Source organism: Phycodurus eques, chromosome 9 (assembly GCF_024500275.1).
Source record: "Phycodurus eques isolate BA_2022a chromosome 9, UOR_Pequ_1.1, whole genome shotgun sequence".
Classification (NCBI taxonomy): domain Eukaryota; kingdom Metazoa; phylum Chordata; class Actinopteri; order Syngnathiformes; family Syngnathidae; genus Phycodurus; species Phycodurus eques.
In genome coordinates, this window is record NC_084533.1 from 11,842,954 (window position 1) to 11,961,923 (window position 118,970).

The window sequence follows — 118,970 nt, forward strand, 5'->3', positions numbered from 1 at the left end:
TAGCAGGCCAGGGTGCCAATTTTTGTGCAGGACTGTATAAAAAGATATGCTTTTTAGTCTTGACTTTCTGACATAGAATTAGACTAAAACTTCCCCGTTTTAGGATTTTTCATTCATTTTTCTAATTTCCAGAGTAGTGAATAGTGATTTTTTTGGACAAACTGTATACCTGTATATATTAGACAATACAGTCATGCTAAAAAATATTGGCATAATATTATATTTTTGAGCACAACTGTAATTGTCCAAGAATGAGAAATGAAAGTTGTATTCCTATTTAATATTCTAAGGCTCAGTACCATTATGCAGTTGGAACATAAACACTGGACATAAATATAGGAAAATAAAGAAAACTACTTAATGATTCAATAAAAATGTACAACACAAAAGTTAAACAAAACTGTACCTAAATAAGTTTAAGAACAAAGTTCTTGAAGAGTAAATACAAATGTGTTGTACTAAAAATTAATAAATACAGGACAGCACAATGTTATAAATACAACTGAACTGTATGTAGGCAGTGATTCTTTTGCTTACCACTAATGGAAGCCCACGTACCACTAGTAGTACTTATACCACACTTTGACAATCCCTGATCTAGAATCCAAGACAACTTTAAATTTAGAATAGATATGGGTGCACGGAGAAATAGTGTAAATAATTGTGGACAGGGAAATTTTTGTCAAAATTAAAATCATTGAAATAACATTTTCTCTCAGCACATTTATAAAAAAAAAAAAAAAAAATCCATATTAAAGATCTACATTTGCTAGGGCTTCACTGTATGTAATTACCAAATTGAACAATTCCCGTAAGTTTCAGGGAAATAAAAAACATCTCATTTTGCAAGCTGATACTGAAAGTGAATTCCTCAGCAATAAAAGACGGAAGTGAAAGAGTAGAGGGGAAAAACATCCCAATTGTGAAAAATACAGTGGTGTTTTATTTGCAAATTAAAAAGCACCGACAATATTAGTTACACTGTAAAAATTATTGACAACAATTACAAATCTTTATCATACAGTCCAGGATATTAGTACCATCATTGCTGTTATGAGTTATCACGTTAATACTATACATGGAGAGACAAGTTGGCAGTGAGAAGACATGGGAGGAAGCAATTGCGTTGATTTTCCCTACAGCACTGACGTCGCACACCAATGGAGAGTCAAAGACATTCAAATAATTTAGGTCTATCAAAGGGGAGCCAGTTATGTACATTTACAAAGTCAAGAAATGAAAACGACTGCTGTGCATTTCTTTTCTTACGTCAGAACCTTGTACAAAACTATTGCAGTAGAGCAGCTTTTTGTTATCTATTTTTGACATCTAGTTGCAGTGATAACACCTTCAAACCCCAAAACAAAACACGTCTGGTGCGGTGCCGCTGGGCTTATTGTGGGAAGGCTTGCCTTGACAACTTGACATTTTTCAGAGATCTTTTTACACTCCGTCACTGACTAATTCATTACATAAAATGAAAGAAAATATAAGCAAGGGAAATTTTGCTCTTTACACAAAGTAGCTAGCTTATGATCTTCACAGATTTTAGTGGGAACCAAATGCTTGTGTGCTATCCAGTTAGATGTATGTTGAGTACCGTTAAATATTGTGCTTTCGACATGAGTCCATCACTTCCTGCTTTCGCCCATTCAGTGTTCAAGTGACAGCAGGCAGCACTTTGACATTCTCTGCATCCAGCCTGAAGGAGGAATCTGATGGTACATTCTACAAGTATCACAACTCTACAGAACAATGTCTGAGTAAAACAAAACAAAAAACAGGCTAAGAAAACCAAAAAAGTCCAAATGGTAATATTCCGTGGAGATTCTGTCCTGGTTTTTGTAAATGAAATTACAAGATTCTAACAAGGCCTATCAAAATCAGGCTACAACATGCAGCCAGATGTCCAACCATCCTCATCTTTCAAAAGGCATTTACAACAAATTTCTTTTTGTCAGTCAGCCCAAAGCTCTGTGCTTTAAACTACAGACAGCACTTAGGCGCTGGTTTCGGCTCCGCACCATTTCCAGAACTGAAAATGTCAAGACTGAATCTGAAACTCAGCCTTTGTACACGGTACATCCGTGCGCTTTTCTTCAACTTCACACATGGGAGAGAAGGTTCGACCATGGTGAGGGAGGGGATGAGCAAGCAATCCTCTTCATCACACTTCTTCCTAAGGGGCGTTAAGAGGACAGCCGAGGTCCTGACATATCATACCGAAGGGTTCACGGCATCTCCAAGCTCAGAGAGAGGAGCGCTCCATCGTTGGATCCTCTTGCTCACTGGCCCATTAGTTTCCTACACTTTATAGAAGATAACAGAATGAAGAAGTGATTGCTTTGACTTCCAGTTGGATGTCCCATCCTCAGATCCTTGTAGAATTACGGTCTCCATCATGGTGGTGTGATCTTTACTCTGCCAGCGCTGAGGTGATGAACGTGCGGGACTGCTTTTCTCTCCCCGGTTGGACTGCTACCTGGTGTGGACCAGCTCCTCTCTGAGCCAGCTGGGGAGCGGCTGGCCCATTCTGTATAGCAGCTTGGACAGCTCAATGTTGTGATCCCTGTAGTACTCCCTGAGGAACGCCAAAGACTGAAGGAGAGGAGGGTGGGGGGTAGATTAGTTAATCAATCAAACTGGGTTGTGCCTGAATCATGATCTTACAAAGACATTTTGGAGAATTCTATGCATCCAAATTTGGAAATACAAAATCAATAAAGTGCTGTTATTAGTTTGGTGGCAGACAACACTGACCTAAACCCCACCAAACACACGCTCTCAGACTCAAAATACCTGACACACCCCAAAATATTATAATTTATAATGAATAATATATAAAAGTCTTTCTAGGAGAGTTGAAGCTGTTATAGCCAACCAACTCCATATTTTCTTTCATTTTCACTCAAGTTTAACCAGCCAGGATTCCCAATATTTTTGTCGCGATTGTCTAAGTGAAGGTTAAAGGTTAGAATGATCATACCTCAGGGTCCATGTCAGGGTACCTGCGCCCTTTACTCTTCCCCAGACATTTTGTCTTCCCGCCCTCCAACAGCTGGCACCAGAAACCCTTCTTGGGATCAAACCTGCATCAGACAAAAATCATATCATGCATTATATATTCAAGCATGAATATGGCTGACAAATAGCAAAAGAAAATAAGTACAATGGGATTTTTGTAATATTTATTTCTCAGGACATTGAATCAATCGCAACTGGACTGCTCTGGTTGTCTTAGAAGACATCTCATCCGAGCAGGCTTTATCAGTTCATGCAACAAGGCTCAAATAATTTGTAATTTGGGGTAGCAAGGTACCCCTGTACTCCTAATCATTCAAGGGGAAATTCAACTCAGACTCTTCAATATATTTGGGTTGCACACCACACATGCAAATACATGTGACAGAGTGAAAGGGGTGGACAAAGAGTTTTGCACCTAGTCAGACAAAGCAGACTAGCACCTCTCCAACAACTGGTTCCCATTTTACATTTGTCCACAGTGGCACATTAACAGTGACACTCCACTTCCAATGTTCAAATCCTTCCAGATTAGCTACTGCGGCCATATTTGAGCTCCCAAAAGATTGTACAATTTGTAAACCATCACACGATGATCGTGCGGCATCACATGTCTTTTAACGTGTCATTAAGTCAACATGAATATGAAGAGAGACTTTCCTCGCAGGTACCTACAGTAATCCACCCTGTGCACATTCATTACCGCATCAGCATAGTTAAGTACACATTTTTTTTCAAAGCAGTTAACTACTTTTTATATTTGTATGACCCATATGAATGTTTTAACTAGCTTTCAGCAAGCCTCCCTCACTACATCCTTAAATACTACAACTACACCTTCAAAGGGTGATAGAAGAAGAAGAAGAAAAATCACCTTTTATTGTCATGAACATGCATGCATGCACATGAAATTTGTTCTCTGCATTTAACCCATCACAGTGAACACATACACATGTTACTGGAACACACTGGAGCAGGGAGCAGCTGAAGCGCCTGGGGAAGTTTTCAGTTAATTTTATCTATTTTTCCTACACAGCCATTAATATTTGTTACTGAAGACATTACCACTGCGATTAATGATGTATGGAACCAATTGCAAAAACTAAAACATAACCAAGGCAAACTATGCATGTTCTTTTTCTCTTAAAATATTTGTTCTTACGTGGCAGTTTTGTGTGAGAATATTTCACTTGCTTAAACCAGGGGTGTAAAACATACACCCCATATAATTCTTCCCAAATCTGGCACAATCCCGATTTTGAGATCAACAAAATACCCATTTACTGCAGCACATGGGAAGAAAGTGGAATTGACCGTCTGCATCACTTATTAAAAAATAATGCATTCATGTCACGTGAAAGCTTATTCCAAGAATTTCAAATTAGAGGTGGTAACTTCCTTCAATACTATAAATAACAACAATCTTAACATATGTTCTCATTTTCGACCCCTGCACACGCCATGGGGTCACTTGCATGCACTTGAACCCCTATCCTTCTTGATCTGCGAATGGGCCTCTGGGGACACTAGGCTTGTTTCCCCCTCCTCCTCTTGGGTCTGGTTGCCCTCCTGGGGCGTGCCGGTCCCGTCCTTGGGTGCTGGGGAGGTGCCCGCTGGCCCCAGTCCAGGGGTCTCGTCCTGGTATCCGGGTGGTGGCTTGGGGGCCGTGTTCCTGCGTCCTGGGCCTGTGTCCTCCTCTTCCCTCTCCCCGGGGCGCTCCGCCGTGGTTGTCACCCCTCTCCCTCGAGCAATGTGGGGTCCCCGACTGACTTGGGGCTTGTGGTAGGGTGTTGAGGATGGGGTGGGATTAGCTGTAAAGTGGGTAGGGGCTGCCTCCCTTTTCTCTGTGGTCTTCCAGCCGGTTGGGCCGGACCGGACCCGCAGGAGTCTAGCCTCTTAATTCACACACACTGCACATTTTTATTACTCCCATTGTACACACTTCACACATTGGGTATCCACTTCTCATTCAGGGTCCCCTGGGGGACTAGCACTAGGCATGATGAGGCGGGCGCCGGGCCGGGTGCTGGCACATCTGTGCTGGTTTCCGGTCTGGTCACCCTCCCCCTTTTCTGCCCTGATGGTCCACCAGTTTTAATGCATCATACACTCATCTGTGGGGGGAGAGCAGCGTCAGGCTGGGGAGGACAGTCGGCCAGGTGTGCCGGCACTCCGGCCTGCTCTCTGGCCTGCCGTGCTTTTCCCCCCTTGGATTTTTAATGCACCACATACATTCACACATCCTTTGGGGAGCTGATTGGCCTAGGGGGTTATTGCCCTGTGACCGTTTCACCTCACCCCCACCAGTCTCCCCAATTTTAATGCACAACACCCCACCACTCATGATCACAGTACAGGGATAATGGTTGCCAGTCAGGGACCTGGTAACCATAGTAATAGGGTGGGTGGTGGGTATTGACATTTCTCTTGGCTTGACTCGTGGGGCCTGCGCACCCCCCTCTTTGGTTGTCAGGTCACGGAGAGATGGGGGTCCGGCCCCCTACCACACCATGGGGCCCCCGCTTCCCCTCCCCTCTCTTGGCGCCCTCGCCCGTCCTTCCTCACGATGGGCGCTATGACCGTTTTCAGGTGACGGCTGGCTCCTGCATTGGGCCCTGTTGGTGGCTGGGGCCCCCATGCTCTCCAGGGCTGGTGGGGACCATTGGGGCGCGCTGAGTGGTGAGTGGGCGGGGGTACTGGGCGTGGGTGGTCCGGTGACCATGCCCCTCCCTTTGGGATTGGTCGGGGGGCTTCGGCAGGGCTTGGGACCAGCCTGGGTTCTGGGGAGTGGGTGGACTCCCTGTTGGATGGGCTCGCTGCCTTGCTTTTTTCTGTCCTGTCTCATCTTGTTCTCTTGGTTAGTTGTTGCATGTCCTCACCGGATGTCTGCAATATTATTGGCTGCTATATCCCAGTACAACAGGTCCTACTGCTTTCAGACGGGAAAAGTTGTAGTTTTAACGTCAGTTTTTTTTTTTTTAAGCGAGCTATGTTTACTTATTTTTATTAAATCTGATAATTTTACTGAAATTAAGTAATATATTGCTCATTCCATTTTTGTTTTCAGTTTTTGCATGGGTGAAACTGTTTAAAAATTGTAACAAATTGGAGGTTGACCAGCATTTCAGAACAGATTTGTATTCCTCACTTGGAGGTTCCACTGGGGGGGAGGAGGTTTGTGCAGGCGCATACTCACGCTAGGATCTTGTGGTAGTTGATGATGTTAGTTAAGCCCAGGAATTTCTGGATTTTATCCATAACCGGGGAAGGTTCAGTCTTCAGCATCTGCCCATCCAAGACTAGCAGCTGGGTAAGATGACATGAACATTTTAGAACAGAAATGTCATCCATTTTCACAGTGCAAAGGCGATTAAAGAAAACTTTCAGGCTGGGCTGATGGCTGCTGAACTTAATACTATATATGGATACCTGGCTGGAGTGGTAGTAGTTGAGCCAGCGCTCCAGGTGCATGGCGTACCAGCCTGGCATCAGACATCGATTCTGGAGGACCCGGAGCTTGGCCGGACTGTCGTGGCCGGCAGTGATGACATCATGGAATGAGTATTTCAAAGCTACCGGGTCATCATGGGCTCTTTGGTGCTGTGGTTGTGGAATTTATCATTTCATTAGACACAGCACAGCTTCAGTAAAGATGCCAAAATGTTGTCAATCAACCAAAAGGTGCTCAGGTGCTGAAAGGAGTACTGGATCTAATGAGGCGTGGTGGCTGTTCAGCATTACCCACCTGGTACCAAGAGTACGCTCTGTCAGCTGGGTTGATGAGGATGGTGATGATCTTGGCTTTGGGCAGGAGGGCTGCAGCCCTCTGTGCAGCCACCTCAGAGTCAAAGTAGTTGGCACTCTTCTCAAAGTAGTAGTCAGAGCTAGCATTGGAGGGCAGGGGGAAGTACTCCATATACCTAACACCACACAAACACTGGGTGTTAATGACGGTCACACTTGTTCAGGTGCAATTTGCTCTTCGTGGATGTGCCCGCTGCCGTTCTCTGCACACATGGTTTGACGCCCACCAAGCATCACGATGCAGAGGTAAAAGCTTTCCGATCCAGCTTCTTCCTATGACACTGTTCTCATTGAACCTTTTGAAATTCAGTGTGCATGCATGGCTATGGGCAGAGATAAATATCAATTATCATGGGGGTGTCATTATTAATGAGTGTGTTTGTTGTTATGACTGTCGGTGGCATAAATTTACATTTCTAATACACTGCTTGCATAGAAATGCCTGTCCAAACTCTAGTCTGTTGCTTGAAATTATTTTCACAGTAACACGTAACAATTTGCACTGAATCGCCGTCCCGCTGTCTGCCCAATTCAATTGGACTTAATATGCTTTTAAATACCAGGCTGCAGTCAAATTCCCCTTGGTGGCATAATAACATATGACATGACTAGTCTCGGGAACGTCTGTCTGCACTTATTTTTCAACAGAACCTCTTTAGAGAGAGCCAGAGGTTCATCATTTGAGTTTTTTTTTTTTACATATTTATAATGAACTTAGTATACAGGCAGATGTTAAAATGTTGAACACACTGTTAAATGACATGCAACTTAAAACAATAAAACAAAAACTTAATTTGACACTGCTTACTGTGAGGGCAACTTTTTAGGGCAGCAGTAGCTCGTTCATCAAGACTTGTGATCCACCACCAAAAATTGCTCAGGGTTGTCACATTGCGCACAAATACAGTCAATGAATGAAACTGCGTCCATCATATGATTAGCCCGACAAACCACAGGGGTTCAAGCCATGGTCATAACATAACATACAGCAATGGAAGGACCATGTGTAACAGATGCTTCCTAAAAAAGAGAAAAAGTACCTTTGAATTTAGTCAATTGAACTAATGGAACTAATGGATGCTTTTGACTACAGTAATAGAGATTGAGCCCTGCCTCAAATAGTGAAAAAACCTGCAAGTAATTCACACCACTGAGAAGGTTTATAATTGCCTATATTAATAGTTTAAACCAGGCATGCCCAAAGTCCGGCCCGCGGGCCAAATCCGGCCTGTGTCCAAATTTCCTCCGGCCCGAAGCATCATGTCATAAAATCAATAATATGTGGCCCGCCAGCACAGTTTACCACAGTAAACAATACAGACATATATTAAAAAAAAGCCATTTTATATTTCACCAGAGGGTGGCAGTAGACCTGTGGCCGCACTCTCGTTGTGTGACCCCTTTGTGAACTTTTACCCCTGTGGTATGTTTTTAGCCCATTTCTAAAATGGCAACTGAAACTAAAAAGAGGAAAGTAGACAACGAGGGCCGCAGTGTCCAGGACAAGTGGATTTCTTCACTGACATGCGAAACAACTGTGTCCGCCTAATTTGCCAAGAGGCTGTGGCTGTTTTCAAAGAATTTAATTACCAGACGAAACATGCTAACTACGACAAGCTACCGGCGAACAAACGCGCTGAAAAACTGAAGCCACTGGAAGCTGTTTTGATAGCACAGCAGCGCTTTTTCACAAGAGCCCGTGATTCAAATGAAAATTCTACAAAGGCGAGCTACACGTCTCAGTGAATTGATTTTTTGTGATGATCAAACCACAGTTTTGTCAAATTTCTGTCATCTGATTTGACTATATTATATTATACATTATAATAATAGAATAATCACTATACTAGCTGCATAGTCACTATACTATTCTTTGTCAAAATGCACTGGGATGTGATTTGTTAAAACAAAATCAATAAATACATGTTTCTAAAAAATTTCAGTCAACTTTTATAAAACAGTTAATTTGTATTTAATTTATTATTATTTTAACCTTTAACTATCCTGGTAATGCAATTGAAAACTGATTCTCATTTGCAATATCGACCTAGCTGCAGACAGAAAAGTGATATAGTTACATATTTACATGTTAATTTACAATGTTAATGGTTCGAGGAATGTCAGGCCGAATGGTCGGCCCCCATACATTTTCATCTGACCAAATCTGGCCCTCTTTGCAAAAAGTTTGGACACCCCTGGTTTAAACCATAAATATACCATAAAAACCATGATCCCTAACAGTTGAATATCATTCAAAATCATCTTATATTACCCTTAAAAATAAATTGCTTAAAGATTTGATTTTGAGGGGGGAAAAAATCCACCCAAAGTGTGTAATTGCAACGACGCTCTCATAACGTTTTAAATTTAGCTCCTCCCCACTTAATCTCTCAACCGAGATTATCACATCATCATAGTACCTTGGCACCAAGATGCCACAAGTAGGACTACTTTTATTCTAGACAGGGTGTTGTCACAGTCTTATGGCATCTTGGGGCACTTCGGAAAGCACACAAAAGAAGCAAATAGGCGGGCAAACACTGTATCAAAAGACTTAACCACAGTGACCTGACTGTGCTTTCTTACCAATCGATGCCTCTGTGGTAATTGTGACCATTGAAGAATTGGATCTCCTCAAAAGTCTCCTTGCTGGGGTAGTTACTGGTCAGGTCAGGGTGCATGCTAAGAAACAGGTAGAGTGCTGTTGTGCCTGAGAGGGCAGAAAGAGACAAAGTGGAGTTGACAGCAGGGAGGAAATAAAGAGCAAAAAAAGAGGATTAAGCGAGGGTAAATCCAATTACTATGTACCTCATACAGTGAAGACTGACATTTGTGTAATAGAAACTGCATAGCACAGCGTTAACATCTTCTTAACAACCCAACTGCCATTGAAGAAGCAACAGCTTGAGAGCTAATAAGATGTTTTTAGGATTAACCAACAAGACGACACAGTTTCACTTTCACAGCAACCTGTAGGGGGGGATGAAGTACAGCTTCTCACCAGTCTTCTGAGGCCCAATGACAAGTAGCTTGGGGAAGCGGTCACATGTTTTTTCTTTGGACCAGATGTCTTTATGTCTTTTGTCCTCACATGGATCCTGCAGCCACAAATTTTTTTAAATAATGTCTCATTAATAAAATGTTGAAGCACAGTTACATATCCTTTTGATACCACAGAGGATTTATTGAAATACTGGTAATAGCTTCCAACAATTCTTAATTGATTGAATTTAACCTATTTAAATCAAGTTCGCTCTTATTGCCTCTTAAGTAGGTCTACTAAAGCATAAGTGAAAGCAACATGTGGCTTTATAAACACAAAAATAAAAAATCTCAAATTAACATTGTGTTCTCACCTGCCAGAGTGGATCTCTCTCAGAGGGGAACAGGCTGAAGTATTTCTGAGCCAGCTGCACAGGCGGGAGGGTCTGAATCTTTAGGTTTGTCCAGGTCTTGACGAACATCATCAGGCTTTTAAAAGTGTACAGGCCTAGACGGTCATTCCCGTAGTTGGACAAATGGGTCATGAAGATGCTTATCTGTTGGGAGAGAGGATGCAGTCAGAACTGAAGACTAAACTGCACTAAGAACAACAATTGATGACGTTAGGAAAGATCAGCCAAAGTGACAAAACGAACTACAAAAAAGTTGATGCAATGGGAAAAGAGATGAGCTTTTAGTAGCTTTGAGACTGAAGTACCTTTTAAAATACAACATTCTTAATTCTGGTAAGCATCATTGGAACACCATCTACATAATAGTTCACTTGGAGACAAAATGAAATCAACTCTGGTCAAGGACACGGACTGGAATTAATTTAAGGATGACGTATGGCTGGAGAATGCCAAACAGCTGGGACGAGAAGACAGTAAGACAGCAAATACGCAACTGCTACTGCAACCTTTAGTGCGAACAGTAAATGATTTGTGTGACTAGTTTATGAAAAGAGGAGTTAACCAGTTTTGGACTCACCGGGTTAAGCAAAACTGTGAGGAAGAGTTCTCCCCCATTGATGAGTTTGTCCAGCTCATTGGGGCTTCCTGGGTAGTCTTTATAGAAGATTGTGTGTGTGAAAAGACCGCACGTCTGCCTGGGCAGCACCTGTGAGAACACACACAAAGTCAACAGACCAAATGACGGAAATGAAATAACCACACACGCACACACACCAAACGCTTTCATTCAGCTAAAAACACACATCGTCAGCCCTCCGCTGAGAAGCGCAATGCGGACTGCTCGCAGTTATCCAACATATTGTTTGCTCCCAATAACATCCATATTATGCATCTCATCTAGCTAAAGCAAACCTCTCATTCACATCCATGTCTATATGGTAATTGATGGAATTGCATTTACAGTTTGAAGTGTCTGGGGGACTGAATATCAATCATCGCTAAGCAGGGGTCCATTCAGACTCTCTCAAGGACGGGGAAGAGAGTACAGAGACCAAAGGCCCGCTGAATGCCAAGACTACAAAGAAACTGGACTGAGGCTGCAGTTTTCCACCAACTATGAAGGTCACTCCGGGAGAGAAGTAGATAAGAATTTTTTTTGTTCCTTTTGAATGTTCTAAAGCTGCTTGGAAAACTTTAATACAGGGGACCCCTGCATATTTGTGGTTTGGCATTTGCAAATACACCTATTCACAGACAATTTTGGGAAACTATCTTCTGTTATTCGCAGAAAAACTCTCCTTTTTGCAATTTTCTGTAACATGGCAAAATAAGTCTGAAAACTCATTCATTCATTCATCTTACATACCGCTTATCCTCACTTGGGTCGCAGGCATGCTGGAGCCTATCCCAGCTAACTCTGGGCGAGAGGCGGGGGTACACCCTGCGCTGGTTGCCAGCCAATCGCAGGGCACATATAAACAACCATTCGCACTCACATTCACACCTATGGGCAATTTAGAGTCTTCAATTAACCTACCCTGCATGTTTTTGGGATGTGGGAGGAAACCAGAGAAAACCCACGCAGGCACGGGGAGAACATGCAAACTCCACACAGGCGAGGCCGGATTTGAATCCGGGTCCTCAGAACTGTGAGGCAGATGTGCCAAACAGTCTCCACTGTTCAGCTACAAAATAAATAAATAAATCTGACTTTGGTTGAGCAGACAAGTAGTTATTTTTCGTTTTGTAGTTTGGGTGACACGGTGGATGACTGGTTAGCCTCACCGCTGTCTCACAGTTCTGAGGACTCTGGTTCAAATCTGTCCTCCCCTGTGTGACCCCGCCTCCAGCCCAGAGTCAGCTAAGACACTAGTGAGGATATGAGGTATGGAAAATGAATGAATAAATGAAGTCCCACATGAAACAGAATGGTTTCCCACGGCTGCAGCAGTAGGCTACAAAAATTAGCGCCAGTGCTATGTGAGTCGATCTAACTTGCCATGGTTCTATTGACGCCACATGATTGGTTGAGCACGGAGCCACTCGCATTATTATTGGCTATTCGTACAGTCTGTCAAAACATGGACAAATGCAATCTATCATATTCAGTCTATTGACTGCATCTCAAATGTTGTCAAGGAAAAGCTATTTTGAGATATGTATCTTTATCATTCTATTATCTATTATCAGCCAGCCCGAATGAAATCTTTTTGACGGACAGTCGGAGCTGCTAAACAGCGAGACTGAGAGGCCCACGCATAACTTCACCTCGTCGTTGGTGGCCCTTCCGAGCTTCGTCCAGAGAGGTGCGTGCTGGCTGCAGTTTTTGTTGTGCCATCACAACATCCTGTTTCGGCAACAAAGGTTTTGGCCGAAAAACTAAAATGCACTTTTAGGCTTTTTCAGGTGAGGATTTGGTGGCTCCCTATTATACTGGACAGTTGTGCTCAGGCAGATGTCAAGGCTACACTGTCATCCTGCGTACTGAAGAATATGGGACGAAGATGTATTGCTGGCTAAGAGGGAGGTGAATTCAAAATAACTGGAGGAGGTAGAGAAGGAGCTCATTAATGAATATAGAATAGCACATGTAAACGATGGAGTAGAGCATTGATGGATGGCGAGATGCCAGCGGTAACATGTTAATGAGGCCTCATGGATGTCTGGGTGTAGAAGAAAAGTGTTCTTACGCTAATGCCGCTGTGGATGAAACCTCGCCGAAAGCGGGCTGGCTTGAGGTGTGGATATTCCTCGGTACTGGTCACCTTGATGCTCCAAACCTTCTTCCAGGCGTCGTACAGCTGTAAGTGAACAGGGTAGACGCCCGAATGGTGAGGTGCCACAGCATAGCCCATGTTGATTGGGATCCCATGCTCCTGGAGGTCAAGGGAACAATGGGAGAGAAACGGGTGACGTACAAGCTGGGTTTTAAATCACACCTGTCCACCATTACAAATTAAAAAGGTGTTTAACAAACAGACATGCAAACACCAAAGGTATGAAAAAGGTGACCAAAAAAAAAAAAAAAAAAGAAACATTGTAGAGGGTCTCGGGCATCCTTCGGGTCCCCGGAGAATTTTTTTTTTTATTTTAACATAAATTAAGCAATCTGGAAGACTCTGAAGAGTACAATACGGCAAAATAAATGTTCTTCAGGCAGAAAAACATTTATTTACACCTCTCAACTACATGCTGATGTACAAATTTAAGATTAAAATTAAATTTGCCTAATTTCCTTCCTTTTTTTGTTTTGGCCTCCAATTTGAGCCAGGCCCATCTCCACCTGGACCTGATGCCAGCTTCAAGCTGTGCCACATGAATAGCATCCGCCTCTAAGCATCTTTTATTCTGGAAAAGAATTGACTGAAATCATTGTCTGTTTCACTATTTTCAACTTCAAAGGCTAATCCCAAAGGCATCCTCCAGGAAAATATTAAGTACAGTATTTTCTGTTTCTATTGGCCATTTCTGAATTTGAAGTTAGTTCATTCTGTGTCATGACAATCCCTAAAATCCCTCTGTCGCTTAATACCTTTAACATTAACAAACTAATTAGATAATTGTCGGCGCGTTTCCTAATTAATACAAGATGTAAGTAAGAAGAAGTAAGAGCAGTTACTTGAGAATAATGTGACTCAAGTAAAAGTAAAAAGTAGTCCTCCAAAAAATTACTTAAGGGCAAAAAGCATACAGTGAAATAATTACTCAATTACTGAGTAAACAGTATTTTTTTATTTTTTAACCACACCATGAACATAAAAAAATAAAAAATAAAATGTGAATATGCAAATGCTGATGTTCCTGTGTGTATGCGTGTGTGTAGAGCCAAAACAACATCATCTGCAATTTACTGCAGTGTTTTCCCAAGTTATAAGTGGGCAGACAGTACCAGACAAATACTACAATACATGAAAGCTGTTGTTTTTCTTCATCTAAATGTAAAAAACGAGTAGCGCGCTATTGTCTTCATGGTAACGACGACCTTCCCATCATGGTGGCAATGTAAGTAACGACGATCAGCCAAGCTGGCTTATCTCGTGTTAATACCTATGACAGGGAAGCCCAATAGAAGACGTGTGAAGTCATGTGAATTTCTTGTGTCGTTTGATCGGTGTACGAGACTTAAACGTCACTAGCGCTAAAATTGGATTGAAGCGAACAGCGCCCAATGAGGAAGTCGAAGTCATAGTCTCACGCACGAAATAGTTGGTAAGCAATAATTGATAAATAAAAGTAGCGAGCGACATTTAGATCATTGTAACGGAGTAAAAGTACCGTTACTTGTTAACAGCAGAAGCGGCGGAAGTGTTTTTTTCTGGTCTCGTCAACTCCTGTGACTTATCCAAAGAAGGTCCTGAGCGCACAGACAGAACCTCAGGCTGATGCGCTCGCATATTCGTCCGCTGTGGAGTAATATTCAGAAATTATGTGTGTGTGGATGGTGGAATGGATCCAGCTGCCAGCGTTCAAGGACTACGCAACTGCCTATAAATTCTCAGACAGTTGAGCATTCAAGAGCGTTAATAGATTTGTTCTGAAGGTATTTTCAACTCTTTAAATTGGTTGAGAATGTGAAAAATAGCAGATGACATGGGGACAAACCAATTGCATAAATTTGTAAAAAAATATGAATTTCATCATATTCGGACAAGGTTTCTACTAGACACCAACGATATGTTGTTTCTCCTTTCTATTTAGATCACGGATATCAATCTCAGGCAGGTTTGCCAATCAGTTTTCCCGGTGAGCCTATTCAAAGGAAAATTACTTAAGGAGGTTGTTTAATATTATTAAGCAAGTCACAGTTTTTATGCATAATGGGGGAAAAGGAGGACCTTTCTACAGAAGAAAAGCAGAGAACGGTCGTTTGTGAAAACAAGAAAAACAGACATTTAAAGAAAATGACTGTACTGTGAAAATAATGTGGGACTTAGAGAGGAAATGGGTTAGTTCTCATATAGGCGTATCAAGGAAAGTTTCCATAAGGCAAATGCTTCGGATTAAGAGAGTGGCTGTTGAAAAGCAACGCAAAGCAAAGCGACTTTATTTATATAGCGCATTTTACACACAAGGTAAATCAATGTGCTTTACATGATTAAAAGAATTTAAAAACAAAGAAAAAAACAGCTTATAAACATTTAAAACAATGAAGAAAAAAGTACAATTAAAACAGCGTACAGTGCAAGAAATATCATTTAAAAGTGGAAATTCTCTAAAAAGCCACTGATGAGCAGATATTTAAAGCTTTCTGGCGTCTTTGGAGTCACAAAAACATTTCGATGTATGAGCCCCAAAAGGCTTACAGTCATGCGTAACGCTGCATTTCGGCTACCCTAACCAAGACTACCAAAAGATGTGTAAAGGTGCAATAATCTACTCTTTTCTGAGTGTGTTAACAGGAAAAACTTGCTGCTTGGAAATAGAAGAGTGTTAGGATCATTGTCTCAGATGAGATAAGGAAAACTAAACAAGGGACAATGCTCAGGAAACCTTCCTCGTTTTGATGGTATGTACTGCACCTACCATTTTTTTCCCACTTCCACTCACCATGGCAAACTTTTTGTTGAGCAGCATCTGCTCAGCCAGCACAGACTGGTTGTGGAAGAGATGGGGCTGCATGTGGCTCCACATGTGAGGGAACCACCAGAACTCCTTCACATAGGAAAGCAGCAGGTCATCACCAAGGTCCTCCTCATCTGATCCTGTATATCCAAATGGTAACGAGGCAGGAGGTATAATATTAGTTCGGCAGGAAGTAGAATATCAGGGTGTAAAGTCAATGAAGAAGAATACATGTATTATAAGCCTCAACTTCAAGTGTTATTTTATTCAATGTCGTGTACACACTCGTCAGACCAGGCACCTTACCTGCGTGAAAGAATTTCCCTGAGAAGCCCAGATTGAAGGTGAAGTTGGGAACATGAGTGCGCATCTCCCTCTGCGTCTCCAGCAGGGCCTGAACACACAGTGGGAGGAGAAAAGTGTGAATCAGCAGACAATGTTCTTAATCTGGTGCACGGGCACATTAATGAGGAAGCGTGAAGACGATGCACACGAGCCGACATGCATATTTCATCCTGTACCCTGCTCTCAGTAAACATCCACCATCCCCTCCCTGTTGCCTCACTCCTCTCCTCCATTCTGTTTGATATTTCGCTGTGCTCTGATTTTGGATGTTTGTTACATTTGATCTGCTCCCTGGTTGAGACTCCCAGCACACAACCGCTCATACATTTCACAATTTTGTCACAGTGTGATGTATTCCTAAAAGTTTGCTGTGGTGTCACCCACGAGGAAGCCTAGATGATTCCGCCATAACATTTCCTACAGCATCTGCCTCATCTTGTGAGGTTGGTATGTTTCACTGTGAGGGGACACGAGTAAGGAGCTTTTCAACATTATTTCTATGTCTCCGGGCCCCTGAAATATTCATAGCTATGGAGCTTGTGTGACTGTGCGAGCGTTGGGGCCTGTCAGCTTTGAGCGGCCTACAGGGACAATGCATTCAAAAGGAAAGTGTAGGGAGAAGAGGAGCTGTCTATAAGACTGGTACACCATGCCACTGAGAAGTAACTTTTTATTTCAGCAAACAGATGGTTGACAACTACTGTGTCATACATTTTAAAAGATAATTTTGTTTTCTCTATGATAAAGCTGTTCCACTTTAAATGACATGCACACACACATGCACACCCACCTTTACATCAGGCACCTTCATGCGGGTGCCCTCTTTTCCCACAAAGATGTCATCCACATCTACCAAAATGTAGCGCTCCAGGGACAATGAGAGCCTTTTCCCGGTAAGGAAGGCCACAGCATCCACAAACACCAGCTTATGGAGCCAGAAGACCAAGTTATTCCCAAACAGGACCCTCTGGATGCCATCATGAAGGCCCAAGTCCTGTACCACCGACGGGAGCAGAGCAGCATTCTGTCCCATGGATGGAATGCTCTCAGCTGATTGGGTCTTGGCCAGTAACACAGGCTCATAGGTCGAGTGGTTGGATTGAAAGACGGTCCAGTCATCTCCTGGGAGAGGACCAGGCAGTGGCTGCCCGGATCGGGTGATAAAGAGCAAGGGTGACTTGGGGTTGACCGTGCAGTCCTTCAGACCCAAGTTGGAGTGGAGAAAGAGGGGGAATCCTTTCAGCTGTGCACTCAGCAGACTGTTCTCATTGGCCTGATCAAAAGGAGAGATAAATCACACAAATTCATCACACAGCACAGAGATACGGACAGAACTCTATCGGGTATAATTCCCAGATCTCTGCCATCATGTGTGAAATAAGCAATGTCAGGCCTACTCTAATGTGAATGCATGGGGGAGCTTCTACCCGCTATGCTTAATCTGCTCTGATCTGAGACTGCAGACAAAATGAATAACCATCCTGCTGTGTCCTTTGAAATTCAAAGACAGGGGTTCAGCACGTATTCATTGAAACATTCTCCAGGTCGCACACATTTCGATTGCCATGGTTGCAAACTTCAACTTGCTTTGCTTTTGACGCACCACCAGCTATTCCATTACTCTTCAAACTCAAGATATACCGTAATTCCTCATGTATAATGCACATTTGCCCCCCCCCCCAAAACATTGTCAAAAGTCAATAGTGCGCATTACACAAGGGAAAATTTTATTTTATAAATGTATGCCGCCATCTTGAGGTTATGAAAAAGCTGTACACTTTCATTCTAATATGCCGCCACCTAGAGGTTACAAAAAAGGTGTAGCCTACACTTTCATTCCAATATGACAGGGGTACATACGTATGACTGCATATACTGTATGTACAGTTGTGCACATAAATTTACATACACTGGGAGAATTTGTGAAATATTGTTTTTTTTTTAATATGACTGAACAACAACCATCATTCATTCATTTCTTTATGGTTATGTTTTGTTTAATGATAATGCTTTTCTGAAATGCCTGACAGTTTAATTTGAATCCCATTAAAATAAAATTAAGTGTTTCCCCTAGCCTTTCATGTTTTCTTTAAAGAATTGTACCCATCTTACAAATTCTGCCTGGGTAATCAAACATATGAGGACAACTGTGTTTTCTCATTTACCAACTAAAATTAAGACTGTGAATTTTAAAATAAGAGCAAGTAAATAAGTATTAGATGTTCAAATAAAGTGCTGAACTTCAGAATAATTCTTTGAAAAAATACTTCGTGTTTTGATCATACGGGTAGAAGCAAAGTCATACATTGTAAAAATGCATAATAAATAGGTAGAAGGGTTTTCCAGAATTTTGAGATCAACTTTGGGGGTGCGCATTATACATGGGTGCACATTATAGACGAAAAATTATGGTACATATACACAGTGAAGCTGTTTTAGTGACGTGTGGATACTTCTGTCCAGTTCATATTATTGCTGAGTGAAGACGTACTAAATATACATTACCAACTTTTTGACAGGAAACTGAATCTAATTGTATGTCTTTAAATAAAATAAAATCCTGACACGAGACCATTCATTCAGCATGTCCCATCTAGTATTCACAACTATTTACTTTAGTCATACAATGCAATTTTATTCAATCTAGTTGTAGTTCAATAATAGAAAATAAATTTTAAAAACAACTAATAAATATGATGTAATGAAATCCAGAAAAGATGAGCTAATTTGGCAGACGGACAAACAAAAAACAGTAGTAGTTTGTAGGAAATTACCATTTTTGGTTCACTATTTTTCCATCAAGTAAATACAAACTTCTTTTAACTGATTTTTCTAAATCAAATTGAATTAAATTTAAATGTATTAAATTTACTACCAAGGTTCCTAACAGTTCTAATCATCAGCTCTCATATGAAAAAATGCTTCTTATTCATCAACTGTAAAAGGAAACGTTGACCATATGATGTATCATGTTTGACACTCACAGTCATTGGGATGAGCTTCTTGCTTCTGACCCTCTCTCACTAAATACCACAAAGCTTTCCTACCTTTACCTGCAGAACCTAAAATCATCCATACATCTATCCCTTGCTCTATATTATTTCCATGCCTCAGAATGAAAAAAAAAAAAAAAAAAAAACAACAACAACAAAAAAAACCTAAAATGTGAAAATTGCCCTTGGGCTAATGGACCTTTGAGATTAAAGGGTAGAGTGAGATGGCGAGAGAAAGAACCAGTGAAAGATAGAAGAAAGAAGAGATGGGAGAGTGAAGTGGGCCAGGCTTCCAAATAAAGAGTGATAAGCAAAATATGAAAAGGCGTGAAAGGGGACCAAGTGATTTTGAACCAAGCAGATTTTGCCAACCCCTTGAATCCCATCTGCTTTAAGATGGCACGTCCAGATGGACAGGGCAGGAGGTGTGAGTTGGAGCGGGGAAAGCAGAGTGAGGGAGTTAGAGAGACAGTGGTGTTGTGTCCTAACCTTGAAGAAGCCTATAATGCCAACTCCGTATTCCACACAGTACTTATCCAGCAGCTCTCGGTTCCAAGCGTCCAGGTTAACATACTTGAGAATGTTCTCATAAATGACTAGTGTGAAACGTCCTCTCTCCTTGTCCGTCAATGTTGGCATGTCCCCTTTCCCAGGCGATATCTCAGTCCGATACTGGAACCTACCAGACTCCAAAATGGCCACAATCTCCTGACCAAGTTGAGAATACTGACTTTCCACAAACACCAGAACTACAGGATCTGTCCTGGCCCCAGCAGGATCCACTCCGGGGCCTCCCGAGACGCTACGCAGCGGTAAAAGCCGAGACGGCGTGACCCTCAGGTCGTCGGAGTCGGCCGAGGCTCCCTCTGCTCCTGACACACCCCCTCCTGATGGCTCCAGCTCTCGCTTGACGCCATAGAGAAAGTAGGCTGAGATGAAGACGCTGACAGTGCAGAAGAGAAACAGGAGGAGGAGGGACGTCTGGAGAGGGAGGAGACGGACCAGCCGACGGAGGCGAGTCACGCATCCCAGCATCGTCTCTCGCCACACCGCTCCCCCCACCGGAGGGTCGAAACTGGTGAGCTGTGACTATTCACGAACAGAAAAATCTGTCTATTTTTGGACAAACGGTAAAAGGTGTTGAGGTGGCAGCTGCAGCAGCTACTGGAGAAAGAAATGAGATGGTTTCACGTTGGCTCTCCCTCATATTGCAATCCTGCTTATGTCACCATGGCAGAGGTGTGGGGGGCCTTGGATCGCTGGTACACACTTCTGCCTCTGAGGGAAAGCTGACAGGATGAGTCAGTGGCGGGTAAAAATGATGGAAGACTCCATCACTTGCCCATCATGCAAGCTTCCTAACCATGTCCTGGACAGGTTTTGATTAATATTCTTGATTGGAGAATGGTCTCATGAGACAAATCAGGTCACGTGTCATCTTGGCAGCAGAATCCCTACAAAACAAGACATTAAAAACATTTTAGTATCCCGTACAGTATCACCTCATGTAAAAATAATGACTTGGCATCCATTTGTTGTGTGGGTTTAAAAGACATTTACACTGCCTGTGCCCTCACTCCAAAAGTTAATTCACTTTACAGCAATTCTTGTTCTCACCTACACAAAAGTAAGAGGTGTAAATTCCCTCCACGCAAACACTCAATCTTTGTGCCCAAAACTAACTACATATAATTAATATGCAGAGTTTGAGTGAGGGCCAAGACTGGAGGGCAGCAATTCACGGTTCAAACTGTACATTTCAGAAATATTTCTCTATTTATACGTCTGTTGGAGTAATGAGACTGACCATCATTAGTTTTCCATGTAATACACTGTAATTGGAAATCACAAACACACTGCAAAAACAACAATACCACAAGGTCATAACTGTTAAAAACCCAACAATATAACAGTCCCCAGCAAAACCAGAGAATCGATTTGATACAACTTTCATTATCGTTTTGATGAGCGCTTAATTAAAAGGTGATTCACGTTAAAAACATGACAGCAGACACACGACACAGCACGAACACTCAGCACAATGTGGCCCATCATCTACAATCAATGCATTGATTTTGCACAGACTGAGTGGAGCAAAACACCCTACAGATTATAACAGACTTCAATCAAGATAACTATCATTTTACACAGCCTATTGGGTTTGGGAAATGGAGCATTCACAGTTTCCATTTAAAGTGATCAAGGTCAATCTCCAGCCCCTCCCCACCCTCAAGCCTCGCAGCTAGACCAGCAGCACGTCTGAATCTTTCTGCAAGTGCAATCACACTTCCCCACTCCAGGTAGGGCCCAAGTTTCTTCACAGTAAAGTGTATAAAAAAAAAAAAATAATAAAAAAAAAAAAAAAGGGCTGTGAAAGGAGTTTTTAGCGCAAGTAATGCAGCACAGCAGATAAAAGCAGGCCCCCATTTACAGTACCCGTTTGAAATATCTATTAGCGTACGTTTGTTTTAAGACTTTAATTGAGAGTCTAACAATTTGAAGACTCTTACCAGCTACCAGCAAAACTTTAACAAATAACTATTGAACAAATGATTTTCTTCTCCAGGATACAAAGATAACTTGTACTTGGTTGTTTGAACATTTTACCAAAAAAACATCAAAGCTTAGATTTTGCATAGAATACCTGAACAGAAGGTTTGGTTTGATTTTCTATTTTCAATAGACAAAACAATGTATTTGATGTTTTAGCAGCAGCAGGTAATGCATTCCTAGAATCCTTTTCAATCTTAAACTATTTATGAGAAAGTATACGCGAGCAACAAAAAGTAAAAACTAAGTAGAAGCTGATACGAAGCAAACTCCATCAAGCCACAACTGCCGCTCTGTGCGGTTGCACACGCCAATTTCTGCCACTGGTCTGGAGGCAGTAGTAAGTACAATGTCCTGTGAAAGTGAAGCATCGTATGGTACTTGACGTTTATTGGAGGCAGTTACAATATATGCCATACTATGTGAAAGAGACTCCCAGAAAGCTTTCAAACATATCCAAACTGTAACTGTCACCAATTTTTTTTCTTTTTTTTTTTAACCACCAAATTCACTCAGGTGATTTTTTTTAGATGAGTAACTTTGTATGACAACAGGATGGCCAAAAAATACTGGACAGTAGCACAAGTATGCCAAAGGATTGTAAATCGGCATTTCTAGGGATGTTCAAACTTTTACACCATTTAAAGGTTGGACGCGGTCACAACAGAATGTAATGTTTTTTTGGGGAACATACAGTCCAGTAATTCTTTGCCACATCCTCCCATTGTCTTGGAACGGCGGTGAGTGCCGCAGTGAGGTCAACAGGAGTGCACACCACGGACCTGTGGGTACTCCTGGTGATGTGCAAGGAGATCCAGCAGCTCATTTAGTGACACACTAATGTAAACAAAATAAAATAATAATTTTTTTTTTTTTTAATTAAAAAAAAAAAAAAAAAACATGCAGTATGCCAGTGACGGTCTCACACTGGCACCAATGCGTTCAGTCATGAGCACAGTATTGCTTAAGAAAGAAGCAGTGGGCACATATCATTAGCAATGCGGCAATTATTAACTTCCGTATCTGCTACAGAGGTTGATTTCCACATCAGTGAAATTTTTTCCAGAGGGATTTCAAGAGGCGCATTTTTCCCAGAGGGATTTCAATGGCATTCGCATGTCTCAGGAAAACTACTTCAGTAAGTCACACCTCTCAAGTCGTTATGCGCAAACCAGGTGCGTAAAAATAAGACTTCCGCAAGAACAGGAGAATATGGCCCAATACTGTATGTATGAGGATTTGTGTAACTGCTCAATTTGAATGGCTTTCATCATATGTTTGCGTTTTTTATTATTATTATTATTATTTTTGCAACCTGAGATTTCATCAAGCTACACCACCAGAAACTTTGCAACAATACACTTATTCTGGTTGGAAAATACCTTAATGAGATCAAACACCCATCAGCACGCATGCTTTTGACCCATGTCCAAGTGTCAAATTAATTTTCTGTGTTAATGTGTAACATGAACTAAAGACCAACAATTAAAGAAAGAGGGTACGTTGGACCATGATGGTGTTGACATAGACTGAGAGCATTGTGACAAAAGATATAGTTGGAACACAAAACGCATCTTTCTTAATTCAGTGTGATGATATCCATATTGACCTTCAGACTGTGATGGCCAAAAAGCTAGACCAGAGAGAGTGGGGTTAAGGGAAAGCCATGTGAAGCAACATGCTAGAACCGTAGTATAATACATGAGATTCTAATGGGGATGATGGCACTGAGAGCTGAAGAATGGCTATTATATTTCAAATGCCTGCATCTACAGTATCTGCCGAGTATGCAGTACCTCTGATGATGCAAATACACAACAATTGTTTGCATTGCTCCACCAAAATAATAGATGCAAAAATATAGAGGAAGGACGGATGAGAGCATGAATATTTGATGCTTGCCAGCAGACACATCCATAAGTTAAAGAGCAGTCAAAAGGTGCACAGAGACCAGAGTGTTTCAGGCTGCCAAAGTGAGTCAATGTCTTAAGTCATGCATAAAGAAGAACCAGATGGAGGATAATGCATATCAGCAAGCCACCATTTTTTTCCTCAAAAGATGCAAAGAAAGCTCATTCTCAATATGAGTCCTGTAATTGTGCACACGGACTGACAGTCACCATAAATAGGTGTCAGACAGAGATCTACACAAAAAAGGGGGGGGAACGAGAGAAAGTATGAAGAGAGGCAGCTGCGGCAGTTGAGAAAGAAAATTAGCCCAAACCCACCAATTAAAATATATGCCCTCAAGGTTTTGAAGGGCGAGGGTGACAGAAGGAAATGTTGGCACGAAGAAGCAGGTGATGGCAGAGAGGATAGACAAATGACTTCACTCTGAGAGGGAGGTCGCTCAAACCTGCTCCCTCTAATTTATGGGAAGTAGGCCAGAGCTACACAGCTAGATTAATGAGAAGTGATGAGGAACAGGGAGATGGAGTCTGGTCATCAGCTGTAACAACTCTCAGGATAAACAATGCTAGATTTGGCCTAAGGGTTAGTGGGTGGAATGGTTCACAAAATCCACGGTTCGGTCCGTATCTCGGTTAAGTTGTCACGGTTTTCGATTTGGCTCAGTACACAATGACTCTTAAGAAAATCAATTATGCCTAGTTGTTGTATAGTTAGGCTGTACTGTTAATTCAAAAGTGAAAGTATGTTCACAGCATTATTAGTTATTATTGTATTATAATTATTTTTATTATGTTCTATTAATCAGAAATATATATTTGCTCTTCTATCTATGCCAGCGACATATAGTGACATGCAGAAAAAATTTGCTTCCAATGGACGGCAAACGGTACAATAAACGTGTATCCACCTGCTGTAATTCATACAAAAGAACATGTCATGCCTCCTTGCAAATATATCAGTGTGATCAACTAAAGAAGCCGAGATTTCAAATTACAAACTCCAATTCCAATGAAGTAGGGTTGTTGTGTAAAACATAAACAACAGCAGAATACAATAGTTTGCAAATCTTTTTCAACCTATATTCAATTGAATACACTGCAAACAAAAGATATTTAATGTTCAAACAGACAACCTTTGTTTTGTTTTTGCAAATATTCACTCATTTTGAATTTGATGGCTGCAACAAGTTCCAAAAAAGCTGGGACGGGGGCATGTCTACCACTGTGTTACATCACCTTTCCTTTTAATATTTGTGCATACTTTACCAGCAACTGCAGTTGCTCAACAGTTTGAGGTCGCCGATGTATTTTGCGCTTCATAATGTGCCACACATTTTTAATTAGAGACAGGTCTGGACTGCTGGCAGGCCAGTCTAGTAGTCACACTCTTTTACTACAAAGCCACGCTGTTGTAACGTGCAGAATGTGGCTTGGCATTTTTTCTGCTGAAATAAATCAGGGACGGCCCTGAAAAAGACGTTGCTTGACTGGCAGCATATGTTGCTCCAAACCTGTACGTACCTTTCAGCATTAACGGAGCCTTCACAAATGTGCGAGTTATCCATGCCCTGGGCACGAACACACACCCCATAACATCACAGATGCTGGCTTTTGAACTTTGCGTGGCTAACAATACAGATGGTACTTTTCCTCTTTGGCCCAGAGGACGCGACGTCCATGATTTCCAAAAATAATTTGAAATGTGGACTTGTCAAACCACAACACACTTTTCCACTTTGCGTCAGTCCATCTCAGATGAGCTTGGGCCCAGAGAAGGTAGCGGCCTTTCTGGATGTTGTTGATATATGGCTTTTGCTTTGCATGGATTAGTTTTATAGGCTCCAGCGTCCCGCGACCCTAACCAGGATAAGCGGTGTTGAAAATGGATGGATGGATGGATGGATGGTTGAGTTTTAACTTGCATTTGTAGATGTAGCAACAAACTGTGTTAACTGATAGTAGGTTTCTGAAGTGTTCCTCATCCCACACAGCAATATCCTTGACAATGATGCCGGTTTTCAATGCAATGCTGCCTGAGAGATCGAAGGTCAATGTTGGTTTTTGGCTTTGCCACTCACATGCAGAGATTTGTCCAGAGTCTCTGAATATTTTTGATGATGATCGCAGATGAAATCTCTAAATTTCTTGCAATTGTACGTTGAGAAACATTGATCTTAAACTTTTGGACTATTTGCTCACACAGTTCACAAAGTGGTGAACCTCGGCCCATATTTGCTTGTGAACAACTGAGCCTTTCGGGCATGCTTTTTTTATACCCAATCATGACACTCATCTGTTTTCAGTTAACCTATACACCTGTGAAATGTTCCAAACAGGTATTTTTTGATAGTTTGTCAACTTTCACAGTCTTTTGTTGCCCCGTCCCATAATGTTTGGAACATGTTGCAGGCAGCAAATTCAAAATGAGAGAATATTTGTTTAAAAAAAAAAAAAAAAAAAAAAAAAAGAACGTTCATCAGTTTGAACATTAAATATTGACTTTGTAGTGTATTCAATAGAATATACTGTTGGTTGAAAAGTAGCAATGCACAATAACCGATACGATAATCGATGACCTCTCCAAGCCAAACCCAATAACCGATATTTTTAATGGTTTATATCGACGGTCTTTAGCAATTTCCAGACCAAGGACCCCCAAACTGATGGAAAGCTGGAGCGGGGACCTCCTACTTATGAACATTGAATATAATTGATTTATATTAAACTGGTCCTTTCATAAAACACCTTTTTATTGACACTACACTACTAAGTACAATGATATTGCGGTGATAATTCCATGTATAAATATACCTGCAATCAATACTAGGATATTCAAATAATACACAGGTTCAAATATTCAAGTTTGTATTTTAAACCATATAAGAACAGGGGATCATTCATGTTAATGTTTATTCAGAGGCATTTGAATTTGTGACTCGGCGAAGAGGTGCAAGGTGGTTGTGGGGGGGTGTTGGTGCTGAGCAAGACTGTGTTGTGATAAGTCATTCGTGGATGCGCGCTCACGCAGGGACAGGGCCAGCGCGAATGAGGGGCGTTGTGTGTTATGATGTTAATTCCATACGTAGACCTAATTTATTGCCCAGTGAGCGAATGTTGGAAAGGATGAGTAGGAGCGGCGTTCTGCAGGGGTTAGCTGCTGTTACCTTAGCTGTTAGCCTATCGCCACAACCGTGCTTCCACTTACGGCCAAACCACCCACTCTTGCTCCTCTGTCGGCTTGAGCTGCTAAGTGAGTACACTGCTTCGTAGGCCGCTGAGTTTTGCCGTGAGCGTTGGAGTTACGAACTTAAAGTCACTGGATGATTGTAATTTCGCCAAGGGCTAGCGATCATATGCTAATTTACTGAGGATATTGACTATTTTCGGTGTCATACGCACAGAATGTTGGTCAAAATATCCATGACTGTCACGAGCCAATGCAACAGCAGCTGCTTGGCAGGTGGCCACTGACGAGTGGCAAACAGCATGCCGCTGAATGATACGGCTCTTATCGGTCCAGTTTTGAAATCATTTTATATATTGTACCGATCAGTGTGACGTAATTCATTTTATTTTTTCGCAATATCGGGCTGATAATTATTGGTTTGATAATTATCGTGCATCCCTATTGAAAAGGATTTGCAAATCATTGTATTCTCTTTTTATTTACATTTTACACAAGGTCACACTTCATTGGAATTTGTACATTTGTGACTAAAGAAATTATCATTTCAGTAATCATATTTTTGGTGGTTTGTAATGTAAAATATGTGCCTTGGCTCAATAAAGGTCTACTGATGATAATTATACGTGAATGACCTCAGGTCATGAACAACGTTCCATCTATAAACTTCACCTTTATGTTACTAGCAGCATTGATATATGCTTCCAGTCAGGTCCATAAATATTGGGATATGGTCAGGCTTTTGGCTCTAAACATCACCACAATGGATTTGAGATTAAACAAACAAGATGTGCTTCAACTGCAGACATTCAGCTTTAATTTAGGGGTATTTAGATCCAAATCAGGTGAACCGTAGGAATTACAACAGTTTGTGTATAGTGAGTACAGAAAGTTTTCAGACCCCCTTAAAGTTTTCCCTCTTCGTTATATTGCAGCCATTTTTTAAAATCATTTAGGTTATTTTTTTTTCCTCATTAAATGTACACACAGCACCCCATATTGACAGAAAAAAAAAACTTAATTGTTGAAATTGATGCTGATTTATTAAAAAAGAAATATGAAATATCACACAGCCATAAGTATTCAGACCCTTTGCTGTGACACTCATTTACCTCTGGTGCTGTCCATTTCTTCTGGTCATCCATAAAAATGGTTCTACACCTTCATTGGAGTTCAGCTGTGTTCGATTATACTGATTGGACCTGATTAGGAAAGCCACACCCCTGTCTATATAAGACCTTACAGTTCACAGTGCATGTCATAGCAAATGAGAATCAGGAGGTCAAAGGAACTGCCTGAAGAGCTCAGAGACAGAATTGTGGCAAGGCACAGATCTGACCAAGGTTACAAAAACATTTTTGCAGCACTTAAGTGGCCCCTGTGCTTCCTAAGAGCACAGGTGCCTCCATAATCCTGAAATGGAAGACGTTTGGGACGATCAGAACCCTTCCTAGAGCTGGCCATCAGGCCAAACTGAGCAATTGGGGAAGAAGAGCCTTGGTGAGAGAGGTAAAGAACAACTCAAAAATCACTGTGGCTGAGCTCCAGAGATGCAGTAGGGAGATGGGAGAAAGTTCTAGAAAGTCAACCATCACTGCAGCCCTCCAACAGTTGGGGCTTTATGGCAGTGGCCCGATGGAAGCCTCTCCTCAGTGCAAGACACATGGAAGCCTGCATGGAGTTTGCTATAAAAAAACAAAAAAAAACACCTGAAGGACTCCAAGATGGTGAGAAATAAGATTCTCTGGTCTGATGAGACTGAGATAGAAATCGTTGGCCTTAATTGTGGTATGTGTGGAGAAAACCAGGCACTGCTCATCACCTGTCCAATACAGTCACAACAGTGAAGCATGGCGGTGGCAGCATCATGCTGTGGGGGTGTTTTTCAGCTGCAGGGACAGGATGATTGGTTGGAATTGAAGGAAAGATGAATGTGGCTAAGTACAGGGATATCCTGGACAAAAACCTTCTCCAGAGTGCTCTGTACCTCAGACTGGGCCGGGGGTTCACCATCAAACAAGACCATGACCCTAAGCACACAGCTAAAATACCGAAGGAGTGGCTTCAGAACAACTCCGTGACTGTTCTTGAATGGCCCAGCCAGAGCCATGACTTAAACCCAATTGAGCATCTCTGGAAAGACCTGTAAATGGCTGGCCACCAACATTCACTGTCCAACCTGACAGAACTGGAGAGGATCTGCAAGGAGGAATGGCAGAGGATCCCAAAATCCAGGTGTGAAAAACTTGTTGCATCATCCCAAAAAGACTCATGCCTGTATTCGCTCAAAAGGGTGCTTCTACTAAATACTGAGCTAAGGGTCTGAATACTTATGGCTGTGTGATTTGAGTTTTTCTTTTTTAATAAATCTGCAAAAATTTCAACAATTCTGTTTTTTTCTGTCAATATGGGGTGCTGTGTGTACATTAATGAGGAAAGAAATGAACTTCAGATTTTAGCAAATGGCTGCAATATAAAAAGTTAAAAGTTTAAGGGGCTCTGAATACTTTCCGTACCCACTGTATATGCCTCCCACCTTTTAAATGCTGGCTTGCTACATGCTAGCATAGTCTGTCTTCGGCTGAAGCAAAGTTTCTGTGGTAATCAAAACACCTCAGTCATGAACAGAGCAATTTCCAGTGAGTTGTAATTCCAAGTCATCTGTTATGTGTACCAGAGATCTTGCATTGAAAAGACACAGACGTAGTAATACCAGTAAGCCTACTACTTCGAGTCTGTAGCTCTACTAACGCAAGATCTATTGATGCGCCCTGGTGGAATATGATTGGCTGCGGCATCGCTGGAAGGGCATGATACACGGAAGATGTCTGTGCAGTCATCTTGGCTAACTTGCTACTTAGCTCAGAATCAGAATCAGCTCTGGAGTATACACACTGTTTCACCTCATTGGCAAATGAGAAAAAAAATTGTTATGATTCGAACGGGACGCATGCGGACCGAACCAAAACAGTCTAAACGAACCATTTGGACAGTTTTCAAAAACTCCTAGTTTGGCCATATGTAGCGTCACACAGTTAAAAGCTAAATAAATACAGACATTGGAAAGCTAAACCAAATAGGGGAGTACTGAGCCTCTTTATAAAAGCCTCAACAGTCTCTCTGCCTTCCTGATGCCCTCTGGCAGGCTGTTCCAGAGGCGTGGGCCATAATGGCTGAATGCATCTTCTCCGTAGACTTTTGTTCGGGTTTTTGGAAAAAAACAAATTACAGAGGACCTCAGGGTTGATATGATGAAAGCCTATCAGATAGATGTGATGGCCCAAGACAGTTAACAGATATAAAAATTAGTAAAACCTTCAAAATTTATCCTGAAACACAGGAAGGGCCAATGCAGTGAGTGATCTTAAAACCGGTGTAATGTGCTCCCGCCCTCTGGTCAAACTGTAATCCTGTTAATCTTGACACTGTAAACAGTAACAAATGTGTGTATGCCAGATCTGTAATTACATGAGTAGCCTTGAAAGGATTAAAATACACTTAATTCTGGGAAACTAATATGATGTGGGGGACCATAGTCTAGGTGCAGGACCATCAATCATCGTCATCATCAAATACTAAAAGTAAACGCAATAATTGTGCACAATAATTTGTATTTCGCCTCCTACTCTTTCTTTGAAGCAATTATTTTTAGTCAGATCTGCAGCAAAAAACAGTCCCCCTATTAAAAAAAGAAAAAACTGAAATCTAAGATTACTTTCAGAAGCCTCATTTGCATTTTTATTGTAAACCAGCCCTGGCATTCATAAATATGGAATCAATTTGAAAAGGTGCATTCCATTTTGTGCATGCATTGGGACTGCTGTGATGAAAGGCTTAGGGCTGTGAAACAGTGTGGAACACTGCACCAGATTCACAATCCAGCTTCCTACACCTGTTAGACAATCTGAATGCACAAGTCAATAGCTTTGGTTGAGCTGCACATATTTAAAACATTTCTCCTTTTACAGCAATTCATTTTATGCCATAGCAGGAATGAACTTTTTCAACTGTATACATTTCAGATCATTTTGTCCATCAAACAATTAGATAGGTTTACTATTCATCATAATTTTCCCTGAGTCATTATGGAAAAAGTACACAAGACAACAAAAATGTTTTTGGCAAAGGGGCTCACTCTAAATGTATATTAGATTGGATCCTGTCAGATCTCATTAATGCCAAAGTAATCCCAAACACTATAACGATATGAGACAATGCAATCATGGCACATTCATTAATTCACTTTGTGGCAATAGTTTGTGCAAAAATGAAAAAAATAACATCCAATCATTAACGCTACTTTAGATCAGTGATCTTAAGGAGAACCTATAGGGATGGGAAGATGTGGGCGTAGCCTGATAGTGTAAAATGGATTACCTCACAGTGGGAAAAGCTGAGTGGAAGAGCTTTGGGGGTGATGGGAACACTGCGGTGAGGTAGAGATAGCACAGTAGGAGTCATTAGGGAATGGTGGAGCTGAGAAGTGAAGTGAAGACATTTCTCAACGGTATTACTCCCCTGGGTTGTGGGTAGAGTGGTGAGAGGAAGCCAAACCATCAATGGCCTTGATCACCTCGATGCAATCAATGAACCATACCACACAAGCATTGCACCCTCACCCCATTAGTTCTCCACCACAGTATACTGTATCTATTTATAGACATGGTGTGCCACATTTACTGGGATAGGGACAGTAAATCTGTACAGCAAAACCTAAGCAAGAGTTGGGATAATAGAGGATATTTGTATACTGTAGGGGCATTAGAAGAAGCAATAGGAGTCAAGAGGCGCTCTGCTGCTTAAAAGCTTAAATGAACAGCCAAGTCATTATCGAATAAAGTTGAAAACTGTTCAAAAGTGACCAACTGTCATGTCAAAGTTATATACGATCTTATCCATGTGATTACACAGAGGACAAATTAGCTAGATACAAAACAAGAGAGACTGAAGGCAAAGGAGAGGTAATTGACCCCACTTTGGATGCAGTGTGGTTTGATTTAATCTTTTGAGTGGCATTGCAGACAGACCACTGGAGAGTGGGACCTTATTGTGTTTGCCATTGGAACAAACAATTGGTAATTAAATTGGAAAATTAAAGAGCAGGCCAGAAGCAATGAATTTGCCAGCTCTGAACTTCAAGCAAAGAATAAAATGTACACTCCCAAGAAATGGAGCGCACACTATTGGATTTTCTGAAAGGAGAAATAGGCTTGTAGTGTCTCGGACAACCAAGGCAAAGAGAGGTGGTGGCAGACGGAGGAAGTGGTGGGTCATTTATCATTTTTGTCAGTTGTGGTGCAAAGGGGGAGGTGGGACGCAAGGGGGCTTTCATATAAATTGTGTGTAGGTGGAATCAGCGTGGCGTTTGTTGGCAAAAAAAAAAGCAGGCGGCAGCGAGGGAGTTAGATCGATGCTGGTGGGAGTGACTGTTTGTTCTCGTTTATCCACTGTCAACTCATGATGCTGGCGAAGGACGAGGAGCAAGCATGGCAACCGGCACGTCTCCACTGAGGCCCAGGGTTTTTAATGGTTCTCACCATGTGGACAATAGACATCTCTCAGAGGTGAAAGCCATACAGCTGGTGGACAAGACAAGTCCGTGTGTGAGAGAATGTGGTTGGTGGGTGAAAGAAGCAAGAAGTGATGGCAGTACTTGTCAGTGTGAAATCGCCCTGCAGGGTCTTGCCAATCCAATCAAAAGTCAATTCAGCAACAAAAACATATCCCAACGCCCCACAGAACCATTTTGTCACGACGAACACCTGGAGCACAATGGCAAAAAAAGATTTGCTGAGCTGACGTGAAGCTGGAGATGCTATCAAGAAGCAAGATCTCATGATGGCCACGGATAATTGAATGCTAAACTAATAACAAAGTCCTGGGGCATGCTGAAACAACTACGGCTCTCACATAAGTGACTAACCTTCTCAATCAAAATGGGATAGTGTGAGGGGGAAAATGTAGTGAAGGATTTTGGACTGTAACAGTAATAAGTACCGTACCCCATCACAAAATAATGATGAAGTTTTTAAAGGCTGCCCAGGAGATTTTAGGTATCATTCCTTAGTGGGGAAAAAGGCCTCCCTCATTCCCCCTTCCCCTCATGTCCAGATAAGACACGGCCCACACTGATCTGACTGATTTGCACAGCAGAAAAGCATCCCCCATGACAATATCACGTTGCGGTGGAAAAGCTGACACAGGAGATGAGATTCTGTTGTGCTGCCCATATTTATGCCTAGAAGATCAAATGGATAGGATTTTTTCCTCCTGCTTGACAATGTGCTCATAATTATCAGTCTGTTTTGAAGGAAATCAAGGAGAGAGAGAGAGAGAGAGAGAGAGAGAGAGAGAGAGAGAGAGAGAGAGAGAGAGAGAGAGAGAGAGAGAGAGAGAGAGAGAGGATTGGAAGCAGGGGGTTTATGGAAACAATGCACACTTGACACTTCCACTTTGTTCTAGTTGTAGAAACTAAAAGTAGGTACACAACGTACATGGGTGCCAGATGGCAAGACATGTTGCCCAAATACCACAGAAGACATAACACTTCAGGGAAGACATATTTATTCAAGTTGTGGGCATAGTTTAATGGCCAATTGCACGCTATACTGGTAGAGCTGGGTGAAGTGAGGTATACGGTATATAGTGGGGTATATGGTATATAGTTTTTAGCCACATCCACAAAATCAGGAAAATTTAGAAAGTGAAAAAGAGCCATAGCTCAACAATTCAGTATTATTTTGTTTTCAGTCTTTGCACGTTTTGAGCACTTACCTATCTCCAAACACATTTAATGTATTTAGAAACAACACAAAAATGAGTTTGGCTGCACTTTGTGTTACCAGGAGGTATGAGGGGTAAAACAAACCAAAGTAGGCTCTAACGACCAGTGAGACCAAAATGAAGCCTCTTGGCCATCACACTAAATGCTATGCCTGGTGTAAGCCAAACTCTGTACATTATCCAAAAGTCCCACAATAAAGCATCAGGGTTTCATAGAGCTTGCAAAAAAAGTCTGCTGCAGGGTGATGAAGAACTGTCTGGGGAAAGATGTCATATCCAAAACACACCATGTTTCATCCTGAAGAGACCAACTCTGATGCAGAACTACTTCCTTAAAAACCCAAGACATTCTGAGTTACCCAAAGACTTCTATACCACTGCAAAATTATCAGTTTCTCTGATTTTGCCATTTATAGTAGCAACGTAAAATGTGGCTGCTTTCTTCGCATAATTTTCTCAAAACATAGAATGAGCAATTCAAATGTTATACAGATGAAAAAATTCAGGAAAAACAATGGATTACTGACAGAGTGGTGTGAAAAAGTATTTACCACCTTGTCAAATTCAAATTTTTCTTAAGATCATGAAACAAATGTACAAATCAGAAAAAGATAACCCAAGTAAACAAAACGCTGTTTTTAAATTGTGATTTCATTTATTAAGGGAAGAAAAACTAAAAGCTACCTGGCCCTATATGACAAAGCAATTGCCCCGAAACCCAATAACTGGCTTGGCAACCTGAGCATCAACAACTGAAATCAAGCGTTTTCTATAACTTGCAACTTTATCACATATCTGTGGAGATATTTAGCCAACTCTTCCTTGCAGATTTTTTTTAAAATTCAGAAACACTGGAGGGTTTTCAAGCAAGAACAGGTTTTTTTTTTTTTTTTTTAATTTATTTATTTTAAAAGGTCATGCCAGAGCATTTCATTCGGATTCAAGTCTGGACTTTGACTTGGCCACTCAAAAACCTTCATTTAGTTTTTAGTTATTTATCAGTGCTGGAAAAACTGTCGCAATTATATCCTGACTGCAATGTTTTTTAGGCAATGTACCTGCCAGGTCACATCACAGGTTGCCCAAAATAAGCTCGGCGCATGACCCTGTGTGCTTCATCTCTGCCGCATATCAAGATACAATTTGAGCTGTTCATCTCTTGAACACGCAAAGTTCTAGTACTGAACCAGAGGTTGAGGTATGAGTGGCTGTCACAGAGTTGACAGGTCTATCTGTGCTGTCTACCGTGTTTGCTCTTTCTATTTCCACCATCACCCCTGCCATCTCTGCAGCTGCTGTCTATGCCACCTTGACACTGAAAACACATATGTACAGTATATAAATTTTCTTAAATGTGTTGCTTATGCCTGTAAATTCCCAGGCATCCACAGGGCAGCATGCATGTGTGGATGAATGGTGCACAACAGAAGGATTGTCACACCATTTAAAAGGCCATTTAAATGAATATTAAATTACTCCTCACCGAGCAGAATTAGCATTTGCCAAAGTTTTGCTCACTCCATGCTGAAGAACTGTATCTTCTTGTGTGTCTTTTTAATTAACTTAAAATAATACAAATATTCATTATATTAAGTTTGGTAGCACTGTGAGCTCAAATGGCTGTATCTGGACTAGAGGCACAAACTCTGAGAGATGGAAGGAGCATGATGTGATTCTGCCATTTCAAAGGTGACAGGTTCCTGACTTAGAGCAGGGGTGTCAAACTAATTTTTGCAGCGGGTTTCCCTTGGACAGCAGTTGTGAATGTGAACCCGTATACAGTAAATGTGTGATTGCCTCCAAGGGCGGTTTTAGATATGGGCGATATGGGCCGCCTCCGCCGCAGATGCTTTATATATGTGTGTGTGTGTGTGTGTGTGTATCTATATATATATATATATATATATATATATATATATATATACATACATACACACACATATATATACATATATATATATATATTTTTTTTTTTTTAAATTATGTTAAATGGTATATACAGTATGCACCAAATCAGAATTTGACAAGGTAGTGTAAATCCAATAGCAGCCAATTTAAGGTGGATCAACATTGCTTTTAAATGTGTGCCCTTTTGGCTCCACACCCTCGATTCACAGAACAACTGTGCACATGTATTTCTGCGGTGGGTTACAAGTCAAAACACGATCGAAAAGGTGTGGGTCGTGTGAAATCTGAGACGAGTCTTCCACCACTCATCCAAACCAGAACGACAGCTGCCGGGACATTGGTTGTGTTATGCGCTGTCACTATAAACCCTTTGTAATACTTCTTGCTTGATCAGGTTCTCCAGACATTTGCTAGGCACACCAACATTATCCAGCTCTCTCTCAGGGCACAATCAATTGGGTTGGACATATACGCGCTCTTTCACACAAATCCAGAGTGCCGACTTGGTGCTCCCTTTAGCTGTGACAGGTGTTGTCACGGAAGTGGGGGTAGGAAGTGGTAAGCTGATCCGGCCATCAACACCAACCACTCCTCCACCCATACAAAGATATCCCCATTCCTACTACTCACCATCTCCTGAAGGGCAGCATCCAATCAGTCCTGCAGATCAATACACCCTAGCCTTGGGATATAAGGCTCTAAAGTCAACTAGAAGCACTTAAGGATAGGAAAATCTGTATTGATTACAAAAGGGTTAATTAGATCTGGTGAGCAAGCAATGAATTTTTGTTGACTGAAAATTGCAACTTGATCGAAATTAGCAACACACGCCCACGTCAACGGCCGCTGGAGATTTAATACAACCAGTCAGGAGCATGTAGCACAGCTCCTCAATGCCAGGAGAACACAGGGTGCCACAGTGAATCAGTACTAACAGAAGTAGATGGACAGAAAGAAAAGCAAACTAGTAAATCTTTAATCCTTCTACTGTAGTGAATACAAATACTAGGGAGTAGTGATACGGTTAAGGATGCCATGACGTCTTTGGTTCACAATCAATTATAAGTCAACTTTTTGCCCCATTTAATTATATGTCAAAGTTAGGAATAACCAGGCTAAGGATGTCAATGTGATACAACTCAACAGAGGCCACGATACAGAAACCGAATGAGAGGTGAGCTTCTGCCTATAGGTAAAGGTTGGACGACGTCGACGGAAGCTGAAAAGGCCTTTGGGCTGTTTGCTCCCACTATTGAGCAGTCATTTGTGTGTCCGCCTCACCCACCGTGTGATCAGAGATCTAAGGGTTAAATGAAACCGTGGCTTATAGCCCTGTCCTTACATTATTCAACAGCTTGTTACAACAGCCCGCTCCCTGATCTCCTACAATGAGACAGAGATGGAGGCTCCAGGGAGAGGAGTATGGGGATGCTAGCCGGATTAAGAAAAAGGGATGACAGGGGGAACGGCTGAAGAGAAGAAAGATAATGAGGGCCAGACCTGGGGGATGTGCTAGAAAAAATGCTGAGGCGTGTAAAAAAGTGGGAGCCTCAATGGGATGAAAAGATGAAAGAAAGGGAGGGATGAAAAAGTGGTGAAAGACAGAGCCAACACAGGTGGGTGAGATGCAGAGAAGAGTGTGGCCTCAAAGCATACCTGCTGCCAAAGGAGACAAATTACTGAATATGGGCAATTTGGCCCCCACGCACCTAAATCATTTTCATCCCAGATTGCAGACTTTAAATTAAATGGAGGAACAATTTTGAAGTGTAGAAACTTCTTAAAAAAATAAATAAAAAAAAAAAAGGACACCAGACCTTAGCAATGTATTGTATGCAACAATGTGGGCCTTGGTGATTATTTAAAAAAATATATATACTTTTTTTTAAAAAAATTCTATCATTTTGTTCCATATAAATGTTTAATGGACCATTAATCATGTACACTAATGTGTGTGTCATGTCATTAGGTGTCATTTGCATGTTCTTCATGTAAATCCATTAGCTGTATTAGCCAGGCAGTGACCACAAAAACACCATCTTTAAGTAGATTACCACAATAATTTCACCCCTTTTATTCCATTACAATACAAAGGGCTTCCATTTGGTTATCGAAACATCTCAAATCGTGTAATGTTTTGCAAAATTAATGTTGGTTGTTGCCTTTTATAATTTCCCAAATTTGCAGAGGGTTTTTGATTTTATTGTATTCAAAATACTCTTGCAGTGCTTTTGCAGTTTAGATTTTTGTTTAGATTTATTTTTAGCATCTTGATAATACTGGGCGGCACAATGGCCGACTGACTGGTTTGTACATACAGTAAGGGATCTGAGCTCCCGGTTTAAAACCCGACCCTTCTGTGTGCAGTTTGCAACATTCTCTCAGTGCCAGCGCGGGTTTTCTCAGAGTACTCCGGTTTCATCCCACATTCTAAAAACATGCATGGTAGAGGTTAAATGAATACTAAAATTGTCCGTGGTTATAAATGTGAGTGAAAATCGTTGTTTGTTTATATGTGCGATGTGATTGGCTGCCGACCAGTTCGGGGTGTTTCATCTGTACCAGTGGTCATAATACACAATTGTGATTGCAGAAAGATCAGAATGGAGATATTTTAAAATGGATAAATTGCATTTGTCGATAATCTATGCGTCCCTTTGATGAATAAAGTTACTTGACCGTAATGGCTATTAAGACTTATCAAACAGGTAACAGCAGTTTCATTGACTTTGAACACCAATAAAGTGGACAAACAAAAACAACAAAGCAGAAAAACATCTAATCAGATGAGCACTGAACTGACAGTGACCATGTTTTTTTGGAGTGCCCAGACTCACGCCGCTGCTCAGTGAGTGGGCTCCTTTGTTCATTAATTGATTGGCCTCCCCTGCTGGGCCTCAGTAACTAGGTTAACGCGGATCCATGAGCAAAAAAAGGATTGGCTTCCTCAGTGAAAGACAAAGGATAGATAAGAATATATATGACGCCAAGATGGCAAAGGCAAGTGTTAATATACCTAATGGAGTGAGTGCGAGGGAAACTTTATTAAACTCAACCTCATCTAATTAGAGTATGAAGCTGATGAGAGCAAAGGCGGACAGAAGAAAATTATTGACCGAATACTTTATTTTCCACCATGATTTGCTAATAAATTCTTTAAAAACCAGACAATGTGATTTTCTGGATTTTATTTTTCTCATTTTGTCTGTCATAGGTGAATATGATGAAAATTACAGGCCTCTCTCATCTTTTGAAATGGGAGAACTTGGACAATTGGTGGCTGACTAAATACTTTTTTACCCCACTGTATCTTTCAGTGTTTTGTTTTTCGGCCAACAATTTTTATTTTGGTGCATCACTATTAAATTTTCTATTTTAGTCACAAAATTTACACATTAAATAGAAAGACAGCATGCCATCAACAGCACAAGTCAGTTGACTTCAAACACCCCCCCATCAAAGAAACCTATCGACTACAAGAAAAAAGTTACCGATACATTCTTTCAAGTATATGTTCGATTATAATCGTTGGGTTTGAAATTTGATGCATTTCTAAGAAGCAGTGAAGTATGCCTTTAAAAAGTTTATTAAAATTCTGCCAGACCAATAAACCTTGACTAAGATTTCAGATTAAAAGAGACCTTTACAACTCTCTGTAAACAATATATTAGTCACCCTGCTTTTTAACGCCTTCAATAACAGATGTGAAGTCTGAACCACCCAAGTCCGTAGAAGCTAATCGCGTGCAAGAGCTGCATTTGCCCCTCATACTTAAGAGGATAAACATCTCCACCATACAATTTATCCCTCATGCATGGTAGGTTAATTGAGAACTCTAAATTGCCTGTAGGTGTGAATGTAATATCAATGTCAAAAAACCCGCTATGCACTGAATCCACAATAGGTGAACCGCGATATAATATATATATAAACTAGAAGTTTACATACACTATATAAAAATTTATATATGAAACATTTTTCCTCAGTCTGTGAAAGGTTTAGCCTGAATCAGGCTAAACCTGTGTGTCTTTTTACTGTATAAAGTGTATGTAAACAGTGCCATGAAAAAGTATTTGACTCCTTCTAACATTCTTATTTCTGGATAATTTTCCCCACTTTGATAGTTAAGATCATCAACCGAATGTAAATAACAGACAAAGATAATCCAAATAAACATAAAACAGTTTTTAAAATGCTGATTATTTATTAAGGGGAGGAAAAAATACTATTCAAGGCTGCCTGGCTCTTTGTGGAAAAAGTAATTGCCCCCTAAACCTAAAAATCGATTAGGCCACCCTCAGCAGCAACAACTGAAACCAAGCATTTTCTATGACTGGCAGATACCAATTTACGCGTAAATGTATGAAATTCCAATCGGTTCACATACTTTTTACTCCCACATTTGCTGTTCATAGTTGGTTACTCTCTCTTGTAACAAATGTGGTTCCAGCGAGACTTTCGTAAAAATTGTACTGTAGCACCAATCACCAATTCCGGTGTTTCGTGACTACATTAAATGATAGCTAAGTGCCCGTTTAGCATGGCTTAGTGATCTCCTGTTAATTACTACTGGACCTCTTTTCTTGATAACGATACTAGTCAGAACTATAGCTTATTCGCTGCCATGAAAGCAATGATTAGTGACTTTTAGGAGAGCAGCGTGTTAGCCACACTAGCTAGGAAGCTGCCCACATCGTAGTCAGTCTGTCTGGAAGCTATGTTTGTGTCTTTTTTGTTATTTTTTCCTCCCCACAGCAGAAAATGCAATGACATCAACAAACGTTACTGCGATTGGTTGTTAGAGTTCAAATCTTACGTCTGCCATTCACTTGCTGAGGCACTTAGAGGTAGGGTTGGGCATTGTTTTGAGTGATTCCGGTTCCATATTTTAATTCAGGCTCCAAATGATTCTCAATTCCGATTCTTTTAGGGGGCTGGGTCAAAAAGGTTTACAGGGTTTAAATAAAGGGTGTTCAAATTACGAACATCCATTTTCTTACCAGCCCGCAGCATTGAACATTTGACTCGAGGTTCTTTATAACCAGTATCGATATCAAACCTATCAACTAAAAGGTAATGTGTGTGGAACTAACCGAATTGATTCAATATTCATTAATTAATGTGTCGTTAAAAGTTAAATATAGCATTGTTAAAATAGTTTTTTGGGACTGTTTCATCATGACAAATGGTTTATATGTGCAAGTTTTAACTTGACTTCGTGTTTTACGCTTGCAGCCTTTTATTTTGCAGGGTACGCAACGGAACTACGCATTTTGGCACAAAAAGTAACTTCACACAGCATCGCCGATTTTTATTTTATTTAATTTATTTATTTTAAATGGATGGGACCAAATGAAAACGCTGATTCCCTACCCACCGATGAGGCACAAGGTTAGTGATAGTGATACTGTGAGACAATGTGATGTAAAGTTGCTACGGTGAAGTTTTAGCCCAATGATAAGCTTTTTTTCTGTCATTGGCGCTTACGTTGATTTGAAGAGTAAAATAAATGCTAAAAACCATCAGTGTAAAAGTGCAAGCAACCGTTTACCTTGTTAGCGGTCTCAATGTTGGCATAGACGTATTCTATTGTTTAATTCACCCAATTGACAGAGTTGACTTCACTGAAGCGCCGCGTGGTGTAGGCTGAGGCTCAGAGCGCGTCAGACGCTACACATCGTGAAAGCCTCCTTTGCACAATATAATCTTATTCCAAGTGTTGCACTGAGGCGACTGGTCATTAATTTTAACAAAGTTAAGACACTTTTGTTCGTCGCCGCCATTGGGCACATTTTCGACTTCTTAGAAACAGTGACACATGGCAACTGCCTGTAACAAAATATGGCCAAACCAGAAAACTTGGCATCTCTGTGCATACCTGGGCTCCAAAACATTTGGAAAATTTAAATTGTGAAAAACAGTTTGACATCATATTGCCACAATTGTGTACTACAGTTCTAAGTCTTTGCACATATTTTCAACAAATCGTCAAACGTATAATGTATTAAGAAACCTCAGAATTCACTTTACCAGGTCTTGAAGCATAAAGGTGAGCTCCTCTTATGAAACTATATCAAAAAAAATCTTTAAAAAAAAAACAATCATAGCTTCAGGATGCTGAACCACTTTTCTGAAACAAGCACCATCAATATGAAAAAATAGGCATCTTGATGTTGGCCAGAATCTGACCCAAAAAAAAAGACCTCAGGCAGTCTCGGAACATGACTCTGCAAAACATTTTTGCTGCATCAGCTGTTCTAGACTCAAGTAGGTTGTGACGGCTGGCAATGTGAGCCTAATATCGTATTTGATCCTTCCACCTCGAAGCGATGCAGTCATATTGCATTACCCGCACCAATGAGGCTCATAACACTTGGCTGCATAACGGTTGACCACCCTTCATGCAAGATGACCTCCTGGTCACTTGAGGACTGCTAGCCTAGGAAGAGGTAATTCTGATGTAACTCGTAGCAGCCCGGAATGAGAAATACAATTGTTCTGGACAGAAAACGATAAAGAAACCCCAATGTGCTTCAATCTGTATTGCTTTAGATTATAGTACTAAATTACATGGAAAAGTAGACCACCTCTTTCTGTTTTCTTCCAAGCTCCTATCACTAATTTAGTACTTTCTGCAGGTGCTCTGTCCTGGTCTCCTGCCATACGACTCCACCGTTCACCTGAACCGGAAGGAAGTACTTCGTCCTGTTCTGCTGAATATGAAGGTTGATTGTGCATAATCCTTACTTGGAAGTAGGCATGAGCTGGTATCAGATTCTGACTGTATGACAACCAACAAAAATATTATATTTTCTTGGAATTGCAGTATTGCATTTAGAGCTCTAAAATGTATCAACGTAATCTATTTTATTTTTAAACAACAGAATATTTGGAACATTAGTAAATGTAAAAATAAAATAAAACATTTCTAAACAAAAGCAAAATGTACTGCAACAGTAAAAAAACAAAAGTTGTTCCTCTAAAAAATGTGTCGCTAATTCTCTGCTCTGTTTTGTCAGAGCAGAAACGAAAGGATGTTACCCACGCTGCTAAGCCATGTTATCTCCCCCGGTCGAGAGCAGTGGTTTTTAACCTTGTTGGAGGGACGCAAGTTTCATACTGAATGCACGGAATACTTCCTCATTTTAAAAATAAAATATGGTTTATTTCAAATTCAAAACGGGTATATATTTTATTGTCTGTGTAGATTCTCAGTCATCCAGGTCATGCACAAAATGAACCACACATCCGTTGCACACAAAATTACTGTGTTAAAACAACAAAACATGAATTTCATGCAAAAAATAAACAAAACATTGAGCTAATTGAAAATTTACTGAAAGTGAATGTGAATTTTGCTGTTGCCATTCCCCTTGGTAAGTGCCACTCTCATATCAGAGGAACGGACTTCGTTGTTAAAATTCACAACAAAGTCTGTTCCTTTTCTTAATGTTATTTCTACAACCCTCAAAAAGGGTTCATTGGTAAGAGTAATTTTTTTGGGTTGTTTTTTATTATTGGATGTGCTGTCTGACGGCACAGCAATGCTACTCAAGTCAACTGTATTGTTGAAACATTAAATAAAGATAGTTTAAAAAGAACAAGCCATTTCAACTCGAGCCGCAGCGCCGCAATGGTAAACGGCAATTTTGACGCTCCCTTGCGTTTTGAACGGCATGAACAAGGCGTTCAAAATGCAGTGAAACAAGTGTTTTACAGATAAAGCAAGCACGCACATGCGGTGTGTGTCGAGTCCTCCGTTGAATCCCAGTGACTGCCTCACCGAACCCCTGGGGTTTGATCGAACCCAGTTTAAGAGCCACTGGTCTAGAGTATAGTATTTATTTCACCAACTGTAAAAACGGTTACTCTTGTAGATGTTTGTAAATATTAATTTCAAGACAGCATTATATTAATATATTAAAGATATATATACATATATATATACACAACCCCAATTCCAATGAAGTTGGGAGGTTGTGTTAAACAAATAAAAACAGAATACAATGATTTTCAAATCATGTTCAACCTATATTTAATTGAATACACTACAAAGACAATATATTTAATGTTCAAACTGATTTTACTTGATTGTTTTTAGCAAATAATCATAAACTTAGAATTTTATGGCTGCAACGCATTCCAAAAAAGCTGGGACAGATGGCAAAAAAGACTGAGAAAGTTGAGGAATGCTCATCAAACACCTGTTTGGAACATCCCACAGGTGAACAGGCTAATTGGGAACAGGTGGGTGCCATGATTGGGTATAAAAGGAGCTTCCCTGAATTGCTCACTCATTCACAAACAAAGATGGGGGGAGGTTCACCTCTTTGTGAACAAGTACGTGAGAAAATAGTCGAACAGTTTAAGGGCAATGTTCCTCGACGTACAATTGCAAGGAATTTAGGGATTTCATCATCTATGGTCCGTAATATCATTAAAAGGTTCAGAGAATCTGGAGAAATCACTGTATGTAAGCGGCAAGTCTGAAAACCAACATTGAATGCCCATGACCTTCGATCCCTCAGGCGGCACTGCATCAAAAACTGATATCAATGTGTAAAGGATATCACCACATGGGCTCAGGAACACTTCAGAAAACCAATGTCAGTAAATACATTTCGGCGCTTCATCCGTAAGTGCAACCTAAAACTCTACTATGCAAAGCAAAAGCCATTTATCAACTACACACAGAAACGCCAACGGCTTCTCTGGGCCCGAGCTCATCTAAGATGGACTGATGCAAAGTGGAAAAGTTTTCTGTGGTTCGACAAGTCCACATTTCAAATTGTTTTTGGAAATCGTGGACGTCGTGTCCTCCGGGCCAAAGAGAAAAAGAACCATCCGGACTGTTATGGACGGAAAGTTCAAAAGGTAGCATCTGTGATGGTATGGGGCTGTGTTAGTACCAATGGCATGGGTAACTTACACATCTGTGAAGGCACCATTAATGCTGAAAGGTACATACAGGTTTTGGAGAAACATATGCTGCCATCCAAGCAACGTCTTTTTCATGGACGCCCCTTCTTATTTCAGCAAGACAATGCCAAACCACATTCTTGCACGTGCTACAACAGCGTGGCTTCGTAGTAAAAGAGTGTGAGTACTAGACTGGCCTGCCTGCAATCCAGACCTGTCTCCCATTGAAAATGTGTGGCGCATTATGAAGCGTAAAATACGACAACAGAGACCCCGGACTGTTGACCAGCTGAAGCAGAACATCAAGCAAGAACGGGAAAAGAATTCCACCTACAAAGCTTCAACAATTAGTGTCCTCACTTCCCAAACGTTTATTGAATGTTGTTAAAAGAAAAGGTGATGTAACACAGTGGTTAACATGACCCTGTTTCAGCTTTTTTGGAACATGTTGCAGCCATAAAATTCTAAGTTAATGATTATTTGCTAAAAACAAAGTTTATCATTTTGAACATTAAATATCTTGTCTGTGTAGTATATTTAATTAAATATAGGTTGAACATGATTTGCAAATCATTGTATTTTGTTTTTATTTGTTTAACACAACATCGCAACTTCATTGGAATTGGGGTTTTTGAACAGAGGAAACATCAAACGACAACAGAACATACTCCGAACACAGCTGACACCCAACATAACAGCCTGTAATTGTGTTGTGCAGGACTGACCCCAGCTCATCCCAGCAGGCCTTGCATGATGAATAGGCCCAGCGATGACTGCCTCCCTCCTGCCTCTTCTTCCTCCAGTTCCCCCCCTTCCTCTCCACCACCACTATTATCCTTCCCTCTGTCCCTCCCTTGACCACAACTCAACACTATTCAACAACTACTGCCATTGCACATGATTAATTTGCATTCAGTGCACTTAGTCCTTGTATTGTACTCTGACAGAATGACATATTACAGTGCACAGCTCACCTACTAAACACATAGTCTGGGTTTTGAGCATGATGCGTTGTTGCAAGAAACCAAAGTTGGAATACAAAACTGTGCCACTGTAAGAACAATGGTTGGAACAGAGTTTCTGACACTTGAGGCACTGCTGCATCATTATAGGGAACAGAAAATGTCAATGATTCACTAGACCCAAACTAATAAACTTGGTCAGCATACATGGTAGAAAGAACAAGAAACCAGACCTTCTGGTTAGGACATGAAACAGTTTATGCGAGGTGGGGATGCAGACGGGCTGGGTGGGGGGTGTTAAAAATTAAATAATGTTGACAAAAAAATGGGGAAGGTGTTACTTAACAATACATCTGAGGAACGAGGCAATGCATTGGAAAGGGCCTTTTTTTCCCCAACTGCTTTTTTGCAGCTGTTCTCCTTCACTCACTCTTCCACTGCAACAACATCCAAAGGGAGCAAACAAGGGAGAGACCGATTTTAATTTGCTAAACCGTCTCTTGCCATCACCCATTGTGCCTCTGGGTAAAATAAATGGATTCTGACATTTTAAAAAGGATGGGATGGAATAAAGAAAATAAAATCGGGGCATCGCCGAGAAGGAGTCAGAAACAGTTGCACAGGGGGTGACAAAGAGAAATGAGAAAGTTTATAGGGAGGAGATACAAGCAAAGATGGGAAGCTGGGAGTTGGTAATGTGGCCTAGGTATTAGGTGTATGCTTATGATAAACCTGCTGTGAGGCCAGGCCATCTGGAGAGGCCACAGGGGTTACTGAAACAAGCACATCAGGGAAGAGAAGGCAGCCATCATTGATGGTATAGGTCAAAACATGGAAGCGAGCATTACCTCAACCTGCTTCACTCCCTAAGGAGACGCATGCGGGGTTGTGGCAGAACCCTGAGAGTCTTCTTCAGCGCCCAAAGTATACCTTTAGGCTGTTTCTCAACAAAGGAGAGCTCTGCTGAGTGACATCACCAGGGAGACAGTGCTGTGTGTGGGAAGAAAATGGGAGACGGGTGTGGAGGATGGAGCCTGGAAAAATTGTGGACTATGTGCGAGTCACATTACTGCCCTTTGGCTTTTCTATACCCGTCACATGAAGCACTTTGAGGACTTGACGGTAAGGCCACCGACTTGACAACTTCAAACACCCGCTCTGCTAGCCAGATCTGACAAACTGATGGATAATAGAGAAAAAGAAATAAGAGGAGGAGTGACCTAAGAAGCAGTAGGCTTTGCTTCATGTATAATAGGTGTCTAGAATTTCATTATCACATTCTTGACCAGATCATCTCCCTGCACGGTCGAAGACAAAAAGGGAGGGTGGACCATCCTTGGGTAATACAGCCCATGAGAGTGGGTCGAATTGCCACAACAGAAAACAAACAGACCTCTGGCCAGCAGGCATATACAGCACGGCCCAGACACCTTTGTCCCATTCACCAAACCAAACATATCAGGCTATTTAAATACTTAACAAGGGGCTGGGGTGTGGTTTGTGTTTAGGGGGTTGTGCATCCACCGATGGTTACATTAGTTTTCCTACTACTATTCTCAAATATATTGTAAGCCCCTTTGTCAGATAGTAGTAGTTTCATCTGTAGCATAGCCCACTGAGAGCAACAAGGCAGAACACTCACACAAACGACTTTCTTCAAAGCGCCTGAACAGAACTGGCAAAACAAAGCGCACTCCTTTGCAATCTCTAGTCGCCCTCCAGTCTAGGTGCCAGAGCGTTGTCTATACTGAGCCTCTGGGTTACCAACACCTGTTCTGTCCAGACACACAAACATCACCTATAAAGCAAGAGAGATAGCAGGATGGAGAGACAGGGCAGCGCCTTGAATCAGTGAAGAGTACACTTTGAGCAGACAGTAGCTAAACCACCAAATAACACCAGTGCAAATGTTTCCATCTCAGAAATTCAAAATTGGGAAGATGTAGGCCATTAACTGTGGTCAGTTTGTTATGAAAGTCTATTATCTGAAAATGATCCACACATTATAGTTTCGATCACACAATATCAAGCGGTACGGATCAATTCAGCTCTTCACAGAACGTTCTCGAACCTCACAGGTCAGATAGGAACGCTGTGTAAGCTTCAAAACCAGTCTGACATCATACCAGTAGGATAGTTTATTCCAACAAATGCAACATGGCTTAAAAAAAAAAAAAAAAAAAAAAAAAATTAATTAATTTTAAAAATAAATAAATCAAGAACATCAATTTGTTTTTCGTTGTGTTTTTTTTCTTAGCATGTTTCAGTTATTTAAAACGTATGCTTGAGAAAGATGTTTTTTTACCCATTCCCTTTGACACACAGAAGTTACCTATAAAAGTATAAGTTACAGGGGCTTTTCCACCAACCAGCCCAGGAACTGAGTTCCTGGTAGCATAAGGTTCCTGTGGCCCATGTGGTTTGTGTTTCCATTCCACTTATTAGTACAAGATAGTTTAAGCAAATGAGGCCGATGTTGCTCAATACTGACACCTTCTGGATCTAAAAAAAGTGGGGGTATTTCAAGCTTTCATGTTAATGTCTGGTTTTATATTTTAATATAAATTTCCAATATTTTTAATACCTTTAAAACCCAACCATTTATCCAGGTGGGGGAATTGAGAACTGAATTATAATTTATTGAGATGACATACCCAAATACATAGATTGTGCATCAGAAGTTTGCAGAATTATAGATATGATTTATCAGCTGGAAAATGCAATAGGGACATGAGCCTGAAGCCTTACACAGTCCACTACAAATTTGGAAACGCATCACATCTATATTCACCTGCAAGCTTATACTAGACTTGAAACCGATCTGATCCACTTGATCGGTATCGGGTGATAATTGGTATTTAATGCTGATCGGCTTTATTGTCATAATTCGCCATTCCGATCAATGTCGTCATTGATTGGCTCCGCAAAAGACATATACTCCGCGTCGTCATCGTGTACAGTATATCCATCCATTTTCAACACCGCTTATCTTGGTTAGGGTCGCGGGGCGCTGGAGCCTATCCCAGCTGACTTCGGGCGAAAGGCGGACTACACCCTGAACTGGTCGCCAGTCAGTCGCTGGGCACATATAGACACGGACAACCATTCACACTCACATTCATACCGTCACTGAGTGGGAACTGAACCCACGCTGCCTGCACCAAAGTCAGGCGAGTGTACCATTACACCATCAGTGACTCCATCGTGTACAGTATATTTGAACCCAAAAGCTATTTTATTTTCAGCCTTGTCGCGCGTCTTTTGACATACTACTGTAAATATCTGACGGCCAATAAAGGTGTGGGACAGACAGCATGTCTGAGACAGACAACACGTAATACCTGGATCAGACTACAAGACAAATTTGGTATCACGATTGTACGCATGTATGTCAGACTACCACAATAAAATCTTCGCATCCTGTCTTTTACGATCACGGGACTTTATCTTGTCAACTCAAACGTGACCGAATACACTCGTTACCATGGAGACAGCATCGCGACGCGTGTATTATAAGAACGAAATGGGGGAAAATGTGTGTTGGTGGTCACCGGTGCTCGGGAGATTACGTTCATTTAAGGATTGCTTGAGGTATGTCCACATACTTTTAATACGATACGGCTCACAAGCAGGCAACAAAACATTATTTAGCCTAGCAAGCTAGTGCTAGCACTAACAGTTGTACGCAAATATGCCGGCGTTATGTCGAATCATGCTCTAAAGTTTCGATGTGTGTGAAGTAATTCAATTACAGTAAAGCAATTAAATTACAGTAAGTTAGCACCCATTATTTCATTCATGTTGTAATGTTTGTTTGACCTGACTGATTAGAATACATGACCTGAACTTTTGAAGATACTCAGTATACATTACACGAGTAAATGAACAAGTCATTTAAATAGACACATTGCTCCATCTTGTGATCGGATCGATCTTTTTTTTTTTTTTTTTTTTTTTGGATCGGCCTCAGAAATCCTGATCGTGTAAAGCCGAGCTAATAGATATTTATGTATTCAAAAGACTAGTTTTTCTTATGTTTTGGCATTGAGGCGATTACATTTTACTTCATGCTAGTTCTCCAGGGGCGGCACGGTGGCAGACTGGTTAGAGCGTCAGCCTCACAGTTCTGAGGACCCGGGTTCAATCCCCGGCCCCACCTGTGTGGAGTTTGCATGTTCTCCCCGTGCCTGCGTGGGTTTTCTCCGGGCACTCCGGTTTCCTCCCACATCCCAAAAACATGCATTAATTGGAGACTCTAAATTGTCCGTAGGCATGACTGTGAGTGTGAATGGTTGTTTGTTTCTATGTGCCCTGCGATTGGCTGGCAACCAGTTCAGGGTGTACCCCGCCTCCTACCCAAGGACAGCTGGAATAGGCTCCAGCACGCCCGCGACCCTAGTGAGGAGAAGCGGCTCAGAAAATGGATGGATGGATAGTTCTCCAGGTTTAGAGAACATCCGTTCACATGCTTTTTATGGACCTTTTATTCACCATCTGTAATGTAATTAACTTTTTACTATATCACATTGTACAGATTGAATCTGCTGTCTGCAGCCAGGTTGACATGGCAAATAGATTACCTTGTAAAGTTCAATAAATAAATACTACTTCATTGACAGCTCCTAGTCAGTTTTTAAATACACCTGTGTCAAGTATTTGGTATCTGTAATTGTGTTTGCATTTAAAAAAAATATTATTTTTATTTTATTTTATTTTTTTTAAAAAAATAAAAATAAAAAAAGACTACATTGCAAATATTTATTTGCGAACCTACAAAAACAGACAAAAAGCTGGACTTAATTTCCTTGTCTTGCATTATGTCAAACACGGCATTTTTCCACTTGCTGGAGCAGCTCCTGTCTGGATTGGACCATCAAAGCGCCCCCACTGGTCAGCCTCACATAGGTGTTTGCCTCCTCTGGCCAGGCCGAGGAAGACACACATTCACGCTTGGGCTTGGACCTCTGCTCATGTGCAATACAGAGTCAACCAGCAGTGGACCGGCGAAACACACCGCTGAGCCCATGGCAGAAGCAGACCTCCCGGCAACGGACTTCGCCATCGAGCCCGGCTTCGGCCCAGCAACGTAAGCACGGCGAAGCACAGTTTGTCCAACCTGCGCCTTGTCCACCAAGTGTGGCTCAGCAGGAAAACAAAGATTGGTGTTTGGAAGTTTTGCTTTTCAATGCCTTTTGATCCTCTTATTTTGAGCCTTGCGTAAAGCCGCATAATGGCGGCTCTGTGAATGAATAAGTAAACGCCTACAGGTCTGTCAACCAATCAATGTTCCTCAGCAGAGCCCTCCTCCCCAAAGAGTTCTTGGTAGCTTTCAGAGGACCCTACCCGCCAGGAGGAACGAGATGATCCAGGGGGACCCTTCCGTACCCTGGTAGTTTTTTTTCAGTGATGACACAGGGGGAACTCAAGCTACCAGGTTAGCTAGGGAAGTTCCTGCAGTGGGAAAGCCCCTTATTATTATTTTTTTTTTATCATGCTATATGAAATGTATCAGAAAATTTCCAGGACTGTTGTCACAAAAGACGAATTTAAAACCCAAACCACAAATTACAAGTTTGCCTTCTCTGCCACGCTTTCATGTACTCCTCGAAGGATTATTCCGGGATCCTCCGCAGCCCCATCGTCAAGTCCATTTGGAAGTCGTCCATGTCTTCAAAAGGAGTTCCCCTTGATGACCCCCCATGACCTCGGAAAAAGGATGAGGGAAAAAACAAACAGTCAGATGGAGCCAGGTCAGGTGAGTAGGGATGCTGCTCCAGCACAGTGATGTTCTTGTCAGCCAGGAACCTTTGGATGCTGATGGCATTGTGAGCAAGCACGTCATGGAGAAGTAGCCACAAGTTGTCCTGACACAACTCTTGCCTCTTCTCTGAACGAAACAAACCCCACAAGATATCTTTGTGGATGTCCTGGTTGATCGTTTGGTCCTGAGGCAAGAATTTGCAGGGATGATGCCCCTCGCATCGAAGAATCCGATCAACATCATTAACTTTGGAAACTTTATTGGTTTCTTCCTCCTTGCCAAGGTTGCACTTCCACTGAAGGTTCTGGCATTTGGTCTTTGAGTCATACTCGAAGATCCATGACTCCTTACCGGTGATGACTATCCCTTGGAAGTCTGGTCACATCACTATACTCATTGCTTGACAACCTCACACAGACCATATGTATCTGTATTCAAATACAAGTACATATACTACCAGGAGATTTCAGTCACAACATCCAAAACTTCCACTTCAATGCTTATATGCAGTCAAGCCCACTCACATGCTGCAGTTATTTGTTGTTTTTTTGTTTTGTTTTGTTTGCATTGCAGCCAAATTTATTCACAGATGGGAGCCGACTAGACATCAGATGACTTGCTGTGGTGTGGCAGCGGTGTCTACTTTAGGGCTATGAGACATGGGTGCAAAGGCACTGAGCACCAGAAGCCCTGCTGAGGTTTACTCAGTCCTGGTAGGATAATATGATGCTGTGACCTGATCTGCTTTCAAGCATGGGGGACTGTACAAGACACTGAAAAGTTATTATGCTGCACAGATGTTCGGGAAGTCTATTATCTCAGAATAATGAGGTACACCTCGAACCCCTAAGAGACCCTTGTCTAAGTGTTCACTCTTCATTTTCCTCAGTGTCAGCCGCCCATCATGACAAAGCTGTAATCACGCACACACCTCTACTTGGTATACAGCAAACATGGTCTTCCCGTGACAAAAGGTCACAGCTTGGATCCTGTTACAGGAGGAAAACAGAGATAGGAAGATTGGTGTAATAATACAATCTCAGTGGACAGGGTGAAAAGACAATTATTCAATGGCCAGCTGACTGCTGTAGAATCGAGCATACAAGTTGAAATATATGCAGTGACGCTATTGTTTGCTCCCAGGCTCAACCTGGGATGTAAGTTATTTTTAAACCACAGTGGTGAGAAGCTAAAAACGCCAAGCATTATTAATGACAACATGAGGTGGGAGACTATGTGTGGCCTCAGCCAGGACCACTAGACAACTGGATAAACATGCAGGCACCTCCACCCCCAACTCATGTCCATCTGTCTGCCCTCCAGGATCACACTAGTGACCAACCATTTGAACAAAACCAACGATACACAAGCTACTCGTTGTGTAAAGCATGCAAACTGTATACAAAGATCACCCTTGAACACTTCAAGACTTTTGACCATAATACATATTCAAAATTATTTCTTAAGAGAATGTTTCACAAGAGTAATGTGTCCACACATGCACGCACGCACACAGAGCTAACCCAGGGAAAGAGTCTGCTGAATGGCTAAATGGAGACAGCGTGGGGTGGGGGAAATCGAATCGAATCATACCAGATTACTGCATTTATGATGAGTATAGGGTTAGAATATCCTAGATTTAAGTGGTGCATTCTTATTACTGCCAGTCTCCTTCGCAGAAAATAGGTTCATTACCAGGACAGAGCCTGCAAAGAGAATGAACACACTGCACCTCAAGAGTCCATCGGAACAGCTGAGATAAGTCCATTAATACCTGACCACTTGTTTTTGACAACCAAATAAAATATCACTTCAAAGCAGTGGTGCGAATGGCTGTCACGTAGTGCTGTACGATATTAACCAAATTTGACATCGCGATATACAAACTAGCCCCTTACCCTAGTGGCGTAATTATTTCATTAATGTATCAATTCATATTCGTACAATCCAACTGGCTCAATCCGATCTCTGCAAGTTAGCCTTCCGAACGTAAGTATATTGATTCAAATCGTTTAAAAAGCTAATCAATCGATTGTATCAAGGCTAGGAAATAACGCACTGGTTTGAAGCACGGCAGGCTTTTTGTTGAAGACTGTATGTGTTGTATTTTCAAGAAAAATTTAATTCCCATTTACTTTATTTTTCAGTTGGTAAAAAGCAGGTAGCACTGTCAAGGCTACTTTCTTCATTATCATCATCCTCATCTTTTTTCCTCCTTTTTTGTCCCTCCTATCTAGTCACTCCTTTCCGTAGTGCCCCTAATAATTGGATGAGACACCACAGTATGTGTGTGTGGGATTTTTTTAAACATTTTTTTTAATTTAAAAGAAATCCGTCTATCTGGTGGTGGATGGTAGTTGAGAGGGAGGCTAGCAAGAAATTATAACTAAGGATGCGTGTGTGACTCAAATCGCCGTGCACTTTGAAGCCTTTCAAGCTGGTTAGCTTGGTTAGCTTAGCTTGCTGGCTGCCAACAATGATAGCAAAGTACCTTAGAGAAATTCAGGCGAACAAGAGGAGAACCTGGGACAATGTCAACTACTGGGCGCTGTTTCGGGCTCATGTTTGTGCTCCAAAGAGCAGATTTGTTCATTTATTTACCTCTCTATGTATTATTAACACAATTCCTAAGAGAGTTTCCTCAGTGCCTCATTTCTAGCCACTAACTGTATGGCCCAACAATAAAACCATAGCTCGAATATGTTAGATAAGTTGCTGTTTTCCCCTTTGTTTATTTGCGAAACAACACAATCACTCACGCAATCAACTTTTATTAAGCAGACTCATATTAAGCACTCTCCATTAGAAAACACATACAGTACACAATAACACACAAAAGGAAAGTAGATCAGGAAAATCTTCATTTAATGACCAAAGGTTTTTCCCCGATTCCCTTACAAGAAACAACAAGAACCTAAGAAAATTTACTGGCACTGTTCAATATGCAGTTATTTATTTCACAGTCACACCGGATGAAATTTCTGGTTAAAAGGTTAGTGAATCGATTTCCAGTCACGGAATCATTTCAGATCGGATCGTTTTAAAGGAACCAATATAGTCCTTGAATTGAATCGGCAACCACGAATCGTTGCATGCCTAACATACTCCAATTCCAATGAAGTTGGGACGCTGCGTAAAATGTAAAAAACAGAATACAATGATTTGCAAATAATTTTCTACCTATAATCAATTGACTATACAACAACAAAAGATTTAATGTTCAAACTGATGAACATTGTTTTTTTTTTTGCAAATATTCTCTCATAATGAAGCCTGCAACACATTCCAAAAATGCTGGGACAGGGGCAACAAAAGACTGGACAAGTTGAGGAATGCTCAAAAAACATGTTTGGAATATTACACAGGTGGCCACGTTAATTGGAAAAGAGATGAGTGTTATGATTGTGTATAAAAGGTGCATCACCAAAAAGCTCAGTTGTTCACAACCAAGGATGGGGAGAGGTTTACCACTTTATTAAACTGTGTGAGCAAATAGTTTAAGAACATTTCTCATCGTGCAATTGCAAGGAATTTAGGGATTTCATCATATACGGTCCATAATTTTAACAAAGGATTCAGAGAATCTGGAGGAATCTCTGCATGTAAGCAAGCGGCAGGGCCAAAAACCAACACTGAAAGCCTGCGACCTTCGAGCCCTCAGGTAGCACTGCATTAAAAACCCGGCATCATTGTGTAAATGGTATTGCCACGTGTGCTCACAAACACTTCAGAAAACCATGGTCAGTTAACACTAGCGATGGAACAGTTTTTGAAAACAGTTCGGGTCAACTGTTTGAGTTCGGTCCACGTGTTGTTTGGTTTGTAAGCACACGCACTCTTTTTCTCATTTACCAATGTGGCAAAGCAGTGAACAGTAGTGCTAACAGCGCTGGTGCAAGCCAAAATGGCGGCGCGTATGGCTGTGGCGGTGTCTATAAGGTGCGTTCGTAAATTCAATTTGACACCACAACTCTACTCTGTAAGTATACATTCCAACAGCGCTGTGAGTTTCCAAACGGTGTGGCGTGTACCAGAGTATGCTGGGAAAAACATGCACACACTTGTTTTCAGCATTTCTTTGGCTCCCTGGCAACATTGTTAAGGCAGGAAAATAAGTTTGGTCAAATTTCCTAGAAAATGTATAGTGCTGAAACAAAGCTCCAACAGTATATACATTTGTAAGTCCTAATTTGGTATTGAAAGAGCTGCGTCAGACCTACTTCAGCAACCCGAGGATATGCACTGCTAGCATGCAGCTCGCCAGCCCCCATAAAAAGTAGTGCTGTACACGTAAAAGTGGTAGATATACACGGACTGTTATAATTCCCACACAGTTTATCCGATGTGGATGTAAATACAGAACCCTCAAATTAAAGCTGAAAGTCTGCAGTTAAAGCACATCTTGTTCGTTTTGATTCAAATCCATTGTGGTACTGTTTAGAGCCCAAAATATGAGTATAGTATAAATGTCCCATGAATGAAGCGACAAATGTTTATGCAGTGAAGGTTATTCATGAGCGGAGTTCATTCACGTATAATTTTCATTTGATAGATAATATAGTCACTCTTCTACCCCTATTGGTTATGAATTATGAAATGTCCGTCTATGTCATAAGACTTAATAATTAATAACAAGCTTTCATTTAGATCTATTTAAGAGATTTCGACCAGTGTTTTCACAAACTTTGTTGAGCCAAGGCACCTATTTTATATTTGAAAAACCTCATGATAAACCATTAAACAAAAATATTAAAAGTAACAAAGTTATTTAATTGAACATAAAGCTTATATATTTGCAGGAAGCCATGACATTTTCTGTTGTATGAATGGCAACAGGTGGAAAAAGAGCTTTATTGTATCTTTTTCTTCTCTAACATCTGTGATGATAAGAAGGTGTTTTAGTGCCTATGGCATGGGTAACAAGACAATGGCCCTAAGCACACAGCTAAAATAACAAAGGAGTGGCTTCAGAACAACTCCTTGACTGTTCTTGAATCGCCCAGCCAGAGCCCTGACTTAAACCCAATTTAGCATCTCTGGAGAGACCTGAAAATGGAAATCCACCAACGTTCACCATCCAACCTGACAGAACTGGAGAGGATCTGCAAGGAGCAATGGCAGGATATGTTGTAACGGAGAGTCAGAATCGCATTCTCTCTCCGTGTGATGTTCTTTTACCCGCAACTTTTTAATTCAGATAAACACTCGCTTAAAATTGGCGGTTCAACTTACTTTGTTCAACTTTACAGAATATGATAAAAATATCATCATCAATAAAAAAAATTATGACTTTTGCAGGTAGCGTAAAAGGGGTTCTGTTCTCCCTGTAGTACTCATTCGTGTTGTTATGGCTTTGCAATAGAGCTGGGACTCTCCTTCCAAATCCCGATTCATTATATATTGGAAGTCACACAGTGGCAATGTGTTGAGCCATGACTGCTGTTCCTGCTGTGCACACTTTGGGCTCTTAGGGTCAGTGTGGTGTGATGCGGGGCATGCATGGAGCTACACACTTAAACTTAAAAAAAAAAAAAAAAGTAGCAGAATAAAGATACAATACACCTTTATTAATTACAATTTTCACAGATTAGGAAGACTATATACCTGTGAGTATTGTTATATTATCTGTCTTTGTGTGTGTTACTACGACATTTGTGTGTGAATATTCGTAATTTGAAAGGTCAAATCCCTTGTGTGATGTAATGCTAATTTTAGATAGTTCATCAATAGGGTTTTCCATTGAGTGTTAGCATTAAGATAGCAATCTTTCTCACAGGAACTGTAAATATGCAGTGTGTGTAATTGTGTAATCTCCAACTGGGTTATCATTAAACATCTTAAAGTACGCGCCGGGAGGGCAGAATAACATAAATCACATGTTTGCTGCAAGCCACATAGAGTTCAGGGTGCTTCTACACCTCAGGAATTTGCATACACAACCTGCGCTGCGGTACATTAATAATGTTTCTTTGATTACTACTATAAGATTTTTATGATTGTTAGAGGGCACAATCGAAATCACTTAAATTTTGATTAATCGCCCAGCCCGATCTTCAAGTGGAAATTGACCCCAAATAGGAAACTGAAACACATACACGCACACACACAATGAAGCCTTTGGGTCTACAGGAGGTAAACTGCAATGCGGTGGCATGTAATGTTGCATAAATTCAGATCATTTTCTTTGCTAGACTGTTGTTAGCTGAGAAATGTTTTATTTTTTTGGCTTGGGCTACACTATCATGATTGATGTTGGTGTAAGTATATTTCAAGCATCAAAACACAACTAAGCACTGGCAAATGATCTGTTACCATTTGTAATCCTCGGGAAAACCTGGACAGCGGCCTTTCAATGGTGCAAGCCACCATCAGATTATTGGCCAGCAATGAGGGTATGCACATGTGAGAGTGACTGGACAGGCTAGCGATGCGGATAAATGCTACTGTACGCAGGCAGGTCAGATTACTGAACGATTAGCCATGATCGCCTATCCTGGGACCAGGGAAATTATTTTCCACTGTCATAATTCCCAAGACTGAATTAGGCTGGCGAGTCATAGATACTTAATACTAAAGGGCTCTAGGATTGCACAGTGCAACTGTTTTGGTGGTTTACCATTGTTTGACTTGAACTCATTTGGATTGTGGTGTTTTGAAGCAAGGGGAGAGTGATTTTACAAAACCGGAGCAAACCTTGGCGAAAGGCAACGTCAAATTCGTAACTCAGGAGGTTACCCTTTACACTTGACATAAATGTGTCAGCAACCAGTCAGAAAAGAGTGCTGAAAAAGGAAACTATCCTCAAATATTCCATTGTGACACATAAAATGTGAGCATGTGTGGGTGGACTTGTGGTGTAATTCAGTTTAGTAGAAGCTTTGACCAATAGTGAAAGGAAGAAGATAAACTTTGTGAGAGGCTAGCTGCTGGAGGTAGGGCCGTCTTTCCAAGGTGTATACCCCCCGGAGGCTGGAATCTGATGCATTCCAGAGGTTCCTGTATCCAGATGAATAACTGTTACAAGGGTGTCAGATGTCATCCAATGGCACATGATTGGAGAGTAAAAGCTGGGAAAATACAATATGTCAAAAGTTGTGGCACAATCACCCCTGGTTGTCTGTGAAGTTTGGAGATACTAAATACTTTTTATATTCCGCCTCTCTAGCTTCTTGTTGCCCCCTCTGGTCACTTTTTAATACTTACACATTAGTTAGGCATTATGGCCAGCAGTGAGCCATGGCGCTTTTGTTACTCTCTTAACCAGGTTTTTAAAAAAATATTATTATTATTATTTTTTTAATTCGTAATTTCGTTTATCCATTGGACCCAAACTAACAAAACCGTTTGTGTTGTCATAGATCAACACCTGTGATTATATTTTATCAACATAACAATGTACGAGTCTCATTTTATCAGTTTTGTAAAGCTTTCGACTCCTGAAAGGAGAGCCGTGCAATATAACGATATACAGTAATCCCCCTTTTTTTTTTTTTTTATTGCGGGGGTGGTCTGGAATGTAACGCCTGCGATAAAGGGGGGTTAAACGAAATCCGAAAAGTAGCGACCGTATATTTATTTTATTGTTTAATTTTTGGGACTACTTGGCAGAGGGATATGTTGTAACGGAGAATCAGAATCGCATTCTCTCTCCTCCATCTGCGGTAGTATCAGCACTGTCACAGAGGTGGGACGACACCTGTGTGTAAGGATACTTCGTAAAGCTGGAAAGGGGGTGTAAACTGATGGTGTGTGAATGCACACACAGTTGCTAGAATCCCCTGCTTCGCGCTGGGTTCTGTGTAAAAGTCACTGACGGATAAATAAAAAATCTTCCATGATGTCACTTTCGCAGGATCTCTGAGTAAAAGAGGTTATAGTGACGTACAAACCAGTGTTTATACCCAGTGGAGAGAGTTGAGGGGTATTCCAATGAGTATTGGAAAAATGCCTGGCTCCCTACACTGTTTTTTTTTTTTTTTTAATGAGGTTTACAGTATCCTAAACACACACAGCATGGCGACGAGGAACGATAACATGGAAAATACAGAGGCTGTTTTAGGCACTGCAGCTTACTTAACATATGAGAAGGGACAGTGACTATAGAGACATTTAATTCATTCTTTCTTCCAGAAAAATTTCAATCACACCAAACCCATCAATGATACAACTGAAAACAAGCAACACTGTCTTTACTGCTTTACGCTCAAGCACAAAACCAAAATCACCCTTTTATTCTGACACTATGCCCAAACACTGTTTGACTGTCACCATTTGATCAGATATATACTGTCATGCTTCGTGTCCTTTACAATGCGTAAGTCACAGCTTTTCATCGGCATAATGTAAATCTAAGAAAGAGATGCTGATAAACAAGATCACATGACTGGTAGCCATCATGAAGCGGGCGCGCTAGATCACAGCAAGTTTTGCAGCCAGCAGGAGCAGTCAGATGGAACGCTCGAAGAACCACAAATATTTGGCACAGATAAACAGAATGCAACCATAATTTTGATAAATAAATGACACTGTTTGTTAAAAATCAATGATGTAAATTATCTAAAAATACAAAGCTAATATACTGTAATATATATATATATATATATACACATACACACACACACACACACACACATATACACTATAATGGCAACAGTAATTGCTCACCAGCCTTGACTCACATATGTATTTAAGTGGTATCCTATTCTTAATCCATAGGGTTTAACATGACATCGGTCCACCCTTTGCAGCTATAACAGCTTAAACTCTTGTGGGAAGGCTTTCAACAAGTTTTAGGAGTGAGGTCGTGGGAATCTATGACCATTTTTCCAGAAGCATATTTGTGCGGTTACACACTGACAGACAAGATGGCCTTGCTCACTGTCCACTCAAAATCAAGCCAAAGGTGTTATATCAGGTTAAGGGCGGTACTATGTGCCAGCCAATTAAGTTCATCCATACCAAATTCTCTCATCCATGTCTTTATGGCTCTTGCTTTGTGCACCGGTGCACATACATGTTGGAACAGAAAGGAGTAATCCCCAAACTGTTTGACTGTCTAAAATCACTTGGTATGGTCAACCATTCAGAGTTCCTTTCACTGGAGCTCAGGGACTAATATTTTGGACATTTCCAACTTTGTGGGAACATTTTGGAGATGACCCCTTCCTGTTCCAACACGTCTATGCAACATTGCACAAATCAAGGATCATAAAGAGATGGATGAGAAATGGTAGACTGAGAGCTAAGCCTTCTCGTCCAATGTCAGTGTGTAACCTCACAAATGCGCTTCTGTAAAAATGGTCATAAATTCCCATAAACTATTTTACTTAAATTCATGTGTAAGTCAAGGTAGGTGAGCGAATACTTTTAGAGAGAGAGAGAGAGAGAGAGAGAGAGAGAGAGAGAGAGAGAGAGAGAGAAAGAGAGAAAGTCTTTGGGACTTGGGCAAACACAACCAGAGCGTGAGTCATTGTTCCTCAACAATCTTACTCATCTCTGTGCATGCATACACACCCAGGGGCAAAAGATTTTAGACAGGTCTGGACTGCCCCCTTTTTTTTACAACTTGTGTGAAGTCCAATGTATATAATACTTAATAATAAGTAGCTCTGCTTGAAGAGGCAGGCGTGTGCTCTAACCTCACACCATTACGAACAAAACAGACTGATATTGTATTGACAGTCCAATAACACATGATGATGATGCATTACACAACACTCACTAAGACATGTTAAGAACGCATTAATGCCTATGTGCGTTTCAGACCGCTAAATAGCTCACCTATGAATTTTAGCAGCCAACTGTGCAGCAATATTATTAAGTATGGAAATGGTTACGAAACAATTCCTACAGGTACCTCCAAAACAGTCTGATGCATCAGCTCTGTCAACCGAGCTAGTAATGAACCCCCATTGTCGTTTGGAAAAATGAAACCAAACCAGCCGTTACATTTCCATGCTCATCCACCTTTGTCAGAGAGCCGTGTCGACCTTTATAATATCATTTGCACACAAACGGGCTTGGCCTTTTAAATTCTTGATAGCGAAACACACATTACACGGTGACATTTGTAGGTCAATCGCGACCCCTGATTAAGCTAACATACCGCAATGGTCTCGCGGCCGTGTAGTAAACCGCAACAGAAGCTACAAAGTTGGGGAAAATAAGTTATCGTAGGTGGCGGAACGTCAATATTACGGAATAAAATAGATTAAATCCCACTATGCAACCACATAGCAGCTCTAATCCCGGGCCAAATTTCGACAGTATGGCTAGCCCCTCCCGCTAGAGCCGCAAGCGGCGAAGGGAGCCGCTCGAGTACCAGGGCTTGCCGTTTTTCAACCCGGGGAGCTTGGAGAGGCCGAAGGCTGGCCTCGTTCTCCCCCTGCGCCAACAACACGCTGCTAGCCTAGCTTGGAAGGGCGAGCGAGCAGCGGGGCGAACATGTGAGAAAACACCGCTCGGCGTCGGTGTGTACTCACCTCATTTAGAGCTACATCAGTTTGCTAACGTTGCTCGTTTTCTTAATGGCCGTGGGATTGAGGCGAGCTGGACGCATGTCGTCTCGGCTCGCCGCGGTGATGTGGAAGCGGCTGGGAGAAGTCGGGAAAACTGAGATTGCCCCCTCTCTTTCTGCAGCTATGTGCACCCGCACTGCTCCATAACTCTCCATAGGGGGCACTGCTGTGGCGCCTCCCCCACCCCCAAACACACACACACACTCCAGTTGCACGACTGGCAGCTGCACAGGTCTCCAAGAAAACGATGCGTGTGTGTTCATTTTCCTGACAGGGTTTAAATGAATCTGTGCACTTCCCTCATGAGATTTTAGTGGCTGTGATGAACTCTGTTTGTGAGCATGTATATCTATCTTCACTCCACAGGAATAAGCATGGAGTGCTACTGTTGATTAGCCTATTTCATGATAGTCTTTAAAGGCTCTCTTAGGCTATAGGAACCTGTTAAGCTTACCGATTCACTCACTACATGCAGCATTAAATTTGACAAATGGCTCATGCGTTGGGCCCTGTCGGTGGTTGGCGCCCCCATGCACTCTGGGGGTGATGGGGGCGCTGGCAGCGGTGTGGCTCACTGGGTTGGTGGTGGGGTTCTGGTGAGTGGGTGGCGTCACCCTAATTGGGTCCCCCGTTGGACGGGCCGGGCCCACCCTTCCTCAATGTGCCGGCTCAGCAACTCTGAACACCAGTTGACTAACGTGCATTTGATATGGTGTTCATTTACTAATAAGTTCACGCCTTGCTCATTTCCCACATCCTGTCTTGTCCTGCCCTTTTCTGTCCGCTCTTATGTTGAAATAAGAACACGATTTGACTGTTGTAATGTTACTTGTGGTCAAATATCTAGACTGTCTAGCTATTGTTCTGCTGTGGTTCGCACCCCTAATCCCCTTGTCCACTCTGTCCCTCTGTCTGTCCCCTAAAACCCTTTTCTGTCCAGCTGCATTTTCAATAAACATCACAATAATGAAAAAATATAAAAATAAGCAGAGGGAATATTTCAAACTCCCATTGCACAGCAGAACTGTTCCACCACAAAAGACATACAGTGCCACCATTCTGCAAGGCCATGCAGCTGAACAGGGCAAGTAAAAAAAAAAAAAAAAGACAAATTTAAGGATAATGTGCATTTGAAGTAAAGCTCTCTATATACACTCACGGGCCAGAATATTAATATCCTTATTTTAAAATTCTCTTCACAGCAAAAATAGTATCTATCTATCTATCTATCTATCTATCTATCTATCTATCTATCTATCTATCTATCTATCTATCTATCAATCTGTCTGTCTATCTGTCTATCTGTCTATCTGGCTGTTTATCTGGCTGCCTGTCTGTCCATCAGCTCCAGCCCGCCGTATCATTTCATGTGGCCCTTGTAAATAAATCATGTGCTTCGACTTCATGTTCTTCTGGACCAAAATTTAAAATTGTTTTCACTTTTAAAGACGTTGAGAAATGGCAAGCGTAAAATAAAACTGGAGTTATGCGGGCAGGCAGATGTGTTTGGACCATTTTCAACTGTACAAAAAACAAACGGATGTACGAAAACTGGGATGAAATATTATATAAATATAAGATTTTAAAAATGTCAAAAACCCGACTCATATGAAAACAAGGGCATACGAAAACCGAGGTTCAACTGTATATTTAATGATCTGATGAGGCGATTATACATTTACTGTATATGGTTCCACAGCCATTACGGACCTCTGAGGGAAACCGTAACTACGTGGCCTGCAACATAAATGAGTTTGACACCCCTGAACAGAATTAGTTTATTATTGCCATTTGGCCATACTAATTGGCAGCTGTAATATTTTGGTTTTTGCTACATCAGAGGGTCATCATTACTTAAGATATCCTTGTCACCACTGACCAGACTGGGCAGGTGTACCTAATGAATTGGCCGGTGGATGTATATAATCAGCACAGGGACCATCAAAATTGATTTGATATATAATACAATTTCTCGAGGGAGTAGTGTTGTAACTCATAAGGTGGATTTCTCTAGTTGTAGAAATGAAAAATATATTAGGGTTCTGATTAATACTAAGCACTATCATGCGTGAATTTCAAAACACTTGCGAATACTGTAATTGGAAAATAAATTTGAGCATGGTATAAATGTAGAAATTGTCACGGCAATCACATAGTATAATTCTTTTTGGAGCAGCTGTGAGGTTGCTCACCTTGGTGTCCTCTGACCTTGTGACTCATGAGGTTTTGGTGATTCTGATTAGAGTGTGGCTAAATCCGAAACAAAGCTGTCCTTCAAAAGAGCTTTGGTTGTCTCATCCATAACACATGACAGAGAAAAAAGGGTCACATGGCTCATTCAAACCAAGTTACCAATGCTCCATAAATGTCGTAGAGCTACTCTGAACAAGCCCAAGCACAATTCAGTGAAAGGGAAACAGGAAGAGGCGGAGATACTTTTGTCAGTTTGTTATGGAAATGCAGTTATGGCAGAGAATGGCCTGTTAACAGAGCGGAATATTCTTAATGATATCCTTAATGGTGAGACAGATATACCGTGAAAAAGATCCTCTATCTAATCCCCATCCTTTTGACTCCACAACCTCACCTTGTACTTAACTAAACATCAGGGGCTTATTGTCAATCCATCCTGTGCCCCACTAATTGGAGTTTCACACGGCAAAGACACCCTGACCTGAAGTGAACAGGTGGGTAGCTAAACTGTAAGCAGACAAAGAAATTGGCTTACTGTATATCTATTCATAAGCTCTTTCTTTGAACCCGTTTTCTGTATTTTAACTCTGTATGACACATTGGGCTTTGAATCTCAGCTGCAGCCTTCCAATGTGGAATTTACATGTTGTCCCCTTGCTTGTGTAGCTTTTCTCCTGGAACTGTGGCTAAACTCCCACATACCAAAATCATGCATGTTATGTTAAGTAAAAATGCTAAATTGTCAATAGGTGTAAATGTGAGTGTGAATTGTATTACTCGTGCACTCACTGTAGTTGTCTCGCCATGCTGCACTATTTGCATATACTGGCCACTCATGCCAGAGTAGCATCTGCTCCATTTGCACACTGATTGAGGAGTATCTGTAACATTTGCACAACCAACATTGTCCCAGATGATCGCACTACTCGTCACTGTAAACCGCATACACTCCTTGAAGTCTCAGCGCCCTTTGCACAATGGTCATTGCACCGGACTATTGCAATATTAGTCATTCGAACTGCTCTAAGTGCTAGAGGACTCTGCATCTTTTTGCACAATTGGTTTTTGTCAATGTCTTTATGTCCCCAAAGTGTTCTGTAAATTGACTGTCTGTTGTACTAGAGCGGCTCCAACTACCGGAGACAAATTCCTTGTGTGTTTTGGACATACTTGACAAATGAAGATGATTCTGATTGTTTGTCTATACAGTATGTACCATGTGGTTGATTGGCGGCTAGTGCAATGTGTACCCCAAAGTCAGCTGGCATAGGCTCCAGCTCACCCGGCACCCTAATAAGGAAAAGCTGTGTAGAAAAGATTTCAAGCTTAATCATAAAATTGATGATTTAAACTAATATAACATGCAATAACGTTGGGTGGCACGGTGAAAGACTGGATTGCTCATCTGCTTCACAGTTCTGAGGACCCGGGTTCAAATCCAGCCTCGTCTGTGTGGAGTTTGCATGTTCTCCCCGTGCCTGCGTTAAGTGAAGACTCTAAATTGTCCATAGGTGTGAATGTGAGAGTAAACAGTTGTTTGCTTATGTGCTCTGTGATTGGCCGGTGACCAGTTCAGGGTGTACCCCACTTCTCACCCAGAGTAAACTGGGATAGGCTCCAGCATGCCCGCGACCCTAGTGAGTACAAGCAGTGTGGAAAATGGCTGGATAGAATAACACGTACGTTCTTTTTCTATTATTATTATGTTTTATTATTTTTTAAACACTGTTGAAGGATCATTGCTCTTGTGAAAATGTATTGGTTTATCATGTTCAATTCAAGACTGAGATAGACATTCCAACAGCTTCTTCCCTCTTGCGATCAACTTCTTAAACACCTAACCTATAATTCCATTACAACAAGCTGGAAATTTTTTGACTTGAGTTCGTTGTCACATTTCTGTGGGGCCAATTATGTATTACTCGTGCACTCACTGTAGTTGTCTCGCCATGCTGCACTATTTGCATATACTGGCCACTCATGCCAGAGTAGCACCTGCTCCATTTGCACACTGATTGAGGAGTATCTGTAACATTTGCACAACCAACATTGTCCCAGATGATCGCACTACTCGTCACTTTAAACCGCATACACTCCTTGAAGTCTCAGCGCCCTTTGCACAATGGTCATTGCACCGGACTATTGCAATATTAGTTATTCGAACTGCTCTAAGTGCTAGAGGACTCTGCATGTTTTTGCACAATTGTGTTTTGTCAATGTCTTTATGTCTCCAAAGTGTTCTGTAAATTGACTGTCTGTTGTACTAGAGCGGCTCCAACTACCGGAGACAAATTCCTTGTGTGTTTTGGACATACTTGGCAAATAAAGATGATTCTGATTCTGATTACTGTTGTTGATGCGGCTGTTGTTGTGCCCATTGTCCTCAATCCTGTTTTCCCTGACTAGTGTTTGAGTCTTTCTTTGACTCTGTCACCAAGTGTTTGCTATCGAATGTAGTAGATAACAATAAAAATGAGAAACAAAGTAGTTGTACTTCATTACTTCCCACCACAAATTATTTGAAAATAAACATGATCAAATAATCCTTAATCCTTATGGTAGATTTTCTACTGGATAGATGCCGCAATGCCCTCGTATGTGGTCAAGGATGACACAGTCGCTGATGCACTTCACTTGCTTTATTACCACGAGTGATAACAGAATGCACATATAAGTGATGCTATCAGTTACAACTCACCCAAGCATGTCACTTGAGCCAACATTCAAGCGCAAATGTCCCGTTGCTCGTTCATCTGAAATGTTCCATTATGTTTTCATCTTTTATGACGTCACAAACACCAATCACCTTAACGGGCTACACTCATGGCAAATGACATTGCAATACTTTGAATTAACATATTAGAATATCATTGTCGCAAAGTGGCTGGGGAGAGGGAAGTCTCGGCTTCCCTGCTAAAGCTCCTGCCCCTGCGACCGGACTCCGCATAAAGAGAAGAGAATGGATGGATGGATGGATGGATATCATTGTTCTGGTTTAATCAATGTTAATGTGAAAAATGTTCACCCTTTCCTGATGATCTTTAGAGCAGTGTGTGCTTTTGCCGTTGGCAGTTCCATTCGGTGAGGGCTTTTGAAAAGGGCGACACCCTGCGGCAAAATGAGGCACTGTCGCAGTTGCATGGCAGATTCCAAGACTCGCAATCTGACATCACATTTCGCAAAATGGCGACGTCCCTCGGCTCCAACACCTACAATAGACAGAACTGGGAAGACGCGGTAAGTGTTACTATCATTATTTGATAAACTATAAGGATTGCCGTTGGAGCCTTTATTCCTGCTTACATTCCTGGAATTACCTTAACTGAAAAATATGCCGTCCTTTACAACGAATATGTTCGTTCTTTTCCCGGCTAGATAGCATTAGCAAGCTAACTGCTTGTGTTGGCTAGGAACGTGGATGCTAGTCTCCCACCGCCACACGTGAGCCTTGACACTGATCAAATTGGGAATCGTCACACTCACAAACGACTCTATCGAAACGTCAGCGATCGACCGATTGGTGGCGAATTCAAGTCCAACTGAATCCATCACTAGCTCGTTTGGGTAACCAAACCTAGCTTAGCATTAGCAGATTAACGTCGTCAATATCGAATCAAGCCATCTGGACTGGAAGTGTTATTCAACAACCAAATATTAGTGACCCACGTGTTAGTAATCCGTTATAAACTAATGGTGCTTCAAAAACCCCGTGGCACTCCAATCCTTACTCGGAAATGGTCTAACCCTTGCCTAACTGGACTAACTAACGGAGGTGTCAAACATAATCGCAATCGTTATTTAAATCGGAAGTGTAGTTTGTGGTGGGGGGAAAAAAAAGACCCTGGTAAAAGTACATGTACCGATTAAACTCCTGTGCTTGTACAAGCCCTGAAATGTACTTAAGTACAAAAATTAAGTTTTACTGTAATTTATATTCAATACCCGTTTTGATAACTTGGTCCGGCGGACAATAAACCTCTAACACAATAGTTTCCTTCTCATTAACTTAAATAATGCTCAACTGAGAAGATGAAGAAAAGTTTGTAAAAAGTAATGACAAATTAAGGAGCAAAACAGAAATGCGTTTTCGGATGTAGAAAGTAAATGTAAAAAGTTGTCAGAAAAATTTATATTCAAAGTACAGTTGCCTGGAAAATCCACATGACTATTTGTACTTCGTGACTTCCCATCACTGCTGACTAAACACATCCTGCACTAAATCACACTTCTTTTACAGGATTTCCCAATTCTCTGTCAGACATGTTTAGGAGAAAACCCTTACATTCGCATGGTAAGTGAACATTTGTTTCTTCAAAACATCGCGTCATTTTGTGTTTTTGTGATGTTTGTAGTGTAATCAAACTTGTACTGCTTCACATTTTTAAATCGCTCTGTTCCCCCCCCTAGACCAAAGAAAAGTATGGAAAAGAATGCAAGGTACACCTATATAGTCAAAGCCCGCCAGGGGCTAACAGAATTGAAGTTTGAACATGTAATATTATCCTCACGGTATTACCGGTTGTATGTTTTACCAACAGATCTGTGCTCGACCCTTTACTGTATTCCGCTGGTGTCCAGGGACACGTATGCGTTTCAAGAAGACTGAAGTCTGTCAGACTTGCAGTAAAATGAAAAATGTTTGTCAGACATGTCTTTTGGACCTGGAATATGGTGAGTGTTTGGTTTGGGTTTATGTTACCTGATTGTTAATATTTGTCTTTATTTAACTTGTGAGTTAACACTTCTCAATGTGTGTTTTTTTTTCAGGTTTGCCCATCCAGGTTCGAGACACTGGCCTTGCCATTAAGGATGACATTCCTCGTTCGGATGTGAACAAAGAATACTTCACACAGAATATGGAGAGAGAGGTATTTGATTTGTCATACTGTGTCGGCACGGTGGACTACTGGTTAGAGCGTCTGCCTCACAGTTCTGCGGACCGGCGTTCAATCCCCAGCCCCGCCTGTGTGGAGTTTGCATGTTCTCCCTGTATCTGCATGGGTTTTCTCCGGGCACTCCATTTCCCAAAAACATGCATGGTAGGTTAATTGACAACTCTAAATTGCCCGTAGGTGTGACTGTGAGTGCGAATAGTTGTTTGTCTATATGTGCCCTGCGATTGGCTGGCAACCAGTTCAGGGTGTACCCCGCCTCCTGCCCGATGATAGCTGGGATAGGCTCCAGCACGCCCGCGACCCTAGTGAGGAGAAACGGCTCAGAAAATGGATGGATGGATGGATCATACTGTGTATGGTGTTACACAGTAGGTTTTTTAAACTACAGGTTTTTTTTCTACTCTATGATATGCCTTTTTTAAATTCAACATTTTCTTGCGCAATTGTATTAATTCCACATACATCGCATCTTTTTTTATTTATTCATTTGGAGCTTTGTAACTGAAATATCAATTTAGCTAGCTACCAGATGCAACAACAGGGATTCCTTTTCCTGGTCATGTCTACTGTCCAGTTACTATATTTGTTAAGACCTACCTCGATATGACCTAGTGTTTCCCGACACTTTGAGAATACAGCTTGCATTGTTTTGCTTGCATATACTGTAACTAACTAAGGAGATATATTTTGGCTAGGGCGGCACGGTGAACGACTGGTTTAGCACATCTGCCTCACAGTTCTGAGGATCCGGGTTCAAATCTGGCCTCACCTGTGTGGAGTTTGCATGTTCTTCCCGTGACTGTGTGGGTTTTCTCCGGGTACTCTGGTTTCCTCCCACATTCCAATAACATGGAAGGTAGGCTAATTGGGGACTCTAAATTGCCCGTAGTTGTGAAAGTGAGTGCGAATGGTTGTTTGTTTATATGTGCCCTGCGATTGGCTGCCGACCAGTCCACGGTGTACCCCGCCTCTTGTCCAGAGTCAGCTGGGATAGGCTCCAGCACACCCACGTCCCTTGAGAGGATAAGCGGTATAGAAAATGAATGAATATTTTGGCTATTTAAACCTCCATAGAGTGACTCTCTAAATGGACTTAGTATAAAAGTGTCAATTTTATTTAAAAAAAAAAACAAAAAAAAATTGTTTTTGTCATGCGAGTGTCCAGGAAAGGCCCCTCTGACAGCTACTTCTGTTTGACCCAGTTTTGTATCTGCTTTGTCCATTTTTGGTAAAGACAGCCCCGTTAACTCTGATTGGTTGCCTCCGTGTAGAAGATCCATTTGTGAGCGCACAGGTGTTTGTTGTGTTGACAGCACTGGCTCTGAAGCGGAGAGGTAGGCAGAGATCTTGGCTAGTGACGTAGATAAGCTCAAGAAATTCGAATGACCAAATTTCAGGCCTCTTGACAAAAAAAAAACACCTGGAACTCAGGAATGCATGGACGATTTTAATTCATATTTCACGTTTACTGAGGCACCACAGAGCCAATGTTACATCCCGTATACTAGGAAAAAAATGGTTTGCCAAAATATGAGACATTTAAATTTGTCAATGTGTTCGAGAGTGTATCTGCAAAGTATTCACAGAGCTTCACTTTTCCCACATTTTTTTTCTTCCAGCCTTATTGGAAAATTGATTACATTTTATTTTACACGTAGCACAACATAATGACAATGTAAAAAGTTTTTAGGTTTTTGATTCACAACAACTCTAACTGTCCTTGAGTGGACTGAGATCCGATCGAACATCTCTGAAGAGATCTGAAAATGGCTGCTATGACCGATACCCATCCTTCCTGGTGGATGATGGAATTTGATGGAATTTGCCAAACTACATGTTGACAAGCCACAAAGCTTCTGGGAGAATGTCCCATGGATATTTATTTTTGGAGCAAAGCTGTAATATACCAAAATGTGAGAAAAGTAAAGCGCTGTGAATACTATCTGGATCCAGTGTGTATCTTTTGTTGCGAGTGTTTAGGAAGATGCAATGTTATGGTTGTACTTAAAGCTTTCCCAGCCAATTGATTGCACCCTCATGTGTCTTCTGTGTTCAGTTAGCCAATTCGGATGGCACACGGCCAGGCGGTCAGGTCGGGAAGGCGACCAGCTCTAGTGACATGTTGCTGAAACTGGCCCGTACAACACCATACTATAAGAGGAACCGTCCCCACATCTGCTCCTTCTGGGTTAAGGGAGAGTGCAGGAGAGGGGAAGAGTGTCCCTACAGGTGAGTGGGACTCCACTCAACTCACTACAAATGCAAAGTCAACTGTGTGGTGCAAACACTTTATATCACGCCTTTAAATCAGGGCTGGGGAAGCTTAAATCTTTTTGGTGATTTTTTATGGGGGTGGCAGTCAAAAACTAATGAGCCCAATTTAATTTAACATACCAAAACAACAAATAATCAGAAATTTTCAGTTTGTTAGAATAGTTATTTAAAAAAAAAACTTATAATAAGCCTGTCCTCTTCCTGTCAGCCATTTTGGAAATGACATCATTGTTGGATGGCCACCAGAAGCAGAGAGCTGTGATTGAATTTCTTACTTTGGAAGTAGAACCACCACTCAACATTTTCAAAAGGTTGACAAAATGTGTATAGGTTTAAGGTTCATGTAATCAATTACCACACATGATGGCAATGTCACCAATGGTGCCTCTACGCTCTTCTCTGATCAGCGCCTCAAACCTAGCACTATTCCCAGGATTCACTGCTGAAGAGAGAGACAGAAAGATTACAGGCTTGAACAAAACTTAACTCAATTCTTAATTCAAGTATTTAAAATACAAACATGAATATTTCTGAAATAAATCTCTATTATTAGTAGGTTAAATTAAATTTAGCTCGATACATTTAACTGCTCTTTTGAGGTTTGCTTTTATGAGCCTGAATAGCCACAGCATCCCCATAAATGCAGTTTGTGATATATACTGTAACTGCAATAGGTGTGTATTAAGCATCCCTTAAAAGGCACCCAATTATTGCGGGGTTACGTTCCAGACCGGCACACAATAGATGAAAATCTGCATTATAAAGCGACCGCAACTTTTTTCTGTAGTTTTACACGTCCCACACACTTTTAACACACTTATTTAAACATACTTTCTAAAGTATTACTTCGCACCTGTTCTCACTCTGACTTGCATAGTTCTCCAATAATAATTTCGCGGAACAAAAGTCTGCTAGCTTAATGCTAACATATAATGTGTAACGCCATAGATGGGGTAACTAAAATTAGCATTGATTTTACAGTAATTATAAACCTTAAAATAACTGCTACTTTAACACAAACAGAGCAGGAACGCATATCATTAGAGCACGAATCAATACTCCTAGGCATATATTCACTCTGCTCTAAGGGGAAAAATGAATACTAAACCTGCAAAATGCAGTTTTTCACTGAAGTGGCGTCCCCTCTTCTTGCTCCTAATTACCCTACATCTCTTCCAGTGGACCTCAGTGCTGCCTGGGATTTTGCGGCGCACCGCCACTCTAAATTCAGAAATATTAAAACTTTTATGAGTGCCCGTATAATGTAAACACCCATAATAATGATCGCTTAAAAATCTTCAATATAGTGGGAGTGCAAACGACAAACTGCAATTCTTAATAGGCAATGTGTAAAGTAGGCCCGCCTAATGCCTTGTTGTTTACATAGACATGAGAAGCCCACAGATCCCGATGACCCGCTCGCTGACCAGAACATCAAGGATCGTTACTATGGCATCAATGATCCAGTTGCTGACAAGCTGCTGAAGCGAGCCTCGACTATGCCCAGGCTGGACCCGCCTGACGACAAATCGATCACCACCCTCTACATTGGAGGTCTTGGCGAAACAGTCACAGATGGAGATCTCAAGTGAGCATCTTTCTTTTCACCATGAGCTTTCAACATGGAAATTTGTAAGTGTGCTGGGTGTTGACCTTATTTATTGGTGGGTCTTTTTTAGGGGTTACTTCTACCAGTTTGGTGAGATTCGTACCATCACCATAGTACAAAGGCAGCAGTGCGCCTTCATCCAGTTTGCCACGCGGCAGGCTGCTGAAATGGCTGCAGAGAAGTCCTTCAATAAGCTTATTGTCAATGGTCAGAGGCTCACTGTCAAGTGGGGAAGGTAAGATGTCATTGTGGGTGTGAATGTAGCATGAAACAGCTCATGAAGACTTCAAATGTGCGTGAATAAAATGTTTTAGGTCTCAGGCAGCAAGAGGAAAGGAAGGCGAAGGAGTTGCTGAGATGGGTACCAGACTTGATCCTGTGCCAGGACTACCAGGAGGTGAGCTGGAATGTATTTTGGGGACTCATCTGTAAGGACTTGGGCTTTGGAAGCAGAGGGTCACTGCTCAAGTCCCGCTGTGGACAAATGAAATTGGCACCTAGTTGTTGGAGAAATGCTAGTCTGTTTCCTTACTCCTGTCGAGGTCCACTTGAGCAAGGCACCGACCCCGTTACCTGTAGCTCAAAAGTTGAAGCACTGTTATGCATGACCCTTTCACTCTGAAATCACTCTTTGCATGCCTTTATATGTCTGGTCTATATGTTCAATCTGTATGTATTTGACATGTTCTGACATGTCTTTTCAGCACTACCTCCACCACCACCTCTTGATGAAGAAGCTCCAGCAAATTATTTCAACCTGGACCCGAGCACCTCTCCAGTTGTCATGAACCTTACTCTGCCGCCACCCCCTGGCCTCAACCCCCCTCCTCCAGGTAAACTTGCAATCAGTTCCCACGCCAGTGCTAATCTAAGCTTCTCTGTCTGAAAGTTTCTCTTGCGCCGTTAAAGATTAATTGTATGTTCAAGTAGATTCGAATCACAAAAGATATAAAAGAATACTAAATGTCGTATTGTCCATTTTCCCACCAAGGTTTTGGCCCCCCAATGTTTCACCCCATGGGCCCTATGGTTCCACCTATGCCCCCACCCATGACCATGAGACCTCCAGGTCAGATCCACTACCCTTCCCAGGATCCCCAGCGGATGGGTGCCCATGCTGCACACGGCGCACGCCACGGCGATTAGCTTCTAGGCTGAAACTTGACTGTGATTGTTTTTTTTCCCCCATTGTGTCACACCTGGCACCATGTTACCTATGGGCCTGGAACCTGCTGTGGAGTGGATGGAATTACAAAATCCAACATGCAGGATATGATGTTTATTTCACACCAGCAGTTCAGCACACAAACTGAATCAGTGCGGTCTGTCAAGATTTGTCATTATGCCTCTTTTTTTTTTAAACTATGTTTATATTCCACTGTGTAATGACTTAGTTTATTGAGAGGCTTTTTTTCTCGTTTCTTTCACAAATTAAAATGACTCATTAGTCTTTCATAGTCTCTGTGTACATTGATCATTAAACTCAACGTGGCAGAAAGTGGAGAAATGAAGAGAGTGAAAGAAAATGTTGATACAGGCAGGGTTGCAATGGGGTGTTAGTTTCTGTTAAATTTAAGTGATAAATCATGATTTTTATTAATTCCCATACATTTGTTAATTCTCCTTTCTCATATATTTTATATTCCTGACTGAGCTTCAGCTACTGCTAACACTCTGTTTCCCCCCCATCCCCCACCTCCACCCTGCTGTTGCTGCTGACTAACAGAGGGATGACAGTCTTAAGCTAATAGTCATTTTTTCATAGTTCATTAGATTCAGGGCAGTGATGATGTTCCCACCCCCTGGGTGCTTTGTTGAAATTAGGCCGATGACACATGCGGTCTAAAGCAGCACCGGGCAGGTTTTGGGATTCCTGGGCCTCAAAGCTAATAATGGGGATCACCCTCTTGCTGGACAGCGCGCCTCCAAAAGGCCTGGGAGATCTGTAAATCAAAAGAAAAGCGTTAGTGTTTCATCTTAATGCATTATGTGGCTCACACAACACCATCAGATCCGGTCAATATCTCTCTACATGTTTCTGATTGAATATACGATAAGGTCTGATAAATGGCAGAGGACCACATGGGATCTGATTCAGGGTGACTCAACCTGTTCATCACCAGCTGTTCTGTCCATTAGCTGTGGACCAACTTGATGGAGGTTTCATAATTTCATCAAAACCTTAGGGGGGTGTAACTAGATCCAGCCAGAGGGGTCTCATTTTCAGAGTGACTGGCAGAAGGAGTGTGACATCAAGTATTTGGAGTGACCCGAACACAGTGCAACACATTTAATTTACAGTAAAACTGCACATTTTAGAGTGGCCTTTTATTATGGGAAGCCTAAGGCACACCTGTGCAATAATCAGGCTGGCTAATCTTCATCTTCATATGCCAAAACTGTGAGGTGGATTGCTTATCTCAGCAAAGGAGGAATGCTCACTGATTTAAACAGATTTGTGACTTGTGGAAAATAAGATAAATAGGCCTTATGTGATCTTTGAATTAAGCTCATGAACTATAGGAGCAAAAACCAAGTGCTGCATTTATATTTTTGTTCAGTATAAATTGAACCGTAGTAGCATAGTACTTAAATATTTGTGTACCTAAAATTCCCCATGACCTCTTATCCATCCATCCATTTTCTTTACTGCTTATCCTCATTAGGGTCGCGGGCTGCCGGAGCCTATCCCAGCTATCTTCGGGCGGTGGGCGGGGTACACCCTGAACCGGTCGCCAGCCAATCGCACGGCACATATAAACAAACCCATGACTTCTTATTTCAAATTAAATTTGTTCTAACATTCATCCATCCCTCCATTCATTCTCTATACTGCTTATGCTGTTAAGAGTCGTCGAAGCTGGAGCCTACCGCAGTTGATTTTGGGTGAATGGAAAACTATACCCTGGACTGGTCGCTAGTCAATCACAGGGCACATATGGAGACAGACAACCTTTCACATCTTTTTTGGAGTGCCAAATTTGTATTCCTGGCTCATGGAGGCTGCTGACCAGATGGGCAATTGCATTAATGCATTAATGCATGGATGGATTAATGGACAGTGGACAATGAATTGTTGAAAATAAATTTGTGTAGCTGCACTTTTATCCAGATCTACGTGGACTGGCTCTTTTGGGCCATGTTTTGTTGAAATTGCTTCTGCATTTTTGGTGTAATCCTGCAAACTCTGTCGTACTATTGTGTCAAAATGGCTGTTATGAAAAAGGTTGTTAAAACAACGGAACTACTGTATATCAAATTAGGAAGTGGCATACACACCCAGGACAACATAACCTCTTCGGTCATGAAGTCTGTTGTGTGTTCACCATCTGCCAAAAGGCAATATTTGTCTTTCCTCACAGAGTGGATTTATTTCACCCTGTTCCATGGTTTCAATTCTCCGTGTCTTGCGAGAGCTTTGAAAACTGAGCCCCAGTTGGCCATCTCGAGTATCGAGATTGAAAATAACCATCGTGCAGCTACCGTCCAAGGAGGTGCACAGCAGAAGCTGTCTGAATATTTAAATTGTGGAAACATGAGGTAGAGCCCAGATGATTGTGGTTGTTAGATAATTTCTTGGTCAAGGATGACCTCTTTCAACCTCTTATAATTACAGTGCCTCTAATGAACACAAACTATAGAGACAAAAATATTGAGGATATTCCACTTATTTAGTTAATCAATCTCAAATCTCACATCACACAACGAAGCTAAAATGTCAGAAAAAGTACAGCATCTATCCATGCATTTCCTTTACCGCTTATCCTCACTAGGGTTGCGGGCGTGCTGGAGCCTATCCCAGCTATCTTCTGGCGTGAGGCAGAGTACACCCTGAATCGGTCGCCAGCCAATCGCACGGCACACGAAACAAACAACCATTCGCACTCACAATCACACCTACGGGCAATTTAGATTCTTCAATCAACCTACCCTGCATGTTTTTGGGATGTGGGAGGAAACCGGAGTGCCCGGAGAATACCCACCCAGGCACGGGGAGAACATGCAAACTCCGCACAGGCGGGGCCAGGATTTGAACCCCGGTCCCCAGAACTGTGAGGCAGATGTGCTAAACCAGTCGCACACCGTGCCGCCCTAGCCAAAATATATTTCGTTAATTAGTTACAATATATGCAAGCAAAACAATGCAAGCTGTAGTCTCAAAGTGTCTGGAAACACTAGGTCATATCAAGGTAGGTATAGTAACAAAGTACAAATATAGTAACTGGACAGTAGACATGACCAGGAAAAGGAATCCCGTGAGGCGGGTGTGCTAACCTGTCATCCACTGTGCCGGCTAGTATGTAGTCCTACTGTATAATACTGACACAATGAGAGGCTCGTCTCAAATTACAAATTTACTGCCCCTTTTCTAGTGTACCGGTTCTACCCCCAACCAGCCTCGTTCTTCCCAGTGTGGTCGCTTGTCCATTAAACTTTTTCGAGGCCAAGTGGTGACTGGCACTGCTTTTCATAACCTCCGCCCGTCTGGTTCAAAAACGCAGGCTGAGGAGGGCCGTGACGTCACTATCATCTGATTGGCCGACAGATGTAGGCGTTTCTTTTAGCTCGGTGACTTGTCCTTTTCACGCTCATGGCGTCTAAAGGCCTTCCGCACACCGAGCGACACCGCCAAACCCGACTGAACTGTCGCGTAGTGTGTGTGATTTGGTGACTGTTTTCATGAGTGGCCGATCAGTCTGCCGCTGGTTTTGCCGCAATTCAAAATTTAAATTGCAGTGTTAACGTCGCCGCAGATAAGCTTTCCCTCACGGGGAAAACACATTTCTGGGTTCAGCGAGCCGCGCCGCTGCACCGTATTAAGCCATATAAATAGTATATAAAGCATCAAATATTGTTTTACATCAATACTTAACTATATTCATGATGTATAATGTACCTGTGGATCAAAAAGCCAAGCTTGTGGCCAGAATGTGCACGAACTTACGTACACGCGATCAAATATCCACACTCTCGCTTTTATTCTCACCAACACACTCTCTTTTTAGCAACCTGCTTCTTCCTTAACTATTAATCTATCTTGTTATGGTTTAAGGAATGTGATAAAGTATAAGATACTCAATACACAGTATCAAACGCCAATACAGGCTCGCCAGGCAGTCACTTGTGAAGCGCTCGAGTGCGAGGGCAACTCTACACGATGGTCCGGTCGCAGTGTACGGTGGGCCTAAAGCAGCTTTTGTTCTGTGGTCTCCTGAGGAGGTGCGGGCATATTTGTCCATATTGGCAGAAGGTGAAATAAAGCGAGATGGAAGGCGCGACGAAAAGCGAGCATGTCAACTTCTTCTTGATCCCGCTCCAATCCCGCTGACGTTTGATTGGTGCCTGTTGTAATGGAAAAGCAACGGAGGCCAGGCCAGGTCAACCGGAGGCAGAGTGGGGCCAGGCCATTGGAACTTGTAATGGAAAAGCAGTATGAAATTTAGGCCCGATAAGTCGAACACAACCTATCCAGCTGAGTTTGGACGAGAGCATGGGTAAACCCTGGACTGATCTCCACCCAATTGCGGGGCATTTTAGATGGGCATGGGCAATTTTAGTTTTTAATTAACCTCAAATGCAAGTTTTGGGAATGTGAAAGGAAGCTAGCTACCCGCAGAAAACCCAAGTGAAAATAGGGACACCTTTCCAACTCCATATAGGAATACTTTTCCTTCTAGACTGTATTGTGTTACATGAGAGGAATTACCTGTTGAAGCACCTGTAGTGGGCAAGCTGATATTTTTGTGGTAAGGGCAACTGGGCATTGAGGGGTTCCAGAAGCTCCTCATTGTCGCGCAAAGCTTCCCTCCATGGAGACCAGTAAGATCTGGGAGTCATCGTTGTGTTGAACTTCTCATGGGGAATCTCCTTCAGTGGGCCAGAATATCCTGATGGAAGAAATGTTTAATGTAAAGATGGCGTGGAATGAGGACTTGTAACAATGTCATTGTGGCCACACCAATCTAATTATAAACCCCATTAGCAGAGGTGAGTCAGACTTAAGTCGCCAATGTTATGATTTGGGACTAAAACTTGTGAAAGAACTAAATGACAAGTCTTACTTGTTTACATGTGGAACGCTCCATTTTCACAGTGAGCTGTTTGTTTTGTTTTTGAGAGATAACATATTTTTGTGTAGTGCGCAAACCTTACAACCTACCAGTATGCCATGATATGGAGTGCAGAGGCCACCTCATGAAGTATCATGGAGGTAGCTCTAAAGGTTATTAAATTTGGATTCGAGGATTATGTTTTTGATAAAATAGGGAAAAAGAGAATGGCAAAATGCAAAGTTTGCAACTCGGAGGTAACAGACACAACAACTACGACATCTAACTTCAACCGTCACTATAAAACCTACAAAAACAGGTAAGCTACAATATCTTAATGTCAATATTTAGCTAATTGATAACAAACATTAGTAATGAAGGTTTTTTATTTAATTAAGAAGCCAAGCTAGTAATAGACAATACACAGGCTGGTATTGGAACCAGTAAAAAAAACAACACCGATGTGATTGTGAAGGTGTTGGTACCGTAGAGCTAACTAATGCAAATACAGACACTGAGTGCAAAGTGGCTGATGTGCAAATATGCACAAGACGAATACGCAACACTTTAGTTTTGGCTTCCATTTTGTAATGAACAACTCGAAATATTAAGACTTTTATGCACAAAAAAGGCCTATTTCTCTCAAATATTGATCACAAATACTGTATGTCTAGATCTCTGTTAGTGAGCACTTCTCCTTTGCTGGGATAATAGATCCACTTCACAGATGTAAAATTAGTAACTTACTTGCTCAAATAAACGTTTAGTTGCAATGGGATGGATTTACCTACAATACTGTCAACAATAGGAGTCATGGTCACAAATTCTCAGCATGAATAACATACACCATGTATACAAAGTTGCAATCAAAACAATGCTTTCATTGTTTTGTGACTACAAGCAGAAACTCTACAAGCTTTGGCTTTGTCCAGGCCCCCACCATTATAGTTCGGCTGAACTAGCTATTATGCTCGTGTCACACTGCGTCGTCCATTGGGCACAGTGCAGCACTATTTACCTGGAGCGAGGACATCAGGACTGCCCTTCTTTGCTAGTGTCTTCTTAAGGTTCATGACCAGGCTATGCTTACCAGGGATAGAGAAAGCTTGGTTCTCTTTTCTTCCCTGAGGCTCTTGGATGATTTGTGGGGGGGGAACAGCCACCGGATGGGCCTGGGAAAAGAACAATTAGATTGGTTGCACTCAAAAGGTTTTAGGAGTTCAGTTTAATCATACCTTTGAGCTACGGGGGACAGAGTTCTGCAAAGTTTCCTAAAGTATGCAAGGACAGGGGTTATCCAAGCACTCCTCTGAGGCTTTTTACAACAGAAGAGCCAAGTGACGAATGTAAGATGTGCCTAATAGGACCTAACAAAACCGGCAATGTGAGATTAACCAATGCAGGAAACTGCAGTAAATGTTTTTTTTTTTTCCTATCGATAACTAAATGGACTTGAATCCGCAATTGAAGAAAGGGTAATTTTGAATCTTGCGCCTTAGACCAGTCGGCCATCCTGACGACGAATACTGTACCAGAGATTTGATATACCTTCACAATAGATCCAAGAAAAAAGAGCGGTATCAAAAAAACAAACAAAACAACAACAACAACAGCCTTTTAAAGGATTATTTGAATTTTACTGACACTGTCAGAGAGCTATTCATGTAAATCTAGCCAAAATGTTATTTTAGCCAGCCATTTTCTATAGTGGTTATCTTAAAAGAGATTAAAGATATATTTCTTTGCATAAATTGGCCATAAAATGTAGTCTGATCTTCATCAAATCACAAGAATAAACAGTCTGCTTAAACTAATCACACAAACGATTATATTTTTTATAGAGCATAACGTAAACATTCACAGGACAGGGAGGAAAAAGTCAATGAACCCTTAGATTTAATAACTGGTTGACACTCCTTTGGTAGCAATAATCTTAACCAAATGCTTCTAGTCTTTGCAGATCAGACGTGCACAACGATCAGGATGAATTCTGGACCATTCCACAAAAATGTTGCAGTTAAGCCAGATTCCTGGGATATCTCTTGGTGTCATGCCACAGCATCTCAATTGGGTTGTCTATCGGCGGTCTATGTCATGACTGGGTGGCCGGGGCTGCTGCGCCAGTCCCGTCTACGTCAAGAACTGTTTTTGCTTTCTGTGAAACGTGGATCATGACAACAGTGAAATCTGACCGTTTCCTGACCTGCTGTGGATTGCGGAACATTGCATCACCTTGCCAAAACAAAGCTATTTTCAAAGCCTGACCCTCTCAACTGTGAAGTGAACTGTCTGTCCTGGCTTAGGAAGCCAACCTTTCCGGTGGTTCGGTTTTGCACTTGCGTCCTTCACCACACTCGCCTCGTGTTAGCTATGGTGTATTTTGATTGGAGAAGAATTTGGTTATTTATGATTGTATTATTATTATTCATATTATTATTATTACTATGCATCCATCCATAGTCCAGTCACTGGAGTATTATTATTGTTATTATTATTATGATTTTATGTTTTGTGCACACCTGTGACATTTGTGAAAGCGCTGTCTAAATAAAGTTGAGTTGAGAGTTGAGTTGAGTTGAACTAGCAACCCTTTATGACTCAGTGACTGTTTTTGTCAATGTCTTTATGTCTCAAATGTGTTCTCTGTCAATTGACTGTCTGTTATCGTACTAGAGCAGCTCCAACTACCGGAGACAAATTCCTTGTGTGTTTTTTGGACATACTTGGCAAATAAAGATGATTCCACATTAGGCTGACTTTGGGCAAGAAGCAGGGTACACCTTGAACTGGATGCCAGGCATTGCACGGCATATCTATACAAGCAACCATTCACACTTACAGTCACACCTATGGGCGATTTAGAATCTTGAATGAAGGTAACACATATGGTCTTGGAATATCAAGAGAAAACACACCCACGATGCAACTGTGCTGCAAAACATTCTGAAATGTTTTTCATTAGAAGAATTTATTCTGACACAGGATGGACCTGTTACCACTGTGACTCCATCTATCCATCCCATATTTGTCTCCATGTGCCTTGGGATTGACTGGCAACCAGCCTAGTGTAACTTTCCTCTCGCGTAAAGTCAGCTAGGATATGCTCCAGCTCACCTGTGATCCTAGTGTGGACAAGCTATAGAACGTGGATGGCTGGATAATATTTTGGCTACATTTTTATATTTAAAAGAATAGTTCTGACTTTTCATGTTCTCCCCGTGCCTGTGTGGGTTTTCGCCGGGTACTCCGACTTCCTCGCCCATTCCAAAAACATACAAGGTAGGTTAACTGAAAACTCTAAATTGCTCGTAGGTGTGAATGTCAGTGCGAATGGTTGTCTGTTTCTATTTTCATTTGCAGTTGAATCAGTATCTATGAGTCATGTGTGAGGAGCCCCTCTGTGCCGTACACTCATGGCGTTGTGAGCACTGTTGGCCGCATTCTCCAGCGTGAATCTCTCAGCCCGCCTCTGCCTCTCCTGAAACATGCGAGAGCCTCGGTTGGACGGGAGGGTGAGCTCCTCTACCATCACGTCTTTTGGAACGCTGACCTTCTTCCCCAGATTCAGACGCCCTGACGTACCATGAAGACAAAAAGTGCTTTAGTAAGTGATCACACATGAGATTGCTGTGCAGAAAACATGTACAGGCGTTACATTCTAAAACATTCTAAGGTGTTACAAACACTTGTTCCATGTGCCTCCCTTTTAACTTTGAGTCCCTGCCCCTCTAAAGGTCTCTGGACGCCCCTGATATCAAGGTGGCATCGACCCGGTCCTGTGCAGATTAGATTGACTGAGCAGCACATAGAAGCTACATTCTGATTGGACAGAACATCCACATACAGTACACGCACTGCAAGCAGTGCAGCCAAGAGAAACGCAGCAAAATTAAGAGAATAGATTGTTGGAAATAAATGAATACAAATTCATGGAATACATATTAGAATTGAGGTAGCAAATGTCGGCCACCACTATTACTGAACAACAGTGGGTAGCTAATTTAAATAATATCATGCATAATTGAGTTGAAATCCACAGTTTTTGCACAGGGACTCTTCTTGTGTGCTATCGTGGCCCAGCAGAGACACTGAAATAGCCTCAAGATTATGTGAGCGGGTGTATAGTGTTTGTTGTTGTCCGGGGTTGCATGGGTAACTGGGCATATAAATAGGAATCTCGAGATGAAAGGCGTTCCTCACGAAAGGATGGCCTTATTTCCCTGTACATGATAAGTGTTTGCACAAGCCAGCGCATTCGGAGTAGCGGCCCCGGCGTGAAATCCACTGGTGGGAGTTGCATTTTGCTGAGGTTAGGGGGATGCTCTTTCAAAGCTTAGCTGGCGGGGGAACACTGGAGAACAAACACAGCGGATGGGATACTTCCTGCTGGAATGTTTGGAGAACATATCAGTGCTTTTGGGATTTCTCTGCAGTGTCTCCAGGCAGCCTTTACACTACTTGTATCACCAAGTACAGTATCATGTTCATGTGGGTCATTTGAAAGTGCGTCATCCTCATTGCTTACCTCCTCTGGCGTGTTTTAACTGCATCTGAGCCTGTAACATTCTCTGCTTGGTCACGTCATCAAGGCCTGACTGCATGAACATCATCATGCCCCTGTGATTCAAAGACATACGGCATTTGCACATGATTAGATTATCGCCATACTATCATATTTATTTTGAAACTCAGGTCTAGAAACCAAAGGCGCATGAGTGCAATATTGGCTGAATATGAGTATTATTTTATTTATTTATAAAAATAATGCTTTAGAGGAGATGTTTTAATTGCAAGGATGAATCTGAAACTAAACAATTATGTGATACATTTTTAAATTGGCTTGAGTTAGTTGCAAAGGCAGACTTTCATTAAAATTATTATTACTATTTATTATTATTGTTATTATGAGAGCTTATTTATATTTATTTAAAATATTAAAATTCTGTGTTCATTTAAAAAGTTTTATTGAAAACATTTTTTGAATCTTTTAGTGTTAGGAAGTGATTTACTTTAATTTGTCAAATTTTTATTAATGCTTGATGGCAAAATGCCACATTAAAAGACATTTTAAAAATAAGAAATAATACAATAAAAAAATAATGAATCACATTCAATTAAGGTAAATTACGAATGCTAAAAATTGATATTTCTTCTGGTTCAGGTCACTCTTCTTTTTAAATCTTGGCCTTATTATTATTATTTATATTATTATAGAAGAGCAGGGTAGTTATGTCACTAGTAACCTTGAGTTATAAGACACAAAAAGAAGACACACACCTTCATTGGGTGCTAGTGACGTGAACCGGGAGGAATTGTTTCGTTTTGTTTTGCTGAAAGCAAAACTGAAGCTTATCACGTTAAAACTTGAACATCATCATGTTATAACGTTATACTGAACTTATCACTTATAAACGTTTAAATGATCACATTAACGCGTGAAATTTATCACGTTAAAACATGAAACGTATAACGTTATTAAGTCATACGGAACGTATCACTTTAAAACATGAAATTTATCACATTAACACGTGAAATCTATCATGTTCAAACGTGGAATGTACGTTATTAAGTCCTGCTGAACTTATCACGTTAAAACGTGAACTTCATCACGTTATAACGTCAAACTGAACTTTGTTTCTGGTGTGGCAGCAATACGCTGCTGCTGTAGATCTGAAAATGCAGGATAAACACAGTTTATATATTTTTAATAACTTGCAGACAATGCTGTACACAGCATCAATTCTAATTATCTAGGCGTTAGTTTAAATATTTCTGTGTCATTGGTTGCCGATCAGTTGTTAGGATGAAACAATGTGTGAGTTACAAGCCAGGCTGCATTTGTAAACACACCAGGCAAAAATACCTAAACTGCTGCAATATTCGTAATAATGTAGTAATACAATTATTTCTCTAATATTTATGTATTCCCTGCATAGCTACATCATAGCGAAGTTTGAATACAAGACACCTGCCCAAGTTTTACTTAATCTACTTTTTTTTTTTTTTTACTTAATCCTTCTTTTATATTGCTACTTTAACATCATAATTCATCAGCCTAATCAAAACCAGTATGACTTTTATTTCAGTCTGTGTTGACTTGTAAAACATCTCCAATCTTTACAAGCTGTGCACCTGCATTATATCAAACGAGACATTCATCTTGCCTCGCAGGGGGCAGCGTTTGCATTGTACTTGTAGTTTGATTGCTTTTCTTTGTTAACTATCGAAATCAAAAGTATTCCATTGCAGCTACATTGCAGTGCAAGTAAACAACAAACTGTGTGTGTTTTGCAATCAGGAAATAGGTGTGCAGGCCAAGATTGACGGTGTGTGTTTGCAGTAATAAACTTGCATCTGCCGCCTTACCTGAGTGTCCTGCTTTCTGTCTGTCTGTGTGTGGTGTCAGAGCTGATATGGGTGGCTGTGGGGTATATCCTGAACCGGGACTGGAAGCCTCCCCACAGCAATGTGACACTCCCCAAACAGAGAAGGAATAGCCCATATAAAACTCACCCCGGAATGCCTCGGGCTCTGAGCTCACAGGGTTATTTTAACACGAGTGAGGATGGATAAATGGAGTGATAAGGGGGATGGGACAAGTATAAAGATTTTCATCCAGACCTCAAAGCGCTTTTCTAATAAAAACAGATCCTGGCTGTTTGCTTGTGAGTGCATTATAACAGCTGGTATGCTGACAGGGGCACTTGGCTGAGTTAAAATGATTCTACTATAAACACAAATATTATTACTAGTCACCTCGTTTTTTCACTTTCCTTTGTAAAATGTGCATAAACTCCTCTAAACTCTTATTAAATATCTTGGAACATGTCCTTTTATGACAATGATCATTTCAGCGCAGTCCAAAAGTGCAATTTCCTTTTCCAGTTTTCATTTATAAGTTAAAAACAAAACAAAACAAAAAGAGCATTGTCATTCTTCCTGATAAGATTGCCTAAAAAGTTTTTACCATTCTGTCAGTATTTTAGTTAAGCTGAAATTTGGGCCTGAACCCACAAGGATGCATTTTCAAGTTAAATGTTTTATTTGTAAATTGTAAAATGTAATGAGCCTCTCCCAGCTGACTTTGGGTGAAAGGCTAGGTACAACCTAGACTAGTCACCAGTCAATCGCAGGGCACATATACCATATACAAACCAGTATTACCTCCCACATTCACAGCTGCGGACAATTTAGAGTCTTTCCATTCTTACGGCGATGATTTAGCAAAATTTTGTACTCAAGTCGTAATGCCCCGTAGTCTATCTCTAACCTTTGCTCAGGTTAGTGATAGACTAGCATGTGTTCTACAGTAGCAAAGTCACAAAGAAAGATTTGTATGAAAAACCCTTTAGGCCAAGAATATAAAACAATCCCATGACAAGCAGTATGGCAATGGCTGAGTGTGCTTTCCTGTGCCGTGTGAGGACGTATTCTTACGCCACTGAGCAAAGTAGTTATCGAAATGTCAAATGTTGGTACTCCTTGTAGATGCATTTTTAAAGTCCGTATAAAGTGAAAATAAACGCCTTCTAAATTTGACACATCACAGAGAAAGGTGCTGTCAACAACACTGCCAAATTTGAATTGATAAAAAAAAGGCTCGTAAACATAAAATGAGGCTTAGAAATGATGAAAAATCAATCCTTTGTCTTCCCTTGAACACTCTCGGTGTTTCCGCTGAATGCACTGAAACCACGTCAATCAAGTACCACTACTTCGGCCTGGCAAAATGGATCTGCTTCTTCTAGCATCTTCCTCGGTGTTTCCCATAGGACTGGAATCTATTTGTGGTGGTGGGCACCCACTGGCTGGCCCGGTTGGTAGGGTCGCGGGGCATCTCTTTTTGCGTATCGATGTTTATGACCAAAACATTTTGTTTGATTTGGATTTTAATAGAATATTGTAATTTTCCTGGGGGCACGGTGGACGACTGGTTAGCACATCTGCTTCACAGTTCTGAGGACTGGGGTTCAAATCCCGTCCCCACCTGTGTTGAGTTTGCATGTTCTCCCCGTGCCTGCGTGGGTTTTCTCCGGGCACTCTGGTTTCCTCCCACATCGCAAAAACACACGTGGTAGGTTGATTGAAGACTCTGAATTGCCCATAGGTGTGGATGTGAGTGCGAATGGTTGTTTGTTTATATGTGCCCTGCGATTGGCTGGTGACCAGTTCAGGGTGTACCCCGCCTCTCGCCCGAAGATAGCTGGGATAAGCTCCAGCATGCCTGCGATCCTGGTGAGGATAAGCGGTACAGAAAATAGATGGATGGATGTAGTTTTCCTTTGATGCTAATAACAAAATACATTTAACAGCAATAAATTAATGTTGAGTTTAAACAAACACAGAATAACAAGAAATTCAATTAAAAAATACAGTCACTAACTTAAATAACTAGAAATAAATTAATGTAAACTTTAATGTCAAATTTCAATAAAAATATAATGGCTTACTTAAACAAGAAATACGTTCGGTAATCAATTAAAAGAAGCAACAAGTGTTACATTTTCTTGCAGAGTTTGCACGCTTCACTAGAGGATTGAATTTTACATGGGTTCCTAAGAAATTGCAAAGCCTTTTGAAAATTTAAGTACATAGAATCATGTCCATTCACAGATATTTTTAAGAAGGCTGCCAGATGTTTTCCTTTTAAGCGATTGCGGAGGTCAGATAACTGTCAAAACTGCTCCCATAGAAAGTTTGAAATGTTGTTTTGCTCATTAAAATGATGCTCTTACCCTATTCATTTTTGAAAAGTGAGTGTGAGAGATGCTTACTCCTTGGGGTGCTCTGTGGTGATACGCCAGCCTTTCCATGTTGTCTTTTCTGTAGCTTCAGCTCCAAACTCAACAAAGCCCTCCTCTTCTGGGCCTCTCTTAGCTGTAGGCGTGTGCTTTCTGCACAATCGAGAAAACATCTCTCAAATGTAGAGAAAGAATCAAATTACAAAATGAATTTAAAAAACAGTTATCAATAACCGGAGATATAATGCAGCTACAAAATGTATTGTCCTGTTTCACAGACTTAAACAGACATTTTGAGCCACTCTGGGTCAAATCGAGTAGTTGTGTGTTTGTTGTTTGCTGATGCAGTCATAAGAGAAAACTAATTAGGACCAGGCTTGTGCAAAGTCTCATATGTTGCTTCCGAACTAGTCGGCTCTACAGCAGTTTGGCATGTGTCCTCAGGACGAGGCTTTTTTTTTTTTTTGTGATTCGCTTGAAATAATTTTCAAATATTCATCTGTGCGAATGAGACGTCATTCGCATCAGCTAATGTGCAGATTCGCTCCCTCCAGTATGAACACGGCACGGGGTTCTACTGCCGATGCAGATGTTTAGCTTCTAGCTACGTTAACAGAGAGACAGCGTAGTATAAATTCGACCTGTTCAAACATCTGGACTTGTTTGGCGGCATATTTGTAGAGAGTTCCTTTTTTTTTTTTTTTTTTTTTTTGGTGTTACGTGTTTATCTTTGTTCTTCCGTTCGTCTGTTCGTGGCGCTGCTGGCAGCTGACTTGACTGCCAGCTTCGTCTTGAACCTCATCTTCGCTGGCAGGCCAAGCCTCGCGTCTTGGCAGAGGCAATGCATAACGCCACCCACTGACCGGCATGTAATGACACAATGAGGATGAACAGATAGCAGCAAAATCTATGAGTGGAAGCCAGAATTCACTTGTGGCGGTCTGCCATCAATAAATGTATTTGTGGGAAACCCTGTTGCTGATACCTACATATAACTACGTTGGGCAGTGAAAATATATCCGCTTAAAGCCTCCGGTGGGTGGAGTATGTTGCACTGGGTTGCAGCGGGTCTTTTCCATGCTGTGACAACGCTAAAGCGGCGAGGCTAGCCCGAAGTCCCGTTCCACACGCTGGCTGTCAACTCAGACTTTTTTTTTTAAATGAAGATCTCTGAACTCACGTTTCAGGCTGTTTATATTTTAGATTTTATCTTAACAGATTACAATGTTTAAACCACAATTAGTTTCAATTAATACATTTTAAATTTAATTTAAAAACAGTATACACACATTTTGGAATCCTGTTGGTCTTTAAAGTGGATTTTATGTACTACACAGATTGATTCACTGAGGACAGCAGACGTCTTGGAGATAAACATATTTTTCTTTTTATCTCTGTTGAGATTAGATATCGATTTTGCACCTTCCCGGCTCCACAAAGCCACCATCCCTTTTAGAAAGCCTCCAGGCCTCAAGGAGAAAATGTGGTGTCATTCAAGCTGGAAAAAACATTTCCAGACTAACTATAAAATAAGAAGATTTCTTGCTCTTTAACTCCTCTATTGTCCATTTGAACATGTTTGCCCAAGTACATAAATAAAAGCAGGGTAGACCCTCTAATTGTTTATGTCCTCTGAAAGGTGTCATCTGTGTTTGAGAGATGGCCTCCGCGGTGTGTTCTTGTCACATGGAGCTCCGCAGCCACCAGGTGCTGACAGATGACACAAGAACAATACACACCCATCCGCACCGAAGTACTTGATGTACGTAATGAGAAGCCCTTTAAAACAGTTTGCGCTGTTAGCCCTTAGATGAAACCCTATTGGGATGTCTAATCTGATGAAGCACTGAGCTCCACAGGTAGCAGCATTAATGGAAAAAGCAAGAACTGTGCAATTTATGGCTTGTTGAAATGATTGCCATAAATGAAGTCTGTACTGTTCTCATTCACTTGCAGGTGCCTTTGGGAATACAGTTGCAAGTTTGCCGTCTTTGCAGTTTGACTTTCCATCTCGGGTGACATAATGTATGGGCTGCTGTGTGAGAGTCTGCATGACTTCATCAAGGAGTCGTACGGGGACGACGTGTGGAAACTGGTCAGAGAAAGGGCAGATGTCCGGCTGCACTCCTTTGTCACTCACCAGGTATCCCCAAAACGTTAAATGAACACAACTGTGCAAGTGTAACAGTCACACAATTGTGTGGAGTGGGACATTTGATCAACGGGAATTTCCTTTGGCAGTGAAACTACCAAAAGATTTTGTATTGATCTGACACCAACTAAGCATCGCCAATTTTGATACAGATACTTTTTAATTAGGTTAATTCATGATGAAATTGCTAATTCGGAATGAATTTTCATGACCTCTAAATTTCTAAAAGTCCTTGTTTTCTTTGGATTATTAATAAATCAAAACCAGGAAAGGATTAGGGCAAAGTTCACAGGCAACATTAATAATAGAAAGTACTTTATTATGATAGTAAAAGATGTGCTAACCAGTCATCCACCGTGCCGCATATTGTATTTATATTAAAATCCAAGCTGTATGATAGTACATTTGTTAAATCCAGTAAATGTATTCATTTTAATAACGCGTCTATATGATAAATGTACAAAAGAGAAACAGAAGCTCAAGTATCACTCTCATGACCCTGATATCGATCAATATCAGGAATTATGAGTATTTATATCAGTCATATTTGCATAGTGGTACCGTGTATCTTCGGCCAGATTTTCATAGTTCAATACATGTATTGTAAGGGGTCCGATAAGATTTTTTGTGCTTCTTTCACTGTCTGTTGTTCAAATATTACCTGAAGGCTGTTCGGAGGTGTGGACCTAACTATGACCCTTCCTGTTATTTTCATTAACCTAAAGACCATATATTTTATAAATTTAACTATTAGGTTGCTGAACGAGCTGGCATTCCCATACCTCTCAACAGATTCTGTACTCATTGTGAGAGTCTGATTTACCCTAATTCCCCTGTGTCTTCTTAAGAAGTGGATACTCCAGTGTATGTTTGTACTTATAGGTGTACAGTGAGAGTGTGATTCCTCGCATTGCGAAGGCAGCCAGCGGGGTGACAGGAACGCCCTACAATGAGCTGATGAACTCCTGGGGTGTGTACTTCCTGGGATTTGTGGGGAAGTACGGCTACGACAGGATCCTCAAGGTGACCAACGATCCCATGTCAAACTTGCATGTTGTGTAGCGAAAAATCACATTGAACTCTACCAAAAGCAAAAGCTATGAAAATGTGTTGATAACATTATAGTGGAACACAATACATTGTGATAGGGGCAGGGGGGGTTGTCCGATATAGCCGATTGTCTGTTATATTTAAGCATTTTTTTTAGGCCATATGCACCCATATTACTGTACAGTACAAAACTGTTGTCTCGTATTTTGTTTTCGGGCCTGAAACTCCAAGTACGGTACAATGTTATTGTAAATATCTGTAACAAAAGCTTCAAAATGTTTGAAGGTTTCTCATTTTATCCAAACTTACCACACCGGTCTGCTTGGTCATGGTGACAGTGTTGATGTACAACACTCATCATAGGCAAGTCGCTTTCATGAGTCGCGAGGAATTACTGTGCTTCCTAGTTCCAAATCCATTGCCAAAGGCGAACAGCTTGACAAAAAAAACCTGTTACTGTACCAAAAATAGCATGTTCCAGACTCCAGAGACTTGTTTTGTATTTCTCAGAGTTAACACCACACCCAACTCTGCTCAGTGCTCTATGCACAATAAACAATAGACATAACCATCATCACATGGCCGCCACAACAATGCCCCGCATTCGATATGTCAGCCATGTAGGCACACGAGGCACATGTTTTGGAACTGGATCTAGTCATATTGTATATCTGTAAAATATGTCAGTCCCATTCTCGGGCTGCATTGTGCCACAGAGCTAATAAACAGAGGCCAATTATGGAACTAGCAGACTTTGTCAATGGCATTTTAAGTGACAAATGGAAACTATTTTTGGACACATTGTTTAGTCCCGACAGTCCCTTTTATCCGATATCCGTTATATCGGGGTCCGTTTTATCAAGGTTCCACTGTACTGTACATTCCACATAACGCTGGTTGATTTCCTAGTTGTTCTAAAAAAAATTAAAAATCATATAGGAAATAATTTAGAGTGAATAATTCTTTTTCCAGGGTCCAACTGTTGCAATCCTAAAACCTTAACAAAATTTTTTCCACACATACAACTCCATCGAGGTGCTAACCAACAGAATTAACACTGCAAATTCGACTGATTAAAACAAAAAAATCAGCAAGTAAAAATGAGGATTCAAAATGGTGAAAAATTAAGCCATTGTCTCCGCTTTCAAATGTGGACCAATCCGCTGAATGCGCTGAAAACACACCACACTCAACTCTTAACTGTCAATCAGAGATTACAACTGTATAGATAGCAGTGTAAACATGCACTATGAAAACGATGGTAGCTTTCATGATCTAAAATCATGTTAGGAGGCTCACCTTTAATATTGAAAACAATAATTACCGTGGACAAAAATCCGAAAAATAAATAAACTAGCCAACTCATAGATGGGGATATACTGTAATGTGTCTGCCAACGGCTTTGGGCAGCCGTTTTAGCCACGCTCCCCAAAAATCAGAAGCATAGAAATGGTGTAAAACAGTTTCACACTGCAGCGCCACAATTCAGTACTACTACATAGTCTTCGCACAAGTTTTCAGCAAGTATCTTCAAACATAATATAATATATTTATAAACAAATCCGTATAAATAAACATTCTGTTATTTGTTATACCTTCCCCTGAGACCACGTTAGTCCTTGGAATTCCTTGGCTCAAAAAGCACAACCCCGCCATAGACTGGACTCACCTTGAGATCACCGGGTGCAGTCCTCGCTGCCATTCACACTGTCTGCTCTCTGCCATGCCACCCTCCAGCAGCCACCTGTCACACCAGTTGACCTCTCCAGAGTGCTGGAAGAATATCATGACCTTTCCCTAGTTTTCAGCAAGGATCTTGCCATTTCTACCCAACCACCGCCCTTATGACTGCACGATCGATCTTCTTCCAGGAGCTCCTCTCCCTTCCAGCTGTCTCTTCAACCCTTTCCGCCCTGAGAAAAAGGTGATGGAAGATTATATCCGTGACTCCCGAGCTTCTGGATTCATTCGGCTTTCTTCGTCTCCCATAGGGGCCGGGTTTTCCTTCATTGAAAAAAAAGACACCACTCTCTAGCCCTCCATCGACAACAGAGGACTCAATGACATCACTGTTAAAAACAAATCTCCACTACCCCTCATTGACCCTTGTTTTGAACCCTGCAAAGAACTACAACGCTTCCTGGGATTCGTCAACTTCTATCGCCGTTTCATTCGCAATTATAGTCGAGTGGCGACTCCTCTCACCAGTCTCACCTCCACCAGCTCCCCTTTCCGGTGGACCCCAAGCCTGCAACCAGCTAAAGACTCTGTTCACCAGTGCTCCCTCCCTGACCCCTCCCTCCAGTTCGTGGTGAAGATTGACGGCTCAGAAACTGGTGCGGGGGCCGTCCTCTCACAGCGGGACCCCACTTTCCAGAAACTTCATCCCTGTGCCTTTTTCCCCAGTCGTTTGCTCCATGCTGAAAGAAATTATTATGTTGGCAACCGAGAGCTGCTGGCGATCATCTGGTCGTTGTGGGAGTGGAGGCATTGGCTGGAGGGGGCTGAGTCCCCATTTATCATTTGGACTCAACACAAAAACCTTCCTTACCTCCGTTCTGCCACACATCTCAATCCCGACAAGCTCTCTGGGCCTTCTTCTTGAGTCGGTTCAATTTCAGCCTCTCCTTCCGTCTTGATTCCCACAACAGCGAGCCTGACGCCCTTTCCTGCATATGCTCACCCCCCTCCAGCCCTGCTGAACGTGAAACCATCCTCTCCTCCTCCTGCTCCGTCTGGGCTGCTCCATGGGAAATTGAGCAGCTTGTGAAGGATGCCCAAGAGACCCAACCATATCCTAAGATTGGACACCCCGACCGGCTGTTCGTACCCGACTTGGCACGATCTGACGTCCTTCAGTGGGCCCATAATGCTAAACTCACCTGTCACCCCGGTATCTCCTGCACAATCCAATTCGTGCAACAACACTTCTGGTGGCCCAGCCTGGCAAAAGAAACCCGTGAGTTCGTCCTAGCCTGCTCCGTCTGTGCCCGAGGTAACGCCTCCAATCAACCCCCAGGTGGCCTGCCCTTACCCATTTCGAGTCACCCCTGGTCCCACATTTCACTGGCCTTTGTCACTGGCCTACCCCCCCCCCCCCCTCCCCGCCCCCCCCCCCCCATCTTACGGTAACACAATCATCCTCTCCATCATAGATCATTTTTCCAAGTGTGTCCATCATGTACCCCTTCCCAAGTTGCCTTCTGCTTTTGAAACTGCTAACCTCCTAGTCCTCCATGTATTCAGACTACATGGCATTCCGATGGACATTGTCTCAGACCATGGTCCTCAGTTTTCCTCCCAGGTCTGGAAGGAGTTCTGCAAGACGATGGGTGCAGCAGCCAGTCTGTCTTCCAGCTACCACCCCCAATCCAACGGACAGATGGAGCGGGAAAACCAAAGCCTGGTATCTGCTCTTTGCTGTGTTGCCACTCGCAATCCGGTCTCCTGGAGCACCTTCCTTCCGTGGGTGGAATATGCTCAAAACTCCCTCACCAGCTCCGCCACAGGTATGTCTCCATTTATGACCTGTTATGGTTTCCAACCTCCTTTGTTCGAGGAACAGGAGCATATGGTTCCCACAGTGAGGGAGCACCTTTGATGTGTCTAGTCCATATGAAAGGGCGGCCTTAACCTGGTTCGCTTTGAGAAATAAACGGTTCGCGGACATTCGTCGCTCCCCTACGCCTGAGTACAAGGTGGGTCAGACGGTTTGGCTTTCCTCCCACTCCAGACTGAATCTCGCAAACACACTCCATGCTTTATTGGTCCCTTCCCCATCACCAAAATCATCAGTCCACTTAAACTTCCACAATTTCTCAAAATTCATCTGACATTCCATGTGTCACTTCTCAAGCCTGTATCCACCTGCGCTCTTAGCCCTCCGGCCGTACACCCACCGCCCCCCCAACCCTCAGGTGTTATCGACAACCATCCGGCTTTCACTGTCTCGCACATTCTTGATGTGAGGCCCAGGGGCAGGGATTCCTGGTGGCCTGGGAGGGGTATGGGCCAGAGGAACGCTCCTGGAACTCCCACAAGCTTATTCTTGATGACTCCCTGGTTAGGGATTTTTACACGGCTCACCCTGGGAAACCGGGCAGGACGCAGGAGGAGTGCGTTGAGAGAGGGGTACTGTCTTGAGCCGTGCCCTGAAGTTCCCTTGTTGGAGCTTGGGTGGCGTTTTGTGGCCCTCTTGCCCTCTCTCTCTCGTCCCAGTAATCAGCCCCACCTAGGCTGCGCACCTGCCTTTATCATCACCTGCATTTAAGCCTGCCAGAGTATTAACATTCTCCTGTGGTACACCGGCTCTCTACTTACACATAAGCTACACCAGCCCTCGCAATATTTCTGTTCTCCATGTTCTTCCTTGTCCTCAGTGCTCCTTCAGTGTTCCCCATTTTGCTGACCTATTCCACCATGCCGTCAAGCCATCCACTTGCTCACGCCACCACCTGCAGCACGCTCCCTGTCCCGATGACCCGCCAGTACGCCTGAAGGATCCACCTCCGAATCCCTTCTCAATAAACCATTCTCTACAAAACTTCTCCAGCCCCCGCCTGCTTCTGGCCAGTGATTAACAGGTGGACAAAGTACAGCAGTCTGCCCTAAGTCAGCTGGTATAGGCTCCAACTCCTCCTAACACCCTTGATAAGGATACAGTGGACCCCTGCATACTTGTGGTTAGGCACCCGCTGATTAGTTTTCCCATTTTTTCTTTTTCTTTTTTGGGGGGGAAACCAACCCTGAAAACAGTTATTGGTCATTTATCCCTGCTTATTCAGGTATTTTGTGTGTTTAAAGTAAACGTATTAATATGGTTTCAATGCATTTATGTGTGTCAATTATCCGTGGATTTTCACGGTTTGTGGTCTGGCTCGGTCCCTATCCCCCACAAATAGCAGGAGTCCACTGTCAATTGGTTGGTTGGACTAAAACTGACTTGTTTCTTCGCCCAGGTGCTGGGCCGTCACGTCCGTGACTTCGTCAATGGCCTTGACAACCTCCACGAGTATCTGCGTTTCAGCTACCCCAAGGTGCAGCCCCCAACCTTCTTCTGCCAGGAGGAATCCGCCACTGGAGTCACCCTCCACTACAGGTCTGAAAATTCTATAGTTACATGCATTAGTTCTTAATTCATAAACGCGAAACGTTTAATAGGCAGTAGCTCAGTGTGTATGAACTTTGCTTGGGAAGGTAATGGAGAGTGGATACAATAGTTCATGTCCCAAAAACTGGGACATGTTGCTTAGGAGGTTCCAATTGCCAAAGAGCAAGGAACCAAAAATGCAACCCACATCTCCTCCTAAAAGCAGGCCCATAAGATCTTTTTGTGCATGTACTTTATGTATTTCTGGTCGACAGTATGTGCACGTAGCATGGTTAATTAATGGCGATCACAAACTACACTCCATCTATTAAAGGGGACTCATTAGTGTGTTTATTGAATTCTGTCCCCCATTCTGTTATGCAGGAGTAAGCGCAAAGGCTACCTGCACTACGCCATGGGTCAGTTGAGGCAGATGGGGAAGCAATTCTATGACACTGACATCCACGTGGAGGTCTTGTCTGAGCAGATGGTGGGAGACTACTCCCATGTCACCATGAGGTATGCAAGCACACCTGCAGATAGGGACAACATGCAAATACCACAAAAAATAGCTTTTGGCTGTGAGGCAGGCATGCTAACCACATGTACCACAGTTCTACCTGAAATAGACAAATGATAAATGGATTGCACTTACTGTATATAGCGCTTTATCTACACTTCATGGTACCCAAAGTCACTTTCTCCTTCTAAAGTAGACTCTTGTGGTTGGTTCTCTCTGGTCATGAACCATTCTGCCATAGTCTCTGACATGAAATATTTTTTTTCAAATATGCTGTTGAAACGCTACTCTTGTAAGCGCAATCGATTAATTTGTCTGAGATTTTGAAAAGGTTAGACTCATTGTTTCGCTTTTGAACACATTAAAAGAACATTGACTTTTGAACAGTTTCACCTTTATAATTTTGGATTTTTTTGTGGGACATTCACTTATATGGGTTGTCATACGAAGCAATATTGTCTAAATTGTGCAATTTGTCATTAGGTCCAATTATCATATTTTCCACATGCTGTACACATCCATCCATTATCTGAGCCGCTTCTCCTCATTAGGGTCGCGGGCGTGCTGGAGCCTATCCCAGCTATCATCGGGCAGGAGACGGGGTATATCCTGAACTGGTTGCCAGCCAATTGCAGGGCACATACAAACAAACAACCATTTGCACTCACATTCACACCTACGGGCAATTTAGAGTCTCCAATTCATGCATGTTTCGGGGATGTGGGAGGAAACCGGAGTGCCCGGAGAAAACCCACGCAGGCACGGGGAGAACATGCAAACTCCACACAGGCGGGGCCGGGGATTGAACCTCAGAACTGTGAGGCTGACTCTCTAACCAGTCGTCCACGTGCCGCCGCTGTACACATATAATGCAACAAAAATATTTAGTATTTACATTTCCATGTTTTATGCATTTTGTGTACAAAACAAATATCTGGTTATTTGCAAAACAATGATCTATGGTTTTAAGCCGGCGGCATGCTGAACGACTGGTTAGCACAGCCGCCTCACAGTTCTGAGGACCTGGGTTCGAATCCAGCCTTGCCTGTGTGGATTTTGCATGTTCACCCTGTCCCTGCATGGGTTTTCTCCGGTTTCCTCCCACATTCCAAAAACATGCAGAGTAGGTTAGTTGAAAACTCAAAATTGCCCGTAGGTGTGAATGGTTCATATCCGCCCTGTGATTGGCTGGCAACCAGTTCAGGGTGTACACTGGCTCCTGCCCACAGATAGCTGGGATAGGCTCCAGCATACCCGCGACCATTTTGAGGATAAGCGGGGTAGAAAATTGATGGTTTTAATCCACTTTTTTAGAGGAAACATCCAAGGATCCTTTTGATTCATTCATTCAAAATTAAGAAAAGTAATCAAAATGTAATCAAATTTAATTAGTTGGTTACTTTGAGAAAGTAATTGAAAAAGTTACTACTATTACATTTTCAACAGAGTAACTTGTAATTGTAACCAAGTACAAAAGTAATCTTCCCATCACTGCCTATGGACAATGTAGTCTTAAATTGACCTAGCAGGCATGCTTTAGGAATGGGGGAGCAAGCCGGAATACCCAAAGCAAGCACGAGGTCAACATGCAAACTCAACACAGGAGGGCCTGAGCCTACGTTCGAACTAAGGAATGACTAATCACTATACCAGCGTGCTCCCCTTAATTTTCCGTCATGGATCATCATTATTATCCAACCATCCATCCATTTTCAACACCGCTTATCCTGGTTAGGGTCACGGGACACTGGAGCCTATCCCAGCTGACTTCGGGCGAAAGGCGGACTACACCCTGAACTGGTCGCCAGTCAGTCACAGGGCACATATAGACACGGACAACCATTCGCACTCACATTCACACCGTCACTGAGTGGGAACTGAACCCACGCTGCCTGCACCAAAGTCAGGCGAGTGTACCACTACACCATCAGTGACTTCATCATTATTATGATAGCTAAATTAAGTAGCCTACCTGTACAACTATCGACACAAACTGAAGTCTGTAGCTGGAAATGAAAATGTGGTAGGATTTACTAAGGGTTGAATGACAAAAAAATTGTTGTGTTCGACTAACGTTATAAAAGTTGAGTTGAAGTTGATTAATCAATGACGTCATTAATATTGTTTCAGCACAGTGCAGTGGTCTCCAATCTCTTTTGCACAACATACTGGTTTCACGTAAAGACATATTTCAATGGACTGGCATCGAAACAAATAAAACCAAATGATTGAAAATACTGGAGTGGGAGCTCGACAGGTGGATCGATGCAGCGTTTGCAGTAATGCAGACTCTGTATCGGTCTGTCGTGGTGAAGAAGGCGCTAAGTCGAAACCCGAAGCTCTCAATTTACCGATCGATCGACACTTCTACCCTCACCTATGGTCATGAGCTGTGGGTCATGACCGAAAGAAGAAGATTGCAGATACAAGCGGCCAAAATGAGTTTCCTCCGCACGGTGTCCAGGCTCTTCCTTAGAGACAGGGTGAAAAGCTCGGTCATCCGGGAGGGGTTCAGATTTGAGGCACTGCTCCTCCGCATCAAAAGGAACCAGGTAAGGTGGCTTGGGCATCTGGTTAGGATGCCCCCCGGACGCCTTCCTAGTGAGTTGTTACAGGCACCTCCCACCGGGAGGAGGCCCTCTGAGACAAAAGGGAATTCTGAGCTTTCCTGCTTAAGCTGCTGCACCCACGACATGACTTCGGAATAGCGTAAGAAAATTAATGTATGAATGGAAGATTGAAAATATAACTCAGCAGTACACCGAATGTAGTTGTTGTAATTAGCGCATGTTTTTCTCCGGTCTGACTTTGTGTTCCATAGCATTGTTGATTGGAAAATGAGATCCCTAAAATATGTGATTAATGATTAGTTGACTTCAGTCTTTAAACGTCGATGCGGTATAGTCAACTTGTCGACTGTCACATTTTGTTGATTTTCATTCATGACGGCATTCAGTCTAGTCGGAAACATGGCACATCTTGAGTTTGCAATACAGGTATGTAACCTCTTTTCTTTGCCACGACTATATCCTTTAGTAGGAGTAGGCTGTACATTTGATAATGATTTTGTGTTCCTTCAGGCTGAACTTTGACAACTCTGCTTACCGCTACATCATGAAGGAGGATGAGGAAGAGCAGGAGATTCTGCCAATCACCTCTGATTTCTTCTTTGAGGTCTTTCCCTTCAACATTGTCTTCAGGCAGGTAAAAGCTGCATGCATGGACTCAAGTAATATGTTGGAACAAGGCCATGTATCGTGATTAAAAGTGACTAATTCCTTTGAGTCTCCAGGACATGGTGGTGCACAATGTTGGCTCAGGACTTTCTACAGTCTTCCCTGATTTAGATGGAAAGAAGATCAATGATGCCTTCTTGTTGGCTCGTCCCCTGGTGGAGTTCACATGGAACATGGTGACGTAGAAGTTCCCGTGTACTCGTACCTAACAAAGTGGAAAATTTAGCATTGTCTTCAGCACATTTCATGGACTAGTAGCCTGTACTGCACAATAACTGCGAGTGTTGACCACGTGTGTTGTGTATTCATAGATCATCTCTCATCCCAACAACTTGTTTGAGATCATGTCCAAGGAACCTGTGAAAAGAGAGCGGAATCTCCACAACCGAGTCCAGAGTAAGAATGGAAGCCATCTAAACAGTCACAGGGGTGTGTGTCTGCTGGGCAAGGGCTCACTTACTTGTCGTTTTCCTGCGGTCACTTATGCGGGGTACACACCTGACCCCAATAATGACGAGGAACTAAAAGGACATATGGGTCTTTCCTGCCTTCGGCCACCGCCCAGCTCACACTGCACCTTACCCCTGTGGCCCCTCCCACAGGTGGTGAGCCCATGGGAAGGGGGACCCACATTACCCTTTCGGGCTGTGCCTGGCCCGGCCCCATTGGTGCAGGCCCGGCCACCAGGCGCTCGCCTTTGAGGCCTGGCTCCAGAGGGGGGCCCCGTGCATCCGGGCAAGGGAAAACGTCTTCCTGAATTGTTGTTTAAGAAAGGGGACCAGAGGGTGTGTTCCAACTACAGGGGATCACAGTCCTCAGCCTCCCTGGTAAGGGGTGCTGGAGAGGAGGGTCCATCTGGAAGTCGAAACTCAGATTCAGGAGGAGCAGTGTGGTTTTTGTCCTGGCCGTGGAACAGTGGACCAGCTCCACAGTCTCTGCAGGGTCCTCAAGGGTGCAAGGGAGATCGCCCAACCAGTCTACATGTGTTTTGTGGACTTGGAGAAGGCGTTTGACCGTGTCCCTCGGGGAGTTCTGTGGGGGATGCTTCGGGAGTATGGGGTACCAAACCCCCTGATACGGGCTGTTCGGTCCCTGTATGACCGATGTCAGAGTTTGGTCCGCATTGCCGTCAGTAAGTCGGACTCTTTTCCGGTGAGGGTTGGACTCCGCCAAGGCTGCCCTTTTTCACCGATTCTGTTCATAACCTTTATCTGGTCTGGTTTGGTGGCCTCAGAATTACATCTCTGCTTTTTGCAGATGATGTGGTTCTGTTGGCTTCATCAAGCCGTGATCTCCAATTCTCACTGGAGTGGTTCGCAGCAGAGTGTGAAGCGGCTGGGATGAGAATCAGCACCTCCAAATCTGAGACCATGGTCCTCAGTTGGAAAAGGGTGGCGTGCCACCCTTTTCCGACTGGAGTTCAAGTATCTTGGGGTCTTGTTCACGAGTGAGGGAAGAATGGAATGGGAGATCGACAGGCGGATCGGTGCAGCGTCTGCAGTGATCCGGACTTTGTATCGGTCCGTTGTGGTAAAGAAGGAGCTAAGCCAAAAAGCGAAGCTCTCAATTTACCTGTCGCTCTACGTTCCCCCACTCACCTATGGTCACGAGCTGTGGGTCGTGACCGAAAGAACGAGATCCCGGATACAAGCGGCCGAAATGAGTATCCGGGCTCTCCCTTAGGGATAGGGTGAGAAACTCGGCCATCCCGGAGGGGCTCACAGTAGAGCCGCTGCTCCTCCACATTGAGAGGAGCCAGATAAGGTGGCTGGGGCATCTGATTCAGATGCGTCTCGGACGCCTCCCTGGTGAGGTGTTCCGGGCACGTCTGTCTCCCAGCTGGCCTCGGAATGCCTCGGGATCCCCCCGGAAGAGCTGGATGAAGTGGCTGGGGAGAGGGAAGTCAGGGCGTCCCTGCTAAAGCTACTGACCTGACCTCGGATAAGCGGTAGAAGATGGATGGATGGATGGATGGGGTCTTTCCAGAATTGGAGAACAATTTAGGCACTACCATTTGTTAAGATGGTTGACTATTTATTACTATTTTAAAGTCTCACAATTTAGGTGAATTGCTCTTCACTATCGTGTATAGTCACAATTAGTCTTGCAGGGAATAACAACCCATGGCGGTTTCCAGCTCTGTGTAACTTCTTCTTGATGTCTGCATACTCCACTCTCCTTTGTTGGATATCAGGTGGAAGACCTTGAAACACCTGGAAAGTTACACCTGTCCAAGACTTTTTTTTTTCTCTTCGTCACGGCGCCCAGAATGAGCTGCTTATCGCTCCATCTCAACAGCTTTACAATATACGTTATCCTGGGTCAGAGTGCAGGTGAAAGAACTCATGATGCCTGTCCACCTCAGGCGCACGGCGGTCAAAAATGTAGTGCAGTATCACTGCCAACTCTTGTCCTGGATCTTTAGTAGTATCACCGGTCTCCAGTAAGCCCACCTCCAGGCCCACGCGATCAGGTCGTTACTCCTGTTATGTGACTCCAGGTAAGACACTTTGGCTTTGAAATTTTGTATCTCTTTTACGCTCTCTTGTATGGCTCGCTGCTGGTTGAATTGCTTGTCCTCCAAATACCTGATGCGTTTTTCCACTTTCACGATGGCTCGGGTGTCTTTTTTTATCTCTTTCATTGAGTTACTCGATTCGTCTTTCATTGAGTTACTCGATTTCATGGACATAACCTGTGCCAGCAGCTCTTTAACTCAAGCAGGTGGCTCTTCATTGTCCCCCATGCTTATAGTTGAATACCAGAGAGCCTCTCGTTGTTTCACCATCTGTCTTGCCTCCCTACGATGACTTTGACTTGACATAAAAGCCCGTTTTTGTTTTGAAGGGAAGATCCTGAACATGTGTTCAAGACAGAGTTTTAAAGGTATTGGTTAATTAAAAATAATTATGATAATACATTTTATGGAGTGCTTTTAAAGGGTACTCAAAGACGTTTTACAAAAAAAAATGCTTAGATGAAAACGGAATTAGAATAAAAATAATACAAAGAGGCGGCACGGTGGCCGACTGGTTAGAGCGTCAGCCTCACAGTTCTGAGGAGTGGGGTTCAATCCCCGACCCCGCCTGTGTGGAGTTTGCATATTCTCCCCGTGCCTGCGTGGGTTTTCTCCGGGCACTCCGTTTTCCTCCCACATCCCAAAAACATGCATTTATTGGAGACTCTAAATTGCCCATAGGTGTGCATGTGAGTACGAATGGTTGTTTGTTTGTATGTGCCCTGCGATTGGCTGGCAACCAGTTCAGGGTGTAACCCGCCTCCTGCCCGATGACAGCTGGGATAGGCTCCAGCACGCCCGCGACCCTAGTGAGGAGAAGCGGCTCAGAAAATGGATGGATGGATGCATAATACAAAGACTGTAAAAAAAACATTACATATTTATATGTTAAAAGCAGTTTGAAAGAAGTGGGTTTTCAGTGGAGATTTGAAGGTGGGAGAGATCTGAATGTCGCAGTTGCGTAGGGGGTTTGGGAGCAGATTCCAGAGAGTGGGAGCAGAGATGGCCAAGGCTGTGTCCTCCCCCAGCTTTGATGCTTGCTCTGGTGAGTTGGAGAAAGGTTGTTGGAGGAGCGACGGCTCCAGGAGGGGGTGTGGTGGTGGAGGAGTTCAGAAAGGTCGGAGGGGGCTTGTTTATGGAGAGCTTTGTGAGTGAGTAGAAGGACTTTGTGCTGCGTGCGTTGTGGAAGGGGGAGCCAGTGGACTTTCTGAAGGACAGGGTGATGTGGTCTTGGCAGCGGGTGTGAATGAGCAAGCGGGCAGCTGAATTATGGGTGTACTGAAGTTTGAGAAGTTAATCATTTTAATTCTCTGACACACGAATGCCAAATGACTCAGGATGTCATGCATGTTGTTAACCCGGTTATATCGAATTAATCTCTTGATGTAAATGTTTTGTTTATGATGTTTCTTTATTTCATAGTAAGTGCCTGAAGCTGGACTATGGTTTACAATGGCGCATTAATTTGTGGATATACAGTACACTGCTATTTAAATTGGTGCCCCACTCGGATATTGGTGAGGCTGGTTGTTCTTTTCCCAACCAAGGGTAATTTTCTTAGTTTTTTTTGTTTTGTTTCAGTCTCTGCACACAATTATGAACATGTTGTTTATTTATAATAAATTAATAATTAATAAATTAATTATAATCATAATATCCTGCGCTCTCTGTCGTCTTCTTGGTACCGGTGAGTCAGTGCTGGGTCCCTGCTGTGTGTGTGTGTGTGTGTGTGTGTGGGTCGGGTGCGTGTGTGCGTGCGTTAGTGTGCATGTGTATGTTATGCATGTGTGTATTATATATATATGTACCGTATATGTGTATGCCTGTGTAGGACGTAAAGTTCGTTTTCCTGTATTGCACAGAAAAATACAAATGATTTTAGGGGGTTCTCAAGATCTATTTGCTATTATAAATACTATTTAAGAATCAGTTTTACTACAACTACAGTTACAAGTGCATGTTTCTGTATTTTGCGCATTGATTATGTGAAATTTCATGGGGGGACAAAAAAACCGCCTCCATTTCTGGAATGACCCGTGTGTGTTGGTAGTGTGTGGTGTACACTAAAAAAAAAGTGCTAAAAGCAAAAAAAAAAGAAAATGCAAGTAGTGAGCAGAAGCTAATGTATTGGAGTAAAAGTAGCATTTATTACCAAAAATAAAAAGTATTTCATAAAACTACTTTGACAAGTACAATTTATCCAAAAAGTTGCTTCAGTAAAAGTACGGCGTAAATGTAGCTTGTTACTAGTAACCTCTGCTGGTAACTGATAATTGTTCAGTATAATCAGAATCAGAATCATCTTTATTTGCCAAGTATGTCCAAAAAACACACAAGGAATTTGTCTCCGGTAGTTGGAGCCGCTCTAGTACGACAACAGGCAGTCAATTTACAGAACAATTTACAGAACACTTTGGAGACAGAAAGATATTGACAAAAAAAAAAAAAAAAAAAAAACAGTCACTGAGCAGTAAAGGGTTGCTAGTTATCTGGTAATGCCGGTACTTTTTTTTTTTTTTTTTTTTTTTTTGACAATTGTGCAAAAAGATGCAGAGTCCTCTAGCACTTAGAGCAGTTCGAATGAATGAATGAATCTTTCAGAGACATCCAAGAACTGGGCATTTGCTGAGTTTGATCGCAGGTGAGGGAAAATGCTCAAACATTACCCCATTATTGGTTTGTGTGTACCCCGCTTTAGGAAAGACGCAATCCATTTCACTTTGTTTGGAGTAGAAATTAATCTTTTCTTGACCCTGAAAAGTACTGATAAAGACTTGAGAGTTTAGAATGAAATGGAATTGTTTGATACTAGTAGAACTCCTGACTGAGAATGTGTGTTTGTTAGGGGGTGTGAAAAAAAAGTCAAACGACCTCAATGTCACACACAAAAATACCTTAGGGACTGAGCCCTGCTGCGAACAGTGAAAATCTGGGAGTTATTGACACCCCCCACAAAAAGGTTTAGAATTGTCGATAGATGCTACAAGATGGCAAAAAAATTACAACTTTTGTTCAACTCCAATTCCAATGAAGTTGGGATGTTGTGTTAAACATAAATCAAAACAGAATACAATGATTTGCAAATCATGTTCAACCTATATTTAATTGAATACACTACAAAGAGAAGATATTTCATGTTCAAACTGATAATCTTGATTGTTTTTAGCAAATAATCATTAAATTAATTTTATGGCTGCAACACGCTCCCAAAAAGCGTGTCCAAAGTGTGTGTCCAACCTTTTGACTGGCGGTGGAGTGTATAAGTGGGGATTCATTGTACTATAATCACGGGGCCTTAGAATTGTCATCACTTATTTTCTGAAGCTCCATCTTGTACTCTACAGATTCCGACTATGAAACTGCCAATCGCTCTGCTGATGTGGACGTGGAGCTCATGGCTTTTCAGTCCATTATTGGAGACGATTACAAAGGTTTTGACCTCTCTGTTTCCCACAAAGCAAGAGAGCGCACACACAAAAGAACCTTGTTTGAAACTAAAACAGCAGTGTGAAGTTTTAGTTAGTAAACATTTCATCATGTTCTGTTTTAGATGGTAACAGCGCTAATGCCATGGAGAGCTGGGGGGACGGGAGCCGATGCCTGAAGCTAAAAGGACAAATGAGATACATGCCTGAGTGGGAGTCTATCATCTTTCTTGGAACACCTGTGTAAGAATTCCACACACACACACACACACACACACACCCACACACACACTTTCATGAGCACACGCAAAGACAAAATCCCACTTGAACACATACTCATGCCTACAAATGAAGCTGTAATGGGCATTTCACTGTTTTTAAACGTTTATAGGGTATAACATCGCATTAGGGCTACACTGAAATGAAAAGAAACTCAAACTAAAAGTTCGAAGTTACAAGAATAGTCATAATCGTATGAGAATACCTTTTACCATAACAAACTTAAATGTAATACAGTCCTCATCTTAACATGGGTGGGCTTCATGCTTGCAAAATTACATCCTTGTTGTAATGTTCAGATTTTTTTTCTTGTAATCTTGACTTTATTTTTTGTAAAATTCTGACTTTTTACTTGTAGGATTATTCATTTATGAATGTTATTTTCAGTGTGCTCCTAATTCTCCGTCATATGTTTTTTTCCCCCTTTCTTTGTTTCTTTCTTGTCACTGATGGTGTAGTGGTACACTCGCCTGACTTTTGGTGCAGGCAGCGTGGGTTCAGTTCCCACTCAGTGACGGTGTGAATGTGAGTGCGAATGGTTGTCCGTGTCTATATGTGCCCTGGGACTGACTGGCGACCAGTTCAGGGTGTAGTCCGCCTTTCGCCCGAAGTCAGCTGGGATAGGCTCCCGCGACCCTAACCAGGATAAGCGGTGTTGAAAATGGATGGATGGATGGATGTTTCTTTCTTTCCTTTTTGGCTGGCTGCTTAGTCATGCACTACTTAAGATCTGTAAGTCTTTTTGTCCTGGAACAGTTTTGCTGTGCAGCAACAGAGTTTGATCAACTTTGTTTGTATTCAGATGGATATTTGTTGTGAATGCAGTTGGAGAAAAGAGAGAACAGCAGAACAACAGAACCTATGAACAAAAAATATAAAGTGTATATCAAAAGGGAAGGGATGTGACAAATACAGGCACTGCATGGTTCAATTGTCTTTCAATGAGGCTTGTGTTATACATTTTGACTTAACTTTAATTCACCAAATACAGTTCCTTACCCAATAAAATGATATTATTATTGGCTAAAATGAAATCCTCATCCTCATAATTGCTAATGCATTTGTTGTGATGAGTACCTCATTTTTCACTTGCACATTGTATATACCAACACTGTCACATTTTGTTCATCTGCCCCCACTCTTTAATTTTGTTTGTGTGCATGCGCAGGATGGAGAGCCTGAGTGCTATGTTTAAAACTGGACTGTACATCAATGACTTGAGCATGCACGACTCCAGCAGAGATTTGGTGCTGGCAGGTACACAGCAGTCAGAGGAGCTGAAAAGAGCACTCATACAGGTTCCTCCTTTTAAAGAGCAAGCTACATTGTATACTTTTGGATCTACCATCTTTTTTAATCACTGAACATGTAAACTTTTTTTTTCATCTTGTTGCTGTCCTCCACTGTGAATACAGGAGCAAAAGAAGTCCAGCAAGCTAGAGGAGAGCATGAAGATGCTGGACTATGAGATGAAAAAGACAGATGACCTCCTTTACCGAATGATTCCCAAGCCAGTGGCAAAGAGGCTGCGCAAAGGAGAGCCGGCTGTAAACACTTGTGAGGTCAGGAATGGAGAACAAAACAATAAAAGCTTTCTTGTCGCAAGCCACTTCCTTTTTTCACATCCACATTCAAATAATTGTAGCCGAATGATTCCAATTACAAATAAATACGGCAAATACATCTGGACACTCGCAACCACAGATCACATTCAACGTGCCAAAACACAAGAAGGAAACTTTCATCACAAAAGTCCATTGCTCCACTTTAGCTCACTTTCATCCGTCCGAGTGTTGCTTTATTTTTAGCACTGGTTCTAAATAAAGATGAGATCCAATTTAGCATTCATCACTATGGTTAAACATTTTCAGTATGTACAGTAACATGCCACACCATTAGGTACACCAGCACAATCGTAACACATCTTGTACAAGAGCTCCTACGTTTAGTAATATTAATACAGACATATAAAGTATAAATCTAAGATGCTACCATATTATTATTATTATTATTATCATCATTTTGTTCTAGCTACTACTACCACAACTAAAAAGATTGACTGACACCCTCAGAGAGGTAGTTTGTAATTGTTTATTGTTGTGATTGTATTTTAGAGTGGACTAAAACTGGACTGCATCAGACTGAGAGCAGTTACTAATATTTAGTTCATTTCTAAAAAAGTAACCAAATGTTACTTAATGGTGACATATTGTGTATTTTTTTTTTTTTTTTTTTTTTTTTTTTTACAATTTAAAACAGTTCCCAAGTGTCTCATACATTTATACTGTGTGTATGTGGTGCATGGACACATCATAGCGGGCAGGGTAACAAGGTGTGAGATGGTTATTATGTAAACAGCTTCATTGTTACGTAACAGTATGGGAAGTCCAAAATGTCTCCCTCATTGACACATTTTCAAAAATAGGCGATACAATTCAAGTTATTGTTTATTTTTCACACTTGATGGGTGGACAGGCACTTACAGAGACCAAACTATTTGTCAGCAAGCAATTAAAACTCCAAAATATATCACACTTTAATGTGAAGTAATGCAGGACTACATGACGGCATACCACGACCACAATAATAAACGTGATTAAATTCAAAGCTCTCTTACAATGTCAGTGAAAACTGAGGATAATGATCTTCGTTTATGCAGCTCTTAATTTTAATTTACAGTGCAGTTTAATTAGTTTCATGACCACGCTAGTAACTCAAAGACACTTGTATTTCAATTCAAATCTGCTTATCCGAGGTTGAGTCGCGGGGGCAGCAGCTTTAACAAGGAAGCCCAGACTCCCCTCCCCCCAGCCACTTTATCCAGCTCTCCGAGGCGTTCCCAGGCGTCTCTCCAGCATGTCCCGGGTCGTCCCCGGGGTATCCTCCTTGTGGGACATGCGTGGAACACCTCACCAGGGAGGCATCCAGGAGGCATCCTTATCAGATGCCCGAGCCACCTCATCTGGCTCCTCTCAATGGGGAGGATGCGGCTCTACTCTGAGACCCTCCCCGATGACCGAGCTTCTCACCCTATCTCTAAGGGAGAGGCTGGACACGCTGTGGAGGAAACTCATTTCGGCCGCTTGTATCTGGGATCTTGTTCTTTCGGTCACGACCCACAGCTGGTGACTATAGGTGAGGGTAGGAATGTAGATCGCCCGGTAAAACGAGAGCTTCGCCTTTCGGCTTAGCTCCTTCGTCACCACAACGGACCAACACAAAGTCCGCATCACTGCAGACGCTGCACTGATCCCCCTGTAGATGTCCCATTCCATTCTTCCCTCACTCGTGAACAAGACTTGCTTGACTTACTTGAACCCCTCCACTTTGGGCAGGATCTCATCCCCGACCTGGAGAGGGCACTCCACCCTTTTCCGACTGAGGACCATGGTTCGGAGGTGCTGATTTTCATCCCAACTGCTTCAGACTCGGCTGCGAACCGCTCCAGTGAGAGTTGGAGATCACGGCTTGATGAAGCCAACAGAACCACATCATCTGCTAAAAGCAGAGATGCAATACTGCGGCCATCAAACCGGACCCACTCTACGCCACGGCTGTGCCTAGAAATTCTGTCCATAAAAGTAATGAACAGAGGGCAGTTTTGGCGCAGTCCAACCCTCGATGGAAACAAATTTGACTTATGCAATGCGGACCAAACTGACACCTGTTGTACAGGGACCTACATGTGTGCGAGTGTGTGTAAGCCCGCCTGGGGCCTTTCATCAATAAAATATAAAATAGCCGTGTTGAAAAAAAATATTAAGTCACAACTTATTCCGGAATTAATAGTTATACATGTTTGAATAGAGAGCGAGTGCATGTGAGAGGGGGTGGGCTGTGGCGAGTCTCGCCGCGTGCCGGTGTGAGCTGCTCATCCACGAGTGGGATTCATGTTCATCAGACATAAAAGTTATACGTTTGACCAGAATCAGAGGCGCCGTAGCTGTAAGTTGAGTAACTCTTTTACATGTTAATGTAGACAATGTATGACAAATGAATATGGCATGTTAACGTTAGGAGGGATAATGTGGAGTGAGTCGGTGATTGTGAAAAGTCGACCTGGAAGGAGATGACTGTGTGATTCAGGGGTCCACTCCACTCCAGACCTTCCAAATCAAAAGTTAACTATTTGATACACTGTGTGTCACATCGTAGCCCTGATGAAAGATTGATATTGTATTGGCTCTGTTTATATATTTATTTCTATACTGTATACATTCAGCATGTGTATAAATGATGGCGACCCGGTGTTATGTATCATTTTAGATACACAAATTTCCTTCATTCCATGTTTCTTTCAGGTGTTCCCAGATGTGACCATTCTTTTCAGCGATGTGGTGGGATTCACTCGCATTTGCAGCCACATCACTCCGATGCAGGTGGTGTCCATGCTCAACACCATGTACACTTTGTTTGACACACTCAGCGAGAAGCACCGAGTCTTCAAGGTGTGTGCATGTTTTCCTCTGTTTGGTAGTATTTTGCGTGTTGGTTTGTGTGTGTGCTCAATTCGTGTCTCTCGCCTTTTAAGGTTGAGACCATCGGAGACGCCTACATGGTGGTCGCGGGGACTCCGGAGAAGACCAAGTATCACGCCCATAACATTTGCGACATGGCGTTGGACATGGTGCGCTCCATCGATCACTTAAAAGACCCCTCAAATGGAAACAACATACAGATTCGTGTCGGTGAGTTGGACTGACACATCTATGCTGGTGTTAGACCACATAAACCACAGGTGTCAAATTTAAGATCCAATCCTCCACACAACAAATTTTCCTTGACTTGTTTTCAAAACTTGTTACTCATCATAATCTGCCCCCTGAAGGCAACCATAAACATGATGGGGCCAAGTTGGACACCCCAAACATAAATGGACCTGTTTTGTTGTGGATGCAGGCATTCACTCTGGGATGGTGGTAGCAGGTGTGGTAGGACACAAGATGCCCCGTTACGGTCTGCATGGCGACACGGTCCACACGGCGTCTGCCATGGAGAGCAACGGAAAGGTGAGAACAGAAAAAAGGAAGAAAGAGGGAACTGAAACTGGCTGCTGCATTGCAGGATATTGTGAATCCCTCCTACACAGGAATTCACCGATTCACATTTTTTTTCTGTGAAACCTAAGACCTGTATTTCTGTGAGGAGCTAAGTTTAGCCTGGGTTTATTAGAAGTTATGGAGAGTCTTCGCTGCATGAGCATGTCGATTGAACTTACGATGCTTTTTTTTTTTTTTTTTACAACCCCAATTCCAATGAATTTGGGACGTTGTGTTAAACATAAATAAAAATGAATACAATGATTTGCAAATCAATGAATGCAATTCAGGGAAGCTCCTTTTATACCCAATCTTGGCACCCACCTGTTCCCAATTAGCCTGTTCACCTGTGGGATGTTCCAAACAGGTGTTTGATGAGCATTCCTCAACTTTCGCAGTCTTTTTTGCCACCTGTCCCAGATATTTTGAACACGTTGCAGCCATAAAATTCTAAGTTAATGATTACTTGCTAAAAACAAAGTTGATCAGTTTGAACATTACATATATTGTCTTTGTAGTGTATTCAATTAAATATAGGTTGAACATGAAATCATTGTATTCTGTTTTTATTTGTTTAACACAACTTCCCAACTTCATTGGAATTGGGGTTGTAAATCAAATCATCTGTTAGTTATAACCTTCAGTCTCCACAACGATGTGCAAACACAAAAAATGTGAGCAAAAAACACAACTGTACCTACTTTTTTTTTGTCTTTGTTCTTTTTCTGTGGGAGTCATTGGCAGTTGGCAAACCAGCTTAATGGCACCACCAACAGATATTGTCCTGCCACTACAAGGAAACCAATGTGAATTAATGGTGGCTGGCTGTTGTGAAGTTAGCTGTCACCATTTAGTGGTAAAGGGTCTGAAGCGCACTCGTTTTGGGGGATGAGGGGGTCAATGACTTGGACTTGGATGTCAATATTCAAAGAGCCAGAAGGGGTCTTTGAAAAAAATAAACTTGCAAAGAATGTCTTTGCCTTGTCTGTCTTCATCAGGAGATGCATATCCAGCTCAGCAGCGCCACCTATGAACACCTGAAAGGAAGCCACTTTATTTTTGAAAGGAGGGGCACCATTACCATCAAGGTTGGAGCCAAAACAACACCCACGACAGAAATTGTAGCTTGTACTGTACTTATCTGCCATGACAAAATAATTAATTGCTGTAGGACATGTGAATAACACAGCGGCATAATGCATCGGCAGTAGATGAATGTTATCTGCATACACAAAACCTCACCAGAGGCGACAACTGGTGCAAATGGAAGATGTATGTATCAGCAAACAAACAAAAACAACTGGCAATGTTCTGCCTGTGGGAAGAGAACATATTTAGCATTCAGAGATGGTAAGTGTCGCTTGTTTGCTTTTCTTTTTATCTGTGAGTGTAGAGTACACTTTTTGATAATGCCAGCAAAGTTTCTCCCTATGCAACCGTCAGAACGAATCTTAAATGTTTTTTTTTTAACTTCCTTTCATCAGACAAGTTCAAATCCGACCCTGCTTTCTCCCCGCCGACAACAATGAAAGAAGAATAACAAGAATAATAAATAAGTAATCATTATTAAATAAATACAGTGTAAATAAGTAATACAAATGTAATATGAGTTACAGAGTCAAAAATATCTATCTATATATCCATCCATTTTCTGAGCCGCTTATCCTCACTAGGGTCGCGGGCGCACTGGAGCCTATCCCAGCTGTCATCGGGCAGGAGGCGGGGTACACCCTGAACTGGTTGCCAGCCAATCGCAGGGCACATACAAACAGACAACCATTCGCACTCATGCCTACGGGCAATTTAGAGTCTCCAATTAATGCATGTTTTTGGGATGTGGGAGGAAACCGGAGTACCCGGAGAAAACCCACGCAGGCACGGGGAGAACATGCAAACTCCACACAGTCGGGGCTGGGGATTGAACCCGGGTCCTCAGAACTGTGAGGCTGACGCTCTCACCAGTCGTCCACTGTGCCACCTATATATATATATATATATATATATATATATATATATATATAAAAGCCTAAAAAAATATATATAAAATAAAATAAAGAAATAATAAATATAAAATATCTTCTTTCAACTTCTATATATATATATATATATATATATATATAGAGAAGTTGAAAGAAAATATTTTTTTTTAGGCTCGGAAGTGTTTATTTTACCACCCAAAAAAACTATTACAGCATACACTCAAAATCCCATGATATGGAAAATTATGCACACTATAAATATGAAAACAATTCCAAAATGCACTGAGTCCGCAATAGGTGAACTGCCATATAGCGAGGGAACACAGTTTTTTATCTTTTAATATAATGTACATATGACTGAGAGCCACGTCCAGCTTTGTTGATGCGTTTTATTAAATTCATAATCTGCTGAACAGTTGGTTTATTATTGTACTATGGTTTCTATTTTTATTCATGAGTCAAGTACACAGTTATGCCAAATTAATCAAAATTTCGAGTTAGTGTAAAGTACATTTTTATCTGTTGAGGATATAGAGTATTTTAGCTGGAAATTACGCGATATGAGCGACATAAGAAGAAGTTGTGTTGTGAAAAATATTTGCATTGGCTTACATTTTGAAATTTCTTCACATCCCTGATCTTATCTGACGATTTTAAGGAAAACTGTTAAGACAACTTCTTATAGTTTTAATAGAACTTCAACCAAAATTTGGCCAGGTTATGAATCATCCATCCATCCATCCATCCATTTTCTACCGCTTATCTGAGGTCGGGTCGCGGACGCAGTAGCTTTAGCAGGGACGCCCAGACTTCCCTCTCCCCAGCCACTTCATCCAGCTCTTCTGGGGGGATCCTGAGGCGTTCCCAGACCAGCCGAAAGACATAGTCTCTCCAGCGTATCCTGGGTCGTCCCTGGGGTCTCCTCCCAGTGGGGCATGCCCACCAGGGAGGCGTCCAGGAGGCATCCGAATCAGATGCCCCAGCCACCTCATCTGGCTCCTCTCGATGTGAAGGAGCAGCAACTCTACTCTGAGATCCTTCTCACCCTATTTCTAAGGGAGAAACCCTGCAGAGGAAACTCCTTTTGGCCGTTTGTATCCGGGATCTTGTTCTTTTTGGTCACGACCCACAGCTCGTGACCATAGGTGAGGGTAGGAACGTAGATCGACCGGTAAATTGAGAGCTTCGCCTTTCGGCTTAGCTCCTTCTTTACCACAATGGACTGATACAAAGTCCGCATCATCGCAGACGCTGCACCGATCCGCCTGTCGAATCCAGAGGCACTGTCCCCGAGGTCCACGCGATGTTGCAGAGGCGTGTCAACCAGGACAGCCCCACAACATCCAGAGCAACATTCAGTTGACAGCTCCGCCCATCTCTTCACCCGAGTGTGAAGAGATGGGCGGAGACATGTGGCCGCAAATCCGATGACATGACCACAAAGTCGATCATCGAACTGCGACCTAGGGTGTCCTTGTGCCAAGTGCACGTGTGGACACCCTTATGCTTGAACATGGTGTTCGTTATGGACAATCCGTGATGAGCACCGAAGTCCAATAACAGAACACCGCTCGGGTTCTGATCGAGGGGGGGGGGGGGGGGCGTCTTTCAGGTCTCACTGTCATTGCCCACGTGAGCATTGAAGTCTCCCAGCAGAACGATGGAGTCCCCAGCGGGAGCGCTCTCCAGCACCCCCTCCAAGGACTCCAAAAAGGGTGGGTACTCTGAACTGCTGTTTGGTGGATAGGCACAAACAACAGTCAGGACCCGTCCCCCCACCTGAAGGCGGAGGGAGGCTACCCTCTCGTTCACCAGGGTGAACCCCAACCCACAGGCGCCGAGCCCGGGGGCAATAAGTATACCCACACCTGCTCGCCGCCTCTCACCGTGAGGAACTCCAGAGTGGAAGAGAGTCCAACCCCTCTCGAGAGGACTGGTACCAGAGCCCAAGCTGTGTGTGGAGTCGAGGCCGGCTATATCTAGTCGGAACTTCTCGACCTCACACACCAGCTCGGGCTCTTTCCCTGCCAGAGAGGTGACATTCCACGACCCTACAGCCAGCTTCTGTAGCCGGTGATTGTATCACCAAGGTCCCTGCCTTCGGCTACCGCCCAGCTCGCACTGCACCCGACCCCTATGGCCCCTCCCACAGGTGGTGAGCCCATGGGAAGGGGGATCAACGTTACCCTTTCGGGCTGTGCCTGGCCGGGCCCCATGGGTGCAGGCCTGGCCACCAGGCACTCGCCTTAGAGCCCCACCTCCAGACCTGGCTCCAGAGGGAGTCCCCAGTGACAAGGGAAAACCAAGTCCATCATTTGTCATCATCATAATGGGTCTTTGAGCCGTGCTTTGCCTGGTCCCTCACCTAGGACCTGTTTGTCATGGGTGACCCTGCCAGGGGCATAAAGCCCAAGACAACTTAGCTCCTAGGATCATTGTGACACACAAACCCCTCCATCACGATAAGGTGACGGCTCAAGGAGGGGTTATGAATCATTTACAACTTTAAAGGATTTACCTTACTTTTGCTCTCCCTTTAGGGCAACGTTGAGATTGAGACCTACTGGCTGAAAGGTAAGCGGGACAAAGACGGAAATGCCCAAGCAGCGTGTCCTCAGTTCGAGAGCCAAAACATCAGTAAGGCCATCAGCAAGGCCAGCATCACTGAGATCATGAGAGACGAGGAGGGACTGGTAGGAACGATGTTAAGATCGATACTGAAATACTGATACCTCTGTTACCAGATCTTTATGCTTTAAAATCAACCTCAATACTTTAGGCATTTGAGGTTATATGAATACCCCAAACTTTGTGTGAGTCGTGCATTTACTTACTTACTTGCTTCCTAAGGACTATTTTGGACTTTCTATCCTTCCAGGTTTTCCCACTGGTGGCAGGCGAGGACGAGGATGACGTCAAGTCAATTCATTCTCATCGCATCAAGATGGAGATTTCAGGCCATTCTCTGGAGGAGTCCATGGAGGAGTGTAGGGTGGAGGAGATGGCTGTTCATAAGGTATAACTGAAAACTTGTTTGATGCAGCAAGCTTTGTTGTTTTATTCAAATTGTCTGTTCACAATGTTAGAAATTACTGGCTGCACGCTTACAAAACACTGCATACACTTTTATTTGATACATCCCATTACAGACACACATCCAGATATGCTTATCAACATATAATTGCATTACACTTACTCACACCGACACAACAAACGCACACCACATCAACATAGGGTGCGTTGGAAAGTTCACTCCGGGCGGGCTCATCACAACCCGTAACCTTCGGTAACTCAGAGCGTTGGCCGTGTGTGTGCCACTCGATATAAGTAAAACTGACACATTCAATATGGCGGATGTACTGACGCATCCCTAGCAATAGCCAACACGTTCAGTAGTAAAGTTATAGAAAGCAGAGCACGCTCTGTCTCTGAGTGGCGCGATGGGAACATCGGACTGAATTTCCGAACGGACCCCAAACACTAGGCTGGAGCTAGGATTGGTCGACAACTGCATGACGTCACGACAGGAAGCAGTTTTGGCCACAAAACAAGCGGAGAACAACTTCTGCGGGCTCTTCAACACGCATGGTGGTCTGAGCCACGTGGGGGAGAGCCCAGCGCTGAACCTTCACCAACCTTTTTGTTTGACTTTGTATTTTCGAATAAATTGTGAAACTTTTCACCCGGCCTAATCATTGAACTTCTACCAGAATAAAAGAACCGGGCAATAGAGGTTTGTACGGCCGGCAGGTTATACCCGGGCCGCGATTTTTCTTTGTTCTCTTTTCCTAACCTCTAACAACAATGAGCTCGTTGTGTTCGCAGTCCCATTACAAAGGCGCTTTGCAGGACTTCTTGGAGGACGCTCACCTGGAGCTGGAGTCTGACGGCAGGGACTCCATCATGGAGTCACGTGCCAGCTCCTGCAACTCCCGCTGCTCCAAGAGTGCCATGTGTTCTGTGTCCTGAACCAGTATACACTAAAATAGAGGGCGTAGATCTTTATACAAGCATTTATTACAACTTCACCTCAAAGCTGTTACTGTTTTTTTTTTTTCACCAAAAAGTGTTCATTGCCATGTGGTTCAGATGAACATACATAGTTATTTCTTGCTGTGTTGCACGCTGTGGACCTGACAAATGAATGGCTTTGTCCTTTCGCTTTCAGAATATTTCTGTAACAATGAGCTTGTCAGCCCAGTAGAAATAAATCAAGTTGACTTCAAATGTGTGTGCAGACCTCACCTGTTTGTTGTTGTGTATTTAGCTGACTTGCATTTAATCAGTGTATCAACACAATATAATGTAATGTCAGAAAAAAAGGAAAAACTGTGCAGAATTGTCACTGTACAGTGATGAGAAACACTAGAATGACCAGAAGGACGATCCCAACTGTGCACCTTCATGGATGTCCACTTACTTAAGATCGAGGATCTGTCTTACTATTATTACGATCACCCTTCAAACCAGCTGAATTGTGTGCAGGATTCGCCAACATGTTTTCATGATCAGCCGACTGTTGGCCAGTGATTGTTAAACCGCGGTCCTCAGAACTGTGAGGCAGATGTGCCGACTCGTCGGCCCTTTCCTCTGATTGGTTGCCTCCTTATAGAAAACCCACTGGTGAGAGCACACGTTTGTTAAGTTGACAGTGCTGGCTCGGGAGCGGAGAGGTAAGTGGAGATCTTTGCTCGTGACGTAGATAAACTTGAGAAATTCGGATGATCTGATTTCGGGCCTCTAGGTAGAAAAACGTCTGTAACTCAGGAATGTGTGGATGAGTTTAATTATATTTCAGATGGTTACTGAGGCACCGTAGAGACAATATTATATCCCAAATACTAGAAAAAGTTGTTTTGGCAAAATACGGGAGCTTTAAAAAGCAAAATTCTCTTTGCACAGCACTGCATAGTAAAATAGAGTATTGTAACATTGTGCAACCTAATGCAATGTTGTAATGTGTAATGCAACATATTGTATGTAACATAACAGTGTAAATAGTGTATGTAACACAATATAGCATAACACAATGTAATGCAATACAAAATATCATTACACAAAGTCGCTTGACGCAAAGTAGCGTAATGCAAAGTAGTCTAATGCAATGTAGCATAATGCAACATAGTTGTATCATGACATAGTGTAACGCAGCATGTTACATAACAATATGCAAGGTAACACAATGCAACCCCAACCATAAATATAACCGTCTGCAATGCAACATAAAAAACATTTTGGAAATAATGGAACGTGAGAACATATGTTGTATTCTTTTATGTGATTCAACTGTTTTTAAATCAAATTAATTTTGCAAAAAATGTTTCAAATTGACCAAATTTTTGAAATTAGATTTTTTTTCTTTCATTTTAGCTTTGAATTCCACCTCCACAGAGATGTCCAGCAGTCAAAAATGAACGTGAATTGGCATCAAACACTTCAATGTGTAATATATTATTATATATATATTATATGGAGTTTACACCATTAAATGTACAGTGCTGTGAAAAAGTATTGCCTCCCTTTTCAAATTCTTACATTTTGTGCATAGTTTCCCCACTTTAATGTTTAAGATCATAAAACAAATGTAAATATCAGACAACTATAACCCGAGTTAACTTGAAATGCTGTTTTTAGATGATGATTTCATTTATTAAGGGGGGGAAAAAACTACTAAGTTACCTGGCCACGTTTGAAAAAAGGAATTAATCCCCTTGTTAAAACACAAATTAATTGTGGCTAATCACAATTTCTGGTTAATTTTCACTGATCACACCCAAGCCTCCTTCCCTCAGGTAGGCGCTACCGATCAATGCAAACTAGAACTAGTAGACATTCCAACAGCTTCTTCCCTCTTGCGATCAACTTCTTAAACACCTAACCTATAATTCCATTACAATAAGATGGCAATTTTTTGACTTGAGTTCGTTGTCACATTTCTGTGGGGCCAATTATGTATTACTCGTGCACTCACTGTAGTTGTCTCGCCATGCTGCACTATTTGCATATACTGGCCACTCATGCCAGAGTAGCATCTGCTCCATTTGCACACTGATTGAGGAGTATCTGTAACATTTGCACAACCAACATTGTCCCAGATGATCGCACTACTCGTCACTTAAACCGCATACACTCCTTGAAGTCTCAGCGCCCTTTGCACAATGGTCATTGCAATATTAGTCATTCGAACTGCTCTAAGTGCTATAGGACTCTGCATCTTTTTGCACAATTGTTTTTTGTCAATGTCTTTATGTCTCCAAAGTGTTCTGTAAATTGACTGTCTGTTGTACTAGAGCGGGTCCAACTGCCG

At 42.1% G+C, this 118,970-nt stretch overlaps 4 protein-coding genes across 6 annotated transcripts; 2 read left to right on the forward strand and 2 right to left on the reverse strand.

Annotated features, from left to right (window-relative positions):
- Positions 1-928: 928 nt before the first annotated feature.
- ndst1a (N-deacetylase/N-sulfotransferase (heparan glucosaminyl) 1a) lies at positions 929-61,756 on the reverse strand. The gene is made up of 15 exons (XM_061685746.1): positions 61,579-61,756; positions 19,610-20,574; positions 16,918-17,400; positions 16,089-16,176; positions 15,768-15,922; positions 12,911-13,096; positions 10,798-10,926; positions 10,182-10,364; positions 9,827-9,923; positions 9,412-9,535; positions 6,767-6,941; positions 6,451-6,621; positions 6,218-6,327; positions 2,987-3,089; positions 929-2,598 (listed from the first exon to the last, which is right to left on the reverse strand). The coding sequence occupies exons 2-15, from the start codon at positions 20,153-20,155 to the stop codon at positions 2,479-2,481; spliced, it is 2,670 nt and encodes an 889-aa protein (XP_061541730.1). The 5' UTR covers positions 20,156-20,574; positions 61,579-61,756; the 3' UTR covers positions 929-2,478.
- A 5,151-nt stretch (positions 61,757-66,907) lies between these two features.
- On the forward strand, positions 66,908-74,040 carry rbm22 (RNA binding motif protein 22). Its single transcript, XM_061686403.1, has 11 exons — positions 66,908-67,044; positions 68,045-68,098; positions 68,215-68,244; positions 68,346-68,478; positions 68,575-68,675; positions 70,759-70,931; positions 72,364-72,564; positions 72,656-72,820; positions 72,900-72,982; positions 73,290-73,418; positions 73,577-74,040. Exons 1-11 carry the CDS (start codon positions 66,991-66,993, stop codon positions 73,729-73,731), a joined length of 1,278 nt encoding a protein of 425 aa, XP_061542387.1. The 5' UTR covers positions 66,908-66,990; the 3' UTR covers positions 73,732-74,040.
- Positions 74,041-74,299: 259 nt separating this feature from the next.
- Positions 74,300-85,082, reverse strand: LOC133407988 (myozenin-2). 2 transcript variants are annotated; one of them, XM_061686405.1, is made up of 6 exons: positions 85,002-85,082; positions 83,161-83,252; positions 82,045-82,208; positions 79,726-79,807; positions 78,293-78,473; positions 74,300-74,528 (listed from the first exon to the last, which is right to left on the reverse strand). In XM_061686405.1, the coding sequence occupies exons 2-6, from the start codon at positions 83,246-83,248 to the stop codon at positions 74,345-74,347; spliced, it is 699 nt and encodes a 232-aa protein (XP_061542389.1). In that variant the 5' UTR covers positions 83,249-83,252; positions 85,002-85,082; the 3' UTR covers positions 74,300-74,344. The 2 variants fall into 2 exon arrangements, with proteins under 2 accessions (XP_061542389.1, XP_061542388.1); XM_061686404.1 differs by having other exon boundaries at positions 79,654-79,807.
- A 4,317-nt stretch (positions 85,083-89,399) lies between these two features.
- Positions 89,400-116,857, forward strand: LOC133407877 (soluble guanylate cyclase 88E-like). 2 transcript variants are annotated; one of them, XM_061686193.1, is made up of 18 exons: positions 89,400-89,519; positions 90,411-90,551; positions 95,537-95,676; positions 96,052-96,186; positions 99,268-99,391; positions 99,480-99,599; positions 99,735-99,852; positions 105,286-105,372; positions 105,492-105,609; positions 106,814-106,943; positions 107,061-107,207; positions 109,947-110,093; positions 110,177-110,333; positions 110,545-110,654; positions 111,683-111,772; positions 115,204-115,356; positions 115,542-115,679; positions 116,489-116,857. In XM_061686193.1, the coding sequence occupies exons 1-18, from the start codon at positions 89,400-89,402 to the stop codon at positions 116,630-116,632; spliced, it is 2,319 nt and encodes a 772-aa protein (XP_061542177.1). In that variant the 3' UTR covers positions 116,633-116,857. The 2 variants fall into 2 exon arrangements, 1 of the variants encoding a protein (XP_061542177.1); XR_009769225.1 differs by lacking the exons at positions 89,400-89,519; positions 90,411-90,551; positions 95,537-95,676; ... (12 more) ...; positions 115,204-115,356; positions 115,542-115,679 and adding an exon at positions 116,213-116,396 and having other exon boundaries at positions 116,489-116,578.
- Positions 116,858-118,970: the final 2,113 nt, after the last annotated feature.

What these genes read in the sequence shown, in the direction of transcription:
- rbm22 (XM_061686403.1), top strand. Translation starts at nt 66,991, where the DNA reads ATGGCGACGTCCCTCGGCTCCAACACCTACAATAGACAGAACTGGGAA. An exon ending in TCTTTTGGACCTGGAATATG is followed by an intron (nt 68,479 to 68,574) that starts GTGAGTGTTTGG and finishes TTTTTTTTTCAG; the next exon opens with GTTTGCCCATCCAGGTTCGA. An exon ending in CCTCAACCCCCCTCCTCCAG is followed by an intron (nt 73,419 to 73,576) that starts GTAAACTTGCAA and finishes TTTCCCACCAAG; the next exon opens with GTTTTGGCCCCCCAATGTTT.
- ndst1a (XM_061685746.1), bottom strand. Translation starts at nt 20,155, where the DNA reads ATGCTGGGATGCGTGACTCGCCTCCGTCGGCTGGTCCGTCTCCTCCCT. An exon ending in CATTGGGCCTCAGAAGACTG is followed by an intron (nt 9,536 to 9,826) that starts GTGAGAAGCTGT and finishes CTGCCCTCTCAG; the next exon opens with GCACAACAGCACTCTACCTG. An exon ending in ACTACTACCACTCCAGCCAG is followed by an intron (nt 6,328 to 6,450) that starts GTATCCATATAT and finishes CATCTTACCCAG; the next exon opens with CTGCTAGTCTTGGATGGGCA.
- LOC133407988 (XM_061686404.1), bottom strand. Translation starts at nt 83,248, where the DNA reads ATGATGATGTTCATGCAGTCAGGCCTTGATGACGTGACCAAGCAGAGA. An exon ending in GTTAAAACACGCCAGAGGAG is followed by an intron (nt 82,209 to 83,160) that starts GTAAGCAATGAG and finishes ATGGTACGTCAG; the next exon opens with GGCGTCTGAATCTGGGGAAG. An exon ending in GTGCTCACAACGCCATGAGT is followed by an intron (nt 79,808 to 82,044) that starts GTACGGCACAGA and finishes TTCTTTTCCCAG; the next exon opens with GCCCATCCGGTGGCTGTTCC.
- LOC133407877 (XM_061686193.1), top strand. Translation starts at nt 89,400, where the DNA reads ATGTATGGGCTGCTGTGTGAGAGTCTGCATGACTTCATCAAGGAGTCG. An exon ending in ATCTTTCTTGGAACACCTGT is followed by an intron (nt 105,610 to 106,813) that starts GTAAGAATTCCA and finishes GTGCATGCGCAG; the next exon opens with GATGGAGAGCCTGAGTGCTA. An exon ending in TGAAAAGAGCACTCATACAG is followed by an intron (nt 106,944 to 107,060) that starts GTTCCTCCTTTT and finishes CTGTGAATACAG; the next exon opens with GAGCAAAAGAAGTCCAGCAA.